The sequence below is a fragment of the Struthio camelus genome, chromosome W (genome assembly GCF_040807025.1).
Source record: "Struthio camelus isolate bStrCam1 chromosome W, bStrCam1.hap1, whole genome shotgun sequence".
NCBI lineage: Eukaryota > Metazoa > Chordata > Aves > Struthioniformes > Struthionidae > Struthio > Struthio camelus.
In genome coordinates this window covers 20,107,570-20,251,748 of record NC_090981.1, presented here as the reverse complement: position 1 = coordinate 20,251,748, position 144,179 = coordinate 20,107,570, and the positions used below count along the sequence as shown (strand labels likewise).

Genomic DNA, 144,179 nt, shown 5'->3' with positions numbered 1-144,179 from the left:
CAACCTGCTTCTCCACATGCCAAGGGTCCCAGAATGACCGTCAAGCAGAGGCAATATGAACATCTGGGAGTCTCGGCCAGTGGTGAGCACAGGTGTGTGTGACAGGACATTAACTACTTAGTAGGGCGATATCGGTGCCTTCCCCGTGTTCAGCGAGGCTTTGCAGTGCCAGAGATGCCCCTGCCTGGCCATAACGACTGCTGTACGCCCTACATGCTCTTTGGGAGCAGGACTTCAGCGCTGTTTCTAGCCCGTGTTTCCACTCCCAGTTATTTATCTGTTTGCACGCACGGCAGTATACCAGAGAACAAGCCTTGCAGGCTGTTAGGTCAAGGTCATGCTGCTTGCTGATGACTATCCCTGCATAACTCGCTCTTTTTAAAAAGACAAAATGAATACATCCGGGTTTTAGAGCAGGTTGAACTTGGCGTACTCTGTGGCTCCGAACCATCTCCTGTATGCTTTCACTTCACGACACGTTGTCTGTCACTAAGCTGGGTTTTTTTTTTTCTGTTTTGAAATTTCCACTGGGGCTAAAAAAAAAAAAAAGATGTTTGATGTTTCGTGGAGCTGGATAGCTGGCCTGAAGGAAACATTAAAATATCAGATCCAGTGTTTTCTAAAGTAAGCTTAATCCTTGCCTGTTTCTGTCTCAGGTGCTTACTCCTGTGGCGTGTCAACTATGGCACCGGCACAGCGGCTCCGCTTGGTGCAGGAGGTTTGGGAGTTTCGGGAGGCTGTACCTCCCGCCGAGCACCGCTCCGCGTGGTCCGCGGCGCCGTCGTGCGAACCGTCTCCACTTCATTTACTGACGTCCAGCACAAACTGCTGGTCACTGATTCGGGTATCGAGTTAAAAACAAAAAGGACGTAAGCATTTACCCAAACACTCCCCAGCGGCAGCTTCACCACAGGTTGCACGCACAGCCCCTTCCTTGCGGCCGGAGCGGCGCGGGAGACGGCCGTCCTTTCTCTGAGAGGTTTCTGCCGCTCTTTGCCCTGTGCTGGTTTTCCTGCCACGCTTTGCTTCCTGGTTTTCCCACCACCCTGTTCCTCGGCGTCCCTGGGCCGGCGCGGGTCGCCCGCGGCCGCCGTCCCCTCCGGGGTGTCCCTGCCCCCCGCACGGTGTGTCCCGGGGGTGAGGGGCCCGCCAGGCTGGCCGCCACCAACCCTGAAACGGCCTCAACCCTGCCCGTTTCCTCGCTTCCAAACTCCAACTAAGCCCCCGCAAAGGCTCTCCGCTGTCTGTCTGCCATTATTCATGCTGTACGTGGTTTCTCCAAAGACCTCCGTGGACGTGTACCAGAGCTGTCACCATACCCTCTCGCTGTCGTTCGTAATGGCAGCCCTCCTTACATCTTCGCTACGCGAGGTGAATAAAACCGCTAACGGCAGCTACCGATTCGAGCTTTGTTTTTGTACTTATTGTTGTTAAGCTTGCGAGCGCCGAGGCCACAGGCAGGACCCGGGCGCAAAGATGATGTAGAAATACCTGACATTTTGGTGATATTATCGTCACCAAAAAGATGAGAAGGGAAAAAATTGTCTAATGGAAGCGAAGAAGGTAAGCTACTAAATAAAGCACAAGGAAATTGCAAAGCAAAGTTTGGTGTGCTTTACAAAGATTTTTCTGCAGAGCTGTACGATAATTTAAAACAAATAATCAAACTATGCATCTCTGCCTATTCATGCCCCTCAGTCTGTCTTCGCTTTTCCGGCTGATTGTTTGTAGGTGTCATTTAAAGGGTGGGTGTTGGGAAGTCAGTTGAAGGGGGGGACGCGTTCAGAGCCTGCGTGCCACACGGGTGAAGGTGGAGTAAGCGTGAAGACGGCTTTGGGTCACGACGGAGGATCAAGGTGATAGTAATTCAGGAGCGGAACAGAAGAAAAGTGATATGAAATAAGGGAGAATAAGTACAAGGGAGAAAGTCGCGGAAATGAGAGCGGGCAGGTGAGAGAAGGTGTAACAATTATTGTGGAAGAGTACCTGTCACCACTTAGGAAATTTCTATGAAGAAAGTGTTTCATGCCAAATATATTGTCAGCTAAATGTCACAAAAATTTTCAGAAATCACCTACCTACTGAATTAATCACAAGTCACTTATTATGAGTGTTTGATCTCAGTTTGCTGAAAATGTGAGAATGTTTTCATGAAGATTTATCACAGAAATAGTGTGGTATTATTTCTGTTCTTTGGTTGGATGTTTGTGTGAAAACATGCCGAAATACATGCATAAAAATGCATTTTCACAGAGCTTTCCAAATTGAAATTAGCTTTCTACAAATATTTTACCAGAAAAAGCTACTGTGGAGGTATGTCTGAAACTTAAGTGTTCTTCTGGGCACAGTCTACTTGTAAAGGAGGTCAGTTCTGCATCACCCTTTTGAAATGGAGATACAATGGTACTCAAACGATATGTCAATTCTTGCAAATTTGGAAATTTGAAAGAGTCACACGAATAATGAATCGTTTCTGAATAAAAGACACACAGATGGTACCAGGATGCCTTCTCTTCCATTGTTTTAATGTGAACTATTATTTCCTAGATTTTCTATGAATCCAGACAGTGAAAAAAGCAAAAAGGAAATGAAAGATGAGCCTGATAGATGGGGCCACAGATTTCTCAGAGGTTGTTTTTTAAAAATGAAGGAAATTCTATTCATGAACCGAGCTATACGATGCCAGGAATGTTATGGCACTATAATTATTTTATAATCATTACTGTATTTCTAAAACGTCTTGTAATCCTTTTTGTTAGCTTAGGTCATTATATGTTGTACCATATTGTATGAACTATGAAATGAATATGGACTCGGTACGCACAGTCCCATTTTGATATTAGAAAGGAAATGCAAAGAGAGGGGAAAAGGGCTTAAGAAGGAGAGTGCTGGGAATAGCAAGGCATTCCCTATTATCATTCCCAGTGATCATTAAAAGTAAATGCGTTTGCAACTTAAAATGCAATGCTAGGGCTTTCAAAGAATAATTACTGTCCAGGCATTAGTGCAGCAGACACCATATAAATTGTTATGATTTTACTATTTTCCTAATTAACATTATAGCAATAATCATTGTGTCAGATTCCAAGGTCTCATATTTATTCTCCAAACATTTCTCTTAATGAGCATGAACATTGCTCACAGTCTCATATAGTATATCAGATTCAGCTTCCCATACTAAAGTAAACATGCCACATGAATACTAATTATTTGTATACTGCAATTATAAAAGCCTACTGGAGAAAAATGCACATCATGCATTTTGCTCCTACTGTGAGGGAGGCCGTATCCAGACAGATAAATAACTGTTTAGACATTCTCAGAAGTTGACAAATTATAAAAAAGATGCTCAGAACTGTCGAACTAAATTGAATCGGTGACTATTTGACAGCCAATATTCGAAACACAGGAGCCTCAGCCACTGAGCAAATATACAGAAATGCTGAACAGGTGTCACGCAGTGGGGTTACTGAAGTCCTGCTAAGAGTGTGTTGCAGCGAACAGCCTCACAGTCAAAATACCATGCGGTGCTGGTGTAAGTTAAGTCACGGGACAAATAAAAGTGCAGTATGCGTAAACGGCGCTGCTTACAAAAAATGTTCTTACCCTATTGAACACCTTGCTTTTCATAGAAATAAGAATGGTCAGATGTGACATCGGGATTATTAGTCCCTCTCAGGAGCAGCTAAGTTGACAGAGAAAAGTTATTTGTTAGGAGGTAGCGCAAACGTTATTCCCATAGTCTGCAGCCAGATTGCTCATGTAAGATACATTTCGAACATAGGGAACGGCATTAAAGCTTCTTTTTTAAGGATGCTTGAATGTTAATATTCATACAGTGTGGATTTTGAAACTATAATGTTCCACTTGAATGTCAAAAACTCATTCATTTCAGGTTGAAGTTGTCTACTGAGGTAAAGAAACACAAGGGATAGCCATTGACTTAGATACCTGTTTTCTGGCCTGTTACCAAACTCGGATACTCTCAAAGGAATCATTGTAGCAAATAGTGCAGGAGAAATCAATATGTTGAAATCAAAGACAAAGCTGGTACCCAGAGACAGATAAAATATCTTTTTATCAATAACTTCTAACAATAGCTTCCCATAAACACAGGATTATTTTGATGAATTCATCAGGTAGCACCTAGGCTACATCTAAGGTTTAACGGTCAGGAACACAAGATGGACACCCATATATCATCATCACAGAAATTATATTCTATACTATGTTCAGAAAAGGTTTGCACCAGCCCATGATTACTAGCAGAACTAAACAGAAGAGACCACTACCTTGAAGATAGGGCTAGGGAGGAAGGGCGAGAGTGACGAAGAGGAAAATAAAGGACTCTCCCCAAATTCTGCAGTATAGGGGTAAGTGGAAGCCCAGAGGCCTATCTTACCAGCAAGTAAGGATAAGATTTTGCTTACAAGATGTAAAGAGATGAACTTTTGACATCCTGCTCCATACTTCCTGCTGATATGGAGTAATAAAACACCTCTCCGTTACTTTCAGGAAGAGCGTTCTTTCTCAAATTTCAGGTCAACAGTTCATAAAAACTTGCAGTGGGCCAGACATCATGACACAGAAACTGGTCAGGGCAGTCTTTGTCAGGTTTCATTAGGAAATACTAATTGCGCTTCCCCATTTTGGAGGATCAAAGGACATGAGTAGTCAGGTTTTGAGGACTCTGCTCGGAGGAAGTATTCCAGCTCATATTCATATGGTGCTTATCATACAACTTGCAGATGAGGTCAGCTACTTCCGTGACATTTTTTTTCTTGTTTTTAAGATGAGAGGCATCAATTGGGATAACTCGGTCTCTGTCTGCCAGTGAAAACTACTGAGGAACTTTCTGGTTGTTCCACAACTTGTCAAAGGATTTGGACCCTGATGATTTTGTGGTGAATTAGCTGTGACATATATAGGTATTTAAAAAAAAAAAAGGAGAAATACTCCTTGGAAAGGTTTCATTATGCTAGAACTGTCAGACAGTTTTGCTCCTTTGACACTTCCAGGCCAATTTTGCTGATTCAAGAAATTAGTATACTTCAGGCAAAATACGGTTACGTTTACTTCAACTTCAGTCGACTTCATGTGCTGCCAAGTGAGGGCTACTTCTGTCTCAGAAGAATCAAGATAGAGGTTATCATCCTTTCGTTTCCTTTCTGAACCACAGAACTACATCTTAGCAGTTATGTTTTCACATGGTTTCCAGTGTTTAAAAATGACAATGACAATTAAAAGACAAGATTCATGCAGTTACTGCGTAGTAGAGTGCTCGTGTGCAGAAGACATGCCAGAAAAATGCTGTCACCTCCATCAGGACGGATAGATCAGTCATAGCGACCAGCTACGTGATACTAGAACAAGCTAACTATAGACAAGAAGTACAACACCTATCAGCCAGGTTTTTTTTGTTTTAAAGGTCTTCTCTCTGTTTTCGCTCTTCTATTTTGTGCTATAAAGACTGCTGCATTATTACAAACTGATGTTAAGAACGATAGGAAAACTGCATAGCACACGAAGGGGAATGGGGAAGGGGGCAAGATTTTTCAGTGTTGATGAATTCCACTCTGTTGCAGTTTTTATCTGCCCTCATCAACACCATAGTTTGACCTAAACTAGTTAAATATATTAGCTTTGTCTTCATGATTTTATTTTCCCATTCATGTGGAATTTGACAAAGCACTGGGATATTTGTGACTATTAAATCAATCAATAAAAATTGGTCTCAATGGATCAGTTGAGTTTGTTTAAAAAGAGATTTTAGCCCTTTTTCTGTTCATAATATCATAATGCATGTCATACCTTGATGCAGCAGTGTGTAATCTCAAGGAAAACCTTGATCATTTTATATTTCTGATTTCTCTGCAGTTTCTCATGCCACTGGCATGCCCCACTTACAACCGAAATTTGAGACTGAAGATATATTTTCGTCCCCTTTTTCTCTAGCAAGCTAAAACAGAAAATGCTACAGCATTAATAAATGTATTTGTGCTTCAAGTTCTTCTCTTCATGGAATATGAGAATTTTGAACATCAAAAAAATAAATGTGTTGTTCTCTCAGATTAGGTCTATGTGTTTGAAATACACTGTGTTAGAATGTTAATTGAGTTTGACATAAGCATGGATATAAAATGCATCATGCCACTCAACTTACCAGCAGTGAAACTGATTACCAATTATAATCATTCTCTGCATGGTGACAGCATACCAAGATGGAGATGTTGAATATTTCAGTTTGCAATATTATCTGGGTTGTTTAAAGTACTGACTACGTGTCCTGAAACCAATAGAGGTAATTGGTATGCATGTAAGAGCTGGCAGGCTGAGCACATCACTTATTTATAGAGCCTTTTGATGTAACTCTGTGGAAAAAAAATGTTAATAAAACATGGTTCAAAGGAAAATTTATACTCACCATTATAATATGACATAAAGTACAAATTATTGTACCTAAATAACTGTTTTCTAGTGAAAAGTGTTCCTTTTCCCTTTTATTGAACTAGTCCACTGAAACCTTAGTGAAAGGGGGAGGGGTACACAAAGAGCAAGAAGGCTACTAGCTCTTTTCATTTTGTGATGCAGCTATCTGAAAATTAAGATACATATACGAGACACAGAGTGGAAAATCACTGGGTATGACATTGCTTTCATAACCTTCTTATTTGCACCACAAATTGGTTTATGGTCCTCATAGGGCACGTTCATCAACAAACTCCATGTCAACGATTGATAGGACACTTGAAATGGACCAGAAAACAGGATACAGGAAGTAACACGGTGACCTTAGCTGAAAGGCAGCAAGCCAGTTAAATTAGCTGTCGCTTAAGTCCTTCTGTTGCAAGGACACCAGCAATCCTAGCTTCTCTTCAAACAGGAAGACAAATGTATAACCTTAAGATAATATTTACAGAAGGCTTTGTTTTGGTCAGAACTGGCCGTAAACCTTCGGGGATCTATGTGCAATCAAACTTCGCATCAGAGGCAAGAAAACCATGGACCTTCTGGCCACCAGATAAGAAGTGCAAAGAGCTATAACACTAACAAGAGCTGGTAAAAAGCCGTTTCAGTAGACATAGAATTTATTCTCTGTGGAGTGCGGGAAATGTTTAAAACAGGAGATAAAAGGAGAGAGAGAGAGAGAGGGAGGTTAGAAAGACGAGGCTATCTTATGTGGGCTAAATATTAGGATACCATACGATGTTTACTGAGAAATTACACTTAACCTTGTCACTAATGCCTGAATTGTTATGTTCATGCTCTGGTGGAGGCAAATTGAAGTTAACCACACAACCTAACCATTGGCATTTCCTGCTTTTAAATGCTTCAATGCACAACCTTGATGCTCTTGACATGTATTTTTAAGGAATTGTTAGTATTTCATGCACCTTCAGTGGTAAATTAGTGATGCCTTTTGGTCTTCAGTTTTTGCTTCATGACGCTTGTCCATCACAGCAATGAAAACTCCTCATAAGTTCAGAGAGTGCTCAATAACACCCCCTAAAAGACCCTTAGTGCCCCACTGATCATGCCTTACAGAGAGGCAGAAGCTAGTAAAAATAATTAAAAGCTAAACTATGAATGAATTCATATTAGTGAGTTCCACACCTAGGTAGTCTCATTAAAATAATTTAAAACCTTCAGGTTGTATGTGGTATGGAAGGCTACATCTGTCCATCAAACATACTTGTTGATCCTGCAGCTCCTCTGTAGGGCTGCAGCCATGCAGAGCCTCCTGTTTTCATATTGGCTCTGTGGAATACCTGGGATCACTTTTCAACTCCACTTTGAGATTTAAAGTGGTTGAAATGAAATGCTTATTTACAAGTGCATCCTCTCGAGACCATAATTTTGCTGAAGCAATATTTAATTACTTATAACATATTTGCATGATTAGAACATGAAGAGGACTATGGGCAGTGAAATGTGGGTGAGGCCAAATTCCCTGCAGGCTGACTGCTGCTGAGATTGTAAATCCTGAACACAATGCAGTGGGCTTGAGGTGGGCAGGAATAACAAATAAATTCTGCAAAACAGTATATGTTGGTGGGCTAACCAAGTTTGTATTTTATTCATAAAACATGCTTGAATGTAAAGTATTCTCTCTCCAGTACAAAGTCCTCAACAGACGTAAAGACATAAGAAGAAGGAAGAACACCGAACTGCATACACATACGAAAAAAATCTTTTTGGATTTGAATTGCGTGTTCAAGTGTAATTGGAGCACACGGCCAATAAAGATATTCATACAAAGAGGGGAGCGAGGGCCTGATCAACAGCGTTAAGTATATGGCCCACTGCAGTAAAGTAAGCAATCGGCCCATTTGCCCTTACGTCTCTAAAGCCTGCCTCTGGCAGGGAAAGCTCTAGTTCGCCGTCATATGGGTCGTCGCCTCCTACAGGCTCTTGCGAAAGGTGGCTGTGCAGGAGATGGGTACCAAGGAGTCGATGGGACTTAGCTCTCTGTGCCAGCAGCTACTTGAGGAGTTAGTTGTAGAGGTGGGACTTGGTTTGGTGGTGGAGCGCTGAAGTTGAGCTATAGTTTTGCATTTGTAATTGGAACACTCAAAGCTTAGGGGAAATAGCTCCATTTGCTTAGTAACTGAAGTGAAAGAAACGTTAAACTCAGTGGCAAAACTTCCATTGATTTCTATGAGACATGAAATTAGCTCCACTGCTGGTACCTGTAATGATACTGGTCATGTACAGGTACTGTAACTCATTAGTACTCATTAATAACAGGTACTGCGAGTACCTGTAATGAAAAGTGCAGAGAGTTTTAATGTATTGCAATGTAAAAATTACTGTTATGGTTTCACGTCATTTTCTCATTCCCTAGAATCAACACAAAGGCTTGCCGTGACATCACTGGGGCTGAGATCAGGCCCCACTGTGAGCCTCCTCTTACTAAATTCACTCAGCTAGGCCTGAAATTTTTCCCTGACCTAGCCATCTATTTGTTTCTGTGACCCTAACTCGAGTCCATTGCAGGGATTTCACAGCAATCTGTTTTATCGAAGTACATGGTTCCATCAGTAGCGTTTCCTGCCAACGGTCTGGTACTCCAAGCCAGCTAGATATGAGTAAACTCCGACTTCAAAGCACAGTGGCTTGGTGAGGAGGTGCTTGGCTCTCAGGAACCCCTGATATTAGGTCTAGCACAGCACCCACAAATAAGGCATGACAGACTCTCGTGAGGCTCAGAGCCGCCACCAAGAGCAGGCAGCCCTGGCTGCAAAGGTAACGCACCAGACCCTCAGAACCAGTAGAGTCCAGTGCAGGTTTTACACGGGGGCCAGATCTTAAGGTTGAAGCCATTTCTTGAGTATTGTCAAGGATGTAGCTACTGGGAAGGGAAAAATAGGCTGATTTACCCTCAGAGATTTCTGCACTAATTCAGGAAATGCACGCAAAGGACATGAGAAACCAACATCAATTAGAAGAAGAAACATGAAAAATATCTTTCAGCATCTGCCCTACCCTTTATTATTATTCCAAGTGCATTCAACCAATCGTCCTCTCAGTCTGCTTCATTATGAGCAAAATGTAAAATAAAAACGGAGTGTTTCTATCTTCCCACTAACAATGCTGAATCTCATTTCCTTGGCAGGAAGATTTCCATGCATGGCACAAAGGGAAAGTATCCTGAGGTGGTCACCTCATCCACAAAAATATCTTTGAAAGACTGTTCAAATGAAGAGAGAAAAGTACACTTTGGTCCCTTCTGGTTTGTAGAAAAAAGGAAGATGTTAATAGCGAAATGACAAGAGCAATCATTATTATGGCATCAAGTTTTGAGTTCAATATTGAAAAATAATACTGTAGTGAACAGGCACAGGAGAACAGAAAATAGCAAGGGAATACAGGCAGAAATAGCTTCTGTTGTTTAAGGTTCAAAGCCTGATGATTACAGTTATTAACACACGAATATTGAATAACATAGTTTCTGAGCCTACATATTATATGGGAACAAACAGTTCTGATATTTCAGGGGAACGTTTGTCTCAGTACTGATTTTGCTCCAGTTAATAGACGCAGGTCAGATAGCAAGAAAGCAGAAATTGGGTGCACGTGGCTGGTCAACACAGGAGCAGCTGCAAGCCGTAGGTAGTCAGTGGACACTGGACACCTTCTGACACCATATCCATCCGGGTTCTTCAAACACTTTGAACAGTGTCCCATTTTGGGGCCTCAAGGAAGGGGTGTCCACCTGTCAGGAAAGAAGGGAAGCAACACAAAGGGAAGTAACGCACAAGCTGCTGAACTTCATTTACATTTTAAGTGATCGTGCTCAGGACGGCAGCCCGTTCCCACTGGAAGGCAGCTGTCCGAATGGACTCCTTACTCCTCATACCCAAATTGAAAGAAAACATCATAAGGAAAACCGTCCAGTAGCCATCCTCTTCTGACAGATCCTCTCATTTTTCTATGACATTTTGCAATTCCTTAGAAACCTCATATTTGCCTTCAGCCTTAACGTTAATAACATGAATATGCCTTTAGGTTTAGGCGTTGCAGCTGCGATGTCTTCTCTGCTGGCGAGACAGCTATGTGTTTGCTTGCGCAAGGGAGGTTTTTAACACTGAGATGTTATAGCAAAATGGGCGAAACAAAACGGGCAATCTGCACCCCTGAGTAAGCAATTTAACTGCAGATAAGAAAATGATGGATTCCAGTCTAGCTTGTTCCATGAACTGAAAATAAAAATAATAATGAAGTGGTCTGTAATAAAAAAGAAACAAATTACAAATATTACACTATTGATTTCAAAGGACTATAATTTTAGAGAGGTGCTTTCAATTCTGTCAGCCTTATAAATCTTGAAAATGAATGGGGAACGTTTCAGGAACACAGCCTTCCGAAAACACCACCTCTCATTATTCGCAATGTTTTGAATAAAAACGAAGGTAGCGCAAATGTTTAAACAGATGGCTCAATGATATGCCTTTTTTCTTTACTAATCATAGTTATTAAAGCGACCACTTTATTTTTTATTGTGCTTTAAATGGGCATAGAAAATGTGAGTCTGCTAATGACCTTTGTACATCATGCTGCAAATTGATTTTGATGACCTTTCACTCTCAGATAATTAGGCTGGCTTCACGCACATTCATCTCGCTCCCACCGCATGGAGACTGCCTGCTGCACCAGGCCTCGCCGCTTTCCCCCTCTCCTGCGTTTTGTCTCTTCCCCGCGATCGCTGACTGGTTGCTGTTGGAGGACCTGGAAGGCTTTTGCATTGAACCCGAGCAAAAATTGCCATTTATCTGATACTGAAATGCCAGCGCTCGCGTGAGGCCAAATTTGGGGTGAAAACAACTGCAATGGTTTTTTTCTTTTTTCATAATGGCAGATTCTGAAAAATTTGGCTCAGAATGTCAAATACCATCTTCCACTCATTACTGTGCCTAGCTGGGGTTTATTTTTGCCTCAAAACTAAATCTAATTTGGATGGTTTGGTGACTCTGAGCTGAAATTTTCATTCGGGCCTCCATATACTCCATGTACGCAACATGATGATAATTTCAGTAGAAAATACTGTGATATCCTAGGGGAGTCTGACTTCCAGCAGGGAAAAAGCAGCAAATATAGATAAAAACTCAATAAACTAAGAACCTATTTTTATGGAAATGTAACGAATGAGGGAGGAAAATGCCGCATACAGGCAGAGCACATGAGCTTAGCTGTCTCTAACGCAATGTTTTTCCTTAGGCATCAGCTGCTCTAAAAGTAAACACCTTGTAGGGAAGCGCACCTGTTACATCAAGACATACGCTGGGAGTATATCCTAAACATATTCTGTGAGCTATCAAAAACTTTCTGAATGAGAGCTGCTTAAAATTGCCTATTTAAAAAGTAGGAGGTTTAGAAAAGTAAAATCTATTAAGTCTTTCAGCGGAAATTGATAAAGGAACCAGAAGAATGTGTTCCTCATACTACATACCAGGATGTAGGCAGTTACTTACCAGGGATCCTAAGCGTATTATTCTAAGCAGGGTTCTCACAATTTTTGTTGGCACCAAAAATTCATCCTATATTTCATGTCTAACAAGCTAATGCATCAGGTAACTGATGTAGGAGGATGAGAGTTGTTTCGAGATTAAGAAATATCAGCAAGGCAACCCTGCATCAGAAGGAGGTTGTATGGACAAATTACCTAACCCAGAAGAAACTACATTGCCTCATGATACGTTTGTGTTACGGGCCTCAATGCAAGACGAGGCCCTGAAGTGCCAGGACTCTGCATCCAAAGGAAGAGGCAGAGGCTTTTAATCCAAGCAGGCACCAACGAGTTGGTATGCATGAGCAAATGAATAAAAAAAAAAGGGAGGGAGGGAGACCCAAACAATTAAGAAATACTGTTGCTTCGTAAAAGGGTAGCAAGTTTCAGCTCCCTGTAGAGAGAGAGACAGAACTGTTTCTGTTGACTTGCCCTGATGTCAACCCAGGCAAGTCCTATTAACTTCAGTCCAACGAGATAAGAAGATCCAGGTATTTCTAGGAGGAAGGGGGAACTAGAGCGGGATATAAAGGTCTCCGAGGGAAAGACAAATCTTAAAAACAGCCAGGCTTAACAGAACATTCATGCTGAGATATTTTTATTATTAATGTTATTATTATACTTGTCAGTAAAGGCAACCTCCAAGAGAGGAAAAGGTCTGGAACGTAGCCAGAATGTGTTTACTATCTTACGAGCAGGATGGAAAAGCTTTCTACGTTTCTTGCTGCGTAAGATCCACAAGGGCAAGAACTTTGTGTTCTCCTTTATTCTGTACAGCTCTCAGCACAATGTCAGTTCTTAATAAATAATAAATAAAATAATGACTTGGAGAACATATAAAAAGATGAGTGGGGAGGACATACTCAATTATTCATAAACGTTCTCAACAATGTCACTTTCCAATTAAAGTGTCATCCTATCGTCTGTGTGGGTGAGACAACAACCTTCATCTCACACAAATGTGACAGCGCTAAGAGCAAAAGGATTTTGTCATATATTAGTATCTAGGACGTGATAAAACATTTAGAGCAAGTTTTCAGGAGAGGAATTTTTCCATGATTGTCTTGCCTGCACCACTGAAACTCCAGTCATTTCAATTTTGTGTGTAAAATATAGAAGCTGCAAACTGACAAAGATTTCATTTAAGAGTTTGAGCAAAAGTTCCTAATCTACTAAATCGTTTTCTTTTTGAGCAACTCTCTGCAATTAGAAACACTGTAATAATTTAATAAGAGCTACCTCGTACCCAGCTCCCGCCATGCCCCATTGCCAATCCACCTCCCCGGGTTATAATGGATCACTTCTGTCCTGCCCTTGTCATCCAGGAGCGATGGGGACCCTCACGCGGAGTTGTGCGGAATAATACGTCGTGCCCACGCTGTTCACGACCGACTATAGTCATACTGCATATTAGAGGAGTAAACCGTGCTGCATGAGTTATTTCACCACCCTTTGCGCTATACAGCACAGAGCTCTCGAAAACCAGTCACAACGCATCTCAACCACTAATACCAGCATATTCTGTGTAATAAGGGGCCATACTCTGTCTCTCTCTCTCTCTCTCTGCAGGGCTTCTCCCAGGTTCCTACAAGCGGAATAGGGTAAGGAGGGCAGCAACAGCAGGTGAAACACATACTTGTTCTCCCAGCCCCGAGGAAATTGTTCAGAACTGCACGTTATTGCTCTTTTCCAGTGGTTCTATTCTGAGTCATGCAGCATTTAGTACGGTTCTTAAAATTACAGCACTGGGAGCCATGAAGCAGTATGACAATAAACAGAGAGATTCATTGCAATAAATAGTAAGTTGCTAGCTATCAGAGTCACAAAATTTGAAACACCAAACTCGGGAAGACTCAAATGCAAGAAACAAAACACAGCAGCTTGAAATGTGTACTGTTAAATCTCAGGCTTCCTAAATAAATCTCCCGACTTGCGCAAAGACAACACGCCCTTTAGGCTGCCAACCTTCAGGCCAGGTTTCCGAGGCTTGATGACTGCGGGGAAAACTCCATATGCCCTGGTTTATGGAGAGCAAAAAGGAGCTAAAAGGGAAAAGGTAGGCATAGCGTACTTGCTCAGTTTTGTGTCACAGTGCAACAAAGTGATCTCTGATGGCCTACTTATCCTCCATGTGAAAAGTTATTTATAAGGAAAAGTTTGGAAACCGACACCTGTGAAGTTTTCCTATAGCAGCACCTTCTTTCACTTTTTTTTTCCCCCTAGTTCAGAGATCTGGACTAGAGTATGAAAATTCCCGACAGTAATGCTGTGCTCAACTGAATGTGCTTCCCCCGTGCTACAAAGCTATCTCATCTTCATACAATCAATTTGTGTATTATACAAACAAATAAATCTAGGCCTAGGTAGCCAGGTGAGAAAATATCACCAATTTCAGGTTTTATTTCATTGATAATAGGCATTAAAAAAAAAAACCTATTTTCAAATTTGAAGGACCTCATTATTTATTTGCTTTGACAGCTGATACTAATGGTGGGATGTCCACATGTGGCAGATGAATATAAAACGTTATGGAGAACACCAGTATACAGCATATTCCCTGGATTCTCTTTGTTATTTACAGCTGAGCTCTGCTGCACAAAACCTCTGCGCTGGCTTTTTAGGGCATGCAGTACAACCGTTTCATTCACTTTCATGTCAACAAGCTTTGGCTTGATAAATTAAAACAGAAAAATGCTGGGTAAAGCACTGCAGACTTGCACGATTCATTTTGCAGCAATTTTCTCAAGGCTGCCTCAAGAATGACCTGCTGTCTTCCTCGTCTCCTTATCATTTTCCCATCTGGAAAAGTCTGAGCCAGGCCGTACACTGGGGAGTGAGCGGTCTGAGCCTGCTGCATTCAAAGGCCATTAACAATCATAACTCTTAAAATCACCACCCTCTTGCAGACAAGGTTAATAGTAGTCTATAGAACAGGTAGGGAGGTCAGTAGTTAACTTTTACTAAAATAAACATCAAGTGAGTTGCTTGATTTCCTTTGTTACCTCAGATGTAAAACAAGAATTGCCATTTTCAGAGGCTGCTGCTAAAGATTACTGTTAAAAACATGGAACTTCTCTTTTGATTCAATGGCTTAATAGCCAGTGAAAGACATCGTTTATGTATATATCTCTTGGATTAATTTATTCATCTCTTTCCTCTAAAACTAAAGTACAGCTGTATTTTCACAGAGCCTGGCAAGTATGATTAATTTAGCAATTATCTCAGTAGTCTAGCACCAGGTTTTGATATCCAAAAAAACTAGAGAATGTTTAAATTTCAATAGAGAGGGACAGATGAATCTGAGAAAGAGCACTAATTGCTAACATCGAGTCTTTGTCAGTCAATGCAATGTCATAAATGAAAACAAAAATCAATGCAGGAATCAAAAATAATATCAAATTTAAAAGTCTAAAAATCCCTAATTAAACTTTGCTCACTAAATGAAATTCAGAAAAGCCCTGTGAATAGGGGAGAAAGTGTAGGGGTTTGACATTATGGGGAAAAAGAAGCAAATTGATCCTGTCACTGTAGACAATTTGCAGCTCATCCAGAAGAATAAGAACCAAACAAAAGAACTAACTTCTAGAAAAGGGAAGTATTAATCAGCATCAAAGAGGGAATTGATAATCATTACAGTGAGTCAATAAAAGAAGGAAAAAATTAGTTCATCTCAATGGTAAAAACATATATCACAGATTATCAAGTAAGAGTAGCTATCATTATTTGCAAGGTTAGTAAAACCACTAATTATATTTCTAGTGATACATTGCGTAGATCTATATGTGCGCATGTGCACGTACACACAAACACCCGTGTTCTCCTTCAGATGAACAGCAAATGCCAATGCTACAATGAAACAAGTCCACCTAGTAGCCCATGCTACGGAGAACTAAAGATGCAGGTATATCTGAAAGGCTGCTTCTTTATTCACATTTAAATTTTAGGGTTTGGGTATTTCAGAGTCTTTAAATGGGTGGAATTTTTTTGCCTTGAAAATTCTTTGCCTCTTGAAAGACAAATGAGGGAAAATTCTTAAAAATAAATATTTTGCTTCCACCCTTTTTTTATTTGTAACATTTATATTTGTCATTTCATTCTGCACTCTCCTGTACGGACGGACCCCACTTACGGAACTGGGAGTAGTGAGTGCTGCCAGTATATATGAAGCTAATGCTTAGCATATCCTTGGTGAATTCTTTGTATATCTGAGGCCCCTTTTTTTAAGGCTTCTTTCCTCCCTCCCCTTCCCCCTGAAGCCCTGAACGGCTCAGTGAATTGCTAAGGGTTTATGGAGCCTTTCACTCTGGGTCACTGGTTTGATTCAAGTCTAAGTCAGCAGTGAACCAAGAGTCATTACCATCCGAGGATGGCTTTGTGCTTCTTTATAATGAGTCGGTGGCTTGAGCCAGTTTCCTTTGAGGCACAAATGATAAGCACCTTCACAACTGACACTCCTTTGGTGCAGTCTTAGCTGAGAAGACTGAATTTCTGAGCCATGGACCAGCCACTCTAGGTCAGACAGGAGCGATGCGAGGGCTGCATTAGAAAAAATATCTGGCTGCCACCTATGTTTTTTATGTAGAAAAAATAAAGAATTTGCTTTCCAGAGCTATTCATCTCTGCTGTATTGATGAAAAGCAAGCACAAAAATAACAATAAAGAATTTCTGTGACTCTATAGTCAAGACATTATTATGGAAACTTTCTCCGAGTGAAATAATAAGTTATCTTGCCTGCTGGCTGTGATTGTCCTCTGGGAATGAATACATCCTGATTAGGAATGAAACAAAAATGTTGTTAAATTGCAAAAAGCTGATGGGACTGAGAAGGAGATATTGGCTTTGCTGTCACCAGTAGGGCTGCCTCCACTTCAGTGAGATAATCTTTATTCTTTTACGAAACTATGCTTTCTGACAATCTCGCTCACCTACAACATTAATTTTGGACTTCTTGCTCCCTTTACAAGCAGTCTTTGATAAGTCAGTGTTCATATTGGCAGTGAACAAAATGATGGGCAACTTCTGATTTGTTTAAAATCCTTTTAGCTGATAATGAAACTCCACCTGAAAATGAAAACACATTCAGTAAGTGATTGGGTTGCCTTTTGATTGTTGGCCATTCTTAAATGAGGCTTTTCTCTGTTTTTATATTATCCTCATCCACATGGTGTCAGCAGCTCTGGCTAATTTCTAGTCCTGATCCCATTTTCTTCTATCACCCATATCTGCCCTGTCCTCATAATAGCAATATATCTAAAAACGGAGCCTACTTCAGTCTAATTTCATTCCAGATGGCAAAATTCTCTAATCTACTAGATAAAAGAAATCTCAAATTTACCAAATAAGAAAGCCACACTCTAATGAATTAGCACACTTCCCCTGACCTTGGTGAAAATTACTCATGGCATTTCCCTACACTAACATGTCAGTAGTGACTTCCTAATTACCTTCTCCAGCTCCATTCTTCTGAAATTTGTATTTCTATATCCGTGCAACATATTCCACGCAAAGCCTGCAAAACACAAGGGGGTTTTGCATATAGGATTCTCTATACTGCAAAACTAACTTCCGTTCTGTATCAATTGCTGGTCTTGACATGAGAGTAGCTGCAGCTCAAGCTAACTGATTAGCGCTCCAGTACAGGCTCATTGAACGAAATGGCAAAACTATTGAGTACTGGAGCTCAGAATCAATCTGAAGCCCCTCATTCTGCAAAACACCTATACACAGAAGTAATTTTACGCGTGTGAGTAATCCCATTGTGTTCAAAATAACCTCCCATCAGCAAGACTGAGCTTGATATTTGAATGATTGTTTAGCTCTGAATTTTTTAGCTCCAATCGCTTCACCCTGAATTTAAATAAGTCTTTGACTATGATGGGAAAAGCACACAGTCCATGCTACTTCTGATATTTGCGTACAAATATCCGCCTCCAAAACTGGAGCCTCTAAAGGAAAGCCTAATTAAAGCAGTTGCATTTCCTGCAAAGTCATGTGTTTACTAGAAACGTGCTAATTCTTCGTGTTACAAGATTAACACACCATGTGCTTTAACTGGATGGTGGGGAAGTGCTATTATAATCTATTATTTTATCAAATGTATTTTTAAATACTTCTGCCAGTGAATCAACCTAAGCACACAGCTAAAAGGCAAGGACGGGGAAGGGGGCTCATGTGCAGAATGAATTTGGCCCTCGGGAGAAATCCCCGTGGCTGTGTACAGTACCACCCCCATCACGGCCGCTCCACAACCAAACATTTGATACGCTTATCAGTGTCAAGAGCAGAGGTATGGAAAAGCCACAAAATGAGGCTGAAAAGCCTTGATGGTGCCAGCTGCTCTTTAACCTTGACTCAACTGTGCGGGTATTATTTTAAAAAAATAAAAAAATAATAAAAAAACAGCAGGTAAGGGAAAGGCAAGCGAGCAAGCAAAAAGGAACGTAAGAAAATAGGACAGACCTGAAAATATTGCTTCCTCCAGATAACAGCTTTCTTCTTTCAGCTGCTGAAGTCTCATTTATTCTCTCTTAATAAATCAAAATATCAGAGCAGTCTTGTAGACACCAGTCTCAAGCTCCCCAAGGGAAAGCTAACATCTTTTTAACTCCTTGAGGCAATACAAATATTGCCTTCTAATTATTATTATTTGTGTGATTTTTTTCAAAAAGAAACATTAAAAAGACACAGCAAAATCCATCTCTTCTTACAAGCTTTTTGGGGTGATTGTTTCTTCATAGGAGACTTGCAGGGAAAGAGAAAGAATAATAATTTGAAGACTTTCAATAAAAGAGCAGTATCAGCATTTACTGCTCATGAATCAGAGAGATTTATTGTTCTTAACATATGTAAGCATAAACATTTGGGAAACAGACACAGAAGCCTGGAAGATATTATGCAATGACTAATATTAACATAAAAAAGAAATTTCCCACTAAAACATGCTGTGGCTAATGATTTAAAATACTACTTACTATTTAAGTGCTTCTGTGCCTTAAACCCATATATTCTACAACTAAAGACATTTACTAGTAGATGGTTTTCCTTTTGGAAGCTCTCATTAAACACTTAATGTTAAATCCTGGTGTCAAAGGTTATAGAAACACCCCATGAACTGGGTAAACTATGTATTTAAGTAGCCCTCTTTAAATTATTAATTTACGTCCATGTTGATAACAGCTAGGTCTCTGAGTCATACTTTGGTAAAGAAACCCCTGATTAGCAAAGTTAGCCAGAGTCGAATGAAGGTTAAACAGAGAATAAAAAATTGTAAATACCTACAAAAAGAGGGAGACAAACAGTGCAAAATGTGATCAGATTCAAAATATAAAGCATCTTTACAGCTGCATCACACCAACTTTATTGAGATTTATGATTTCCACTGCTCATTTTTTGTTTTCACGTGCTTTTTGTGCAGTGAGTGTCTGCATCTGACAAAGAGAATAAGTGAAAGGAATATGATTAGACAGTCAGCGGGACTGGGAATAAAGGTGTGTTTAAAATGAAAACTAATTGGAATCTTTGTTACGATCTACTGCTGAACAGAAGTACAGTATTTCTGCATGGCTTGCAATAGTTGAATTCACGTTCTGTTAATTTTGTTTCATCTTTCTGTGTCTCTGGTATGCCTGGACCTAGCTGAAATGGAAGTACCGAGGAGCTGAGCGGTTCTCACCTTCTTTCAATGTGATTCCTCTGGCATGGAAATTTAAATTTAAAAGCTTTAAACTTCTAGAAAGTTTGGAGGCTTATTTCAAACTCTCTATGCAGCTTAACTGTCTCTGGCGATGACAGAAAAGTGATGTAGCCATTGATTTGCCATCTCTTAGTCAAGGTTACGCAAGCCAGATGCTAACTTCCCCGTCTGCAAAAAGAAGCTATCAAGCACAGGATAATGCTTATGCCACAGAAGGATGAGCCCTTCAGCCCATATCTAGTGTCAGTACAGCAGAGGAATGCCGACCAGCAACATTCCTGGAGCCAGGTCCTCTCCAGAGACGACCCACCAGCACCGGAGCAGAGCCACGTGCTCCGCACGGTTCCCCTGCGGGCTCCCAGGCACAGGCGAGGAGGAGCTCGGCAGTGTGGCCACAGTGTGGCGGGCGCCAGCCTTGTGATTCACATTCAGGGCACTGCTTTTAACTAAGTTGTAGCCTCTCATCTTGAACTGACATTACATGTCACTCATCACCAGCTGTCAGAAGTTATGTCAGCATCTGTAGCAGCTGTTGCATCTTCTGGATGGAAAGTCTCAATGTTTACCTTTAAAATGTCAGTCCTTCTGCGCTCTCAGCATTCGCAGCCCTGCTCATCAGTTTGTTCCCAGCTGCCCTGGAAATGTGTTTGGAATAAATGATGCAAGCAGGACAATTTAAGAATAGGGAAGAAGGCGTAGTCAGTGTCATCCACAGTTTTCACTTCACAGGTCAGTTCTCAGAGGGATCCTTTCCACAGCAATAGCACTTCACTGTGATTTAGCATTTACTTCTCGTGTGGCAGGGACCGGCATAATTTTGATAACAGGCCTTCTCTGCTGAGATTTAAAGATGACAGAATTTCTCTGACACTAGACTTAGGTGAGTGGAAAGAGGTAGGAGACCAAAGCAGCAGGACAGCTATTGCAGTTGACACTCCAGCAGCTAAGCTACATTCAAACAGCACTATGCACAATCAGGGGTGCAAAACAGGAACTTAGCCCAAACCTCCACGAAGGCCATCAGGATGCCTGACTACCATCTCTAGCCAGCAAAGCGAGGGCTGGACGAATGGGTAGCTCACACTGCTCCACTGGCTGCCGACAATTTCTGAGTGAGCCCGAGACAGTCAAAATCCCCACTCAAACCCCATTGCAATGGCTTGCTTTAAACTAAATCACCATGCTTTTCTGGTATTTTATCCTCACATTGCTCCTGAGTTTAAAAGCCTAGCAATTCAGATGGCGTGCAAACAAATTATACGCTGACTTGGCTGCCTTAACCCCTTGCCACAACAATTGTGACTTGATCACCAAAGGGTGCAACAGATAATCTTCACAATCCTTAACTTTAGTGGATTAACTACTTACTGATCATTTGGAAGTTGCCATCATTCTGATACCAGGTCTTGTATCTGATTTATGTCATTCCTAGGAAATACAAAACCCACTCCATTTTCTTGGTGACACGGTTAGCAGAGCAAATATTGTACTATATTTATTCAGAAAAACTCACTAGGACTCCTTATTTGTCAAGTATTAAACACACTGTGCAAACACAAAAGTCTCATTAACAGTGGCTCTCACAGCCCATTCACATCCATATCTGTTGCACGTGGATCGTGTGGTTCTCGAAGAAAACCCATGGATGCACTACCAGCTGTCTCTGCTCTATAGCCTCTCTCCTATGACATCATGTTTCAGAGAAAGGCTGTCAGAAGGACTGAAACATTTAGGTGACTGATAACAAGAAGGAAAAAGTTACAGATCACTTTTGAGTACTAAGTGTACGTTGCCCATGCCTGGTGTCACGACTCCTCGGGGCTTTCTGGAGATGGGAAGATACACACACACACACTCGTACATATACTATGTATACAGAGGAAAGAGAAGACTCTAGAAGCTGTAGCAGTTAGTAGCCTCCTTCACAGCTGGACAGGGCAACTCACTGTTGAGTGAGTCCTGGAGACTGCCCTGCCGTGGCACCTGCAAGCACAGTCCTTCCAATTTGGGAGACAAACAGCCAGCACGGGCAGCTTCGGTTTCCACTTTGTCCGTTGCGCCTTCCTTCTCGCTAAGTGGGAAGGCAGCCTCCGAGGCTGCCAATCCAGCTCCTACCCAAACCACAACATTCGCTAAAAAACAGGAAAGAAAAAAAATGTTTTCCTTTGATCTACAATCCATGCTCTGCCCTTCCTCTGCACTGTCGCTGACGAGCAAGCCTCTGTTCATACATATGCACCACATAAAAAAACCACATCTAGGACAAGCTGCTTTCTGTTGTTCATATGCATGAGCATGGACTTGATCATCCAGAAGAGCGAGGGATGGGACACAGCCCAGGTCTCATTCATTAAAATCACACAGTATTATTGGCTCCGTTGACCCGCTGCTTGGAAGGTTTTTTTGTGCAGTCCTTGTGCCTTTGTGGTTACATTACTGTAAGGTTTTCAGGCTGCTTGTAAGTGGGATAGTCACTGGTGGAAAATCAGCCTGTTTTCTGCCTGTCTCTTTATCACAGGCGGATCAGGAAGCGGTGATGATCTTCCACGTGCTCTCCCCTCAGCGCTGCTATCATTGGGGAACAGTCGCACACTGTAAATGTTTTCCATCAGTGGGCACCTACGACTATAATCATTCATCCTAAACCGTGGATTTATGATACGGTATTATAATGCAAACTGTGACTGAAATTTGATTTTGCTGTTGCAGAAAGAGAGGGAGAAATGGATTCTCTAAGGCAGACTGATAATTAAACTCAGGAGCACTCGCAGAACAGCTGAATGTAATGGATAAGTAGTTGCTATCCTGCAATTATATATTAGGGTATTAGCGATCTCAGAAATGGTTTGCTATTCCATCAATGAATCCATCTGGATCATTGAATTAAAAAAAAATCTAATTTCATTATGAGTCTTGGGGGCTATTGTATGATGTCTGCTTTTGGCTCTGTGTTAACAGCCTACCTCATTTTGCTCACTCTCAAAAATGAGATGTGGTTTCAAAAGAGCAGCTTTTCAACATTTCCATGAGCATACATAACGTACTTCAAAGCACATGATGTAACCTTACTCCACATGGGAGCTCGGGTAATGCCCCATATACAATATGTCATGTATAAAAGTACATTTTTAAAATAATCTCCTTGAAGAAAAGAACAGTTGTGCTGCTCCAGAGTCATTGTTAAACCCTGTTTATGGGCATTTCACTGACACAAAGGTATTTTTGTCCTACTAAAAGAAGAAGTTAACTTAATTAACAGTGGAGTCCTCCTGGGAAAGCAAAAATTCCTGTAAGAGCTTCTGAAAGAAATTTATCACATTTTCCAATCGAAACCACATATGTAGACACAGGAGCTACACAAATGATGCAGGTATCTAGAGGATGAATATGTAAATATATTTGGTACGTGTGACATATATATCTCAATATCTTTTTCATGTACGGACATGCGTCTAAAAACCCACGTTTGGGAAACGGAAGAAAACAGCCAGTTACCAATGTAAAAAAAAATGATAGAGAGGGTTGGGGGTTTTTTGGTTTTAAACAATCCAGAGAGAGAGAGAAAGGGAGGGGGAGAAAAAAAAAAAAAAAGCCCTAATTTTATAAACCCTGACACGTTAGCAGGCTAGAACTGAGACTCTTTTGTAGTAAATTCCTAATTTGTTCATTTTACACTGCCTGAGTAACTAGATCTAAAAGCAGTGTCAAATGCCCAAAGCAGTGTTTGTCAGCAGTTCTTTTTTATTTCAAAGCATCTGAATAGAGCAAGGCTAGTACTGTATTTCCAAACAGACATGGGAAGGCTCTTGTTGGCAGCCCCTCGCTGCAGAATGAATACACGCCATGAGTAGAGACCATTTGTCTGCTGATTACAGCAGACCCCAGGGGAGCTGATGTTAGCTCTCATTTTCACCTCTCTTTCTCTCCCGGTGTCTCCTCGCTGTGGCAGCCCTGCCTCCCCTCCTTCTGGCCCCCCGCCCCGTCCCTCGCAGCTTTGAGCCGATCTGGCTTGTCGGTGCTATATTTAAGGCTGTTTTCCAAATTAAAATCAGACCGGAATGTTTGAAATGTGTTGACTTGCCTTGAAGGTTAACGTGGGGGGGGGGGGGAGAGAGAGAGAGAGAGAGAGAGAGGCGCTTCTCATTTGGAATTCAGCACCGATCATAATGAAGGCATTTGGTATTCATGTGAATCTCGCATGTATTTCCATAAGAGCGCTACTGTAATTTAACACTGGTACTAAAAAACACTGAGGGGAGAGGGGCACTTAAAATCAAATGTCATGGAACAAAAAAAAAGGATATATATTGTGTCTCCGCAGCATCTCTACAGTTTGCCTGTTGTTTTAATGCGTGATTTATAAGCTTTTTCTCCCTTCCCCCACTCATTTCCATCGAATTTTCTCAGAGAAAAGATGAGAAATATTCTTTTACTGTGCTAAATATGTAGCTTTATGATTCAGTACTCCCAGGGGCAGTGGTGATGTATGTGCTATCAAATTACATGGATTTTACACACCTATTTTCTCTGATATCCAATAAGAAATGTGTACTTACTGCAGTAACCTTGCATTACTCATGCTACGCTTTGGAGAGACAGAGCACTCTGCACCAAGCACATTCAGTAGCCTGCTGTCTCATTTTTCCCCCTCCTTATAGCGTTTTACAGGGGAAAATATGTGTTTTGCCCTAGCGAATCATTTCCTAAGACTCCTCATTTGTTTTTAAAATACAGTCTGGGGCCAAATTCTCAGTGACAATGGCCTTCAAAGCAACAGAGAATTACACTAGTGAAGAATCTGGTTCTTCTGATGTAAATCTGCCCATTCTTCCACTTTTCTCTCTTTTCACACACCCTTTAGGGCAGTTTTCTCCTTTTTTTGTTAGATTGCTGTTGCTGGAGCAACACACTGAACAAAGGCTGCTAAGGTTTAATTGCAGAAAAATCTGTGTTTCTGTGCTGATCTTATAATCAGCCCTTCTAGGGTCAAAGGGTGTCTCCCTCTTCCCTTCAAGATTTTCAGCTTTGCTCCTCTAAATCTTTAGCATAGAGCGGTATTTTTTCTCCCTAAAATCTGGAGTAAGCTCCTCTCTCGGGGGCAAAAATGAGTCAGAAGGAGTGAGCAAGAACGGGGGTAATGCCTTCATATGAGGGAGCGAGGAAGGCAGGATGTAAACATGTTCCTCAGTTGAGCAGAATCTCAGCTTTCGGCTCCGTGTTCTGGTTTCAAGGGAAGAGCTTAAAAATGAAGCCCAGAGTAGCTACTTCAATTCCCCTAGCAGAGCACGCAGAGAGCCTGATAGCATCTAAGACATGGATTGACCTGTTCGTTCAAGAGCGGGGTCCAGTCCACTGCGTAGAGACGTGGTTCCCATAAGGAGTTTCTCCCCTGCTCCGAGAAAAGAAGCTGGGTGTCCTGGCAGCTCCCTGAAGAAGAATCCGTCCTCCTCAGTTAAGGAGATTAAGAGCCGGAGATGGTCAAATCAGATCTCCTGGAGCCCTCCAGAAATACATCTCTCCACTGATTGTGCAAAAGGACTGCTTCGTTAGGGATCTAAATTCAAATACTACTTGAATGCATGAGACAAGAGGACTGAATTCTGCACCAAATAGAGTAACCAAAATAGAGAAAATACTTTCACTGTTGACTCTTTCAGTATTCATCAATATATGCATGAACAGAGAGGAAGCATCATATTATGATACGCATTCTGCTCTGCATAACTCACTGTGGGTTGGATCAAACAAGCCATTTACATTGCACGGAGGGACAGCAAGGGCAATAGAAATTATCTTTAGCTATGAGACTTGACCAAATATCAGTATATGCATTCATTTTACATACACAAATAAATATTTTAGATCAGTTTCATTTCTTTTCCTCACTCGCTCTGTCATAAAATACAACTTAATCACAGCCAGTACGCTTCTGATGACTTGGGGTGTGGGTCTCGATTTAGAACAAATTGCTTTGTCAGCATGAATCTATAAGCCCAACCTATTTTTATTTTACCAGCAACTGAAGTTAAAGGCAGATGTATTTATTTATTCTAGTAGACCACTAACAAAAGGGAGTGAGGAATTGTCAAACTGCTGAAAATGGAATAAACCACCATACCACAAAAGGGTAATACCTCCAGCACATGCTGTGTTACCAGCACAGCAATCCTCTTTGGCTGGGAGCAAACTGAAATGGCTGGACCGAGGTGGAAAAAGCATTACAAAAAGCCCGTCTTCACATCTATTCTTGATTGGAGGGGAAGGTTAGATGCCTGCTCTTCTACTATTGCATGAGTTTAGGTAAGCAGAGATTGCTATATGTGAAAAAACACCGGACTCATGACGAAGGCCTGGTTGTCCTATATCCAAGTCTTGCAAATATATATGACTTGAATACGTATTTTATCGCAGTCACCATTACTTCATCTACACAGAGTTTTGAATTAAATGACTTTTCTACTGTGACTACTGTATTAGGAAACGGAACAGTTTTTGTGGAATGAGTTATAAATGCTATTATTTTATAGATAGATAGGTAGACGAATGGGTAGATAGATAGACAGATGTCACAAAGAACATGTCAGCTGAAGCTTCAAAAAATACAATAGGCATAATAAAAATTAATTTGTTCACATATAGGCTAAATTTTTCCATTCTTACCCACACTGAGCCTGGAATCTTATTGACATTTCTCCCAAAGCTGTCACCAGTGAACTGTTCCTGCCTTTCCTCATTCTCCATATCCTCTGGTGGCTCATTTTCAACCCAGTGTACTTTCTCGGTTGTGCTGGTACCTCTGTAGGGCTATGTAATGAGCAAGGGTTACGTTAGGTAGGAAAAAGCGACTAAGGAAGTGCTAACGCTGGCACTGCCATTAAGAGAAATGTTTGTGGGAACACAGCTGCAGATTACAGGACAACGAACTGCAGCAGCTCCTTTTTCGTTCTTCTGAGCGACAGTAAATGACAGTCAGTGGCCTCCTAGTCCATTGCAAACACAGTACATTCAAAGTGATATCAGCAAAATTTAGTTTTCCTTACCTTTGGTAGAGAAAAAATACTTGCATTTGTTCACTTACTATGTTTCCAGCAATACGTGATATTTTCCAGTTGAGGACTGGCACCTTCTTAAAACATGCTAGCTTGATCATCTGATATATAGTCATACAATCCAAAGCACTACTTTACTCCATGTTGCTTCTGTGAGTCAGTCTGCAAATATCCTTTCAGATGGCATCACAGGCAGTATCCGTGTAGTCACGCCAAATTAAACAGCTTCTAAAAGAAAAGTGGAGGAGACTAAGCTACAGAAGAAGATCTCCAAAATGCTTGTGTTAAACTGGAAATTTTCAGTCTTGATAGGATATATTTTTGATTTAATGAAATTGGGAGGGGAAAGGGGAAAGCAATTCTAAAAGTAGATCAATAAGAGAATCATTTTCTAATTGAATTGACTGAAAAGGGGTTACTTAACCCTACAAAAGTATATTAACATGCTTAACTTTTTATTTATGATCAGGGATCTGGATAGGGATAGACTTAGATAGGAGCTGTGATAGTGATTTATGAGGAGCACAACACCCTGTAACAAGAAGAGAACCATGCATCTTGTGGCGCTTCTGAGTAGACTTCTTTTATCCCACTCCCTCTACATTTCCATGAAAATCTGCTCTTGGATAATATAACTGGGCCTTGCAGTTCCATTCTGGCAAAATTCTAAGGATCTCCTTAGCTTTAGGCTTCCAAACTGTCCTTTGGACACCATTAGGTCTCTCTTATTTCAAGTTAGGCATGTGTCTAACACATCCCTGGTTCAGCGCCTCGGTTAGAAGCAGCAGTTCTTCCAACAGGGTAGCCTTCTTAAATTTTAATAGTGAAATTAGTAGTTTTTAACAACCAGGTACCCACTTTTTTCTCCAGAATGAAGCTGCTGCAGTATGACATACTACTCTGTATTCTGGCTTAGTGACATTCAGTTGTCACCGTACAAAGCAATGGCATCCGTCACGTGGTAAGCAGCACTCTCTTATAGCGTACCTTTATGAGAGGTAACATCAGGCTGTCATATCAGAGTCAGTATCTTTAGTCTGGGAAGTTTTAAAACACCTTGCAGATAAGCAAAAAGTAGTGTGCTCTGCTTTATTGGTTTATAGAGAGTAATCCTAAAGTTCAAGCTCTTAGCCGAGCTTTTCCTGAACAGCCCAGTTGCTAGACCTGTAAATCCAGCTAAAAACTTCCCATAAGAGGGATCTGGGTGGGGTTTATGTTATGGCCTAGCTCTGGCCAAAGGAAAACTATCTTACCACAAGAGGAGTCTAATATTAGCCTAAGAGAGAAATAAATAAAGAGTGCTACTTTAAGACTGCATAAATTCTGTTGTTTTATCCTTACAGACACTGAAAATGTACAGAGTGCTTTCCACAAACTAAATTTCAAGCTGCAAATCTCTGAAGTCTTTACAGCACACCACCCCCACTGTATGTTGAATGAGTCAGTGAGAGAGGATGACTGCTGCATTAAGGAAGATGGGGTCATAACTACAGGGGAGAATCATTTCCTAGAAAAAATATCAGCAACATCAACATTTTCCAGAGAAAATTTTTACAGACAATTACTAATCAGATCTATTTAGTAGCAAATTCCAGCTCTGCCAGCAATCAGAAAGCATACACACGTACAATTCTAGGTGCCTTCGGAACTAGTCGTTTTTCCAGCTTGGTTTTCCTATTAACATCTGGAAAATTCTCCAGAGCACATGAAGAGAAACTTTAGGAAGTTCTTTACAATAGGAGTTTCTTCTCACTTTGCATTACTGCAATGCTTTACTCAGCCCTCACTTTAGGCCTCGAGCTGTTATCAGAACACACAAAAACAAGAATATAAATGAGAATCATACTTACAGTTTAACCAGTTACTACTTTTACTATACAATTTAAAATTATTTCAGCCTATACGTGTAGACATTGCCCTTTACGTCTTCTTACACAGGATTGAAGATTATTAGCCTACATAAAAAGAACAGTTTCTAAGACAGGAAAATGCCCTCAGAGAATTGAGTTTCCAGTCGAGAAGATTTGGACCTACAAAAGAGACTCAGCCTTGAGTAAAGCCTTTCACGTAGCTCTTGAATTTCCAGGAACAGGTCTGCAAGAGCTGGTCCTGAATCTCTGTAATATTTACTATCTAGTTTAATGATCCGAAAGCCTGTGCTGAATCAGAGGTAGAAATGTTAAAGTAATTACCCTGGAAAGTCAATTTAATGAATGCCCAATATGTGAAAGCATTATTTCTGTAATCTTTTCTATTGCCCAATTTATCATTTTTATTGTTCATTTACTTATGTTATATAGTTCTGGTATGAATTATATTCTCTAATATTCGTTTTTCTTCAACATGACTTGTTAGATAGCTAGTGAAAAGATCCTCTTTAAAGAGAGACCTTTGTACTTGAGAAAACTTTGAAATATAATATATCTAAACATAAATCCATTTCCCTCTCATGTTTTTGGATAAATTCCCATGCTCCTTGTTCTAATTATCAGCAATATTTATTTGAACAAGTACTGTCATCTCCACTATTTCTTTTCACTTTCCATTTGGTTTGAAAGCGTGGCTATATTACTGAACTTGCGGCTTCCAGTGTCGGGCCAGGATCCTGCAAAAACTTACCTGCATCCATAAATTTATTCAAACAAGTTATTCCTTGAGTACTTAGTTGAAGCATATAATGAGCTGCATTACACTGCACACAAATGCAATTTCTGACAACATCTAGCTCTAATATAACAGGTTTGTATGATATAAATGTAGTACTCTTTTCTAAATTCAGGCGCAAGATGAATTAAGCGGATGGAGAAAATGATGTTCAGTAAAAGTACAAAGCAAATTAATCTCTCAGTATGCTGTGAATTAGAAATTACAGTTGGAAAAAGATTCCTGAAAGAGTCTGTAAAAATCTTGAACATTTGGGAATGACCATATACTCCCAGGGTTAGAGTTTTATGTGATAACGTTCTCATTAGCATTTATAAAAACAGCCCCCTTAGAAAACTTGAACTAGACTAATGAACATTATGGAGGACACTACAGTAAAGAAGACCATGCCATTGCGCGTTTGCATTTTAAAAGTTTACCTAGACACTCAACCTGAAATTGATTGATGAGCAGATGGCAAGAGGTACGTGAGATACAAGATGTCAGAAGACAGTATTAGAAAATAAAATGAAGTAAAATGGAATATTAACAGAAACAGCAAAGTGAAAAAGGATGAAGATGACAAATGTTTTGACAGCCATGGGGTTCCTTTGCTGTCCTTCAACTTTAGGCCATGGAGTGGCTGAAGCACGGCCAGATATCGTTAAGTTCAGAGACCTTACGGTAACTGGCATGACCTCTACCTCTCAATGGGAAATAAGGGCATACTTACAGCTATTCCACCTCCCACTGGTACAACTGTTCCCCAGGAGGACCCTCTGCATCAACAAGAAAAGAAAGGAGATTACTGTGACCCCCGGTAGAGAATTAGGGACTGTCTGCCACGTTCTTAAGAGGGAAAAAGAGATTGGCCTTATTCCTATAAGCTAATACTGACAGTTTCTAAAGGTGCAGGCTGAGGAACATAACGGTGATTGCAGGTTCTGGGGGAATAGCAAGAGGAAGGATGTAATACAGTAAAGAGCATACAAGCTACTTCATGGGATGGAGAAGAATAATTTTATAGGGATGTGTGTTGGTTGCTAACCTTGGCGTTTCTTCGCAAGATGCATTTTCTTGAACCCAACCCCAAGCCCAATGTTAGCAGTTACTGGAGGGCATCCCTGTGAATGAAATAGTGTCAACATTGAAAACCACCAGCACTGATTCCTCCCTGGTGTGGCAGCTATGGCCTACCTCGGGTCTGGAGAGATGAGTTATCTGCTCCATCTGCATGACTCCCCTTATGCAACTCACATGCGAAAGAAAGCCACATTTAAACCTTCAAAACATTGATCCTGCCAGTAAATATTCCACTGGGGACAAAAATTCACAATCCAGAAATGTGAAGGGTTCATTCACACACACACGGGACAAATAACGGCTTAGCAGGAATTGCTTTACAATCCTTGTGGACTCCTGTAGAGCTAATAAGTCTAGAAATACCACTTGAATGGAATCATATGATAATCATATGATTATATTTTTTGATACATTGCAAAGTGCCTAAGTATAAAAATAAAAATGCATTTAGAGCTTAGGCTGTCCTTTATTGTATCAAATTAAATCGGATTTAATGCCTAGTTGTGTGTCATGCAGATCAGATCCATTTGTACAAGACTGTACAGTGCGGAGCTGGTTCAAATGAATGAATAGCTTTCTCATTACTTCACCCTATTCTGCTGTCTCTTTTCCTGTCCTTTGTAATGTAATGGAGGACAGCTGTGGCAGTGAAGTGAATATTAACTAACCTCAGCGCCTCAGCAGATTGTGACTTTAATCCCTGCAAATACCACTAAAATCAAAATTTAATTACACTCAGCGTAGCTCTGTTAATGCCTGAAAAATATTTAACAATTAGTGGTTGGCTTAATTAAGCAAACTGCCTTTCACAAAGCAACCTGAAAAGTTTCTCCCCCTATTTTATCCCTCAGACTAATTAGTCTGATGTAAGCTTACAGCACTTCATTTACTGTTACTGAGTCTGCTATGTAGCTGATCCAGTTTCTAGGGCTTAACAGTCTTTAACGGAGAAGAAGTTGCTAAAAGAAAAAATAAAGATTCACTGAACACTATAATGTCTTAAAAATAAAAATATACTTTTTAGCAAACTGGGAAGTATCATTAGTTATTTACTCATACGCAGAGACAAAGTTCAAGATGACTTAGCTATGATCATATTATTTACAGGGGTTTAGTATGTGTTGAACAACATGTAAATTAGGGTACAGCCACTTCTATCATAGCACAATGCCCTGCACATCCAGAGCATAAAAAGATATTTGCACCTAAGTCTAGAGAAAAAGGCTGGTCCTGAGTGGCCTGAATTAGGTATTTGTTTTGAAAATCTCTAAAAAAGAACGAGAACTACAGGGTAAAAGGTGGCTCATGGCTGACTGTGACAATTAAGTCTTGTTCTTTCAGTTAACATGACGCTGCTTTGATCTTGTTTGCTTGTGCCCTTATGATACAACACCCATTGGTCTTGCGGCTGTGGATTTCACTGAAGTTGCATTCCTGAAAAGCTAACACATGACTCTTACAGATGCGCCCTGTTTCCTTTCTGAAAACAAAAGTAAACGACCTTTGCCAGAATTTCCTGTAAACTGTGTTATGGGTTACAACATTGCCATCTGATACCCTAGGAAAAACGTCATCTACTGTTGAACAGTTGAAAGAGTAAGATATATCATTTCAGTATTTGCAGTATTAATTTGATGGCACAATTCTCTGTGCTACACTAGCCGCTCGCTAGCACAGATTCATTTAACTGTCGCGGCAGGTATTTGCCTGAGGACAGTTAATTATACAGATTTTCAGCTTTTCAAGATAAAGTCTTGCAGCTCTTTACCATTATACAGTTGATGAGTGCAAAATTAATCCAACATTTGCCAAGTGTATAAATATGTTTTGGAGAAGTAAGTATCTTGCCATTATCTTCATATATTTCATGGTAGTGTAATGGAGGACTAATCACCTTAACAAGAAAGGGTGACGTCTCTCTATAAGGATCATTGTCTATACAGAAAGCAAATTTTTAAATCGTCTTTTTTATCCTTAAAAGTTACACTTGATACTCCCACAGTAAACACCTGGAAATTCATAACGTTCCATATGAATCTACTGGCAAGTTTACATCCCAATCAAATTATATGGAAAAGTGGGGAATGCAGGTTTACTGCTGAACTAGCTAGGTAATAAGTAAAATGTGTTCAAGAAATGAGATTGCCTCAATCCAAACATACAAGGCTTACTGAGAAACAAAACTGATTAAGATTATTTTTAAATCAAAGTGTCGTATCCCTTTCACATGCCTGTCTCCCACTGGGAATTACAGGCGCACGGTCGAGCTGTCTGCTTTCTACAAAGGATGCATATTATGCAGTATAGCTAAATTGCTTGTTTCGATCCTTGTATTTTATTCCATCCATGCAGGGTTTTCTCCATTTTGAAACACTTGAATTAGTAAAAACCATCTCTTGTGCCAAAGACAAAAGAAGTAAGAATTAAAGCAATGAGAAGTGTATGTCTGAAAGAAAATTATGCATAGTTTGGTACAATTCAACATAATTGGCAACCTTTGCTTCCGGGCTCATGGTTGATTGAGGATGGAGATTAAATTACCATTCATAATACTGGAGAGGTGGTCCATTCAAGTCATGGCTTAAATACTGAATGTTGACTGAAAAATGTAGAGAAGCACCTGGCAACTGCATAAATCTTTTTCTGGGAGTAATTTAACTTATTATGAAGGGAAAAAAAAGTATATTGCAAAATTAAGAGGTGTAAATTTCCCTTCAGCTAGCCTAAAAAAATAATGCATTTCTAAATGCTTTGTGTGACATTTACATCAACTTCAAATGCTTTTGTCTAAAACATCATGTAAAAGTAACTATCTCTCTGCAAGTGCACACCTGCATTACTATTAAGCAAACGTTCTTTCACCATCAAATCCCATTCTTCCACTATGTTTGCTCATTGAAAAACGCATAACAATCCTCCTTAATGATACAAATAATCCACTTATAATGGTCTATTATACATCTTTTCTGATCTCCAAAAGCAGTAACGCTTTTGGTTTTTTAGTTAAACACTGGAGAATTTCATAATGGTATAATATGCTTAAATGGTCTTTGAGTTTCACAGCAAAAGAGCAGCATGTATTAAAAAACAAGCAGAGATGATCAGACTCGATTCACCTCAGCTCTGCTGTCACAGCTTTTCATCAAAACGAACAAGAGCTCTCCTCTGTTGTTTCCAGAGAGATCGTGGTACCAGCCCTGGGCTTTCCCTTCCCCTAGGAAACACACCTGCAGAGCTCAAGGCTAGAGCTTAGGATGAGTTTCATGAAATTGGACTTTTTGGATGATCTTCTGTCCCTTGAACATTAATTATTGTAAAACTGTGTAAATTTCAAAGCTGAGAACAAAAATACTTAGTTGCATCTGTGCATGTGTTTAAAGTGAAATCTGGTCTTCTGCAGCACTCTTTCCGCTCTTGCTGAATTTGAAGCAAAGTGTATGTGCATGTTTGAGCAAAAGTGGTCTCTTCATCATGCTGGCTGGCATATTTATATGGACTACGGCCTGAAGCACAGCTGGGGTAAGCCAGCCTAACTCTGCTAACTCGTTATGCTAAAGTACGAAGCAGGGAAGCCCGGCGCAGTGACGATGCAGGAGCACAGTGCCGCGGGTGGCTGCCAGGACTGCTCCTGGCCCCGCAGGAAGGGCAGCACCCAGGAAAGGCGGCCCACATGCAAGGGACACTCCATAGGGCTCATCCAAGGGCGCCGGCTCCAATATCTAGTGCTCACCTTTGATCCCCGGTTGCCCTCTCACACTTGCGGCGCTCCAGCGGTGGAGCTGTGCATGGGCACATCTAGGTTGTACAGCTGCTGCTCTAATGTATTTGAACCCTCTACCTTACTTGCATCATTATTTCCTGAACGAAGGCAGTGGAAGGGTGGGTCGCAGAGCTCTTTAGACCTGAGCTGGTTTAAATATAAGCAAACCAACCAATCTTCCTCTGCAGCATCTCCCTTCTCCTACCTTGCAAGTCTTCTGCAGCCAAAGAGATCCTCCCTTAGCTGCTCATAAACTTGTAGCTTGAGGTCCAGGAAAAACCGTGCCAGAATATAGCAGCAGGAATTTTCCACTTCTTTACCTTTTCAATTAATAGTCTAAATCTGCGTTCCTTTTCTAACAAGGTATGATTGCTTCCGTTGTATTACACACACAAAAATACCCTGAATCTTAATCATGCACAATAATGACTCCTGAAATAATATAGCACATGTTGACAAGAATCAGTTAAGCCATATCTGAGTCTAAGGTGAATTCTGCGACAGCAAACATAAATCACTCAATTTAGTTTTCCTTTTATACGCTTATTTTATTCTTTTTTCTCTGGCTTTTGCCAATTGGCCAAGTGAGTCTTTGGCTCATCCGTACTTAGGCTAACACAAGTGCTTTAAAAACAAAAAAATAGGATATTTGCAAGATGATAAATATATCCAAATAAGACTAACTGATTAATGAATAACATAAATGAAAAATATTCTGAACTCTCAATAAAACCACATAGAAAGATCAAGGATAGATGTCACTTTTAATGCATGTCTGGCATTAAGACAGTAAAGAAAGCCAAGAAACCTCGCAAAACTAAAAAAAAAAAAAGTTGGCAGCCTTGACCTGTCTTACAGAAAAGGTAGATTGAAATAACACGCATTCGCACATTCACTTTGTATCTTAAAATTAAATCTGTCCAATCATGGACTCAACAGATGTAATAGCAGGTTTTGATGACTTTTGCAAAACATTAAGTAGTAATTAGGAAAGCATCCAAACCTACTCAGCAAATTAATAGGTCTGGGAAGTTCATATTGGATTTGCCTTATATTTGCTTGCTGTGATCATTTTTCTGTGAATAGATCAGGCTCTTGCAAATGTTATAAATCAGTTTAAGATATAGCAAAATGAGTGTAATGCTACAGCAATGGTGTTACAAATCAGAAGCATTTAGAGAGGGCCATACTGAAAGAAGAACAGCATTTTCCATCACTCTTCATGCTTGTGAGCAGAGTCAAAATTATACAGTACTTTCCAACAGTTTGGCATGTTTGAAAACGTCATTGTTCATGCATGTTTTCCTTGTTTCCTGCTGACATTGTTGCCAGCCAACATTAAAATATTTCTCAGGTGCTGCACAGGTGAATCATTAGGCATTACTTCTTGCACATTTTTTCTGTCATTCAGGAGAGTTGTGTATAATAAATGGGGTACCGCTAAAATGCCTGCATTAGCTGACATCATACTTCTGGCCTCTATGACAAAAATTCCCCTCACCCATTATTAAGTTGACTATTAAGAAAAATAAGGAGTAGATTTTTTATTATATATAAATTGCACTTACTTGTGGCATAAAACGACCTTAAAAAATGTGGCCTGTGCATTACGTTATGGAACAAATAATACCAGAGTCCTTGCAGAAGAAAACTTCTGAAGTTAATTCACTGCTAATATTTGAAAACCCAGTGAAACTGGAAGTAGTAAAATATGTTATTACACTGGTGTTTAGAATGTGTCAAGTTCCATTACAATAAAAATTTTCAGCGATCATAATGTGGTATCTATGAGATGATCTTGGGATCAAAAAATGAGTTTTTAACGCAACACTTTAGTCTCAGCCAAGATTAACTTGAATGGGTTTAGGAGAGTCCAGCCTAGTTTTGCAAGAGGGAAATTAAGGGAGAGAAACTACAGAAAGTTAAAATGAGAATTAAAGCTTATTGCAGCTAATTCTGCTTCATGTAATATCAGAGAGGGCCTAGATACATACATCATAAAAAAGATGCTGTGAAAAAGGACGGAATGACTAGTCCTGACTAACAAGGCCTAATCTCAATTTCTACTTGAATGCAAACCAGATTTTTTTTTTTCATGTTAATATGCTATGTTCCATTGACTTTTGTGCCTTTTCAATTCTGCTCCGAGCAGAGATAGAGAAAGGTGAAGAAGGTTACTGCAGTATCATTGCTAACACTGCCGACAAAGGGGAATCTTACGGATTCTTTTTGCACAAATCTTCCAAGGTTCCAGAGTAATTTCCAGGCAATTATTGGGCAAGTAAATCTAAGTAACTCTACTTCTAAATTTCCTGTCTTTGGTGTTTTGACATATTTAAGATTCTTGAAAGGCAATAATTTAAGACTCAAAGAAATAAAACCCAGTCTCATTACACTTTTCCCTCTTGCCAGGTGACCGTATGTAAAAACAGTTTATATCTTTTGTATTTGGTAATGCTATTTTTCACAGTTATAAATCATCCCTGGTTAGCTCTTTCAACACTAGAGCAAGAGCATAAACTCTACAAGCAAAAACAAACTGTATCAGTTTTAGACTCAGATTGGTGGCAGTCATGTTGATATATTCCATTTTTTATTAGCAAGGGAGTGCGTCCAGATATAACATGCTGGAACATAAACATAGAGCTCACATGACCTCTGTGCACTCATGATGAAATGTGTAACCTCACTATGCATTAGAGAAGCTATAATTTTTCATTCTGATTCAGAAACTGCATTCACATCACCAGAATGAAGTATTATATCAATGAGACATATGGTGCTGTGGTTTAGACCACTGCATCTTCGATGCAATCACTTTATTTGCATAACCCCTACTTAATGTACTTGTGTCATGGAACAGTTATACGGGAAATGGCTATTTTGTATGTGGGAGACAACCCCTTCTGTTTCTAAAACATATGGATGAAGATAGGAGCAGGGAGGCAGGATAGGAAGAGAAGAAGCAAAGGCCTCTCCTGAACGTGGACAACTGGGCATTAACGATGCAAAGGGGCAAGAGCCCACTTTTATAAACCAAGGTCTCAGAAGTTTCAGCCTATGGGCAGTGTAGTCTGGTAGCTTTTTTGCTCCACCAGCTTCTCTGGCCTAAACCGCTCTGGGCACAAGCTTGGGATATGTTATGTGAATTCCACCCTTTTAACGAATTTCTCTAGTGTATTGACAACAGGCAGGATGCAGCGAATGACACATCAGATGAAATCAAGAGATTGACAATGACATGAGGTAGGGAGTCTACATGATCCTGAGACACAAATGCAGACATCTGCCAACAAGGTCAAAGAAGAGAAATGAATGCCTTTATGTCGATGCTGAAAGCATCATCCAGGAAGACGGACATCTGGACTCTGCAAATGTCAAGACGTCCACAGCACTAGGGTGCACACATGGCTAGGGAGTGATCTGAACACTATGCAGTTGTTTTCTACAGAAAAATACAGCAGAGGCAACAAATATACTGAAGACACCATGAGTACTACTAAGTAATAACAATCACGAGGAATTTGGATTCGGATCACAAAGAACACAAATCACAACTAAATACAATTCATTTTTAATGAGGAGAGAAGTGTATTTCCTTGTATGGTATTCTAATTGCCTTTTGTCAATTATTTTGTCAGTTTTTCATCGACTCCACCAGATTATGGGGCAACCAACAGCAGAGTATGGAAATACCATGCTAGAACTGTGACCTATGAAATGCCTCATGCACCTGGAACCACAGACCGGTTCAAACTACCTAGTCACTGAGCCCAGTAGTCTGCAAGCATAGTCCAAAAGGGTCCTTAGAATCTACATCTCACTTGCTCCCCACACGCAAAAGCATTTCTCAGCATGATACTAAAAAAATAAAAAACAACTCCCCCAAAAACTACAAAGGATCAACAGCAAGAAGGAGCAGAACATGCCAGATGAAGGACACAAGAGAAGGAATAGCACCACCATTTTCCTCAGTCCACAGAATAGCCAGGATATCACTTGATAAAATTCCCATATGACACAGCAAGTATATGAAGCATTGTGCTTCAAAGAAAGGCAAAGAAATCCCAAAGGTGCCAGCTAATTTTACTTGAGAAAAGATTCCTTCTTTTCTTGAAATCTCGCTTAAACCCTGGGCAATTTTTTTAACACTCTTGGGAATATCAACACATTCCATGTCTGTGGCCAAGACCAATCTCTGATACAAAAGAGAAAAAACAGATCCTCCTGGAAACAAAATTAGGTATCGGGGAACATGGAGTAGGGAAGAGAAAGAGAGAGAAGTCCTTTCTTGCTGCCACAGGGAATCAGAAAAATTCTTAGAGTAAATATGTCTCAAACACAGACAATCAGCAGTGACCGAGTTTCTCTTCAAAATTCTTTAAGGATACCAGCAAATCTCATTCCACCGGGAAACAAGTGCCAAAATGTCCCCAGAGCCATTTAGGTGCCCTCCAGTACACTGGTGGCTTCCAGCTGGCACTTGAGAAGGGGGAGGATCCCCTGTGTTATCAATGCCAGTCCCATGCAGATCCTGCAGATAACGCAGACCACCTACAATGGTTTTAGGCACTTATGTTGAAGCATCTGGATTTTTTCACAAACCACGAGTTTTAATTTCTAACTTAAAGATCACCCTTATTGTGTCTTTATCCCTTTCAATGAGTGTTTCAAAGTCTATCTTAAAACTATCAAGGTTCTGCTTTCCTGTGTGAAAATCATTTCAGGATTTTAGCACTCCGATGGTTACAAATGTTTTAATTTCTAGTTTAAACATATTTATGACAAATTCATAACTCTCCACCCTGTGCTTGTCTTATCTTCTCATTTAAATAAGTATTCTTTCCTCCTTGATATAGACCTCCCAGAAGTATGTAAAATGAACACACGCTCTCCCTACCACCAGTGTCTGGTTTCGTAGGTTAGACACAACAAGTTCTTTTGATCCCTTCACCCGCAACAGATTTTCAACTTTCCTAGTATTTTAGGACTTCATCCTCCTTCTGGTTTAGGTCCTTTGGAATATAAGTGACCAGATTTGTACACAACAGTAAGATGAGATCTTACTTTGTAGCACGGTCCTGCTACTTTGCTATGTCTACTGAAAATACCTTTCTTCCTGCACCCCAAAATCTCATTAATCCTTCTCACAGCTACATCAACCTGGCAACTCTTAGTCATCCCATGATCGATATACTTATGCTTCATCATCACTTCAAATTGAGAAGTCCCGTTATTAGTGCCCAAGTGCATGGCTTGGCATTTCACTCTCTTAAATTTCATTCCCATCTCTATTACTTCAGTTCAAAGGCCACCCAGTTCTTTCCATACGATGACATGATCTTCCTCAGCAAGGGGGGTACTCAGGGAATCCATGCCCACACTTTTCACAGAGGGATTCCCGGTCAGGGTTTTTCTTTTGAATTTGACTGTTTGTCAGAGATTTCTGCCCCAGAGGCAGAGCGGAGGAGAAGCAGAGGCCCAATACAACTTTCATATCTGAAAAAGGAGAAAAGCCTGAATGGGTCTCAATTTTTTTTTTTTTTTGCTCTAAGTGCAGCTTACATGAGCGTGAGTAGGCTGCGATCCTTTCAACTCAGCTCCTGTTTGGGTGTTTTGGGGTTGCAACAGGTTGGTAAGCGCTGCAGTGCTTGAGAGGACACCAGAGGACACAGGAAGGTGCATGGCTCCGGGGAGCAAAGCTGAGGGTCGCCAAACACCCCCTGCACAGCCCTGCATAGGGCCAGGGCAGGGAGCCTGCCATGCAACAAGGCTTCTTATTCCTTTCTACTCCTGCTCCCCAGCCCTGTCCCCTCTGTAAATGCTACCTCACCTTAGTTTACTGTCAGAAACCTTGTAGCCTGCATCTTCAGTATGTTTCAAGTACTTGCACTTGTCTACTATTCGGTCTGAAATCACCATACCGAGCAGAATATCCAGAATATTTTAAAGAAAATCCCTAGTCACCACCCTGATAATTCTCCTCTAGAGTACACGCTCTTGCAGTTTCCCTTTTAGTTTCTCCCTCCCTCATCATTCCCATACTAATTGCCATCATCTCCATCCTACATAATAATTTACTATAGAACACTGTAGGAAACACTTTACTTAAATTCAGATAGATTAGGTCCACTGCATTAACCTCGTCAAAGAAGTCAGTTATCTTATCAAAAAAAAATATTAAATTAGTCTCACACAATCTACCTTTGATAAAACTACATTGTATTTTATTCTTTCCATTTGCCTCCCTGCCCTTAATTACACTTTTCTACAAAAATCTGTTCTAAGATTTTACATGGTACTGAATTAAAACTTCTGCATTAGACAGAGCACTTTCTGTTCCTCTCTACATACATCCTTCACCCCATAGTTTTTAAATACAGGTACTATTTTGCCATTGACCACTGCTAGCTCTCACCGATTCATTATATTGTTTTGGTATTGGAAGAATTGTACTTTTACAATTTTTGCCGACACTTTCAATATTTTATGCCAATTTCTTCCCTTTCCCCAACGTCTTCCCATGAAGCAGGCTAAGTTGGGCCTGAACGTTAGGTGTTGCAAACCCCTTATTCCCATGGCCTGCCTTGATCTTCGTTACGAAATCCATCATTCGTCCTTGAGAAGTGCCCACTGTTTAGAAGGAAGCAGAACTATAGGGGATCCTCTTACCCTGACTGAAACACCAGAAATGAGAAGGGAACTGGCAAAATCTTGGCCAGATTTTTGCAATAATAAAACGTATGTTTTTCCAAGCTTGAGCTGCCAGTGAAGCTACCATGCCCTAATAGCAATTGCATAGCTATACAGGGTTGATTATGCGTTTAGTGGATACAAAATCTCCAGCTAGAACAAACTGTTTCAGACTTCTGTATCTTTTAACCTGCTGCTTACCTTACAAATACAATATGAAACCATGGGCCAATTTTACCAAAAGGTTATGCACTTAGTGCACAGTTGCAGCCTAACATAGTTATTAGAAGTTTTGTGTGCCAGACTGATTCCCTGTGGTGAATCAGTGGAGAATTAGTAGTTCGTATGAAAGCAGTACTTGATGATACTTCTGACCAGTTCCTTATAATGCCTTGTCTATAATCAGGCCAAAATCCCCCACAACTTTTAGTCTAGCAGACAGAAAGAATGTATACAGGTAAAATAAGATCATATAGATCATTTAAACAAAGACCTACTATCAATATAAATCTTTTAAATACATACTACGTAGTCTTTATTTTTCTCCACTATTTCTAATACACACTTGTAACAAGAAATTCCTGCACTTGGAAAAGAATCATATTCTCTGTGTGTGGATGTGGTACTCAGGATAACTCTTTTGGCTAATCTCTCCCACTAGATTCACAAAATGCAATGTTTTAGAAACGGCAGCATCTGAAAATACACGCAAAACTAACTTTCATCAAGGAAAAATCTTGATGGCTTTTCAACACATACGGCAAACAGGAAAATGAGTAAAAATACAGCTATTTTCTTCGATAAGTCTGCAAATGAGGCCAGTATGTTTAGAAGTGCCTAAAGATTCATATATATGTTGTAGATGAATGCTAAAACAGCGAGCCAGATTCCTAACATTTTCCTTTATACAATGTGATTTCCACTTGCTTACAAACTCTACAAGAACAAATAAATTCAGGGGTAAAGTTTCAGTCCTTTCTTCCTACCTTGGACCAAACTTCTGTTTGCATCTGAGCGGAGGACTAAGAATCATTCACTCATTACGGAACCAAGCCAATGAACGGTTACTCCTTTACTCCCCTCGCAGCTGGCGTCAGGGTGCCGATCCCTAACACAGCCAGTCTCTCCTAACATAGCAAGTTGTAAAGACTTAGAGCCTTTACTTCTCAGTGTGCCAAAACGTACTCGACTGTGCTTTCTGTAGGTGGAAACGATGAATTCTTCAAAAAACCTGCCAGAAGTGGCTTGTTCACGTATGGGAGAAAAGATTGCTGCTGCTCCTTGTCACTCCTGAAGTCCAAAGCGTTGATGACCCAGAAGAGCGCATGTTGTGCAGCCCAAGTGACAGATCCTCTATTTTTTTTTTTTGTATAGAAAACTACATTAAAGAACCTACAGAGAAAGCAGTAGAGACAGCAGTTTCCTATAACTGCAGTCAGGGCTCAGGGATAAAGGTAATACTCTTTGCATGTTGAAAGATTAGGAGCTGATCAGTTTAGTCACATTAAACATCTGTCATGTAAACTGAGACAAAAAAAAGAGGGATAGAAAAGATTATAGAAGCGGCATAAATATGAGGAAAAACAGGAAAAAAGGAGGAATAGAAAAGATTACAGAAGCAGTATAAACATGAGAAAAGACAGGAACCACCATGCCAGGCTGTAAGGGCCACATATGCTGAATAATTCATGAAATACGAGGCACAGTGACTGCGGCTGAGACTAAGGTGAGTGCCCGGCACAGGCAGCTGGGTGCTGCAAAGGTTGGTGATGGTGCCACTGCCCAACCAGCATCCTGGCCTTGCGCCCTGCCTAATCCTAGGCACCGGTCTGGTCTGGTCAGCGGGCGCTGATCAAGTTTGGAGCTTTTTGAGCCCTCACAGCAAGGCATCTGAGAACATATTCAGTACACACCTGCTAAATAGTTTTGCTTTTGCACTGTCTCACAGAGTGAAACCAATGCTTGAAAAAAAGGAGCATCACTGAGATGAGGTGATTGAAAGGCCTAGGCAAGAAAGGGTTGAAAGGGTAATCTTAGCCTGGATGGTTCTGGCGGCCTGAGCAGCGCAACAAGGGACGATAAAAGCCTAAGTCAGTGTTTGCGCTCAACGCAGGGGGCTGGAAGGAGCATCAGCCAGCGTGCAGCCAAGGAAACAGCAAAGACTTGCCACCGCCTGGAGAAGTCTTCGACTAAAGTGAACTACAACAGACAGAGCCTCTGCCAATTATTTGGTAAAAAGATGTTAAAAGGTGTACTGAGGTGTGGCACTGTGGGAGTGCTCTGGTACTACCAAAGTAGTTTATGGCTGACATAATACTCTGCAGGGCCTTAAGTAAGGACAGGCACTGCTCCGACTTTGCTGGGCCAGGACTACATCAATGCAGTGTGAGAATCATAAGGCAAAGCTTGCTAGAGAGGATCCAGGACAAAATCATTTCCTTCAGTTCTTCTGAAGGCAATCAGTTTTTTTATTTATTACCTACCTCTTTTATGTGTTTACAGAGATATCCATTGCAATGAAGGCTCTAAATGCAGATATGCCACTTGATTAAATTAGCAGCAATTTCTAAAATCTTTTACAGGAGATAATTATCAAATGTTCTGATCAAGGCAGAAAAAATAGAGAAACTTCTGTACTACAGAAGAGCCCTGCAACAGCTAGAAAAAGTCTTTTTCATAGCTTTCCCTTCAACAATGTCACACCTCAGAAAAGTAAAGAGCAAAACCAAACCTTGCAAAGGCTAAGACATGTTAATGTCATATAGCATTAAAAGTGCCATGAGCAGCATGGAGCAAGCAGTGTTTGCTCAGAGCAGTTAGCGAGATCAGGGCGGGTGAAATCCCAGAAACACATTAGCTTGTAAAGTGTAAAGGACTAGAAATAATGGCTAGCAGTGAAGTTATAGGTCCTGCCCTGCTGCTGCAGAGTAAGGGGAAAAAGGCAGGGAAGGCTGAGTTCTCAAAAAGTTCAGACTATTTAAATAGGTGTCTGAAGTACAGTGTTCAGAGTTCAGGCTCGTGGGGAATTTACCTATTGCTCCCCTTGTTGACCATGGAGTCTAAGGGAATACAGTGGATAAGTTTTTCTAAACGAATCATAAACTGATAAATGAAGATAGTTCCACCCTCTAATGAAATACAGAAGATGTGATATGATCAAAGCGTATAAAGCAGAAAACGTTGTTTTACTCTTTATTTCTTCCCCTTGGATGCTTGAATAGCTCCTCCTCCTCCTCCTCCTCCTGACAATCTATTTTTCTCCGGCCACTCTCTGCATCGCTAAAGACTCTGGGTATGTGCCAGGAATGTGTTAAGATTCCCCAGATAGGCATGACTTCTAGGTTTGGCTACAAAAGTTTTATATGAGAGCAACCAAAGCAAACACTCGTTGGTGGTTCAAGGAATGCAGTTTTAATGATCTGAGAACTGTTTTCTCTGAAAACTGAAGATTACTTTCCTCCCTTGGGAATAATCTATTTTTTAAAGATCTTTCTATTCAGCAGCAGAGAAAGCAGATTCAAGCATTTAGGAAGCCGTGTCCACTACAGATACAGGACTGATATTAGTGGTGGACAGATTTAAGTCATAACCATTTGATTATGTAACAAATAAAAAAAGGCAAATGCTTTGACTAGCAATTCTACTCTTATTGTCAAAAGACTGCTAAAATAAAGGCATTTTCTTTAAAAAACTACCACAAGAGCTTAGTACCACTCCAATTACCCAGTTCTCCCAACACTAACCCTTTCTCGGAAGCTTTCTGCAAAAGAAATTATGTCATCTTTGTCTCCAGCTGAATCCTGAAGTCCATCCCCTCTGTTTATCACTCAGCTGCTTCTGAGGTCAAAGTATAAGTCAGGATTTAGGATCTTCTTTGCAAAATTTCCCAAACACAAGTCCCTCAATTTAATATTCTTTACTTCCAGATCAAATTGGCCTTAATAAAGTCAAAGACAACCCGCAGAAAAAGATTTAGAGCAAAGGTAGACAACAAGCATTGTGCTAACTTAAAGGTCCCCATAGAAAGTCATATTAACCCAAAGCAGCTGAAGGAGATGGGATCTCAATTAAGCAAAATGATTCCCCTCCTATGCTCTCGTAAAAAAAGTCCCTAGCCATCAGTTTGTCACATTTCCCTTTCCTGTCAGGCTCTAGGATTTATTTTTGCCAGGATAAGCCATTTAATTCATCTGAAAAACTTGGTTTCTTTGCCTTCATCATCTTCCACAGTCAATTTGGTTCAGATTAATCTTCTGTCTCCACACCCCCATAGGAATACATAATCAACTTCATTCAAAATCATCACTCATTATTGTTTTGAAGCCTGACAGTTTCCAAACTTTAAGATAAATTTAAGGGAATATTGGTAAGCCATTCACCACAAACTCTCTGCAGCAGATACTATTCAGACAAAGCTTTACGCACTTAACTTCTTTTGACATCCTGAACATTTTAGGCATGTAGATGAAAGGGGAAAAAGAAACCCTAGTGAAATTGTGCGAAAAATTAGAACTTTGTTCAAATCATAATTAGTGCTATATATAAAAACACTGAAGCTTTTCTACAGAGGTAAACTCATTATTACATTATTCCTAATAATTCACTCAAAAGTAGTGAAATTAATTCTGCTGAAATTATTCACAAGCATTCATAGATAATTTTTAATGAAAATGTCACTTGACTGTTTCTAGATGGTTTGTTTGGTGCTTTCTGCAGACAGTCTAGACATTTTAGCACCACAGAACAAGTTTCGTGCAGTTGCATGTACTGAAACAGAATAGCTTAAGCAGCTATCGTTGAATATGTATGAAGAGACTTTTCAGATGCGTAGTAGTAAGATTTCCACAGAACATGCTTCTAAGAATTTCATATAGTGAAAGAACATAGCAATATAACCAATAGTTCAGATTTTAAATATTCAAATAATCAATGTTCACATTAATATTTTCAGTAAAGAGTTAGTGAGCAGCCCATATCCAAAAATGACATTTTGCTGATAGTCTAATCATTTCAAACACCTCAGTGGAAACTTTTGACAGGTCATAAGCAAATTCAGCAGTGTCCAAACTGATGCAATACAGAACCGCGTGGATAATTATTCATGAAAACAGAAACTCTGGGGAGGGAGGCAAGACTTGTAAGAACACTGAGATACCGCTTAAAGGGAAACGTCCGTAGGTTGTTTGAAAGGGAGCTACCTGAGCAGGACAAGCTAACCAGGGCAGGTCTAAAGGATCAGTCACAGGACTGGTTTCATTTAATAGTTCCGCTAATAATACTGGTACAATATTGCGTGCCATATATTCCATACTGGAACACATCCCCCAAAGAGGATGAAAATAGCAGCCATTCATCACTGCGCAAGAGGATCGCAAACAAACTGGATTACGCTGAGGACTGATTATCTAAAGAAAAGGGATACAGAAGTCAAGGTCATTCATTTAGAGAATAACAAGAATTTCTGCTATAACCTGCAGGCTCATCTGTTTTAAGTAGATGAAGAAAAAAAGAGATGTAAGTGTTTATTCAAGCACAGAATGACTATAAGCTACCAATATAAAGTGGCTATGAAATAAAGTAGGTTAAAATCTAGGGTATTTCAAAAAATATTCTAGCAGAGCAAGGGAAGTATTGACATTATTAATCTACAAAGCACTGGTGAGACCCTCATCTGAAAAACAATTCTGGTCACCCATACACACAGAAGATTAATTTAGACAAAATTAATACAGTCTTCTAGTATGGTCTTCGAAGTAAGGTTTTCTAGGTTGACAACAGAGTACAGTCAACAGGCCAGGAACTCCCAAGATCCAAACAAAAATCTCCAAGTGTTCTTTCTTTTACCATAGAAGATATATTCAGGTCCATGGGTTGGTTTGTTTGTTTTTTCCAAATACACCTTGTAAAGTAGATGTTCATAAAGTAGGTATTTGCAGCAAGATAAACAAATCCGCACATATCTTCATGAAGAGGCTGCATGTACGGCTGCAAAATACTCCAAATTTAAGTTCCTTCTGCCTCATTTTATGAGAGTTTAATGTCTCATTTTTAGTCCCAATGTTCATTTTATTTCGAAGTAACCCTAGGCACCACCGCTTTTCAGAACTACAGCAGTCTGATCTTTCATTCTTTCTAATTAGGGAGTTTCTTTACTTCCATGCCTGCACATAACTTCTATTACAGTTAATGGGAATTCTGTTTGTGCACTGATCTGAGAACAGACCCCTAAGATATTGTGTAAATAGCTTTACAGTTGACTAGCCACTGCTGACCAACTGAGCAAACTGATATCCTCATGTGCTCTTTATCAGAAGTTGTAGCTAGACAAGAAAAATATTTTATGGGCTCTGGATGTCAGAGTAAGGGGAAATAAAAAGCTTATATTAGGATAAAGGCGTCACGAAGGTGTGAGTTTAGCTCATCCTAAGCTGGTGAAGGTCACACTTAGCCCTCCTAAAGCTGTTAAGAGTTGAGTGCTGCTTCAGTCACACCAAGTGGGACACACAGAAAGTGGCATTCCCCTCCAAACAGAGTTAGCTGTCTATTCCGGGCTAATTATTCTGGCTCCAGTCATAACCAGGGCATAGAAACACTGAAAATCGATCTCCTTTGGGAAATACACGTCTCTTTTTTCCAGTAACTGGATGACCAATACTGGATATCTTTCTTTTACACGACTAAAATTACGAGCTGAATCGCACCCAGAGTATGAACGGCTTTAAGGGAATCATTGAGTTGCAAACTGCATCTCTCTTTGCAGAGCATAACGAAAAAGTGTCAGGAAGTCTCATTATCCTTTATCTAGCTTAAATAATATAAGGTGCATATAAAACCGCATTTCTGATTAAATAGATCTCTTCTGAAACACCAAATGTTGGTTAGAAGACATGATTAATAGAGGAATATAGTAACTAAACTGGAAATAGTCATTTTAAGAAAAAGTCAGGTAGTTTACGTAGTACTAGCATAATTATTTATAGCTATGGTGCCAGAAACCAGTAATTACTATGGAAATAATCTAGATTTCCCTGCAGTAGCCTCACATGATTTCACAATAATAAACTACAATGTTCCTTTTTTCCAGGCAGTGTGGAAGCAGTCCCACAGCAGTAAAATACTGTTCAGTTCTATTAGTGTTATTATTTTACTATTTCACAGATAGGAAACAGCAGCAAACTGAGCAGCAGTTGTATGAACCCTGGTAAAGGAGGGAAAAAAAAAAAAACCCACCTCCAAGCTTATGATCTTACTGCCCTACAAGCTTGCTCATCATCATAAGCCTGTATGCACACATAAGGCTTGCAGTGAAATGTGAGTCTATAAAATAGAGGGAGGAAAACAAGTTTTGCTTACTCAGAACGTGGGAAATGCAAACTGTCCCATCGCAGCTGTCAAAATTGTAAGAACCACCAAGGTTAAATCTCTTGTCTGGACAGGCTACTGGAGCTGAGTTTTCAATTCGATCCTTGATCTCTATTAAAAGTAATAAATAAACAATTAAAAAGGGGAACGATAGGCTAACAAAGGGGGGGAAAGGTTGTGCAGTAATTTGTTTTGCTTCCAGAAAACAAACCTGAGCATAACTGCTTGGGTATATGATACAGAAATGAATCCCTTTTTCATTCCAATATGATAGGCTCTATTGTTTTGCGATCATTTGCTTCTCCCACCTTTTCTTTTGAACTATGAGAAAATTGAAACAAGACAACGCCATTAAAGATGAGACTGTAACAACAGCAATTCAAGCCCTCTAAATCATGCTAAGAGTCCTCAAATAAACAGAGCGATCACATGAAAACAGCTCCAACGGGAGCTGACCTGACACTGCAGCTCTAAATAAAAAAGGGATAAAAACACACTTGTGATTCAAATACATCTAACTTGGAAAAAACTGGCTGTGCATTTTGCACGCAGAGTCGCCTCTAATTTTAAGTATGTCTCTTCCCCTTTTTGAAATTTGAATTAATTATGCCTTAGAGCTCCCACTGAGTGGAACCTGGAACACATGCCTACCCATATACATATGTACACATAAATGTGCATGCATATTATTATGATTTGATTTCCTGAATGGGATTCAATGGGATTTACTGCCATGTGTATGCATGTGAGCCTCTCTCTTTTTCTTTCTTTCAATCACACAAAGAAATCAAGCCCCAGTGAACTTTACTCACCAGGTGGCTTCTCCTTAACTTAGCAGCGACAGCAACAGAGCCTGATTTGGTTTGGATTTTCTCAAATGCTGGACTTGTTAACACTCGTCAAACACAGGAAAAATAAAATAGCACATTTAATTTCTCTCTCAGTATGAAAGGGCTGCACAAAGAACCAGCACATTCCTAACCAGGGAGTAACGGGTACAGTGCAAAACATATTTACAACACTTGAAAAATCTGAAAAAAATAAAGGCATTCTAGATGAAATACAAGCTTTTCCCAAGCTCTCTTGGTGCATAACTGCCAATATATTAGCAAGGAGAAGTAGCGTTACCCAAGCAGGATCCGTTTACAATGAGTCAACCAACTAATGCTGTTTACAAAAGACCCAGAGCTTGTTTTTGGAGAAAAGAACCCCAATTCACTGCCACCAAAGCAGAGTGGTGTGTACAGTTAGCAAATCTTTTCTTAGCTGCAAAATTAGTGTCAAATTGCTAAAGCCCATAAACTACGTCAGCATAAGTCACTCTCATTAATTTGATGGGGGAAGGTAGACTTCTCAAACAGCAGGCTTCTCATTCTAGTTTTTATTTTAATCAGCTAAATAATGAGCTGAGGGTAGAGTTGCTTAACCAGGCCAAGGGAAGAAGAAAGCAGAATCATCTTAAAACACCAATCCTGGATTTAATAGCCTACAACAAAACACTAAGCAGGTCAGCTTCATGGTTCAGCAATTCCTAAAAGCCCTGTCTACTTCTCAACAGCTTATCGGCGGCCAGTGTATAAGATCTCCCAATGAGATCTGATTTACAGCACTAAAGGGTTTTGCTGCAAAAATGAAGGGCAAGAACGGTAGATTGCTTTCTGTATAGTGTGTCTGTATACGCGTATATTAAAAAAAAACAACTCAGAGACTAATTCAGACCTCGTAACAGGGATCTCTTGCACTTTTCATTGACATAAACAGGTCATGATGCCTGGAAAAGCTTATGTAGAACTCGGCAGCAATCTGGTTTGTTTTTTCTGGGTCAAAGTCAGAGTTTATCTTGTTAAGCTATCTAATTGAACACAACCCATGTGATACAAGAGAGCTAAGTGCGTTAAATGAGAAGGCAGTGGGAAGGGGGATGCATTTATACCCGCGTGATGTTGGGAGGGTGCAGCTTCCTGGAAATACCCAAATTACCTTTGAAATAGCTGTTTTCTGGAGAAAAGAGACATCCAACTTCTATAATGCATCTTCTGTACCAGCATACTCCAAAAGTAATTTAGTCTGTCGTAACCGTGAGGTGGTGCTTTGCCTTCAGCTAAATGAACAGGTTCTGATCTTCCTTTGCCTGGTGTAAAGCTGAAATAATTCTATTGTTGTCAGATGAACAATGGTAGATTTACATTGGGTAACCAAAATCAAAATCAGACCCCAAATGTCAAGCAAGTCAAAACCACAAAGAGCATGATCTAACCCACAGTTGCACAAACCAGGGCCCAGTAAAGTGAATTATATATAATAACACTTACAGTTTCCTAGTACTATTAGATTTGCCTTTTTACATAAATGCTTAAGTTATGATAAAAAACAGAGCTGTGTCAGTTCTTCTCAGTCTCAGCACATTTGCTATTAGCATAAAAAATGCTGCTTATGGCAGAGGCAGCCGTGCTTGAAATTTCTGAATTAATGGATTTGATTTCCTCTTGAGACAAACCATCAGCCTTGCAGTAATGGAAATAGATATAGTTGGTAAAACAAATAAAAAGCTGGCATGCAGATAAAATGGGTTTCAGTTTAAAATAGTAATGTTGTAATTGAAGTGAACAATTACAGGGTTGCTCCTAGGCACAAAAGAAATACCATGAAAATGAAGTAATGTTTTTGTTAAGTATAGTCATTTCATGAAAATGTAGAGCTGCAGATGTCATCGTCTGGAAAAAGGAAAACTATACTTATTCTCCTTTACTGAGATCATTTGATAACTTTTTGCTAATTTTAATAATAATTACTAATACTAAACCTAATTTTCACATGGGGGAAAGACAAAGGGAGAGCAAAAGCTCTCTTAGCTGACAGTAAGGCAAAAAAGGTATGTTTGTCTTTCAAGGGCCAGTGGTTATCAAGGGTCAGAAGTCTGTAATAAGAATTTTTGCGGGGGGTAGGGAAACCATTTTCTTTTAGTAGAAGAAAGTGCTCTCGTTTGCCTTCTTTGTCAGGGCTATAATATGGAAAAGCCTGGGTAGGAAGAGAGGAATGTCGGCAAGGCGAAGTGATCACCAACTGCAAGCCACGAGACGGGGGAACGGGGAGGAACAGGCGCAGCGTCACATCTCTTCACTAAAGACATTTCGTCTAACTGGGTCGGGTTTCTGACCGGCTTTCAGCGAGGTACGCCGCTGTGGAGAAACACAGACTTTCGGCATATAAGAGCCTTTCATGCTAACGTATAAAAGTAAAAGCCATGAAGCGCGCCGAACGCCACCAGTGTAAGTGTCACCTCCGATCTGAGGGGGCGTCCATTAGCTCCGCTTCAACAAAATGCTCTGCTGCGGCCTGTGTTTTCTCGCGCTTTGCATGCAAGACAGCAAATGTCCTTATCACAACTCTTTCTCCTGATTTACTAATTAGCAGATCATAATTGGCGACTTTAAAGTCAGCAAAACACACGGCTCTGCTTGTGACACACACAAACCCCAAGACGTTCTCTGGCCGATTCAGTGCTGTCCCTGCACTACGTTTCACAGAATGGCTGAGGTTGGAAGGGACCTCTGGAGATCGTCTAGTCCAACCTCCCTGCTCAAAAATTCCCATCGCTACCAGTTCATGTTTACACCATAACGCAGCAGGAGACGCAAGAGATTCCCAACCGCTCCGCAGCTACGTAACCGGCACCCAAGCAACGCGTTTCATAGCTCTACAGGTTTTGTGGGCCCACACAGAACGAGCCTTGAAGGCCACGACGGCCTCGGATTACAGAAGAAGATCCCATCCATCCTTACTTTGTTCCTTGTGATTTCCAGCTGGCAGTAGCAAGCTTTTAGAAGTTTTAAGGCTGCTATTCTATTACTTGGAATAACCAAGGGGAGGTGGAAGGCCGAGGCGATGGGTCTGCTGCTCACCGCACCTAGGCTCGTTTGTTCAGCCTGGTACCGAGCGGGGTAATTCACTTAACGCGGCAGCTGCATCTTCTCGAGAAGCCTTTCGTGAGGAGACTAGAAATACAACATGTGGTTATTATTCATTACTTAATTCTAGCTGCCTGCAACGGCCTGCGTGGTATTTTACACGCACACAGCCGAAGCCCCTACATGTAAATGAATTTTCTACAACTGCTGTATCAGACGTGTCTGTACTGCAAGATATAATAGCAGCCTATTTACATATGTCATTCCAGAGCGCTCACACTGAGATTTTACTGCTTTCTTCACACTCTTGCACTTATATAAATACACCCACGCAGTACAGGTGGATTTCTGAATCTTCAAATGTTTCTCTTCCGTTAGGAGACGTTTTTTGAAACAAATTAACACCAAACCCAACGCCTCCTGGTTTACACGTGTTTATTACTTTATTTGGGGTTTTTAAAGCTCTTCTGAAATGTTTTAAACAAGCTGATGTGCACCCATGGAATTAAATACACACCTAATCTGCGGAGGAAAATAAATGTCTGACATGAAGATTTAAATCTTTATTTTCCTCCCTTGACGCTGTGGCTGGTGACACATAAACGTACTTCTCCCCCCCCCCCCCCCCCCGACAGAGTAATAAAAATCTCATTATCTCTGAATAGGCAGCAATTTCGTTATCTAATCTTTTTACCAAAAGGTTAGTTAATTAATCAGAAACAAATCCTGATTATTATTTCAATAGAATTAGAAAGACAAATCACCAGAGTACGGCTAAATAGGGCAGGCCTGTGGTTTAACCTGCCTCATTTCCATGCAAGCCCAATGATTGTCAGGCGCTCGCGGTGAGCAAACAGCCCCGAGAACATAAGCCAGCAGATGGTTTTCTCTCGTCGCTAGCCTTTCCTCCCCTCTAATGCCTGTGATCCCATTACCTCACTGAATCCGTTACCAGGGTAACTGTTAAATTGCTGTGAAAGGCATGGTAATAAAGTAACCTGTCACACTGGCAATAAAAGCAGCAGAATTTTCCTGTTCACTGAACTTTTCAGCTCATCAATACGCACTTTATGGCGAAATTCACCACTACACACAGGTCAGCGGCAGGAATTGTTCCACGAGGCTTTTGAAAAGCAAACTAAAGTTCATGTAAACACGGGAAAGATATAATTAAAGACCGGATTCAAAGATGCACACAGAGCTAATGCTTTGCTATTTACTGTAGGAGGTTAGCAGGAGATTAGAGATATTCAGGTTGCTCCTTTTTTACGCACGCTCTATGAATAACCCTTGCTGCAGACGGAAAGGCGATTAATCCAAAATCATTTTGATAGTGTTTAAAACCATCACCTCCACGCAGCCGACTGTCTACCTTAGCAGCTGTACTCTGACTTATCTGCTAAAGTGGATTTTTGGTATCACAAAATAATCTGATGCCAGAAGGATTCATTTAGAAGTATTTTCCAGAGTTGGTCTACGTGCAATTGTTTTACAGACTTTTGAAGCAAGTTTGATATCTTTAACAGGTTTTTGCAATATCTGGATGATTCCATCAGTAAAAGCTTACTGAGCACAATCCTAGGGAGAAAAAAGGCCCACAGGCACTGTGCTGATCCTCCCATCTGAAAATACTCTTCCCACTTTTCTAATGTAACATATCCTATTGCAATTTTGATCATAAAAGGGGGCAAGAATTTCTTTTCTTTCTTTTTTTTTTTTTGTAGTGCCTTGCAATACACACTAAGAACTTTTTCCATAGGGTGTAATCAATGCATGTCACTGATCAAAACTGAATCTGAGATGGCCACGTGGAAAAACCCTCCTGACTTCAATTAGGCCCACAAGAAACCATAAGAACATGAATGAAAAAGAGAGTGCATATCTAATCCTTGTTATTAGCTGTTTGCAGACTCTACACTTTCAGCTCCATTTGGTAATGCCATTAATTATACTGCAGCAACCTTGGAATATATTGGAGTATGCCTGTTGAGATAACCTCTCTCTCTCTCTTTCTCTGTTCTCCTTTTTTTAAAAATAAAAATAAAAACAAAAAACATACCAGTGCTTACAGCTTGTTATGAAAAACCAAAATCATTTCTTTGACCAACAGTGAGCATGAGCTGCAGTGCCAAATGCAGCTGCAGGCTATGAAAGACATGTCTCCAAATAGGAGCCATCCACGCTATATAGCCTTAAGAGTCACGGAAAGCTTGTCGCAGATAAATCGTAGTGTACCCTGTCTTCAATTTTTAGATAACCAAGTTTGAGACAATACTAATCTCTTTGTGAGACCGCTGTGGTAGGGCCAGGTTAGATTGTCTTGACTGAAGCCAGATTTGCCGCATATCTGAAACTTCTCATAACCTCAGGAGCTACTTTAGGAGAAAAGGACTGAACGATTATGTCCTCTTAGGTATTTCCACCGCGTTCAGTTTTTGTAATGTCAGACTTTAAGTTTCTTACGCAGGCTGGTGTTCCCTTAAGTGCTGGAAATCTTCCACGGACGTTTGTATGAGGAAGAACAAGCCAACCACATGCAAAACTGTAAATTCACAGTCTGTAGCAGAGATACATTTATTAGCTCACATAAAATGAGAGAATTTATGCTGATCTCTAACCTAGAATTAAGCTGGACTACTACTGAGATTCAGGAAACCCTAAATCTCTCTGATATCTGGCACATATAACACCTCTAGTTATAGCTAAACTGGAAATATGTCTTCAAATAAACCAAAATACTTGCTGTTTCCAGGTGACTAGTAGAGGAAGCAATGTTCCCATGAGATCTGCAGACAATTTTGTGGATGGAAGCAGTTCAGGACAGATACCCTGGGCAGAGTCTTTGCTTCATATTCTTTTATGATTTAAGTGAATAAATGTCAGAAAGAGTGATGTGCAGATTTAGGTTCCACAAAAGCATAGGGTTTTTAATAGCTGCCGTTGTTTTTAAAAGTTACCTTAAACTGAGTGCAGACTAGATAGTTCATGATTACGTCTTGGCTGGACGCAAACATAAATGAGATGTTGACATGGATAAATGCCTGCCTTATAAAATGCACATGAATATTCATAAGCAACATTTGTTAGATCACTTTCCCAGCTCTGGTGCAAACGCACAGAGTAGGATTTCTATTCTGCATGCGAGTTTCTATGGGAAACTCCTCCTAGGGCACCGATTTCCGTGAAACACGGCACCGTCTTCTGGCTGTCTGCTCCTATTTGCTTTCACCTTTCCTGTAGCTGCAACTACACATCAAAAAACTGTCGGAGCTCAGGTTAGGCTGAAGTACCGCTGGCTATATTTATAATGGCATAACTTAAAATTCCTTTGCAGAAACCACTGAAGTTATGGTGTGAGAAAGTAAAAAAGGGGGTCAGGAGAGAATTAGACCTGCTGCTTTTGGAAGAGAAGGAAAGCGGAGTAATTGCGTCCTGCCTTCCACCACATGCTGCGCCCTGATCCCTGTCCTCCTCAATAGCACGTTGAGATGAGGCCGGCTTTGCAGCGCGTCGCCCTCTTCTCCTTGGATTAAACTCATTCCCACACAACGGAGCATCTCCTGGCCTCAGCACCGCCTAAGCCCCGCGCAGCACTCTGCTTTGAGCCCTTAAGTACCGCACGAGCCTTGCAGGGGCTTCGCACAGGTGTGGATTTCACCCTTCAGCTTTAATTTGAAAAGGCAAGTGATTGTGAAAATAGCACAGACTTAGGTCTACCAGGCACTACTGGGAATTTTCCAACCACGCTGACTAAAGTTAGTGTCGGAATGCCATATTTAGGCATCAAATTGAAAAGGCTTGCTTTTCAGAAACAACTGAATGTTTCCGGCATCTGTTAAGGTCACCACGTGCCAGCTTTCAAATATCATCCCACTGCTAGCTTGGTGCCAAGATAAGGCCTCAGATCCGTCAGTACAAGAATCCAAAAAATAACTTTGGGGTCTATTTTAGCTTTTTTCTCTGTTTGGGACAGGAACATTTTCCTTTTCCCAGTTCTATCACTGAACATTTCTCACTGCTTGTCACAACTGTGGGTAATGAAGTTCAAGGGAGCAAAGGGAGCACAGAAACCTACTGAACCACTCGTTCAGAGCACGCGTTGCAGTGGGTCAAACTCAACCGAGAATCAGATCCAGGGAGAGAAAAAAACAGTGCAGCAGATTTCCGTGGAGTTATAATGATTTGCATCAGACAAGTTACCAGACTGCATCTATTTATCTTGGAAGAGTGAAAAAACTGGGGAGGAATGGAAGAGCGAGCTGTCTCTCAAGGTTGCTATATGGCTCATTTGATTTTACCTATATGTATGATTGATCCTGCCAGCTTATGTTTTATCCACTTCTCTTTTATGACAGCGGAACAATGAAAAATTACATCTTCCTTGGTTTTCTTTCTTAGCCCTTTACCCATGCTCATTTCTATATTGTCCCTTTCTCTTATACTAGCATGGGCAATTATGTATGAACGAAAATCCAATCCCTTACCCTGGAATAAAGGCTTATGACACCAGCAGTTTTTCATAGTCCTTCCTATTGCCAGAGACTGGGGTGCGGATAGGAAGGGGACAACAAAACCCCATGCCAACCCTGTGTTTTTGATGTCGCTGCTGTTTTGCACCATGACTTCACGCTCCCTAAAGAAACACATCCTCTTCAAACATCAGGAATGATTATTTCAGCAAGTTTTAGTGTTCAGCAGCAACATATGCAGTGGCAGCTGTGCACTAGCACTTTGAGACTGTGGGTACTTTGGATCCCAGTAAGAAAACTGTGACTCGCATGTAAAGAGCAGCAGAAAAGAATTTTTCCTCATTCAAAATAGTGCTGAGACTTCCAAAGCTAAAAGACTAACAAGGCAATTTACTAAACCCACGTGGATCCAATGATCTACCCTCCAAAATTTCAGTAGATTTCTTGAATAATGCATGAAAAAACTTTCCACTAAAATCTTCCACAATTTCAACTGACTGGTTTGCGTCGAAATCTCACACCAAGAGAGCATAAGATTCTTTGATCCCTGACTAAGCTCTTTTCCTGTACTGCTTTTCTATTCACAATTATCTGCATTATTTTCCTTTCCATATGTTATCAACGGAAAATTCACGGTCACAGACTGAAGATCAAAGATGAAATTTCATCTTCAGATTCTGCTGTTCATGCTCACAAACCACTCAAGCGCCGCTCCTGCTCTCTGTGACAGCAGCACAATCCTTGATTCAATTATAGGTTACAGTCAATGGAGACTGTGCTTTAATCTGTGTACAAACACAAGGATAAAATAGAAACACGTACCCATTCTAAGGATGATACTTTATTACAGGGCGATGTCAGGAAGCATTGCAATAACGTCTGGTTCAGAAAATGGATGAAATTAAATTGTCTGCTAGGTTCCTGTTACGTACAGACTGGCACATATACCGCTCTGCTTCGCTGTCATTTATTTGACTCAGAAAGACTCCAACCCACCAAACACTGAGTGATCACAAAAATTTCAGTGAGTCTGGAGGATTCCCTGTATTACGTGTGATTGGATCATTATGCTAAACTGATAGGATTTTTCCAATACTACTCAAATGTGAGATCTTATTCAGGGGAGTAATCCCACTGAAATAACTGACATTCTTGCTCAAGCATTAGCATGTTCACGTATCAGAGAGTCTTGCATCAGTTCCTACATTTGCTAGTGCCTTTTTACAGCTCAGTATAAAGTGCTTCTTCCAAGGTCACTTTAAAGGGAGAGGTAACTGCAGACAGTTGGCCCGTCCACGACGACAACAGCCCTACGCTACCTTGCAGCAAGACTCCTTTACGAGTTAGGCTGGCAAGGCCCAAACTCCATTACTGTGGCTCCAGTTTGGGAAAATGCTTAAACACATGCTTAATTTCAAGATACGTTTCAAATATCATGGGACTGAGGCATGTGTTTGAGTACTTTTGCAAAATGATTAACCGAACGGCGAAGGAGGGACAGCGGTCGTGAGAAAGGCTATTTCTGGGAGCGACAACGGCTCTTCCCTGGATAAATCCTGCACTTTCAGCCCATCTGTCTCTCTCCCTCCTCCTTTCCATTTACCGCAGCCAAAAATGCAGTGGAGCAAATGCCACGAGAGCATTTGGGCGATTGCCGGCCCGGGAGCAGCAGGAGCAGGCACGTTGCAGCCCTCATGAGCCAGCTCCTGCCCCTGCCGCCCAGGCGAGCCGAGGGCAGCACGCTGCCACATCGCACAGGGATTTCCCTGTCCAAAGAACTTGGCTCATTTCACCACACCTGAGAAAAGTGTATTTGCATAGCTAAGTCTCTCTCACTTTTTTTTTTTTTTTTTAAATGCAGGTTCATTGTGTCAAGTGATGCAAAATAACTTGGCATAACTGTGTGGCGTGATGAAAATTAAAACAGCCTCTTTTGGGAAGGAGGGCAAGGTGTCTTGGCATTGCGTAGGAGGAAATAGCAGCTCACTCAATACCCATATAATCTATAAACCACCAGTAAGCCATTTGTCAACTACCAGAACCATTTTAACACACCTCAATAAAAACTGTATTGCTTCGATATCTAATGTGATTAAGGGTCTAAGCTTGTGCTTTATTAAATCTCTGTGGCTCCTTCTTGTCATTTCCTCTGAATAGCAATTATAAAAAAAAAAAGTTAAATAGATTAATTTAAAATATACTGGAATGAGTTATCATCAAAGAAACAGGGGCTATCCCCTGAATAATGATATTTCAACTCAGGAAAAAGGACCTTTCGCAAGTTCCATTTCCAAAGAAGCTCTTACAGTCCTTCTCAAGTTACAGACATTTCATGTGCCAAAAGAAAACTGAATGGAAAGGTATGTGAAAAAACAAATGGTTCGCTTCTCACTGGTATACTCAGAACATGTTTTGAGGGCTTCCTTACAGTGGGCGCCACTTAAAAGTCAGTGTTTGTCAACAGGTGTCACGCAGTTACCGCAGCTATTTCCTGCAAAGCTCTGGTGCTTCAGACACAGCTCAGTGACAGCGCTTGGCAAACGCTCACTTTTAAGTGGCAACCAATATAATTACAGCCTTCAGGAAAGTGAGAGATGAACAGCACTGACTGAAAACGAGCCAGGTACCATATCGCGTGGGGCAGAGCTGCGCCGGCGTTCCCACGCGACTCTGCCAACGCCGCTGGGCCCCCAGCAGCGGGACACCCGCTATTCCCGTCCCAGAGCAGAAGCTGTCAATTTTGTCAAACTTTACAGCGGGTTTTATAATGAGATGGCTCTGAAAGGGCAAGGATGAGAGGTCAGCAAGCATGTTTCCATGCTTAACATAAAAGGGGAACTCATCTCATCCGCTGTCATTGCTCTGTACCTGATTTTCTCTGGTCTGGTGGAGATCAAGAAATTAGGAAGCACTCAGAGATGGCATGAATTCAGGTGGATATAGGTCAGGCCATACATGTCATAAAGCACCTCACTTTACAATAGCTTCCATTCATTAGATGTATTCTGTTCTTAAGAGTGGGTATTAATTCTCTTTATCAGCTAAAATTCACATATCAGAATGGTTTTGTCATGTCAACTACAATTTTACACTGATGTTCAAAAACAGCTATACTGAAGAGACTCCCCTTTAGTTTGCAAAGACAAGTCCCGGATGCCAGCTTTAATGTTATCCATGCATTAATGTTATCCTTATGCGTTCATCATGAATGTCGTATTCCTACGGTCCAAAGGAAAAAAAAAAAAAGAAAGAGGATGCCAGTTTGTTAATGAAGAGTATTCTCTGCTCTGAGGGGCTACACAGTATGGCTGAAATTAAGCACTCAAATGTTATTTCACCGCTCTGTGAACCTAACACGATATAGTATGTCGTCATACTGATGTTCAGTATGTGAGTAGTAGTTCATCCGAGCAGTTTCATTGAAATCAATGGGCCTAACTCACATGAATAAGGTCTCACGTGGCTGACATACGTTTGTATTCATATTGAAACCATGACTTCCTTGGTCACTGCTACTTAGTTTGCCTTATTAATCTGCTGGCATCATTTCTCAGTTTTGTTGAGTCATACCCAAAGTAGAGAAATGAAGCACTTTCTGTGATTTGGGGGACGTCAAACAGTCACTTAAATGTAAATACTGAAAGTCTGCTGAACTAAAGACAATTATCTGAGAAGCAAACTCACTGTTTCATCTATAAGTCATTATTTCTGTGGCAGTACAGAAAACAAAAACTAAAATATTTATGTCTACTAATACTATACATTTCAGTGTACTCCTACTTGCTTTAGTGCATGTCACAGCTTCCCACATGCAGCAGGGCAAACCTACATAAGAAAAACAATCTTTGCACCAGATTTACTGGTATAAGAGTTTATGGATAATTACTACAGTTTTTTTCTCTGCACAGATTATTTGGCTCATTTATTTTTGGCTGCCTTTCATAGGTTCTTTGCATAGGGGAGGGGCAGGACTGCATTCTAGGTACTCGCTTTTTCTTCCAATTTACCCAACCTGCTGGCCGAAATAGAGTTTTGCCCTGTAGGTATATGCTATATATATGTGGACATGTACAGATGTAGGATATACGCTAACCTGTTTTGTCTGTGCCCAGTATGCGTTGCCTGTGTGCATAGGCATGGACCACGATGAAACCAGGACCAAAAATCCCTGGATGTACGTTATCATCAGACCCTCAGGTTCACTCATGTGTTCTTAAAACAGTAACACCTAGCTCCTAAAAGGTATTTTCCCCTCATTATAAATCAAAATGCTCTACCTTATTCTTTCCAGAGAGGGAACTGGGCTACAGAGAAAGGAAGTGACTTAACCAAGGCTCTCGCCTGTAAAAGGATGCAACGATCAGCAAATACCATCAATAGCAAATCCCACTAGCACCAGGCCAACCCTTGCGTAGTCAGAAGGCTGCGTAACAGCTTGTATGCAGCCACCTCTGAGACCATTAACAGTAAAGGAGAATATATGTCCACCGTACAGTACAATTAACCTAAGCACCCCCTTTTAAACAACTTTGGCTGCAGTACTTTGTTTTCTTCAAAGGAAAAAAGAAAATTGTCAGAAGCACATTTTTCAGTACAGTCTCAGTACTGGAATTTCAGTACTTTCAGATTCCTGGACTGGGTAGCAGAAAAATGATGCAAGACAATTTTGTCTTAGATTTGTGTAGACTACTTGTCCTGGTTACATATGTCTCCCTCTCCTTTTCTTTCAAAAAAAAAAAAGGGGGGGGGGGGGAAGACAAGCAAATAAAACCAAGAGAGAAATAGCTGCCAGAAACTAATCAGGACATAGATATATGAGTAGTGATACCCAGTTTCCTATTCAGAAGAGGTTACAAAAAGCTGGACTGATTAGGTATACCTACACACACAGTTACTATGCTGTTGCTTTATACTTTCAGTGCTGTAATGGTTTTTAACTTTATGATTATCAATAGTGTTATATTTTATAACACTATTATTCAAATTTGAAAAAAATCCCCCCACAGCTTCACACAGAAAATAAACAATCTATTCAAGCAGTGCCTGCAACCAATTATACCAGCTTACTAGGGCACAAGACTAAAATTAGGCAAAAAAGGAGAACTCATTAAAAATAATCTGTCTAAAATCACTGGAAAAACCAGAGTATGGACAAGTAGGAGAGATAATGTAGGATTTACAGATTTAAAATTGTTTTTAAGCTTTGCTGCTAATGCCAGCAGTTACTGTGACAGTATGTCTGAAAAAGAGGATACACCATGCTTCTGCAATTCTGTTGACAAAGAACTAAAAATAAATCCCAAAGTACCTGAATTCAATCTCTGTGGAAAGTTGCAAGAATAAAGCTTCTGCTCAGCAGGCCAGTACCTACGCACCCCCCCCCCCACCTCATTTTGGTGCCCTGGGAAAATAATAATAAAAAAAAGCTCCTTGTAGCAGCAATATAGTAATCATGCTGGGTCATGAAACTAATTATGTTTTGTGATGGTGGAAATTCTCCATTTCTGTGCAAAGGGGCACTGCTGCATGATAGATGAATGTTGGGAAGGCAGTACATTGTGCTCTTTCATCTCTGTCACTGCATATTTATTCTGACTCTGCTCCTAAATTATTCATTTTCTTTAAGCAATCAATATTAATAATCTGATTTGCTCCTTGGCATTTTTAGTCACACTTCTGTTTAACTGACTGTAAATAAAGGTCACTTGGAGGCTTCCTGCTGCTGTTCTGAAGGTCCTTGCCTAATTAATTCCCAACACTTTTTTTCCCTGTGACTCTGATTAGCAGTTGCAATCAAGTTCAGCAATTAGCTGCCTCCTTGCACAGTGATTTGCTCGCTCCACCTCCCTGTGTAAAGCTACATTTGGTTGCTACTCTGCAAAGGCATAAGGAGGCATTCAAATTCATTTGTTTTGTGTTCCCTGCCCATGCAGAACAGATCAGATTTGTCACTGCCTGCGCATAACCTTTGCCCATCTACATCATGCCTACTAATCACCCTCAGTACCTCCAACAGACGTCACAAACATAATGAAAGGCCTCCCCAGCAACTTACTTGTGCCGTCAGCCCCTTGTACACAGTATTCAACAAATAGTGACCTCTCATCTAATCATTCAGATATTTGGAGCTCCTGTGGCTTGGCTTAGTTGGATCAAATTATTTTGAAAGAGGCCAGCTTCACATTTTATGGATTTACTTTAGTCTGCTAGATGCCTGGGGCCAAGCCGTAGGTCTAAGCACCTTTGAATGCTTTGGAAGTCTGATTCCAATTCTCAAGAAGATGGAGATCATACCCATGCTAGAGCTTGAGAAGTAATTATCGGAGCAAACCTTTCTTGTTTTTAATTCCTAGAACCATGGCAAATTTGTCGGAAATTCCAGTACTATCTTTGCTATTATCAATGGTCCCAGACAGGAGGAACGTCAAATTTATATTCGAGAGGGCAACATCTATCTACTCCAGGTAGTCTTCAGCAGTCCGTATTTGAAGAGCGAGGAACCAAAGATGATGAAAAGTACTAAATATTATAACAACTTTATGAACATTTTTTTTATACGCTCCCTAGTTAGTCTCGGTGTTCCTTATTACATCCTGGGTGATAATTTCTGGACAAACATGGTTTGATGAAGAATTTCTGCCAAAACACTTTTAGTTTCAGGTCTGTTCATAAATTGATTCGAATGCTTCTAATTCAAACAGTAATTCCATAGGCATAGTTACTTTCATTCAGATAGACCTGTCCCCATTATTTCCATGCATGGAAAAGAGATATCCTTCTTTAGTTTAAATCTATTTCAATGCACTTAGAGTTATTCAATGAGTCTACAGGCAGGCTTTTTAAAAGGTAGCAGAACTGCACCTGGGGAAATACTCTCACATCAGGACTAGTATCTGCAATGTTTTCTGCTAGTATTATTACGTTGTGCACTCCAGTCCTTGACAAATAAGCCAATGATAGGTTTGATCAACACCATCAGAATGGAAAAAATATCTCTGAATATCTTCAGGAGATAGCCAAACTCTAAAGGAAGAACATAGTAGGTCTAAACACCCACATAATGGGATTGCATAAGGATTTAAGCTATCACCTACCTTTCACAACTCACTAAGACAATGTCTTCATATTTTATCTTTTATCTATTCATGGAGCTTGAGGGGGTTTTGTGGGGGGGCTTAAGTGCCCTGACAAAGAGATCAAAATTTAACCAGGCTACTCCGCACTTACCAATTTACCAAGTATTAAAAAATAGTTTCTTAATCCTGAGTCCATTTTTACTGCTAGCACCCACTCTGACAGCAGCAAGACAAAGCATGCAGGCCCTGAACAGGCAAATTTTCTTTTTTGCCTTTCTGTTCTGGCAAGTGTGTTCATTTAATCTCATAGGGGATCTGACAGCTTTCCCCAGCTCCAAAAGCAATTCTTTAGCACTCATTGAAGAGTGTTGCAAATGAGAGGAAAAAAAGCTGGCTGGTGTTTGCAGGCAGAGACCTGCTATAGGCACCCTGGGCACTGAGCAAAATCAGTCTGCTTCCAAAACACGTGATGCTCAAAGTCAAGGCTAGAAGCAACAGGTCAGTTACTCTTGGATGGATCACCTAATGAACATAAATTCACAACACAGGCCATATGTTGGCTAGATTATACCACTGGGAACTACTGTATAAAACATCAAGTGCTTTGCAACACAGGCATATACACTCAGTAAAGCAGTTGTAGCTGCAGTAATTAAGGCTGTAAAACTCACACACTCAAAACAACCTAGACCAGTCATTTCTAAGGTGGCAACTTTCCATGTTTGGTCTCATCCCAAAACTGTTCATCATCTTGGAACAGTTCCAGAAAAAAATTCTTTCAGCCATTTTAGATTTATGTAAATTAAATGTATTTCCCTCAATGTAAAAAAAAAAAAAAAAAGAACAATTTTTCTGAGGGAATAAATAATTAAATCTGTAGAAGAGTAGTCTGTGCCTAAGGAAATATGAAAGAAACCCAAACCTACTGCTACAGAGTCATGAACGTTTGCAGATCTGCTGTGGTGAATTCCTCAAAGTCAAAGATGTGTGAGATGCACACAGCTTCCCTTCACCAGTAATTAGCTCTTTCCTATAGTTGTTCTAAACTTACAAATGCAGAGAACTAGATAACTATCTTTTGCTTGCATAGTGTCTGTTGTGTGAGGTCACCTATCATTACTGTTTTCTTTACAGCACATAAAACATCCATCAGATTTGGAGCAAAGGATTCAGGGTAGAGAAACATGCTGTCTGTATAACCTTGCAAAAAGATTTAGTTTTCCCCACATTTGTATAACAGCATTTATAATTACTCATAAGGGAGGTATTATTTATGAAAGCTTTCCTGAACATTATACCTTAGAAGCACGTAAAAGATTAAATAGCTATTTGTTACCTTACACTTGGAGGGACAAAGAAAGCTGTACAAGGAGGACAAACTTCTCTCCTTTTGGCCCAGGTTTTGTTTCCTTCGTCAGAGCCCAGTGTGCACAGCATTGACTAAAACTGTGGAAGCAAAAGAAAATCAGAAGGGATGGGTGGGCTGGAAGACACTATCTGGGCCATATCCTTTCTTTATAGACATAGAAGTTATTCAGGAAGATGGCTCAGTGAAAATTTGACACTTGAAATCTTTATTGGGGGCTCACATCCTATAGAGAGCTGAGTTGACTCATACTTTCATTCTCAGCGCCCAAGTTGGGGTTATAGCATCGGTAGTCACTGCCTGTAATTTGGAGAGGGAGAGGCGCTCCGGACAGTGGGTTGCCCTCAGGTCGCGTCCCGCTGTGTCTCAAAGTGTTTCCCACCAAGCGCTCCCACGTAAAAAATCTTCTTGGAAACTTTGAGGCTTTATTCTCCTCCCATTTAAAACCTGTGGGAAGACCCTGTTCTTGGCTTCAGCATCATTGCCTTTATGTTGGCAGTGCTCAGCCCATTCTCCATGTGCATTAAAGATAGGTTTATTCAGTTTCTTGCGATTTTTTTCCACAGTCTATTCCACAACAGAATTTTAAGCCCATCCTCTGATGCTGTATACAAAGTTTATGGAACAGATGGTGCAAGAGCAGCAATTTGCCTGCATTTGCTACATAACATTTGCCCTTCCCATTATATCTTTGAGGCAGTTGACTGCTGTCCTCTGCAGAAGCAATGGTGATTCTGCGATACTTTGCCTATTAGTCAGGTTGGGAATGAAAGGCATTAAATATTGCAACTGAACGTGGTATATGGGACAAGCTGTCTCCCAGGAAACTAATTTAGTCTGATGATAGGGAATAGTAATGACTGCTGCTCAACTGAGATGGTATTAATGTGAATTTATCTAGTGACAAATAGATACATGGTGATTACACAGGTTCTTTAAACATAGATGATCTTTTAATAAATAAGTTGCAAAGTGAAGACAAAAAAGAATATTTTCTTTGTTAAAGAGGTCCTAGATTGTTTTGTTCCGGTAACCTTGGTCAAGGGTGGCTGAACTCGGACTGCCCAGATACCTACCTTGATAATGGAACTAAGAAGCTGTTATCACATTATTTGCAAACTATAAAGCTCAAAGTCTATGTATCCCTTGTGAGTTGTTCCCAATTTTTAATTCTCTCATACCCAATTTTTCCTGTAAAAAAAGCCTTAAGAAATTAAATGCAAAAAGAAACTGTGTTCGTAGAACATTAAGTTTACATGGTTAGGCACTTAAATGTCAAGAAATGCCAAAGTTAAGGATGAATGCACAACTGTAACTCCATCCTCCTGTGTGTGTGGATTACAATAATAGTCTCCAGTTACATGATCACGCAGAACAATGTAAGGTATATGTCAGGCAAATAGACTATGAAAGTCATCTAAATGAATGTTCCTCCTACCCTGGGGTATGAATAATATTTGATTAAAGAGACAAGAAAAATAAAACTGCTTAGGCCCAAAGAAAAAGAGAAAGCTTGACCTCTCAGGGCAACATTCCTTGAGAAAATACAGATGATGGTGGCATAATTTCTTTGCTTCTTTCTGTTGCTGCTGATGAGGTAATGGTAGCTGTGGGGAAAGTGGAGTTCATAATTTCTTGCATCCATTCTTGCCCATAAGAAATCCTCAGGGCATGCAGTCATCATCCATTATCTATGGTTCCTCCCTTGCTGTCCTGTAACGGAGATGTAGTTTGAATAGCACTGGGAATCTGATTAGTTGCTAATTTGGGGATCACAAAGAAATAGCCCTTTCTGAGAAGGAGACTGACAAGGTACACCTGACGGGTCCTTTTCGTTTCTCACAGTCCTGAAAGCTTTGTTATATCTTAGTGAGGAACAAGGTCTTTTTTTAAAAAAAGTTTACAAATGTCATTGAAATTTATAGTCAACTGCACAGTGTGGATGAGGAGTTCAAAGGACCCAGCTCCTAGCAGTAGATGACCCTGGAAATCTCTTTTTGGGTCTATTAAGTGGCAAGAAAGTGACATCTGAAGCCCCTTTCTCCATGCAAAGTCTCACTATTTCCCAGCCCCTGTGACTGGAATATGAGATCATTTGAATCAGGACGTAGCAGTGATATGCCTTCTGCTGATACTGGATATCAGCTGATACTCAAGGCATAGAAAGAGGATCTAACTTCAAAACCCTCTAACAGTTCTGTTACCTTGAAAAAATTACAACTATATCAAACCTTATGTGTCTAATTTAGTTGCAGAGAAATCAAAATGAAGAGGGTGTGAGAAGAAAAGAGTTTCGGAACGGCAGAACTATTGACTCCAATCAAACTAAGAGGGATGCAAACTTTCTTCAAACGTCAAACCCTATATTATTCTTGGGTATGTATGAATCAAGAAACCTAGATTGAAGTAGTATCCTGTGGAGGAATCCTGGCAACTGGTGAAGTACAAATGTGATGAGATACATTGTTCTGAATCTAGCTAAAAACATCCTAAGTGGTGTTCAACACCAGGGTACTCTGACAAACTGTGTAAAGTATTTGTGCAAAAGAATAGGGTTTCTCTTGGTCAACAGAGGCAGCTGATTCTAGTCATAGCTACTTTCATGACTATACTAAGATTGCTCAGATTCATTCTTTTCAGAATAAATGCAAACCAGGAAATACACATGCATTTTTATTCTTCCTTAGAGTGAAAAGGTTTGGCTCTCGTTTAAACTTCCACACGGATGGTGTGCAACGTGATTCCTCCACGTGAACTCTCCAGCTGTAGTGTAGAACTGGAGGCACCCAGATGTCCACTACTGAAAACGCACCAGGTCCTCCCACATGTGGGGGCACATACCCGGCTCTATTACCACAGCTTTAGGTAGCATTAGGTCATAAAGCACTGAAGTCACTCAACAGTACACTGCAGTTCTCAGTTAGGAAGCATACTAGAAGAAAAGCTTAAGAGGGCAGAGATAAAACTTTTGTAGCCAGGCTACATTCACACATAAAGTTTCCACATTTTACATTAAGGCTGCTAAATTGTCTTGATTTTTGATCATAACTTTACAATTAGAGGACATGCATATACCCCACCACTATATTGCTTCTACTCACTCTCAATTACCTGCCTGTTTGCCAATGCACAAATAAATCCAGCTTCAGTGGCTGACTTCAAGAAATAAGCAGCAACTTGAAGAGCATAAAGAAAAATTGCACAGCTACAAAAGTAGATAAGCTGTGAATGACAAATTAACCCAAAACACTTCCCACTTCATCCTCATGAGTGAGAATAAAATTGTTTCCTAACTGCAGTCTCTAATCTATTCTTTATTTGTTAATTTAACAAAAGATCATACAAATTACGTTACAAAGCTCTTCACTTTAAAGTTTGCACAACTGTATCCCACCTTATATATGGCTATCTCTCAATCTGTGATACTCCATTTGCAAAGAGAAGTGAACATCCAACATGTTATTTTGCAAACACTCATTCAAAGACTATTCCATATATATGTTTTGCTTCAAGCTTTTTTGTTTAGTTGACAAATATTTTTCTACTTTCCTCAATACATGATAGTAGCATGGTTAGCAGGAAAATTGACCATTTTAATCAGGCTACTGTAGCTGTTTAATAAGAAGCTACAGAGGAAGTTTCCCCAATGACTGTCTATATAGGTTGCTTGTAGAACCAGAACCTCACTCAGGCACCTCCTGCAATGAGAGTATGTTTGGTCCTCAGCAAAGAGACTCACAGCCCTGTTTTCTTTCCTGACTAGTTAATACATGATAAATAATGATATTTCACATAACTCTCAAGTGTGATCAAGCATTCATTGCTTTCACATCTATAAAAGCACTTCAACAAATTTCTTGTTTGTTTTATGGAGGTTTGAATCCAGTTTTTGATACCTAATATATCTGAAGATGTAGGTACCAAAAACAGTCAAGCATCTAGGGGACTGGCGAATCTTGGCCACCACAGTTCCCTTTGTAGCTAATGTACCTTATCATGAATTTTAATAAGTTTGTTCTGCTTTGTGATGTAGATAGCCTGGCTCTTCAGCATGTGGGCTTTTGAGAGATAAATGGCAAAGTAGGTTTTTTTCCACTCCTGTGAAGGAAACAACATTTTAAAAGTAGATGAAGTGTGAATCCACTCTTGGCTTTCATATGCACAGGCAGTTTGGATTGTGTGAAAATACATAAACCCCATTGTGACAAGTGATAACTACTGCAAGTGCTTTTTAACTTAAATATTTAAGTTAGAGCATTTGAAATCTGATAAAAGGGCAATCTGTATACACTGTAAAACAAACCTGAGGGAAGTTCAGACTCTGAAGTCCAGAAAAAAATGAAAAAGGTCCGTTCAACCCCTTGACCCAGTACAGTCCATCTTCAAATCCTGAGACATCTGTGGAAAGAGGAAGAGAAGCAAAAAATTGCTTCTTTTACATATTAGCTGTTAGAATGGCTGATCTTTATAAGATGTGTTATGGGAAACAGAACTTTTTAAATTCTGTATTCTCTTTCCTTCTACTAAGAGGAGCATTTTTTGTTTGTTTCGTGGTGTTGCCTCCCTTGGTCTCTTCCACGTAGGTTGTCCCATGTCCTCCAGTCCACCCACAGCTCCTAATTTGCACCTTCTTCTCCTCCCATGCATGCTGATTTCGAGTGCCACGACAACGAGCGGTCTGCCGATGTTGCTACCTTCACGCTCTGCATCTTTCCTGGCATATGACAGTGGCTGTTCCCCTCACCGTCCCTCAGGCTCTTGTCTAATTCTCTCTGTTCTCATCTCACAGGATCTAATTCAAAGCCTAATGAAGCCCAGGGAAGATGACCAGTGATGTTAACAGTTGTAGAAGATGACAGTGGCCTATACTGTAGCATTTGTTCCAATGATTCCTGGCTCTCTCTCTCTACCTCTAACCCTCCATTTGAATACAGACCTACATGTCTTGCAAAACATCTACAAATGAGTGTCATTTCTCATTCAGACCTTCTTGCCCTCTGGTGCTCTCTTTTCACGCTTTGCTTTTAATTTTTTGTTTCACTGGTAGTGTGAAAACTCTTGAGTTTGGCTCCTATGCTCTTACAATTTATTTAAAAACTATCCCATCCTCTCTATCCTTTTTCTCTCACTCTGACCTTCTCTATATGCCCAGGACAATCCTAGTGTAACCAAAATAAGGCAGTAATGGTATCATTACTCTGACCACGTCCATCCCATCTGCAAGTCTCTTTATTGACTTGTTATCACTCACCACATTCATGTTTTTTAATTTTGCTTTCAGTATGGAGATCCCTTGATCTGCACAACTTACCACTTTTCTGTTCTGCCTCTCTCTCCTTCTGTCATCCCCTTAGTACTTCACCCAGTCTGCTCAGCTTCAAATTCCTCCCTCAACCAGGCAAGTCAGCATGCCTCAGCTGTCTCCTTTTTTCAAATCATTCACCAAAATATTTTTCTTTGAGGAGACTTTTAAATCTTTAGTTTCCAATAGGGTTTCCTAGGAATGTAAACACGGATTAATTAGAAAATAGGTACAGGCTATGGAACAACAAACCACATGGATCACTTCATCATTTAACTGTTTTCCTTTTCATGCTTCCCTTCTCCCTTCTGTTTTTACATGTGTCGCTAACTAAGGTAGTATTTATTCACTTTTCCAAATGAATGCATCTACTTACTTACCCTGAACATCCTCCCTTCCCCACAATCCTTCATTTTACACGTCACATACGAAACACACAGATCAATTCACTGGCAAGGTTCTCCATCTTCTGTCCGTAGACTATATTGATTTTTATCGATGTTTCTTATTTTGTGAGAAAAAGAAAAGCAAATAATCCGTGACAGATTTTTAGTAGTTAAATCCCAGCTGCCCCAAGATTACAATAATTTACACCCTAATGTATTCTGTACATTTAAAGGACAGGTAGGATTAGAATTGACTGTTTTTAGGGACAGTAGAGCCTTGTTAATTTGTATGAGCAGGGGGCACAATTAAAGGAAAGGTCATTTGGACAGACTGCTCTTGCTCTCCAATACTCCTTGACTACTTAAAACAGCCCCTGGAGACAGGGGCAAACCTTTGAACAGGGGCACCAGATGCGTAGGGGTATCTGAGTGACGGAGTATGCAAGAGGAGGAGAAGTAAAGGACAGAGAAAAGATGAAAAAGTCATTTCTGCTACCAAACTCCCATGCAAAATGACCCTTTCTAAAGATACAGTCTAACATTAAAGAAAATCTACATTATTATACATATTACATATATACAAAAGTATTCACAGAGTTTTTACAGAGTTTGACACACACCTATATTCAAGGAATCTCTATTTCTTAGTGACATTACATGTTTTGTAACTGCTTTTCTAGTCTGTATAAAACTTTTGGAGATTGTACTTTGTATCGCCCTCCAGGAAGGAGCTTATTGCAATTACCCGGTCTTTGAATACCATTCTTGCCACAAGTTCACTAACAAGAGAAAAGCTCCTGTCAAAGTCTTGCAGTCTCTAAATTAATGGAGCCTCTGGAGTGTACTGTTATCAGACTTCCTCACAGTTTTCTTTCCTCACATGAAATAAAAATTAATTAAAAAAAACCCCTACGGTTCTGCAGCAAGTACTTTTAGTTATTGTTTTCCTTGTGGAAGTACAATCAGCCAGAGCAACATCTGGATTTTTGGATTCTGGTTTTTAATTCCTTTTTTATTGGTATGCTGCAAAGAAAAGGGGATGAAGTAAGGGACTGATCTGCATATGTCATTGTCTTAGAAAATTTATATATGTGGACACATACACATTTATAAAATCAATTATAAGCTCACTGTCCTTTTAAAAGTGTTTTTAACTGCAGAGAAATTCATGGTAATTCTCTCTACTTATTAAAATATAGGGAGTAATATATACTATTTCTACCAATAGGTCTGTGAGTAAACACTGATTTAATCCTCTTTTCCTAATTTAGCCTCTTCTGTAGCTCAGTCTGAAGCAACTTAAACGAAAAATGAACATTTAGACAGACCTCACTTTCAATCTGGAAAAATAACAGCTACACAGACTTCAATTTCATGATACCCAGCCTTTTTCTAAACATCCCATAATACGGCTCAGATTATTCTATTGAAACCTCCACGAGTGGCAAACCTCCTGCCTATTCAATGGGTCAGACAGTGCTTATGTTTGGAAAAAAGCTGCTCTCAATGCAGCCAAGTCATTAACCTAGAAAAAAAGAAATCTGGGCTTCAGCCATTCTCTTTATGTGACCTTGTGCGAGTTCTCAAGCTTGCTTAAATAAACCAACAGCCTGCAACAGCGTTTGATGAAAGAGGAATATACCGGCTGCACAACTTAGCATGGCCTCGCCGACACAGAGAATGTATAGATGCACTATTATAGGGAGCAAATACAGCCTGTAAAATGCAAAAAAGATGCTCCAAAGTCATCAGAGCTAGATGCCCAACTCATTGTCTCTGCCCCAATAAAACCATTCAGCAAGCAGAAATTTTTTCTGTGGAAGAGAATTTCAGAAGAAATGTGGCAACATGGAGATGAGAGAAGACCACAGACAGCCCACATAAGAAATGAAACTGCTGAAAGGGAGGAAGGAAGGAAGATTATGGGAGGGAGAATCTTTGAAAGCTATAAGGAGGATTACGCAGAGCTACGGAAACAGGGTTGTGGGTGCCGGCATGGGCACCCTTACACATTCTCAGTACTTGGATAGGTGTATGAACTGTTTGGATAATCCTCCAAACCTTTGACTGCTAATCTGAACTACGCTTGTTAACTTTGATGTTTGTCCACTGTGCTGGTGCTCGGGGGAGCAGTGCTTGGCAGCAGATGAAGTGAAGATGGAGTGGGCTAGCTCTGGCCTTTGCATCAGCACACCCCATGCTTTGGCATCACGTAACCTTCCCAGAGTGGGAGTTTTGGGAAGAGACGCTTTGTGCTGCTCACCAGATGGGTTTCAGAGAATTAAAAAAAAAACTACATACACAAAAAACACACAAATAAACAGAGCATTAAAAAAAGGAGTGAAAGAGGGAATTTGTCTGGGTTGAGAATTCCCTTTTCCCACCCTTCTTCAGCTGAGTTTGTTGTTACTAAAAATCACACCTGTCATGGAAAAACGAGAAAGAAAGAGGTCTCTGAAAACATGTGCTTGTACAAATAACCAGAATTTGGGAGTATGATCACCAGCATCTCCACGAGACTGTATGCAACAGACCCGCAGAATGACTGAACTGCTTTGCAAATAAAACAGAGCTAAAACCTACAGAGCTTAACAATTTTACTAATGGAGATTATTTGGCAAAATAATATGTGGAATAATATGTTTTACTTTCCTGGACTGGTAGATGGAATTAATTGAACAAGGTTGACGCCACAGGGGCCAGACTGGGATACCTTCCACATGTCTGCATGTAGGTATATTCTTTAATTTCCCAGGCTCCCAGCTGATGCCATCAGAAGGAAACATGTCATGTGTAGGTCAGCAACCCTTGTTGGCCCACTCAAGCACCCAAGCCTGCTACCACACCAACTTGTGCAACTATCGAGTTTTGCTAGGCATGGACATAGGATGCTTGGCATAGATCTTCGCACCACAAACAAAATGGGATCTTTTATCCCATAAAAAATAAAACACAGCTCTATTCTCTATTTTGCTTCTCTTCCTAGCCTTGTACCTAAACCATGCAGGCTGTGGACCCCAGTTTGGTTTCACTTAGCAACTATCAAGGAAAATAATTCACCTATCAGTAAGATTAGATCAATATACAAAGACACTGTTAACATCTGTCTGCCCCTTGGGTTGCATGACTCTGTACTGACCCTTGCTAAGGATTTGTGGTAAAGGCATAACTAAGTGCTCCATGCAGTAATTATGCCAGTCATGTAAGAAACTATAACATTCAATAATAAAAATAGCATCACTATAAGAAGAAGAGGAAAGGTTAGCACAAAATGGCAAAAAAATTTGGAAGAGCTAAACAAGGAATCAGAAGAATTTTTTCCTGTTTCACAGGCAATGGGCACAAACTGAAATACCTGAAATTCTTGAACACAAGAAAACATTCACTGTGAGGGAGGCTGAACACTGGCACCGGTTGCTCAGGGAGGCTGTGGAGGCTCCATCCTTGGAGATATTCAAAATCCGACTGGAAACAGTCCTGGGCAGCTGGCTCTACCTGACCCTGCTTGAGCAGGTGGTTGGACAAGGCCATTGCGAGAGGTCCCTCGCCAACCCCAGCTGCTCTTTGATTTTGTCACTCTCTTTATATACATGCCCTGCCTCCTCCAGAAAAGACCCTTGAGTTTAACAATTCTGTAAGCTAGTTACAGGCAGCCTACTGAAAGCGTTCGAAAGATGTGAAAGATGCAGCATGCCTCTGTATTCCAAAAAGATACAGTTAAACTCCACGTCCTCTCATTTAAATTAAGGTCTTTTTCCAAAAAGCATTTGTCTCATTTCAGAATGCAATAAGCCAAAGCATTCTTGCGTGCTGTGTAGCAATCAGAATTGTACCATAAAATGGGGGAGTCCATTTAAAGATCGTTTAATGATTGTAATTCTCTTCAAATGTATACATATGCATGCACATGTGAGTACTTGTACATACATATGCATATATACATATATATACAGCAGATACCTTCTCTTTTTTTCCAGTGACTCAATACATGATTAGACACAATGAAAACCTTGCCTTACAGAACTGAGGCATTTGAGAAGACTGGCAGTGATAGCTGTGCAGAGATATATCCCTTACAAAAGCAAGCAATTCTCCCAAGTTTGCTCTCATAAAAGATTTATTTCTATCATAAACCATCACCTGTCTTCTGGTCCTCCGACATTACAATGCTGTCACATTCAGCACAGTGGGGTGGCGGGTGTTTTTTCTTTTTCGCAAGTATGAAGATTGACAGGCAGTTGACAGTGCTAAAGAACAAGATATGACCGAATATATAACATTTGTACCAGCTGAATAGCTACAGCAAACAAAGCAATAAACTCTCCTCTTTTTTCCCTTATGAAAAACACTCATGCAGAATGACCCAAATAAATGGTGAGTGTGTAAAAAGAATTTGTCTTAGTTGGGAACAGTCATCTTGTCGTAAAATCACTTCTAATTGTTACTATAAATTAGTACTTTCTTCTTTATTTCAGCTTTTTGCTTGCACTTTAGTGCCCATTCTCGGCTGTTCACCTGCCTTATATTTCAGAACAAAGAAAGTATTTGCGTTGCCTGCTTGGCACCTAACTCTGGTGGTGAACAGCTGCCGTGTCACCACCCATCTCCATTGGCTGCGGAGGAAATTCAGGTGCCCTATTTGGTCCCCTTAATCGCAGCCAAGCTAGATGCCGGAAGCAGAAAGGACTTGATAAATCTCCCCCATGTGTCCTCCGCTCTGAAAGGTGTCACGAGACATTGCTGAATGCAGCCTTTATTTACTGATTGCGCCAATACTCACTGAGAAGGAGAATATTAATGATGCCGTATTTATACAGATGTCTCCTTATTGTGACCTTCTATATCCTTACCAGCCCTTGCAAGCTGCTCTCCAGAGGCTCGCGTACCCTCGTACGAACAGATGGATTTCCTTTACAACAGAGGGTCAAAGGTAAAGGAGTGTGTTCTCAGATGTGCCACTACATGAATTAAAATGTAGTAATGAATTTGTGGTGTACTCTGTGACTTTATGTTAGACCTTGACCTTAATATCACATTTAACTGAGCACAATCATAGGTCACAAATTAGAAAGGTTTAAGCAATCTTCTGCTCTATCAAGGGAACCCGATTTAATCAGATTTGATTTAATATGCTGCTCAGAGTTTAGGGAGCACTAGACTAATATTACTAAGAAAGAAACTGTCACCATAGTTACATCCGTGCTGCAAAAGCATAAAAAGGCTTTGGGGTACAATTCTAGCATTTTGCAGAAGCTTACAGTTAAATTTTTTTTTTTTCTCGCATAAATGGCCCTCAAAAACTCTTGTAACACTGCCAGTTTTGAACATAACAAATTAAAAAGAATTACATCATTGCAGTAATGTGGTTCGTCGCTCCCTTGCAGAATACCTAGGGAGAGGCAAGCCTTCACCGTCACAAAACGCACAGAGGAGTTACTGTGCCGTGAACGGGGCAGCGTGGGGACTCCACGCATCCCAACCTTGTTCCTTCATCAAGCAAAGGAGAAAAGAGGAGAAGGGATAGAGGAGAAGGGTCAGCAGCCGGGACCTGACTTAAGGTCAGTCCTGCATTGTTTCAGCCAAAAAGCACAAGCGTCCGTAATTATTCAGATAAAACCACAGGTAAGTAAACACGCACCATCCACATGAGCCGTTTCTCATCCTAGAAGCAGAAAGCCCCCCCTTCCACAAATACGCAATCGCACAGAACATACAGTAATCCAAAACTTTAGGTGTACGCTGCAGACCGCGCATGGGTCGACTCCGCAGGGCTTCGGATCAGGTTAACAGGCTAATCAGTCTGCTGATTTATCTGTCCTTAGACATGCATACAGATTAAACATAAAGGACGTACAATACAGATACAGTTTGAACACATCTGGCAAATCCAGCAATTTTATGAGGTTTAGTGAGAGAAAAACACCTCGTTCTCTCCAACTTCCGCTCCCAGTCTTTGCTGACCAAACGCTGTATTTCCTTTTTAGTCAAAACAGCAGCAGATTTACCATATCACATTCCAATACCTGAAGGTGTCAGATGAAAATAAACTGATTATTATCTACCAGTGTAAGCTCGAGTTCATTTCCAGGAATTCTAATCTTAACTTATTCCCAGGAAACACCTTGTTTACTTTTCCTTTTCTTTTAACCAAGCTCATTAACACTGAATCATCCACCATGACAAAAATGAGTTTGCAGTGCTGGAAGAATTCTGCAAGGTTTGGTGGTGCTTTAAAATAAAACCACAATATATGTTATTTTAAAGTGATGTTGAAAATAGAAGATACAGGCCTGAACTCTGAGGGCCCGTGAATGTAAATCCCCAGAAAGCCGGAGGAAGTTCTGTTTTTATCAGATTCTGCTCACATAAATGCAAGCTATCCTAGATACTAGACCTGTGACTTCATAGCAAGGAAGTTGTATTTTAGAAATATAATAAAAAATGGAAACCAAACATTAGACAATTAGAAATTTTAGAACGTTTTAGAAGAGCCATTTGGAAATTCGAGAAAACAGACTGACATACTACAAAATAACCCTGCTTACCTGCAAAGTAAGATTTCACCCAGGAAACAGTTGAATTGAAAAAGCCAGGCAAATATTTTGCAAATTAAACACTATGGGTCATAACATCAAAACCGTAGGATAAATCATATAACCTACCACATATGACCCTTGGATCCATATCGCTATAGAAGTCATTTGTCAATTTTAATACTAATGCGGTAATGGTTGAAAGATGAACACAGAAACCTATTTTCTCTAATGGTAATACACTTGATATGTCAACAAATAACGTACCATGTGATTTACAAAGGAGATCATGCAATCATTTAGCTTGAGCCAGTACAATTGAAAAAAGTCTGTAATTAGTAGGAGCTTGTGTAAAATCTCTCGAATGAAGAGATGAATCTCGTGTGTGAAGAAAAACACAAGCTGCCTATCTTTCCATACATTTTGCATACTTATTTATTTTGGCACACCTCTTGGCATTCACGTGCAGAGAAAAAAAAAGGTCAATATCAATATATATGGAGCTCCATCTCAGGAAAGTAGCCGCAAAACAGTTAAACAAAAAGAATCATGACCTTTATTTTCCCCACAAGCTGCTTAAATATTCTCAAAATTTCAGGGAAAGGTGGTACCTGACAGTTTATTGAGACAGCCCAGAGATTTAAGGTAAAGTAAGAAAATATGGTGGAGAGCCACGAGCCACTAGCAGGGAAAATCTCCCTTGATTTCCTTTTATTCTATTCATGGCATTTGAGATTACAAGTAGTCAAGTTCTAAATGTTTGCAAAATCTCTCAAGCAGCTATTTCCCAGACAATTGTGAGATTCATGATACGGAAAGTCACAATTTAGCATTTCTAAAGCACAAATCATCAAATGATATGCAGTGAATGATTGGGACAAAAGGCAGGATACCCAGCTACCCAGCTGTCCTTTAAAAGTCCTGTATTTGCATATAACAACAAGTAATCATACATTCAACATACAATTTTTGGATAGCAAAACCTACAGCGTATACAAATGTGGACTTGAACAAGGGGTAAGGACCGCATATTTTGTACATGTGATGGCTTGTATCCCTCTGAAAGCAGAGGGACTGTAAGAGGCTGCTTCATAGAACCGTTGTAAAACTATTTACATTTGCCAAATTTCACATGGTTAAAAAATGTAAATTGTTTTTTCCAGGCTATATTACAGGGATTTAGCTGTAACTTCACTTGAGTCCTCTTTTTTTCCAGCTTTTATCTAAGAATTCATAAAAAGCATTCAGTTAGGTCAACAGACTACACATCTGGATTGGCATATTTTCAAAAATGGAAAGCCTTTGAGCGGAAGGAAATAAGAAAACTTGCAAACAATATTATAGTGTCCTTTCTTCTCACAGTTACAAATTGGATTTTGAACCGGTACTCAGTGTCTGAATTACTGCTGCTTTTGGAAGTAGCAACAAAGCCAGATATCTCAGTGCTGACTGCTTCCTTCCCAGTGCTTCCCTTTCTTTCCAATTCTTTACCTCTCCTCCCAGCTCCCTTTCTAGTCATAGCCTGTATCTTCACTCATGAAAAAGGGCATTTAGAAAAATATAATTTCAATGAGAATTTAAAAAATAGTTATTATTTACGGATTTGTTTGATAGCTGCAGTATGGACTCTCTGAGATATTTGAAGATCCTCAGTTACAAGTTGAACTATAAGGACGTGGCCTCCGTAACCAAAAAAGAACAAGTTCTAACGCACTTCATTTCTTCAGCTGGTTATCCAAAAATTAAGCTTCAGAGATTCAAGCTTTCATATCAACAGCTCCTCAGGCTTCCAGAACTGATGCCATTGGTTCTAATTTCTCCGGTAGGCCTAAATCTGATTTTTGAAGAGGGGGGGAAGGGAAAAAAAAAAAAAGGTGACTGGCAACCTCCAGACTGTACAAAATGAAGATACAGCCTGAAGATACAGTCATCCTCACCTCTACAGTGCTTCCTGTCTCTTTCTCTTATCTTGCTGTCTATAGCTTCAGCTAGCGCATTAATGACAGGGCATGTTCCCATGCTACCTTAAACAGTGGAAGCAGTAGTTACAATAACGGAATATACTCTCCCCCCTATCAAATGTAGGCTTAAGATGCAACAACTGGGATCCATGGAATTGAAGGTCTCCAGACATGGGCAAAAAATAATCACCACTGAATTTTCTGCTCACTTCCCTCATAAACTGGCAAATACCCAAGCTCTTCAGATAACAGTAGCCAGAAATTGAGTCAGCGACGAACCATCTCCTCTTTAACAATGTCAGCACCCTGCTCTCCAGAACAGAGATTTAATTTTTCTATTATCTTTCTCTTGACCAGTAAGGTCCTACACATTGCTATAAAATGACCCCTGTTTTAGACTCAGCTGATGTTCCTGGACTCCTAACAGCTAAGCCTAAAATCACATTACCCTTTGGAGACCTGTGCCTAAGATTTACCTGATACTGAGTTCCATCTTATTCTTTTTCTTTATTTGACTTCAGGGATTAGCCACTCATAGATTGCCTGTTAGATAATATTAGCGGAAACTAGGGCAGGTTTCTCGAAGTAGCCTCCACTAACAGCATGAGCTCTCTGTATCCCCACGCTTTAGCACGCTTCTCTTCGGCTATGCCATGACGCAAACTGCATTGGAGAACTGATCTGGATTAAAAACAAACTGGCAAAATATGTATTAAAAAATGATATATATATCAAGTCAGTTGTCTGTTTGCAGTCACACAAATGGTCATCCAGCACAACTGAGGAGGGTGTAAGGGTACGCATCGGTGATACAGAGCAGCAGCAAGAAAGGAGAGTTAGCAAGCAGAAATACCTTACTCCAGTACGGCCACTGAAGGTCTTAGTTTATAAAACTGCAGCATTGGCAAAACAAAAATAAAGAGGAGGCTCCAAAAACATGTCATGTTTTAAAGGAAACAGAAAGGAACAAAGCCGAGATTAACAACTAATGAGACCAAAAATCCAAAGCAGCAAAAAATACAGAGGATAATGAAAACATCCACGTTAGAAAACAAGCAAATAGAAAGTCCTCTTTTACCAACAAGAACCTGATTCTGATGCCAGCACAAATCAATGGAAATCCCACCGAAATCAGTGTAACCGTGAAACCACTATTATTAGGTTGGTGCAAACAAGATCTGATTCGAGCCAGCTGCACGAAGGTTCAGAAAATCCAGGGCAGCTTAGAGCGATAAGCGTGGTTAGTGTCCTTGAAACGCACCAGTATCCTCCAAGAATACAAACATACTTACATATCTGCAAAAAGGAGGAATTTCCGTTCCACATTATCACCGCTAGAAAAAGGCATGATAATTAAAGCATTAAAATGTTCCTTTGAATCGGCAGTTATCCTCTACCCCCTTGCAGAGAAATCACGGAACATTTTCAATCCTGTGATGTGATGAGCACATTAAAAATATTTGCGATGCCTCCTTTGCCCTCAGTGACCTTGACAGTGTGCTTGACACAATGAATACTGCAATTTATTAAGGCTCAGAATACTCTCTTCAGTGCTTCCGTGGCTGAGATGATTTTTCTATTAAGTGGTCTCTACAATAATTTACTAGCATTTTGAGCTAAACAAGTACATTGATTTCTCAAGCAGCTGCACAATTCCTGACACTTAAGATTGGAGATATTTTACATCATAACCATGCTGTGTTTCACGGTAAACATCCTGTTAAATTTAGTGGTGGTCCAAAGAACTCGCTTTGCTATGTGTCAGCGTTCATTTTAAAGCCCCTTCCACAAGTCTACAACACACCATCAAAATGAAGGGGTCAAAGAGGATTGTCAGGATTTGGGGGTTGCTTTGACTTGGTTGTGTGCCAAGTACACTAGCATGGGGACAGGGCAAGCGCCTTGAAAACAATAAACACCCTTAACTGATAAAATACATAATTATAAGATATATAAATATATTGCATATTTAAAACATTCCCATCTAAAAATTCACTGCAGACCCCATCATCTTTAGAAACCAAACTGTAATCTAGTCAAATACATTTTGACAAACTCTGTGGGTTGCTAACCCAGTGGTTTGTGTAAACCTTGGAGTGATTTGCTTTCATATTGAAACACCTGGTTTCAAGTTGTAGCGCGCATGTTTTGCACAATGTAACTTAAAAACTGCAAACCACAAAAACTCATGACTAATACGCAGCGCATAAGCGACAAAAACAAAACAGTAGTATAAATGCAATGTAGTAAATCAAGACCAGATGTAACACATAATAAATCAATCAAAACTGCCAAAAAATTACTAAATATAGTGAATTTAATTAAAGCCTCCGCTGAGTCTCTAGGCAATCCAACTACAACTGAAAGGACAGGCCTGCAGCCTTTTTCGCTCTTTTTTTTAAGCCTTACCTCGGCCCGCCTTTCTTGGCCGACGGGAGAGAGATCCAAGGGAGCGGCAGGACAAACGCGCCCCCGACTCCACGGCGGAGGGTGCCGCGGCCCCGCCGCGCCGGGGAGGGGCACAACGGCGGTTCTGGAAAGGGGCACAGGGCAATCAGGCCAGCCAGCCTCAGCCCCTAACCAGCAACGTTCATTTTTTGCGCAGTGCTACGCCTTCGAAGAGACGCTGCGCAGGCCTGACCTCCACCGCGGGCTTTTGCGGGTGCAAAAACGCGCCAGCTCGCCGCGGGGGAAACTCGCAGCGCGTAGCGAGGACCGCGGGAAACAAAAGCTCCCCCGAGCGAACGACGGCGCGTTCCTCTCTAATAGCACAATGCAAAAACGTCTTCACTTCGTGGATTCATCCACTGGAAAGGTCAGCCAAGTTTTCAGACTCTCTCCTAGGGAGAGCTGACGGAAAATAAGTTAATTTCCGTTTTTAAAGCTTGAATCTGGCTCCCAGACAGACACCACAATAACGAACCCAAAAAAAAAAAAAAAAAACCCAAAAAACCCCCCACACGTATTATCTATCCAAAAAATGATTTCTGTTGTCCATGAGCAACATGCCACCTAATAGTTACCATTGTGTACAGCGGACCACATCTTATGAAGATGATGTGGCTTGCATTAAGCATTTTTGCCTTGAGTTATTGACACATTTTAAATTATTCTGCTTTATGTCCACTCTTAATAGAACAGAAACCTGCTACAAAAGATCTTTATTAACTGACTGCCTCAGGTGCTGAGCAGAGATTCATGATTTAACAGCTCCTCCAAACAGACAGGCATACAGCTTGTTAATAGGCTTGTTCAACCCTTTGGCATCTGCGAGGCCTAAGTGGATTACGGAGGTTTGTTTGTCTGGCTATCTTTTCACACAGCTTTCCAAATAATCGTCATAAATATCCCTGCTTCCTTAACCTAATTAATGAAACGTAGTAAATACCTAGCCTACCGCTCGTATTGATTAAGCAGTCACTTAGGAAGCGCACCAGCGCTGCCACCCAACGCTACGCGCCACCTTTCTCCTCTCCTGAAGGGAACGGAGATACGTCCGCGATAAAAAACCAAAGAGAAGAAACTCATACATAAGTCACACACGATTTCTTTTTTTTTTTTTTTTGTCACCGTTAATGGCTTTCCTTTCTGTCGTGAGTTTTCTGAAGACAGGTTTAATGGGAAACATATGGATTCATTATTGCCGAAAATCAACCTCACTTCAGACGATCGTTTATTTGCTTTCTCGAAAAAGCTATTTATGCAGAAAAATTACACTCTGGCAGTTTTAAGAGCCATCTTGCAATCCTTGTAACGGTAAAACTGGATCCTGCAGTAAAAACAGTCAGCACAGGAGTGTTTCAGGATGAACGGAGATTACTCACGCAAGCAGGGCTGGCAGTGTCAGGCACCAATTTTTTTCTCTCTCTTTCGGTAAGCTAAATCAAACCAAATCACTATTAAGTAGACTAAACGTGCTCATTTATAGTAGGAAAACTAAAAAAAAAAAAAAAAAGCCTTACGAAAAAGCTATTAAAATATAAAATATTTATGCTTTCCAGGCTTCATCTCTTTCATATCCTCTTAACTATTTTAGCGTGACTTCATGAATGTTTCACGCTACAACAACATCCTTTCGCGATCCAGCGGAAACGTTGGGCATAAAAGAAAAACGCCGTCCGCACCTGGCTGACTAACGTCCGAGCTGCCTAAACCAGCCGCGCCCAGGTCCCAAACAACGCGGGGCCAAAGCGCGTGGCACGAACGGGCTCGCCGCGCCCTCGACAGCAGCGGCGTTGCAGGTGCCCGGCCAGGGCGGGCGCGCGCGCGCTGCAGGCCGTTTAGGAACGAGATGGCGGCGGCGGCACTCGGCGGTGGGGTGGCGAGGGGACGGCGGCGCAGCGGCTGGCCCAGCCCTTCGGCGACCAGCGAGGCTTTTGTGCGCAGGCCGGCGCCACCCAAGCGCCTGGAAGCGTCAACGTGGAGCGAAACGGGCTCCTTCAGAAAGGCGGCTCCTCTCGCGGGATGGCCGGCGGTGCCGCCGCAGCCTTCGCCTGGCTCGCCGGGGAGGGAGCGCAGCCTGCCTACGCGCGCTCGTTGACACCGGCAGCAAGCACCAAAGGCTCCCGGTTATTTCAGTATTTATCAAACCTTCGCTGGGTGCAGCCAGTGGCTTCGTGATGAAAAAGCTCCAACAACGAGGCCCTGTCAGATTTTTGGCAGAGACACATCCAAACACATAAAAACAAGCTTAAACACTATCGTTTATGCATAATTCTGTCTTGGCGTGTGTCCTCGCTTACTGCGCTCTGCAGCCAGAAAACACTTACTTCTGCTTTCTCCCCCTTCTAAAATAATCCAGCCAAAAGTGGATCTCGTTCCCCTCCTCCCGCAGAAGGGGAACAGCCCTGTCAGGGCCGGCTCGTGCGCGCGCGCTCAAGATAAACCACGGTTTCCGCTCACGGCCCAGCTGCGCCGACTCGAGCGGCTGGGGCCGGGTCAGTCAGCGCGCCGTGCCCCGGGCGAGCGAGCTGCCGGGGCGCACAGGACCACAAGCGTAACGAACGGCCAGGTCTCAGCTAGACCCCGTCTTGGCTCCGCTCTCGCCGTCAACCCACCCCTTTTGCGCACAGCGCCGCCACAAAACGGGGTCAGGGTGGATGGGGAGCGCGACATGGCACCCAAACGGCTTCGCAAAGGCGCCTCTCGGGGCTGACCTACGGCTGGCAAGCCCGCTAGTGGTAAATAGTTTTCACGAAGCCCGTGACCTAAGCGCTTGCCCACAGGGCCACGATAATATTTACAGAGCGTAAATTAACGTGCCACCACCGCTAATTCAATCTGGCTAGCTGACTCCTCCGGTGCCGGCAGCGCCTGACCTCTGCGGCGAAGCACGGCGCTCGCCGCCGTGACTCCCAGCTCCAGCCGCGCTTCGCTGCAGCGTCGCCCGCACCCGCGCGAACAAAGAGCGCGGTTCGTCGAGCGGCCGTAAAAATACATCTCCAGAAGATGTTTGGATCAGTGCTAATTGCAACTTCCTTTTTATAGGAGCCTGATCAAAACCAGCTGTGGGAGTCAAGCAGGAACAGATTTATACATTACGCTAGAAATCTGACAAATTCAGAGAGAAGCAGCTGAGCAAATGCCTCTAAGCGGCTGGAGAGACACATGTAACACACGATGGCTCGAGACTTCCCCAGAGGAAAATCCCTCACTGGATGTGGATTTTTTTTTTTCCCACAAGTGCTTTTCTTTCCTGATCCCCTCTTCAGTTGAAGGCTATACTGAAGCGGTGCCCTAAACTCGTACCTTTAGTGAGGCTATAACCACAGGACAAAAAGGTGAAGCAAATCTCTCAGGACGGCATCCTTTCCGGTGCCTCCCTCCAACAAGCGTAACCAGAGCTGTACCTATCTTGCGCAAAACGTCGTCAAAACCAGCGGCGAGAGGTAGCCGGCCAAATATAAACGTTGGAGGGAGAAGGCAAGGGGCAAGCAGCCCCCTGGTGTGTAACAGCCCCAGCTATCAACATCACCTGCTATTAGACTATTAACTCCCTTCAGACAGTTAAGTCTAATTGGGCTCTTAACGCCGAAGACATAATCCTTCACCCGCGGGTGGGACGAAGACATTATCCTTCACCCGCAGCTGGCCCGGTGACCGCGTCCCACCCTCTCAGAGCCAGCGGGGGCTACAGCGACGGTTCGGGGAGATCCACACGTTCGCAGTCTTCACGGCTGATTACTGCGGCTCGTTACGGCTGTGAACGAAGCCATATGCTTTGGAGAAAATCCAGGTGGACCGAAACGGAGCCGCCTGCCTGCGCAGCCTCCCGTCGCGGCGAGTACGGGGCTCCGCTGTCTGCGGCCGGCTCCCGCCCCCGCGCTCACAAAATCCAGCTCCGGAGTCATTTAACGACTTTCAAAGTCACCCACGTGACCGGCGGTGACGGCCCAAACCTCAAACTGTCAAGAAAAAACAACGGGAGGCAAGAAAATCTAAATGCCAGCTCAGCCAGCTTTATTACTAAATGTGCTCTTTGTGATCTCTATAAAAAACTGCCTATACATCATACGCGGTCTAGCGAAACTAGCAGAAACATCGTGTAGGTAATACTTCCTACGAAGTAAAACATTTTCGCTTTTGCAGAGCCATGAAAACGCCAATACGCAAATCATATCGCAAGGAGAGAGGGATCAAATGAACGAGCCGTTCAGTCGACTTGCTGAAGCGGCCCTGTCGTGGAAAAGTGACATCTCATAGCGCCCGTCTCCTTCAAAAGCTAACTCGGGCACACCCAGACCCATCCTTAATATGCATCCCCAGGGCTCACCAAATGCACAGCCCTTGGCAGCTCGAGTTAAAAAATAATTTAAAAAATAAAGGGGGGGTTATTCTCAACACACTTTTTGATGATTCTATTGCATTGGCAGCCTCAGATGCCTCAGGCACAGCCAGAGTAAAGAGGACTTGCGATATTGTCCTTCTCTAAAGGCCACAATGCCTGCTGAAGTACTCTTGGGTTAGCACCTGGCTACAAAGACACTGCCTGCAATGAAGAAAAGACAATCCATGAGTGACGGCGAGAACAAGACCCCGGCGGGCGAGGTTTGCAGACAAAGATTTTTTTTTTTTTTTTAACTAGTCAGGCTGATTTAGTTAGGAAAAGACTTTTTTGGGTACCTAAACACTTTTTCAGGAGAGAAATAGAAAAAAGACGTACATTTTAAGATTGAGAGGCGATCTCATAAATGTGTACAAGTATCTGAAGGGGGAGTGTCAAGAGGATGAGGCCAGTCTCTTCTCCGTGGTGCCCAGCAACAGGACAAGAGGCAATGGGCAGAAACTGAACCACAGGAAGTTCCATCTGAACCTGAGAAAAAACTTCTTCACTGTGAGGGTGACTGAGCATTGGAACAGGTTGCCCAGAGAGGTGGTGGAGTCTCCTTCGCTGGAGATATTCAAAACCCGTCTGGATGTGATCCTGGGCAATATGCTCTAGAGGTCCCTGCTTGAGCAGGGAGGTTGGACTAGATGATCTCCAGAGGTCCCTTCCAACCTCAACCATTCTGTGATTCTGTGATTTTGGGGTGACTTTTTTTGTATCATGCTTCCAACATTGTAATCAAGAACACAAAACCCTCTGTTTCACTAAAATAAAACCAGATTTGTTCTAATACTGATTTAAGGAAACCATGGCTGAAGAAATGGCTCTGTTGAGATCAGTAGCAGTGCTTTGCAAAGAAAATCTCTTCAGTTGCCCACAGCCCAACTCAGTTATAAGTCCAGGAGCTGGGGGGTCTCTGTCCCATGAAATTGCAATCCAAGGCTGATAGCACTTTCTGAAAAGTTTTGGAGAATACTGTCCCCCATTTGTATTTATCCCATGACTTCCTCAAAGGGTCAGGCAGTAGTCAGCCCACCTACCGTTTAAGAAAGTGCCCATCTTTTGAAGCTTGCTCTCGATTTTTTTGAAAAGGGAAATAGCACCTGAGATGAAGGATGTTTTCTCCTGGATGAAGACTTCAGCCGGGGGAACGTCAGTGCTACAGGCAGAATTGTCACGCATGCTGGCTGTTTGCTGTGGAGCTTACCCTCGAAAGAGGAAAAAATAATTAATGAACTAGACAATCAAAAGCACAATGAGTTTCTTTTAAATTAGCTTTATCTCAGTGTATCCTTACCACACCCCACTCACTTAAATGCCCACAAGCACAGGCAAATAAGCAGTTAACCAAGAAACCAATCAAACTATTTCTTCCACATCCTGGAAGAAGAAACAGAGGTGAATGAACAGAATATTTCATAACAGTTGTCGGCATTGGTGATATTGATTATCCCTGATGGAATATTTATATTTTTGTCACTATGACTGAAGAGAAGAAGATATGTGTTATATTCCCAGACATTCTATGATCATTTATCCACTTGGGCAAGCCTGTGAATATATGCTAGGAGTAAACAGAAGACTAGTGAGAATTTAATCTGGTAAATCCTGGGAAAGATCCCGAGGCAAAATCCTGGGAGATTTCCACCCCTTGCACATCCCAATGCATTACAAATCTAGTTTGTGTTTTATAGTGTTTCCCGATGTAATACTGATAAAAGAATTGCTTTCAATTTGCCAAGGTTACTGTAATTTTTGAGGCAATCAAAGCTTTGCAGCTTCTAGATATGTTTGCTGCAATGCACTTACAGGAGGAAACACTGGGAGAGATTTGGGAGATGTCATTTAAATGAAAAGGGGCACCTCAATAAATAGACCGTGTTAGTTATTATGCTATGCCAAGATCTCAAAACCAGTTTCAATCTCTTATTAGCTTCTGGATGCAGCTCTGGACAGAGCTCATTTAATTTTGTGGACAGACTCTGATGTCTCCCCTTACACCAACAGGAGCAGTACATCCAGCCCCACCAAGAGTTTCTTGTGTCCCTGATTGTGCCCCTGTACTACAGCTACTTGTTCTTAAGTCAGTGCTACAGTGATAAGGCCCAGCAGTACCTGCTGGAAATTCTGATTTCTGATATTTGCAACCTCTTACCAGACAGGACACAAGCTCAAAGGCTTTCAAATGCCGTCCAGAGATGCCTCGTCTGTTCAGACAATGCCTTGAACAGGAAAGAGCAGCAAAGGTAAGTTGCTGGTTAAGTTTCCTAACTTCTCTTCTCTTCCCACAAAAGCAAATTTATGGATTTTTAAAACTGATTTATTACACTCGTTACCATTGGATTTGTTTAGGGAGTACTAAAAGTAATTTTTTGAGTGCACAAGTAGACATTCCTCGAAACGAACCAAGAAATGTATAAATTGCAGGTGTAATGTTGGCATCGTTACGTGGGCTGCAAATTTCACAATATCCACAAACGCTTCCATGTAAACGTTGCACAAATGAACCACAGTGCGGTTCTTGTTTCAAAATAAACATGTCCTCAAGCGGGAGGATGAATGTTGAATTTTCATGGTTACGGTGGCTACACGTTTCTAACAGGAGGCATAGCAACTAATGAGAGAAGCAGCAACTGTAACACATTAAAATGAGCTGCGTTCTTCACCCCTCAAAGATATGGATTTTAAAACACATGATTAGACCATCTCAAATTTTTAAAAGCTATTTATACCTTATACCATTAAGAAATATATAAATTAAGACGGTTTGTGCGCTTTTGAAAATCTTTGCACGTCAATTTAATGGCATGTCAGGCTTGAAAGGGAAGAGTGTCAGATTGATTTGATAAGAAGCATATCAGAAGCACATTTATTGAGAAACGCACAAAGGATCATTTTATTTTATTTTATGCTGTGAGGGGAGAGGTAGAAGCAGGGTAGAGAGAACTTTAGTGTAGAGTTGTGTAAATTACATTGATTTTGTGGTATAACGCACTGATGCTGCGCTCATATAAAACATATATTTGTTGAAGGGGAGGATTTTATGCACTTAACGCACTTACTTGCCACCTCTTTTGATCTGACTAGAGCTCTTCTTTTGCAACCCTAACGTGCCAACCTCTGAGGTAAAATCACGAAGGAAGAATCGAAATGCAGTCCTTGAAGATTCAGTGAAGCAAATGGAAGAAAATCCATTATAAAGGGTCACCACTCCTTATATCCTACATTACTCCCACATAATGCAGAGGGGTAGGTTCTCATTTAGGAAATAACAGATCTTTTTACTCACAAAGCAAGTTGCCTGCAACCTTGAGGACAATAGGAATAGCTGGAAAAAGAATAGAAATCAAAAACATCACCTGTAGCAGATTGAATGCTGCAGGTCCACTGCTTTCTAAAGGGTTTCTGAAGCAATGTTAAATTAAACACCCTGAAATGCCTGACACATGAAGTCAAAAACACAATCCCAAGCTGTCCAGGACCACAACTGGACCTGCTGGACCAGAGACGGTGAGTTGTCTTGGAGCAGGACTTACACAGGTCAGGCTTACCCTTTCCGAGCTCGTGCTCACATCTCACCATTTGGCCACAGGGCTAGGGTGGCTGTCACCAAATAACTTCTGGGTGCTAGAGCTCTCCTAGCAATTTTGGGGTGTGAGGCAAATCTGGATGATGTGGTGTTACTCTGTCGTGTGTCACGGAGATGGAGCATGCACCTCAATAGCTCTGTGATGCCAAAAGGCACCTTGGACTCATTGCTGATGTTAGAGCAATGCTACAAAGACACAGAAAGATTCTTCCCTTCCTTCCATAGGTGGATAATGGGAATTTTTGATCCCTTAATATTTCCCTACAAGTTGTTCAATAACAGCTGATCTGCTGGCTGAATAAACATACACAAAATCTACTCGCTTGGATCCAGTTGGTAGTTTAGCAGATTACATATGAGGGGATCTGAGGGTGAGACGGCCACCTTTTTTCTTTTTAAAACAGAAAAACAGCCGAACTAAGCCAACAAAGGCTAAGAACAAACGTTGCATTTTAAACCTGTCAGTGAAAAGGCATTTGAAGTAGTGCCTCTCGCAGAGCACACAAGCGCATGGCTTTCTGATAACACTGCAATTTTGCCTGTCAGCTTCCCTCCCCACCTGCTTCACTAAAAGCAGATCTAAAGGTAGCTTCACAAAGGTGGCTGGCACTTGAAAGCAAATCTGCCAGGATGAAGAGCCGGGCTGGAAAAACAAGCCGTGACCAAGACGTCCTAAGTCAACCATGTCAAATACACAGGAGAACCACCAGCACAGACGCATCGAGTCAGCGCAGCCCCAGCACAGCATCGCTGTTATTCTTTTTACGAGCCGCCTCTTAACGTTTGAGCGTCTAAAGGATAGAGTTGGGAATTTAGGAAACATTTGGCAGACAAACAGTCCCCGGAGAGCCTGTAACTGCACAGAGCAGAAGCTCTTTTTCCCTTTGCGCTCTTTGCTGCGCGTTTCCTCTCCCCCGCCACCTCCTCCATCCGACCAGGCGCTCTAGGATAATGCTGATGAAATAATTCCCCAATACTAATCGCCCTGAAAATGGATGTTTAGTAACATAAAAAAAACAATCAAGCTAGGATGGCATAGTTTACAGATATTCCCCCTTACAGGAAACTCATTATTCCCACATGGTGCTGTGAGAGGAAGCCTTCACCCTCAGATTACTGCATTTTTAAAATAAATTCCTTCCCACTCAGAAATAAATTCCATTATATTTCATTTAAATCCTATGGTCTTTTCACTGTTCTCTTTTCATTCTTTAATTAATGGAATTTTTTTTGCTTTATTAGTGGGGTCTGACAACAATTTGAGCGTTTCCAGTATTTCATCAAGGTGATGGAGTTATGATCAGAATAGGCTATCATATGGTTTATCATCAGCTAAGAAAAAATTCCTTCTACTTAGAATTATGGCAATTATGGCAACAAGTGGGAAAGGCATACGTATTAGATATGCTCGCCCTGTTCTTACGCTATTTCCTTAAGCATCTGTTTCTGATCGTTGCTGGAGATGAGACACAGGGTTAGATGGACCTTTGACCATTATGGCCTTTTTAAAGCTTTTACATCGCTTTCATTCCTAGTTCTGCCGTTAATATCTTGGGAATCTTTAGCCAAAATCAGCTAATGTGAATAAATTCTTTGAAACATATCGCCTCTCTGAATCAAGAATAAGTTTTGGAGATCACAGTTTTCTAATTTATCTATTCAAACTGGTTATTGTTTGTGCAAATAACAGTACGTAGCTGTTTCAGGAACAGCACCCTGCAATGGTTTTAAGATGCAGGCTTGTATGAGGTTCAAGCGGAGACATCGGAGCACACCGCCTGGCTTAGCCCCCTCACAAAAAGACAGCTGAGGCTGCTCACATCTCATCTCACCTCACCCCCAGGGGCTTGGTGAGAAGGGCTGCCACCTGGCAAGCTGCTTTCAAATCACTGTTTTGCCCAACTTTAAGCAGAGACTCGAGTATAGAGCTGCCCAGGATATCCTCCTTACCTTGAAGCTATTGGCTCAGTGCAACACACTGTTGGAGTTGTCTTTAATCGTGAACAATGAACACCGTACAGTACAGCTTCGATTCCTTATGGTTCTTCATATCTTTCCGTGGATGTGATCAGAAAAAATATGGGAGGCACATATCAACGTTTTGCAGATGTGAACGTATTCAGAATAGAAAACTCTAAATTAGCAAACGCTAATAACACATTCAAATCAAAAAGCAAGGCATTTTTTCCACAATAGTCTGCCAGAACTGACAGATTCTTACATAGAATTTTAAAATGATTATATTGCAACGCTCATTTAAAATTATCTATTTAGATAAATATAGCCTATGTGTAAACTTCCTGATTATCAATAAGCAGGGAAAAGGATACTTTTTCTATGAAAAGACTCCTCTTTTGGGGGAACGACTTTTGCCAGTTTGGTGACATAATTTATTTCTCATACGTTCCTTTTATCTACTGTGTTTCCCAAATCTGTTTGAAGTTTAGACAGCTCTAGACAGATGAAGTCAGTGGCATGTATTTAAAAAAAAAACACCTTTGAAATATAATCAATAGTTTCTGCATGATTCAACAAGGGAGTCTCTACAGAGGAAATACAATTCCTCTGTGTTCTCCTGAATCATACTTTTATCTGCCTTTGTGACCAATTCCGAAGTTTGCACCTTTGACTTCGGGCATCTGAAATAATATGGCCCATACTGCTCAATTAATCTTATTCATGAAATGTAAACAGTATATATACTTTGGGAAAAAAATGCCTTTATAGGTAATGTCCAGGCTCCTGGAAACATGTAGTTCATCCTGGAGATATTTGGAGGCTTACTGTACGTCTTTGCCTTCCAATCTAACATGGCATTATCTTATTAGCATATTTAATGCCATACTTATTTCACGTTACCTGCACAGTTCTATCTTGTGAAGGTTCACATACAAGTTATTATCAACAGTGTTTCCTCTCGTATTTTACACAGAAATTAATTCCCCATTTTGTTAGTAGAAATCTTTTAGAACAGACGGCAGTTATTTGTAGGTAGGCAAAAATAACCTTTTCTTAGGATCCAATCCAGCTTCAACAATAAATCGGTGGTAAAACTGTCAGGTATTTTATGGCAGCAGGACCAGGTTCTGGCGAGCAAAAGAAACTCAGCAGAAAGGACACCCCGGGCTACCGCAAACAAGCAGCGCAGAATATGACTACGTTTAAATAACGCCATTATTTTCACCATAACAAGAAAGCCTTCACAGTTATCTTTTCTGAGTACACTGAACTAAAGGGGCTGGGGAGCATGCACTATGCAAAACAGCTCTAAAAAAACCCAACAAATCTGCCCACCGTAAGCAGTTTGCAGCTTACCTCCCCCTCTGCCACGCGTTCTCTTGCTAACCAAGGATATGGGCTGTTCATTCCTACTTTCTGTGAGCAAGTGGAGAGCAAATACGATGGGTTCGTTTGCTGGGAGTGAGGGGGATGCTGCTTTTCTCAGCACACCGAGCGCCAAGAGTAGCCGAGTAATTTACAGCAGAAATAACCACAAAGTAGTGTAATTTCCTACTGGTTGACCAAGCAGAGCCAAGCAGAATGACCCTTCAAAACCCCACTATAAATCTCTTCCTCACACAAGTCCTCCAAAGAAACACTGACCTCCCTGGGTCCTCCTTCGCTCTGGTTTTGTCGCTGACTTCAGTAAAGCCACCGTTTCACCCCAAAGTGTTCCCTTCCCAGCTCCATCCTTCCTCCTTGCCTTCAGGAAGCTTGGCTGAGCTGCTTCCAGGGCTGCTCAGCCTTGTCCTGTGCTGAGGCCACTCATGACACTCTTCTTCTCCCCTTCCAATAATCAGGGCTCCTGCGTAGCCTCTTTCGTATTCTCCTTTGGATGCACACTCGTGGCCTGTATAATACAGCTTTTGTGGGTTTTCTACCTTTTTCAAAGCAGCCTGTTAAAGTGTAATGAAATGTTTGTACCCCTTATCTGTGTTAGGAAAAAAAAAACTAGGTGATGGCTTGCATGCACCAATTGGGAAGATGGCACCAACCGAACCTTCTCATGCGGTAAGTCAGAGGACTCATACTAGCACAGTTTTTCTTCCTAAGTATGCTCTGATCAGAAAAAGCAGTTTGACCTCACGCACTGAGCACGTTACTGAAGCCCAGGAGCCTATGATAACTTCTAACTCACCCTACTGCCTGGAAGAAACCATACCATCAGCGTGCATCTCCCTTTTCCTTTGGTAAAACAACTAAGATTCTGACAATTTTTAAGTGAGTTTTATGACACTGTCTCTCCAACAGCCCTAGCAACTATTCCATTTCCCATGTTTAGAGATACATGAATGAACCCTAGTAAAACTGCCAGAGGAAGCATTTTAATAATAAATGTATGGCTGCTTGTACAGATCCTTGACAGCAGAAGGCTCTGTAAGTCTTACCGATAGGATACTTAGGTCTTCTAAGGGATTTCAGAGGGCTATTTAAACACCTCAGTATTTGCCCACTTTGTAAGTGCACGCTTTTGCTACTGACAGAATAGGAGCCATCACAATATCCTTAGGGCACCTATTACTGGCCTTCCAAAACAGACTTTCAGGCCTTACTGCTATGGTAGCATTATTGAGCACTATACACAGGCATGAACAGGAGACAGGACCTCACATCATCTCCACCTCATGGATATTTTCGGCTAGCCCTCCATGCTGCGAGGAATTAGACACAGGCCTTTCCATTCATTCATATTTCCTAAAGTATCCAGCTGCAACGCCTATTCCGCGCTAGAGTTTATGGCCATGAGAACAAAATAGTATTTGGAAGAGCGTGCAGGAGAAATGTGCAAATATCTGATTTATTAGGTTAGAGGCACTATAATGGGATGAGTTGTGCTGCTGTTATTAACAAAGAGGACTTTCTTTCTGCAAGCCAGCGGGAATAATAGAGGCAACTGTGTGACATTTTAAATGAAACTGAAACGCTTTCTGTGGATTTTATTTCTATTTCTCATGCTTACTAGTCACGCAGGAATAATATCCCTTTAGAAAAACAAAAAAAAATCCCAACCCATACGTATCATCTGTGCTCCTGCCACAAACGTCATTAGGGCTAAATGCTGCTGCTCAAGAAAAAACATGTGCTTTAAGAAATTATTTATGTTTAAGTGTTTGAACATTTATTTGAAGCATTTATAGCTCTTTCCTTTTGTCATTTAAAACCAAGGAGACAAAAGATACTATATACATCTGCTGCTGTATTTTCCCTGAATATAATGCGGGTAATCATAATTAGGGAGTTCTTGCTTTTTATGTAACAAAGTAATGTACCATTTCAAATGAGTGTTGTTCAGATCAAATACAAAGCATGACAAGGCTGAACTGTGTCAACATATTCACGTCCTGTCATAGGCTGGAGTCCGTTTCTGGAAATACGTTTGCTATACAAAAATTTCCCCTTTATCACCCTTTATTTCAAAAGGGGTGGTAGTCTTCTACGGAGGAGACATTGAATTTTTCTCTTGCTTTCTAAATGGGGCAGATTTAAGGGCATGACACAACATAGTGTATTTGATAGCTGAGAAAAGATGAATGTGATTAGCGTGTAAACTAAAATAACAAGAAACCTAGATTTGCGTGTGGTTTTCAATTTGGAATTCAGCTAGTTTCATTAAAAAGATCTTTAAAGTTCATAAGCCTACGCAGGCTTTCAGATGAGTTTTGGATGATTTATGATCCTGTATCAAAGCTCATCTTAATATTTTAATGCAAAACAGGGCAAAAAACGTCATTGCTTTACATTCATTGAAAACAGACAAATATTTTTTGATAAAGGCCAATACGTTTTGTCTCTTTTCAGCTAAAACACTTACAAAAATAGCTTATAATTCATTTGAGTATCTGTTCCCCTAAGTTATTCATAGGATAATTTCTGTAAATAATCATTATCTTGTAAAAAGGTTCAAAAGATATGCTGTGTGTTTGATATACAAAATCAGAGCTGTTTTGATTATTTGTGCTTGGACATACAATTTACATAGATGATTTCCAATTCCTGACTGAATATGACTCTTACAAGTATATTTGTACTTTGCATACTCACAGATTTGAAATCAAAATTACTCTTCAGTACTATTTATTTTTATGTCCTAGTATTTTCTTTAAAATTCCTTCTGGGAACTGTTAAAGCTTAAACACCTTTCATAGACAAAAACAAATGAAATATAAGTATGTAAAATAGATTCTTGTAAAAATTCTAATGAATATAGGTCTGATTAACCGCCACAGCCATAACAAAGAGATGCTACTGCAATTCTACATGAAACAAAGCCAAAGAAAATACTCATAAGAACTTTTAAGAGGCAAAAGAAAGTACTATATTTCATCTACTTTTGTATTAGGTGACATTCAAATGGTTTTAAATTTGTTTCAAATGTTAATCCTACCAGCCCTTTTGAGTCTAGGAGTCAGCTATAGACTCTGCTGGCTTTTTTCCAACACTTTCCACTTTCACATAGGCCAGAAATATCAGGAGAATAGCTTTGCATATGTTAATTTTGCTAACAGTACTTCCTGGATCAGATTAAGCTTGAGAGTGCATAGACGCACAAAGAAATTACATAGAGCCAGCAAACAGGCTTAAAAGGAAATGAGGATATAGAGAAAAGCATGAGCAGGAGAGATAATTTCTCACGTGAACAATATTATGATGATATAGCTATGCAAATAGAGAAAGAATGTAAAAGGTGTTTTGTAAGTGAGGATAAATGTGGAATAATAGGCAGAGAAAGAAATAACTACTAAAGTGCAGACGAGAGATTGGCAATTTTCCTACTTAGCACCTATTTTGCGAAGATATGATAAGGCAAATCACAAAGGAGTCCTAAAAAATAACCTTATTCTAATATTAAAGATGATTGGGACCAACTTCAAGACTGGTTTTTATATTTATGAAGTAAAGAAACAAATATCTGCCCAGGAGAAGCAAAGAAACCAATGCATAGGGTCTAAAAATTAAGACTTTCTTTACGCAGAATAGTATTTATTTAATGTGGCATATTTATTGCTGGTGCTGGATGAAAAAAAAATCACCTCTGGACCCAATTTCCCTAAAGGTCAAGGTTTTGGTTTATCTCCACTAGAAAATCATAAGTTTGACATTAGGTTCAAACCCAAAGATGCTATTACACCTTTGGGACTACTCACATTGAAGGTCTTTGTTTCAGCCCATTTCTAGTATTTATGTAGCATACATTTTAAACATGCTAAACTCTTAGGAAAAGTGTGCCTCTGCTGTGTGCTATTTAATCTTTCGGAGAAGCAGATAGAGATGTCCAAGTTCCTTTGAAGGAACTGTTACTTTGCAGATTATTGAAGGGAGAATTTGTAGAGCTCTACTTCATATTTAATTGACAAGAAAACATTAAGCAAGAATCAGTTTGGTTCTTGAGGTTGTTAATTTTGATATTTGAAGATGTTACCTTATAAAATCACTTTTTATCTTTCATCTTACTATAGGCATATTTTGTTCCCTATTTCTAACTTAATTTTGAAAAAAAATATAGTTTATGTAATTTGGGGTACCAAACTTCATTAGCCTATAACAAGGTTTTAAATATAATAGAGATAATTATAATTTCTGTTAAGACTTAAGTCAATTAAACAGAAAGAAACGGGATTTGAATGTTGACTTTCTTCATTTTAATCTTCAGGGCCCAGTGAAACACTTATTAGTGCCCATACTAACTCTTCTGGGATTTGCAAAGGAAAGGCCAGATAAATCTATATTTATGAAGATACATCTTTTAATAAAAAACTGCTTTCAGATCTCAAAGAAGATATTACAGTGAAATAGCTTAGGACTATCTTCTGGACCCAGATGTGAAGAAGTTCCAAAGAAATGGGAAACAATAAAATAAAGCATTTGTATACATGTATTAGGTTGGAAACACCCACCTTTAGAAGAGGCATGGTCATGCAAACACAGATATAGATGAGGATTCTTCGTTAAGGCTTAAAGCATCGAGGCCTTCAGTCTTAAGGCAAACCCCAAGATCAAAGGACTAACGCTAAAATCTGAATAGTAATTTTGTATGAGTGAATCACTTCATTAGGAGCTAAAAAATGCTGATAGATTTTTTTACTTGATTATGTAGGAATATTTCAATATCAAATATATAACATATTTGGAAACAAAAACACATTTAAAGTCACATGCTCACAGATTCTAAGAGAACTGTAAAAAATACCATAGTGCTGAACAGTGACATTCCACTAGGCAAGCTGCAAAAAACAAATTGTAACACAGCAAAACTTTAATCATTTGTTTCTATTTTGCTGATATCTCCTTTTAAGAGTAGTAGTGGACATTTCAAGTAGACACCTGCCAGGCGACAGGATTTTAAAATACATCCCCCTCATAATATCACTGTCTGACCAAAACAGCAGGAAGGAAAGCTTCTTGAATTTCTCATCAGAAAATGTAAAGGGTCAAATTCCTATGATTACATTCAAATAGATTACATCCACTTAAACTGAAACTAAAAAAGGACTACAATAGAACTTATTTAACTAAAAGAACTTATACTTATCTCCTTATTGCACCTTGCATTGCATACATTTATATGTATAATTTATATATGAACATAGGCACACATGTATGGGCCCACAGACACGAAATTTCATAGTTGGTGAGCCTCCTACAGATCAGTTTTGCATTGGTGATTAGGATTAGCAGCATCATTATCTATATTTGCAGCAGCTTTGTCTTTAATTTAATAACACTTCCTTCTCATTTATTCTAAAAGGGGACAATGGCTACTGAAGTTCAAAGAAAAAAGAAGATATAGTATATTTGTATAAAAAATCATGGTGAAAACATTAAATTAAATGGTCGTTGAGTCTAATTTCTAAAAATGCTCTGTGAAATGGAAAAAAGCTATAAATTATTTGCATTTGCGAGGTTTGTACACAGGCAGCACCTTAAGATTTGGCCAAAGGAGGTGAAATAAAACTAGAATCAGAAAAGTATCACAGTAAGTGAGTAAGCGTAAGAAGTATCACCGCTTACTTTAAGGGAAGAAATCTTCCAACAGCTGAGAAGAAAATCAGCAAAGCTGACAAATACCTGAAAGTCTGGATAAATCTACCAGTTACCTTCCCAGATGCCAGAGGGAGCGACTTGGGATGAGCTTCTATCCTATAACACTCCTCGAAGGCTGGAGGGTAGAAGATTAGAGTACAGGACGCTAATAGGGTAAAGGGCTGGCTAATTAGAGTCTTCAGAAATATCCCTCACATCAAATAAATTTAAACCCCCATTACACCCTCCTCACTTTTCTGAAACATTGCAGAAGGTGAATTACAATATTTCTGGGCATTAATTAAGTAAAAATCTATTTCTGTAGCATATAACAATTACATAAGAAAATGGGAACAACGGCTGTAAGATCACCTAGCCATTTAATGAAGTTAATCCATACCAGGAAAGAGTATTTTTTTCAGAATGGAAAAGTGGTATCATTGGCCAAGTGGAAACAGCAGACAATGCAAAACCACAAGTCAGGTCAGAAAAGTAGCGCGGTCAGACTTAGATCGAGACTTACGAATGATGTCTGGGACAAATCAGAACACGATGCTCTGAAAAAAGTGGAATTCAGAGGTAAAAGCCATGAGTTAAGGATGAAAGCAAATATAATTTTGAGGAAGCTTAAAGTCTGTTCACAGAAGAACTCTGTTGTTCAGCATATCCTGAGTGCCTGTGGGCTGAAAATCAGCCCCAATTTGAAGAGATGGAACAGCGGCTGTTAAAAGTCAGTTTTGAAAATCCTTGTCCAAATCTTTTACTGTTTTCCAAGGTGATGACTTTAAAGGATTCAAAAAGCTTTTTTTCCAAGACACTGAAGGAAAAGTAAGAGATTCAGATATTTTATATGTGCAGTTTTGCAAAATGGGATCTAGCACAGAATAGGGAATTATCAGATGAGTTTCGATTATACCCACTATCATATCATAGCAGAGACGCTTCCAGTTTCTATTTTTCAAGACAGCACTGACTTCCTCATTTAAGGTTCTCTGAAGCACGTTACAGTCAGTCTCTATTATATCTAACTAGAGCTGACAACTGTAGCACTAAAGATATCCAGATACTTTAGTCACAGGGGCTTTGTGTGTAAGGACAATTTTCAAGCAATCAGAAGTTTAACAGAACAGATGTCTGAATTTATGTGATATATTGAAGATCATAGGTGTTATTCACTAAGGATATACAAATCATATCTCACCCACTTTTGCCAATTTTAAATGTAAATTGCTGTATGCAACTTAGAGTGCCTAGCACCTCCCTTCCCAAAGAGAATCCCCCTCTGTAAAAAGGCAGAGGATGCTTGTGCTGTTTGATAAAACGTAACAATAATATGATAAAAGGGAATGAGGCCATGTTAGCAGAGATGACAGAAAACCAAAACAAAGACCTAGTACTGCTTGAATAAAATTCAGAGCAGGTTTGGTACTGGAAGACCAGTAATAAAGCAAAATACAAAATTAAAGTCATTTTACATGAAAACTACTATAAACAGCACAAACATGTTAGCACAGCATTCTGCCTAGGCTACCGCTAGGATGAGCGATAGCATTTTTAATACAATAAGCCAACTGATAAAAGTGCTGGGGCACGGGATCATCCCATGGCATCACCTTGTGTTTCATGGACATGCCTTTAAATATTGACCATGCCCTGCAGTTTTAAATACATAGGTACTGTGATCCTATAACATATCAGAACTTAGTCGAGTCCATCTATACTGGCATCTTGCTAATAAAAGCTAAAACAATCTTTGAGCTCAGTTACAATCAATGCTAAATTTTATCTGATTGTTTTACGTTGTAGCTTTGTTAAGTTGCAGATGGGAACATTTTTACACACATTTCTTGTATTATTTACTTGGTTAATAAGAAGAAACAGTGAAAAAGAGCCATGATCCCAGGCTATATGCTCTCTTGAGTTCAAATCACAAAAGCAAACCAAAATTTGCAGTAAACTTTACCACATGCCAGCTGATGATTTCAAGCTTGAAAGAGTTTGAGAAAATTACCAATAGCAGCCAGCTTAAACCCTCTAGCAAAAATTTAATGAATATCCCCCGCCTCCTTCCAAACTGCACAAAATTTCCATTCAAAACCAAATAGCTGTGATATTGCATTTGTGTATTCACAAGGAACAAGCTTAATTACAACATTTACTTTAAAATTTACAAATATGGAAAGTTATCGATAGGGTCCTCATACCTTAGACAGAAATCTACTCCATTACGGATTGCAAAAGTCTTAAATGTTCAATTAGCAATGAGTAACTCTCTAATGATTATGATATCATGCTTTAAGCCAGCTAATGGGTACTAATGAGTGAAAAAGTTCACTGAAGATATATACATATTAAGAAAATCAATGGAGACTGTGGCACCTAAATTGGTTTCAGAGTATTACTTTCGAGAAATTTGACATTATTAGGGCAAATCACATGTTAAACTGTTAGCCCTTTTTTTTCAGTCAACTGTCTGCTTTATGAATATTCTGAAGAATGGGGATGGTGCTTTGACACAAAAATTAATGGGATGATCCACCGCATAAGTTAAAAGTATACGCTGGCCCCTGCAGGATCCTAGGCTTTACAGTGTCACATATCCCCATCATCCCAGCAGCTCAGTAAGGAAAGAGGCTCAGTCAAATCAGATGTGCTAAGTCCCATCACTAGGTCAACACTGAGATGGTCAAGTCATATTTCGGTCTATTATAAATTTACTCTTAGGGAATCCCATTTGCTTAAGATGATGTGTTTGTGGAGATGTCCTGCAGTGAAAAGTGAGGTGTACCAACATCAGGATGAGCGCTCGATAGCCCATGAAATCCCAACACCACGTTTGACACAAGCTGCAACAAAGTTGTTACAGAAAACCAGAAGCAAGCGATGGGGTAAAGGTACACAGCCTGCCTCCCTCCTGCACAGCCTCACAGGAGCTCGGACCAGATACAGTACGATACGCCAAAGTCAGAATTACACCAGTCCAAAGCCCCTGTTAGGAGAACGAAGAAGCCAGGCCAACCCAAAACACCGAGATAAACGCAGCCAATCAGAAATTATGGTTGTGCTGACAGAAGAGCAGCTGTGAGAGAAACCAACCAAGCCTTGCAGCCTGGCACAAGGTTAAGCTACCTGTGTCCTTTGCTTCAGGATCTAATTTGCAGCAGTGGGCACATTAAAAGGGTATCTGAGTCCCATAAAGACAACCAGTCCCGATGGCGTTATCCATTTGAGGTAGAAGAAATTCCCTTTCAATCACTCTAAACATTTCAAAGTAGGACTATGTAGAGTTTTACAGTTCTACTTTTCAGCATTCAAGGAGGCTCGTTTAGTTACATTTCGGCATGAGGGTCACGGACAGGATACTTGAAGACGAGTACCTAGAGTTGGGCAGCCTTATTTATTCCCCCGTTTTGACTTTGAAAAAAATTCACTAGCATTTTATTTAATATTACTTGTCAACCCCTTATTATACAAGCTACTTCCCAGTGTTCAGTTCGAAATAAAAATATGATCACTCTGTCACCCATACGAACTAAGGATAGTAGAGGATACTAGAGTATGTCTAGTTTCAGTGCTGAAGAGTTTTTCTTTGCTTCATAACAATTCCTACCTTGACATACCTATCTTATTCCTCCCTCCTAAACTTCTGTACAAGGTTTAGTTGTTGTTTTCATGATCCCTTAGTTTCCAAAAGCTGTAACTCTCAAGAATAGTATCTTTGGAAATAGGCCTTTAAAAATATTCTGAGAAAATTTCTCCCTAATCCCCACATAATTTTCATGAAACAGCACCCTAAGCATTAGAGAAAGGCAAACAGATGCTTACTGTCTATCTTGCAGTCTAAGAAAATGCTGAACCTATTGATAGATGCAGTAACAAATCCAGCTTTAAATAAGTGGAACATCCCAAATAATCGTGTTAAACCTCTTGTTTACTCTGGTAGGCAATAATAGGATTTAAACACAGAGTGCTGCTGAAACTGTAAAACACACTTCAGTGCCAGGGGAAGAAAACGTCATTATTGCTCAATGCAAATCAAGGGTGATTATTTAATTAGGATCCCTACATCCTTTAAGCAAATAAAAGAACCACAGTCTGTTTCCTCCTGCCTTACCTCTTTCTGCCTCCCACCCTTTCTTGTTAGTATCATATTGATGAAAAGCGTATTTTTAAGCCACATCATACACTTCCGTGACTCTTACCTTACACTTACCAGCCGTTTCTAAGCTGCTTCTCCTAAGCAAAATGGTGGCAATCATTTCTGACAGTATCTTCCAAAAATAGGTTCCTAGTTAGTGTTTAATCTTGCTTCTTCCTCTTTCCTAAGCTATACTCTTTGTGGTCAGTTATCTTTTCTGCCCTGTTATTGCTCTTTCTAATCACAGCTTTTTACAGTCTTGCTCTCAAGGCTCTATTTTACACGGTTAAGATCATATTATTCCTTTGCATTGCAGATATAGGAGCTCTCCAGAGTAGGTGCTGTCTCTCAGTTCTTACACGAAATTCAGTGCCTGCTTCTTCATACCTTTTTATCCTGCTCTCCATGCAGTGACAGTAATCTTCATAGCTTCTTTCTTTTCTTTCCTTATGACTAACACAATAATTAATTTCTCTGTCAATACAGGTAACGTATTTACAGCAGTTATCAGATACATTTTATTACAGCCAAAGCTACTTATGGATTAATGATTATCACAAAATACTCACTGGACCTTCAAAGTAATACTATCTCAGTACACAGACATGGGATTCCTGTAAGTCTTTTCATTTCTGTCTCATTGTAATTATCTATTCGCCTCTTATTCTTTTGCTTTCATGCTTAAGTTCTGATCAATTCTTAATAACATGAGTAGTAATATCCCCCACTTTTTTCTCCAGAAAGGGAAACAGAATCCCAGAAAACAAAATTTCTTTTCATATTTTCTACGATACAGACTCAAAAAAGATCTCTGCTTAAGTATGGATACACACCTCTGTTTTACATCTGGGAGGAAGAACACATGACAAAATTTGGGTTTGGAAAATTATTCAGTTTTCCTTCTAGGAACAAATAAGATTTTGTATTCACACATATCCCAAGCAATTTTTCTCAAGTTAAATAGCACAATTCCAGATTTTGTGCAATACTAGTAAAGCATCCAAAATGATTTTACCCAAAGGCTGTTTTTTTCCATAAGCACAGCAGTAACAGCGCAGTAAATATCACTGGTGCTGTTTCTTCCAGGTCCAGAAAATTATGAATACACCGAAGCTTATCCTCTTTAGTAATATGCAATGCTAAATACATGGCATCCAAGAACAACCTGAAAGACAGATTTGTACTCAACATAATTACGCAAACAGATTTTTTTTTAAAGAAAAAAAGAAAAGCAGGAATGGCAATATGCTAATACACCAAGAGAACAGAGTATTATGGAAATCATCAAAAAAATTAAGAATTCATTCAGCCCAGAGCTTTTCCTGCTTAATTTTTTCCCCACTGGAATGGAGTATGGGTACATGCCTCCAAAAGCATTTCAGGAATAATTGTAATGAAAAATCATAACTAACAGAATTACTACCCTATTTCTTTTTTAAAAAATTATTGCATCGTTTCCCTACAATCAGTTTTATCAATATAGTGTGTAGGAGCATAACTGAAATTCATATGGCAAAGATGATGCTACGGTAGTTATCTGGTATACAATAGCACAGCCTAGGCCTATTTTGTAAGTGATTAGTAAAGGGTTATTTATGGGCAACATAAAAAGGATCACGTAGATTTACATGGACAAAAATTCTCATTGACTCAAAATACAGCTTCTTGAATAATACATGTTAACAAATTGACAGGTGACCTGTACTGCCAGGATTAGCAGGCAGAAGACACCCAAGTGGAAGAGCTCTTTACAAACACCAAGTGAACGAGACTGGTGACGTGATTTAATCTTTCTCCGGGTGCTACACACCCCCAATTGCAGCCAGATGCTCTGCAAAAAGGGGGTCCAAATGGGGAGCTGGGTGGATACTGTGCAGGTAGACACAGGACAGATTGGGAGGTTTGGGAAAAAGCTTAGGCCCCCGATGAGTGCTGAAGGTCTGAGTCTGAGCTAGACTTTCCAGTAGGGAAGCCAGGTGAGAAGTGGGCGTTTTGCAACATGTTTCTGTCCATAAAAGACTAGAACTGGTACAAGATCTTCAGCACTGAAGTGCTTCTACATCTTTGTTTGCAACCAGTTGCCCTAGGAAAAACCATTATTTAATTTTTGTCTAACACAAGGGGTGCTGACACCTTTCCTAGGCTATGCCTGGTCTCATTTAGTCAGTCAGACCCTGGTTAGATAAAGCTTAAGTAAAAAATCAGGAAGCAACATTTCTGAGTCATCTCTATAGTGGGAACCTCACTGCTAACATGGGTACTGAGAGCACCTACAGTCAGAGAGCGTGCTTTGGAGCTGTCATGAGGCCTGTGATTTCAGACTTGCATCTAAAACGAAAGGATGAAACTTTGGGCTAACAACTGTAGCGTTCAAACTAATTTTACACGTAAAGAGACGGTAGGATACCTGTTATGTATTCAAGAACATCTTGCTGATCATGCATAATAGACGCAGACATGTATATGTCTCAGGTTTTATTTTTGGCTTTGATTTCTGTTGTTTTGTTCTGATACTCTACTCTGTATCGCTCCATCCTAAGGGAACCTTGCCAGTGTCCCAAGGATGCTTGAAGAGCATCTTGTTTCTGGGTAACACCTTACTGCCAGAGCATGCCTTGAATAAGTGAGGAATGCAAATCCCTCTGGACAGTTCCTTCTCCTTGCTTCCTCCTAGGAGAGGCAAAGGACAAGCAGTTCTTGGATTATTTGTGCCGGTATTTCATTTATTATTAAGTTCAGTACATTCTCACATTTATGCCATAATATTAGGTATCAACAGATGAAAAAGTAGCAGAGTATATATAAAAGAAAAAATAACGTTCATATCTAGAGCACAACCTAAAATTTTGCTAAAAACGCTGGCAGGAAAAAATCCTTCTAAAGTAAGCTTTCAAATGGAGATGAGCCTTCTAAAAGAACATCAGAGAGCAGTGATAGCTGCTTGCTCTTTGCTCAGCCACGTGAAAGTATTGTTTAATTATGGATCACGTTCAGCCTTTAGTTCCTTGACCAGTGTCAATTATTCTTTCCATTTTCTTCTGTAGGATCATGCTGAGCAGGGGTGATGCAGAGATAAAATTTGATATTATTCACCCACCTATATTCTCTAGAGAACATCAAAAACTGTAGAGAGAAGGGAGAGGGGAAGAAAAACCCTTGGAGCACTTTGAATTAAGAAAAAAGATAGAACGGCAAGAACTGGGTCTAAAACAATAAAGTACAACTCTCTCCAGGCAAGAGATCTGAGAAATACGGATAATGCCTATTTTTGTTAGGTATCTAAATTTAAAAATATATCTCTTTGCCCAAAATATATGTAACAGAACTCGTGGAACTCTAATACTATCATTGTTAAGCCAAACAGTCTGTAGCTGAAAACACCATTTTTTCCTCACCAGTCAGTGACTGCGGTTTCGGATCCTTGCATTTGTTAACAGTTCATAAAATTAACAGGTTTCAATATGGTACATCAGGACTGGTCCTGTGTACAACATCTTCTGGATGAAGATAATTCAAAAGCTAAAATTAATACTATGCACTTATCTCTGAATGGCACTGATTGCTTTTAGCCTACCTTTAATACTTGTTTCCTCTGTATGTGAATGTGGTTCAGCATTTTTCAGCAGACGTGTCGATTTCCTGCAAGAGAAACTATTTTTAATAATGTTTGATTCCAAATACATTTTTAATTACTATTAGTGCAAGAAAAGAACAAACTAGGAACAGTTTCTGCATCTCACCCCCAAGTAAGTAGTATATTTTTATAGAAGTACTTGAAGTGAAGCCAGGAAGGCATGAGCAAGAACGTCAACTTGGCCTAAACAAGTGACAATAATAAATTGACAGCAACTGCATAAAATCTGAACATAGGTCACTAATGCCACTGAGCAGATGTCTCCAGCTGTACTTCTTGAGGAGTTTATGCCCCTCCATGTGAGGTCAGCTGGAAAGCGTTGGTAAGAAACTGAAGCAAAGGCAACACGGACGGATCAAACACCAGCCTCTACCTACACTGGAAGAATGAGTGCATCTTTTCTACTGCATCCATGTTTTATTCTTTATCAAACTGTTGCTCCACTCTGTATTTGCAGTGGAAAACTCTTGAGAAGCTAAATAAAAACATGACTGAAATGCCCGACATTGGGGTAGCACCCGCTACGGAGCATACACGTTCATGACAAAGTACGCGCAAGGAAACCAAGTATCCGTAATTAAAGTATGATTACTCCAGTATAACACAGTCCCTCGGTGCTGCAAATCATGAGGAAAGGTTCACTGAAGGACCAATTTTTTAACCCAAGATGGCATTCATGTAATTTAAAGAAGTCCAGAAATATATTCTAAATTGCAGTAGCCTCCACTCTCGCCTACAGCCTATGCTACGTACAGAAAATGCAGCAGCGCTGGGAATTATGACACACCTTCTTCTGACCCCAACCACACAATATATACGCTCCTGAAAGAAAATAGCATACGGCCTTCACCACGTTGCTGAGGAAGTTTCTTCCCCAGCCGACTCCGGCCCTATGTCTGGAGAGGCAGTGCGTGACCATGAGGATAGCATAAGAACCTGAGAACTGAACTGGCCATCTGAAGTTCTGCATTCTGCTGCAAAAGCACAATTCCTTCATAGCCATATATTTTTTCATTAATACAACATCATATACTTTTGCAAATCACTCTGACAGAGAAAATGTTTTGCGTCGCTGCTGGAGAATAGTTAAACTGCATTTTGTTGTCAACAACAGCAACGATTCCGTGAGGGTATTTTTGGTTCTGCTATCACTTCAAGTAGTGTAACTATATCAGCCTAACAAACTGAGAGGTACATCTGCAGGCAAAATTTCCATTGTAATTTAAAAATCATTTCCGTAATAGCATAATTTGGGGGCTTCTCTGCCAGATGTGGTCACAGCCCACTTTTATTCCACCTGCCTGCCAACAGACTTGAGCTCAGGTGCTGTTTAATGTGCGCAGCTTAGACCGTTGACAAGTACTTCAGTTATTATTTCCTATGCAAAACTCAGTCAGCTGAGTACAGCTACCTGAACAGAGCCAGCTCTTACCAGAAGTCTGAAGCCTTCATAAACTTGTTACGGGTGTTTGTCTGTAGACGTGCACTTAGTCATTTCCTAACATTCCACAGACGGGATCTAGTTCAATCTTTTTCCCACACCAAAAGGTATCTAGTTGCTACATTGATTGCTATTTAGACTATATACTACAATCCAAAAGCGTGACTGCTGAGGAAGCAGACATATTTAGCTTACCTTTTAGAGGAACGGAAAGTGACAAATGTGACATCAATCTCTAAAGGTGCTTCAAGGGCAATCCTGAAAACTGCATACTTGAAAGTCAAACTTCAGACCATTGAAATTGGTTTCCAGAAAGACAAAGAAATGAATTAATGATCACTTGGATCAATATGACATACTGAAAAAGAATCAACGTGGCTTTTGTAGCTGGAAGTTATAGCTTGCAAAGCTACTAGAATTATCTCAGGAAATCACCTAGTTCACGTGGATAAGGATGAGCTATCCTGACATCATATAGTTGAACTTTTAGAAAAGCCTTCAGCTATGTTCCTCATCGAACACTATTTATAAAACTATTACAAGTAGGAAACAAGATATGGCCAAGAAATAACAATGTATTACACATAGGAAATAAAATGCAGAAAGATACACTCATTTATTTCAAAAGGGAGGATTACACAAGGATCATTGTGGGGATCTTTGCATTTTACCTATTTATAAATGAACTGGAAAACAGGACAATTACGTAGGTGGCAAAACTTGTCGACAACAGCAGAAGCAAGGATGGATTCCATACAAAAAGAAATAAAAAGGACCAGGATGCTTTAGCTTGAAAATGAAATGACTAAAGGGATACAGCTGAAGTCAATGAAATCAAAAATAGGGAATGATTCCAGCAACATTATCAAGCAGCAGGTTTAAAAACCAACCAAATAGAAATACATTTCTACCACACTTCTAAGCATTCCAGTGAACATGCTTAAGCTTTGTCTGCGATAGCAAAGTACTCGCTTGTGAATTCGGTCAAACATTGCAGATAAACATTCTTCAGGTGAATGAGCTGGAAAGAAAACCCAGGGTGTTTTTCACCTGCTTAGACACAAGAAAGGAGGAAGCTGCAATTACCATGGGGAGCGCTGTTCTAGGGGGCCGCCGCGAATTCCCCCAGTGGAGAGCTGTGATTCCTCTGGAGTAACTCTGGCAAAGCATGCTTATGGGACCAGCTGAATCAGCACATCTCCACAGTACTTAGCTCTGCATCCTTTCCTATGCTATTAAAGAGTAAGAATACTTATGCGCTTTGGGGAACTGCCTACTAGCTGGGCTGAAACACATTTGGCTTGTTGATTTACCCAAATAATGTTTCCAGCACCAAGTCCCAGAGCTCAGCTTCCACCAGCTGAATTCAAAAAGGGAATCAAACCTATTAAGTCTCTCCAACAAGACTGGAAAAAGGAATATGAAAGAGAATTAAATACCTAGTAATACCATGGAGAAATATAAACTCAGGGCTGGGAAAACTTGTTCCAGCTCATGGGAACATTTTGTATTAATATCTGGCCTTAATGTCTTCTTTTTGCAGTCCAGCACTGCAAAAGAACTGAATCACTCTTATTGAACAGTATCTACAGAAAATAACAAAACACAAATGCTTCTCTATATACTGCACATGGGCCATCTGTAAGTCATATCATCTCTTTCCTTTCCATAATGTTGCAGACTCTCCGCTAAGACTAAGAGCTCAATCTTCCCCTTTTGGCTTTCCTTAAAGCAAGCCAGCTGCCTCATGGAGCTATCAGCAGGGTTTATTTTTCCTGGCTTGGATGCAAACCTCTAGTTATTAATATGGGAGTGAGTTCTGCTAGCTGACAATTTAAGATAAAGTAAATTGGAAGTGACATAAAGGAGCGTGTGGGTGTTAATGTGCGTCACCAAGGTTCTTTTCTGACATCCTGAAAGGTCTCGTCTGTATGGCCGACACTGGCAACCTTTACCAGTGACCCTATGCTATTAAAGGGTAGGCACTCTCATTGATTTGTAAAAGTGACAGATGCAGCATGTGGTTGTAAATTAGCCATGTGAAGGCAGTCTCCAGAGATTTCCAAGCATGTTTTTTCCTTTGCAGTGATTTGTGTTCCTCTATTTGCCAAGCTGCATGAACTGAAACACTTAACTCTCTTACACCAGTCATCTTATTGTAGTTCACTTGCGGGGGGGGGGATGTTTTTCCTTCTCCCACTCTCCCTAAGCTATTATGATTCATAGGGCTAAATTTCTGCTCAGTCGTTTCTTAAGATGCTTTTCTTCTTCTCATCATAGTATTTCTGAGTAATATTAACAAAGTCATATCAGGTTAAACCTGAAATCTTTTTCCAACCTTTAAACTCTAGCTTAAAAACACATATATATTCATTACTTTTGTGTATAATGCAATGTTTGTTCTGGTGAAGATTTAAGCACTGGCTTTGTTAATAACTGAACTATAGCCACTATTCACAAACAGTGCAAATAGAAGCTGTGTGAGCTTCCAAGCATCTTCATCTCCTATACAGAAGCCCAGCTGTGATAGAAGAGCACAGTTTGGGGAAGGGCCAAGTCATCTTATGCAGAAATAATTGTGTAATGCCGAGGATGATAACAGAAGATAAACTTGAATGCTATTTTCTAGTTTCAATCGTATGACTTGCATCAGCGTTCTAAGAGATGCCTACACTGTGATCACACAAAAGTGAGGGCATAGGGAAGACCTGGCACTATCACCTGGTCCATCCCTACCAGGCATTATTGAGGGCACAGAGCCCACCTTGTCCAGTTAGTCTGTTTGAGAATTTTATTCCACATAAATTTAATCATGCTACGGTAATGATGGCTTTAGGTATACAGTTACATTGCAACTTATCTGCTATAATAAATAGAATTCCATTTAGGTAAAGATTAGCTAGATAATCTTCACAATAAAGTAACCTTCTAGTAATTAAATGCAAGACATTTAAACACTTATCACATAAAGCATCTATGCGAAAAAAATGCCACTGCTACAAAACCAAACCAAAACAAAAGCATGCAAAGACAAATTATTCCCTGGATTAAATGTCACCAGCTGTAAAAAGCACCATGACAAAATGTGCAGGTTAAAAGGTCACGACCCCATAAAACTCCTATTCTAGCTTCTTATCCTAAATCACTTCTAATTATGTATGGTAAGTTCTTCCTATTTTGAAGCAGAAAACGCTGTTTCTGAGAACTTCAAATTGGACGTTCAGCATGCATCCAAAGGTGAAAGGTTTAGGGTTTTAGCTGCTAAGCTCTCAAATCTCTGCCCTTTCCTCTATTGCCTTTCCTTTTGATGTTATTTGCTATAGTTATTTTTAGTGAGCATTCATACTAGGAGAGCTTATGCAGCCGTCCTGGCAGACGCACCGAAACGGTCTTCTACTCTTTTCAGGTTCTGCCAGCTCATAACGTCACCGTTCTTCTTTCCCACTTTAGCCCAATACATATACCTACCCTGTTAAGGCAGTGCTGGTGGAGGCTGAGACAATGGTTGGAGCTCACGCAGCTGACACTGAGGGGAAAAAAAGGAAACAGGAAAAGTGAATATGGGAAAGGGCCTCCTCTTAAATTTCCAAACTCCTTTCCGTGCAACAAGGAAGGGTCAAGCCATGACCACTATTAAATCTCCGTGCACAGAGATCACTCTGATGCACTCCCAGATCACTTCAATTCTACTTCACATGCTTCCATCGCTCCTGAGAGAAAGAAAAACACGAGCCTTTAGCGTTAAAATTTAGTACCTAGCTAACTTACCACAATCCTCACAGGAGAAACCATCATCTAATCAAGCCACCAAATCTCAGGTCATAGCACTAATGATTTATTTGTTCAGAGCTGCTGTTTGGTGGTGGGGTTTTTTTGTTGTTTTTGTTTCTTTGGTTTGGTGTTCTGATTTTCGTTTTTTGGGGGTTTTTTTTGGAAGGGTGGGTTAACACTTTGAGGGGTTGGAAAAGGTTTAAGGTTTTTCAGTTGTTCAGTTGTTTTTTTTTTCCCTCCTCCTAGTAGCCTCTAAAGGTTTTATAATTATTCATTTTAAACCTATTTCCTGGTCAATCATTCTCAAGCTACTCATTCCCACCCTTTAGTAAAGTCCAAAATTGACTGTTACTATGGAAACTGCTACAGATGTAACAGCTGCAATTCACAAGAAAGAGAAAGAGGAGGAAAATGGATCAAGAAGTGTCACTTGCATTATGCAAAATTTCATAGCTATGTATGAATTGCATGCTGTGAATAAGGTCCTTTGTGAATCCAAAAAGTTGGAAAGGTCACCCGAGCATTAGAGGAAATGATTCTTAAGTCTGTAAATGAATTGCTTTCAAAATTCTTATGTGAAAAAAGAACTGTTTTATAATCTCTCTTTCTAAAGTCCATCTGCCTTTTCATACAAGGAAAATATATATATTTTTTCCCCTTTAAGTGTCTTTGACTGCCTGTAACCCGATTTCGCTCTCATTTTTTCACTGGAAAATAACGCTCAACAGAAAAGTTAATCCTAGATTTCTTTAGCTCTCAAGCTGCTTTAAGCACAACAGACATGCCAGCACTGTTTGTGAAAAAGTTGTCAGTTGTCTTTCATTTGCATGTTTGAAGGTATTTTCCCCTACTACCCCAACATTCTCTTGAAGGCATCTGCGCATTAAACAAAAGAAAATAAGGCTTTTAAAACTCAGAGAAATACAAAAGAATAAAAATTCCGAAGTAAGCAAGAATTGTGCGGGAACGTACCCAGCCTGTTTCTTTTATCAGCCCTAATACTTTTACATTCCCAACATTTCCATTGACTGCAGGCAGGTTTCTACAGACTTGGCCTGGAGAGCCGTAGGGAGGAGGAAGAATCAGGCCTCTTGTCTAGTGCTCAGCCGCCATCAATTATTTAGAAGCAAAATTATGTGACATTTTTCTTTCAATTATGCTGTTTAACAAGGCTTGGGACTTAATACTGACCAGAAGATGTTTTATCTGAGATACGCTGTAAAATATTCTGCTCTCTGTAGAATAGCTCTCCCTTGGCTCTCAATTAATGACAGCAACCATGCAGCCGCGCTAAACTGGCCAATCTCACTTGACTGGAGCTGAATGCACCTCTGTGTTCGTAAAAAGATTTTTTTGCTGTGCTCTGAGTATATTGAGAAGAACTGTCTGTGCTGGACACACAGTAATAAAAATTTGTCAAATCTGTCAAAAGACTTGGCTCCTAAATATAATTCTTCAAAGAGAGAAGAGTGTAAAAAACAGAAGGCATGTTGCTTTATTATTACTGTGGGACTGTGTGCTCTTGTGCCTGACAAAGATCTATTTAAGATGTATGAGCAGTGCTGTGAGTCTGTATCCAACACCATCCTTATTGTTTTTCATCCAGCAGTTTAGTCTTCAGCTTGGAAACTCACTCTTGCCTTTTGCCCTTGACTTCACAGTTCTGCACAAATGACTAAGTACATTCCCAAGCTGTGCGTTTTACACACTCTGAGCAGTAAGCAACCATTTAAATATTATGACATCCACTGAGGCATGCATCAGATGCAAAGAGGAAATGCTTAACAAGTATATTTTTAACAAAGTCTTATTTCCACATGAGGCTCTGCCTGGCATCACAGCTACTGAAAAGCTGTAATGACTCACTTACTGGAAAACTCAATGCAAATGCAAATATAATTTCTGGATTTGACAGTCACCTGCCCCCTTCACAGCTCCGTTACCTGACGTTTGCTAACTTGATCATAAATCGTGGGAATCTTTTGAGAAGTCAGTCCATTAATTCTCTTAAGATCCCTTTAAAACGTGTTTCTTGCGTTCATGTCCAACTTTCTTTTTGCATGTCCAAGCAACATCCCTATGCTTCCCTGACTGACTTTGCTGTCTTTTCTTCACTCCCAGGAGCAGCAAAACATGCAGCATGAGAGCTGCAAAGCTGTCCACTTCCATGTCATTGCCTATTGCTCACTTATGTTCTACCACGGATTTCAGACCAGCACCGCAAAATCAATTCTGACACCATCCAACATAGTATTTCTTGGTGTTCTGGTAAACAGAGAGGCTACAATTGAAGGGTTTCTTCAAAATCTGTAAAGAAAATAAGTCCGCAACTCTTTTCCAGTTGTTTGTCTTTTGGAGGAACAGTGAAGCTGATTCAAAAAGACTACGGAAAATCTCTATTGTTTCAAAAAGAGCCAATAGACGATTGCCCAATTTCACAACACTTGATTTACTTCTATTCCTTCATCACCAGAGGTCCTTAAAAGCCAGGGCGATTGTTTAAAATGCAGCTTTATCTTTGAGCTATGATACTTCTTACAGAGCAGTTAAATCCCAGAAGTGGAGAAACTGAGGAAACAGAGGGATTAAAGTAACTCCACAAAGCCAGAGTAACTTGATTGCTCACAAATTTTGTGTCTCCTCATCAAACTCATTCAAAGCGATTTAGATCATAACTAGCAATATGAGGAAATGCGATCACAGAACGAACTATTTGCTCTAAAGACCTGATTCATAGAGCATTGGGAGTTGCCTGCATTAGCGATATATACGTTCATGTTGCTTGTGCTGATGCTTTGTCACAGACTGCGTGCTGCCTCCAACCTTATAACCACTGTGCATGGAAGACACGGCACGGTGAATTGCCCACAGCTCCGTAAAGCTGGACGTTGTCTTAGACCCCAGAGCTGTGTCCTGTAGAGGTGGAGTCCAGGACTTGGTGCCAAGGGAGGGAGCAGGCAGGAGCACAGCCTGCAACCACTCCTTTGTCTGCTCCAGGGACTAGGTCCCCATCATAATTAGAATAGCCCTGAGGGCCTGCCTGGCTTCCCCAGCTTGACCCACCGCAGGACACTCCTTTACAACCAACACGGAGGGGTTTTTAGGGTGCCTTTAGGTATTCTAGACCTTTTTCACTCTAAAGAAAAAGGGACCAATGTGGAACGAAGACTTCACCTCGGGAGCTGCGGCATTCCTCCCTCTGCTCGAGCCAGCGCACGAGCCCTCCTCTCCAAAACAGGAATAAACAATCAGCTCTCCCAAGACTTATATCTGGAAAGGAAAATCCTTAGAAAGGAAAACCAGATTCCATTTCCTCTTTCTTAAGCAGGCATTCAGCAACTTCAATCACAGCACATCCCTATCTTTCTCCAAGCAGAGGAATTTATCAGCAACTAGTGCTGTGGCAGATGATCTATCAACAGACCAGGCTCTGTGAAATCATCCCACTCCGTTCACAAATATGTCATACATTAAGGCTCCCTTGGAGTATCAGGAACACTGTTTCCTTTCTTAAAGACAGAATGATTTTTTTTTTTTATTTAAGTCTTGTAGCAAATTAGGAATACATAGCAGCATTTCAACAGCCAGCCGGCGTAGATAATGATCTTTTCTCCACTTTTACTGATATCTTCCATCAAAAGACAAATTTAAAATGTGGCCACAATTCCTCTTAAGCATCTGATCAGAACTGCGGAGCATGACATTTCACACAGAAGTGGCTTTTCAAACATTCACATGATTCAATGTGAAAAATTTCCATTATCCCAGAGGAATTCTGTGGAAGAGTGAAATCTCAGGAGCATGAAATCACCAAAAATGGAATGGAAATTTTTCCCCCACTAAATTTTCCACATAAAAATACTCCTTCTCTTTTAGAGAGCTCTATTAAAAGCAAAATGTAATAAAGGCAGAAATAAAACCATGTGTAACAGTCATAGTTTAGGCATTTAGCATACCTTAAATTTATGAATTGTTGAGCTGTTTTATTTTATAATAAATAGTGAATAATTGATTTATCTCCATGCTTCCAGTAATTTGTTCCACATTCTGTGTACTTGCTATTCTATTTCCTTTTCAAAGAAAAGCCAGCAAGGAATTGATTGACATACTTTGGCTCTGGCTATGCACAGTTTTATCTAAGACGGATTTCGAAGACCACACACTTTTGTTTTGAAAGACCATACATCTCTTTGAAAAATAACATACGTTTCTGTACATGTGTCTTTTTTCATTAAGAATATTATTGTCTGTACCATTACTGTTTACTAGGGAATGGAACCCTAAAACACCTGCAAAATTTGCTTATCCCTCTATTTACAGGAAATACCTATATGCTGTCTCAAATGGTGTGACAGTCAGGAAACATGGAGCCCAGCTGAATTATATATCTCTGTCTATCCCATGAAGTTCATCTGAAAATGGCACACAATCGTTATTTATTTTAATGATGCTGGCTTTACTGCTTATTAATCTCTTGTTTGCCTTCGAATCAAGGGTAAATTGTGAACGTTATCGAAAGTTGTTACTGCAGAATATGTCCCAGTCAAAAAACACGAAAATGAGCAGTGTGTAAACGAACTAAACACGTGTAGCAAGGCCCGTATAGATAACCAGTTGATGTGCTACGAATCTCATCAGAAATTATTGCCAAAGTTTAGAGGATCCAGGAAAAATGCAATCCCAAAGTAAGTAAGTAAGCTAGCTTTGATTTTCGAAACCATAACGGACTAAGTTTTACAACTCGTTGTCATCCTCTGGACTTCACCTCAGTAAATTAAACCCAATAATAAATAAATAAATAAATAAGCCTATTTAGGTCATTAAGAAGGTCAAGGAAGTGAGCAGGGTTCCATTCAGCTAGGAAACAGTCATTTACACACTGCAGTGATGTGACTTGTCCTAAAAGGATGCAAGTGGGAGATGACAAAAGCAGAAAAATCTGATGAGATTACTGAGGAATGGAGATGAGATTTGGAAGAGAAATAGATAGCATATGGTACCAATGAGACAATTAAAATTTGGCAGGAAAAGCTGAAGTGTATCACCTGCGATAGCACTTGATGCTTTATCGGTATCGTGGGCAGTGTGACTCTCAGACTTTTTATAAAGGCAGCCTCCCACGAAAAAAGGTGGTACAGCAAATGTCTATCATTAGCAAATATCTGTCTTTAGGAGAAAAAAAATAAAGGTTTTGGGGGCATGATTTTTAAAGGCAATAATGTGGCTATTTCAATCACAAGGCAATTTATTACTACGTCCCATCTGGTTTAGATTCCAGTTTTGTCTTTGAAAAGTTACAGCATGGGTTTAAAATCTGAGATAATATCGAGTAACTGCTGAAAGCTGCCTTGAATGTATGCAATGTTTTGAGAAAGCAAATCGTGATGTCAGTTCTAAATTCTTTTGAAGAAATATTCTAATTTCCTTGCTACAAAATTAGTGCACAGTACTAGTATGTAGGACTTTGATGTTAAAAGTAAAAATTTAATAGAAATGTTTTTTTTTTCTTTTATTGACCAGGAATTTAATTTAGTCACTAGAAGGCTATCTGCAAAGCAAAGCTAGTATTAGAACCTCAGTACAGTCAAGTTTGGAAATAGTTATCTACCAAACCACTACACGTTACTCTATTTAAAGACATCGCTTCACACGAAGAACTTAAACTGAACTCCAGGTAAGATTTACCACTCATTTAAAATAAGCCTAATGGGAGAAGCCAGGAATTACAGACAGCACAGCTTTTAAAAAATGGAAAACATTTTCAATAGCTGCCTCTACGTGCCTGGAAGAATAAGAGCCCACAGCCCCAGAAGTACAACCACACGGTTTCCTTAGGGATAAAAACAAAAAAAAAACAAAAAAAACCCACCCCTAAGCACTCGTGTGCCCTTTTAGGAAGCTGATTACCTGTACTTGTCAAGCGTTATGATTCATGACAGACAGCAGAAAGGAAGCACATGTGCTGTGTTGCTGTGGGCTGAGAACAGATTACAGTATTTAGATAGCTTTTATGTCCGGTCACATGTGGGTGACGCTATATATCAACGCTAGTTTTAGGGCATTGTAGAGGTGCCTGCTGGACTCTAGAGATACAACATTCTTCCTATAAGCAAAATAAGGTGAATGTATGAGAGAGAACTGCACTCGGGACAAGCAATTCTGCAGATTCAGTCCACCTTTTTCAGACCGTACAGGGCTTCTCCCAGCAGTTTTACGCATCTGTAAAGAAGGGAACGCATAGGTTCTCTATAAAATACAGACTTCCTCTCTCTAATAATATAGCACAAAAGAGCCCTGTTTCACAGCGCTGGATTTTTTTTCCACCATGTTTACAGAGGTTCAGCACCTCAAATGTGAGCAATGCTGGACTCCGCAGAGCAGACGGACCACATGGGTGCTGCCAGTGAGATCCCGGCTCACTGCTGGGGCAATCAGGTCCCCAGGCCACGCACAGTATCCCACCACCACCATGGACCCTGGCGCAGGGAGCGCGAGCACCAGCGGGGACCTGAAGCCCCTCAGGAAGGCTTCGGTGAGCTCCAGGTCAGCTCCGAGCCAAGTGTCAGGGAACACAATCTCTTTCGCGCCTCCCTTGCGCATTTTTGTGCTTCAGTATCCTTCAGGATCACAAAACTGTCAGCATGGCCACACCATAGTGTAGTCATCCCTGACTTAACAGGGACCCTTCCTAGAAACATCTCCAGAGGACAGAGGCAACAAGCGTCTCTGAAAAGCAAGACATGATCTCTGGGAATCCTACAAATCCTACCTAAATAACCAATTTAAATATACATCTTTGACTGTGAAAACTTAACACCTTGCTTTAGCTGCAGGGCAGAAATAGAGAAGTGTTTAATGCAAAGGAAATGTCAAAAGGAAAAGCTAAGCTGCAAAGACAGGACTTCTTCAAAGTAATACCACCCTGGCCCACAGCTCCCCAGGCTCTTCTCCGCTGGCTGCCTCGTGCAAAAGAGGTCACAGGGACAGCCAACAACCAGACTTTAAAACAAATGTTCTCAGTGTTGCATTTTAATGTTCTAGATAGGGCTGAGAGGCTTTTTCCTCTCCCAGCTAATATCTACGTAAGTAATTCAGTTTAGTGTTAGAATCACCTCTGGTAAACTGGTTATGTCTAAATAGTCTCAAATTACCTTGCAGGCTGGCGACTGTAACTGAGGCAGGGGGAAAAGCAGAACAATCCCGATTCTATAATGCGCTTCCATTCTGGCAAGAGCCTAAGATATGAGACCTTGGTGCTACTTATTATTTCACTTTTCTCCTGGCACTAAGTACCAGTACTATGACATTTTGAAGCTGAGCTGAAATCTAAAGAGTTTTGTTCAGCTCGGTCTCACTCAGCTTAGTATACAGAATACAGCGCTGATCTAAGGCAGCATGGTTTTGATTTTGAAAACCCAAATCCACTTTATGGCTCCTCTTTGTGGCATTTTTATTATACTAGCTTGCGTAGAAAGTTTTGCTTCACTTTCATTAGTCATGATTTTATATGCCCACTGTAATGACTTTTAAACAAACACGATTATATCGTTAATAATCCAGCAAACAAATAATTGCGTCTCTTAAGAGCTCGCTTTCTCACCTCTTCTCACACCTCCACAAATCAGCACAAATAGAGCTCTGATATTAATGTTTTTCACACAAAGTCACCAAGTGCACATGAGAACCTTTAAAGATGGAGGTCTATATCTTTGCCAGCACAGTATAAGGGCCTCTTTTCAATTTGCAGTTGCGCTGGGAAAGCGTTTTGACTCTTGATTTAGACTGTGCTCTCCCAGAGGTTCGAAGGTTTCTGGCTGAAAGATAAAGCTCCATGCTTTATGTTACCTTGCCGCAGAGCAGTCATACACACCACACACTGTGCTGCAGCCCTTCGGTTTTTGAAAATAAGTCCAGTACCTATTTTGTGGGTCTTCCAACACTTGAGTACTGTTTCCTGAGAGAATGAATCAAATTGCATGTATTTTCAGCTTCTCTTTGTTGCACAAACCGTGCAGTACTCTCAGGGAATACTTGCAGTAGTGTGAAGTAACGGACTGCAGTGTCTATATAAAAATATCTGAATATTTGGCAACTGCTATTATAAGCTGCAGTGCAGAACCATGTTTGCATCCAAACAAATCCGGTATGTGCTGTAGGATAACCTGCCCAGTACTGGATGCAGGATTAAATAAAGTCATTCAAATTAGGAACCACAGCCTGCTCTTTCCTGTGAAAAGGCAATAGCAAATCAATAGGACGTGGAACCATGTTTTAACCCTGGTAACTCTTTCACTCATCTCCAGTATATCTTGAACCCATCGTTTCAAATAACGGGCTCTAGACTATACCATGCGGGAGGCACCCAGCCAGCACAGGTTGTGCTACAGCCAAGTAGCACAATCTGCTCTGCATTTGTCTGTGAGCTTTACCCATGCCCTACCTATCTGAAAATGGCGTGTACATTAAGCATCATCTAATAAAATTTACGCTATTGAAATCAGCACTACACATCCATTGCCATCTCTGAGAGCCCGCAGCAATGACACAGTACAAGTAACCCTAAAGCTAGTTAAATTTTTTTTTTTAATTGCACATTTATGCAAGCACAGACATATTAACCTCGCTCAACTCTTCCAGCGAGCCTAGCGAAGGAGCACGTTTTGTGTGCATTTCCCATCCCCCCCCACCCGCCATGTCATTTTTAGGTTCACCAAAATACGCTTTCTTTCCTTTTTTTTCAGGGGCCTGCTAGGTTCTTTTTGTGTGTGTCAGCTCAGGCTATAACCCTGCAGTTTGAGTTTATCTTGGCTGTAAAACGCAACAGTAATTTATATGCTCCCTTATTCGATGCTCCTCTGAGGCGCTGCCAGCTGTCTAGCCAGCAGTTTAAAGAAAGAGCTGTAATGAGCAGGAGTGTGTAGGGGGTAAGGGGAAGACACAGGCGGCACACAGTATTGCTGTTTCCTCAGCTCGTGGTGGCTACGTGTAAACGGCGTTACAGCAAGCCCCCCGTCAGCACGGCGCGATTCTCCCCGCACACCTCCTCCAGCGGCCTTTGCGTTCCTTTCTTTTATATTTCTCAGCAAAGAATAGATTTAAAGGAGGCGGCAAAGCCTCGAGCAGCTGCTATTTGATAGGGAACGTGAGTTATGAGTGTAAAATCGCGCTCCCTCCCGCCTCTTTCCCCTTTATCACGAGTAAGCTCTTTGAGCAGGCAGACAAAGCCTGATGGTGATCTTGATGTACTTGACACAGGCTTTGATTTTAGCTTGCCTGAGCTCCAGTTTTGATGTAATACAGTTGTGAGTTTTATTTCTGCCATAGCTGTGCAGTATGCTTATTTAAACTTTACCATCACAGCAGGGCTGGGGAGGGGGGGAAGATGCTCTGCCTGCAACTCACCCACAGTCAAGGACTTTTTTCCCTGCTGTTGTCTCTTAAATGTTGTCATCTATATATGTAAGGCAAAAATTACACCTTCACACAGCCCCCATGTCTTGCAGAAATCCTTCAGATATCCTCAATACTTTCCCTTAAGTCCGTTAAAAAATGGTGCTCTGGACTCAGTGAGCTGGCTTCAGTGAGACCAGTGTGAATCCAGAAAGAAATCCCACGTCATCCCTCTAGGATCAGGAGAATTCATTTCACATTACGCTAATGCAACAGATGAAAATCCGGCCCAGTGCAACTCTTCTATTTATATGGCAAAATACTTTTCCTATAAAAGTTTCTATAAAATCAAACCATCCAATCTTGTAACTGTAGGTTTTGCACTATTTAACGCTCTAGCAGGAAAATATGGAATTGATTCCATGCAATATTCTTAAATATGCTGAGAGTTATGGTCTGATAGAAAGACACTTTCAGTGCAGAAATCCAGTTCTCCCTCATCTCCCACAATATTGCACAGCCTCTAATTTGCTTTGAGCTACAGTTTCCCTGTGCAGCTCAGCAGGACAAAAACTAATACTTGTTGAATAAGGCAGAGTCCCAGAAAACACTGAAACCATCTTCATCACGGCAAAACACAGGCTATGGGACAATTCTTTCTTATGTGAAACTCCCCCTCAGTCGCCACACTCAACCCGTCCAAATTCACGATGGAGAAAGTGCTCTGGAGTACCTAATCCCATATTAATGGGCAACTAATCTAGGCTGAGGGTAACTAGGCTTCTTTAACCACAGGAATCATCGGTAGATAACCGCAAGTCCATATATATTTCGAAGCACAATTTAGAGTGTGATCCCATCTGGAAGGTCTTGATTCCAATGCTGTTTATTTTAATAAATCCTGGCTAAGTAGTTAAATGTAATAAAGCCCTCCCTCAAGGTGCAATTTTCACTATGATTCAATAAAAATAAACCTACACATGCATGATCTCTTCTTTCATAGAGCTCATGAGCAGGTTTGTTTAATCAAAGTGTCCTACAGGGGTCAGAAACATAGGCAGGAAGTAACAAAATGAGAATCAACCTGAAAAAATGCAGGCTAATGTGTCTGAGGGAAAATAAATTGAAACAGATACTCAGCAGGAGGCAGGCACTTGCAAAATAGCAAAGGTAAAAAAGTTCAGCAAGAGAGAATAATAACAAAGAAAGAAGAAAGAAGAGAAAATTGAAAATCAGCTAGGAACTTGTAATCGAAAAGCAGTGGCAAAAGAGACCAATACATTTTTTGAACTATATGAAAAAGCCGTCATTTCTCATATGCAAGAGGCGACAATCCAACTCTATATAGCACTGCTGGGACTGAACTTAAGTCATCAGGATTCATTTCTTGGCAATTCAGAGAAAACAGAAAGTTGCTAACATATCAGGAAATATTCAGAAAACACCAACAATTCCATAAATAATGATTGTGCAGAGTGTTAAAGAATGCAGGTCCTGAGATTTCTTCTGTGGAAATCAGTAACAGTATTTCCATGGACTTAAAATGGAGCAAGATCAGCTAAATCACAAATAACGGCTGCTATGATTAACTGCAAGATGCAGCCACCAGGGAGACATCAAAATTACTCTGGTCAAGACCTGACTATGAGTGATGCTTGGAGCCTCGCTTCCTCTTCATCATCCACAGAAGAAAACAAGCTTGGAGCTACAGGAGATTGCCTGGTGGTCTGCAGAACGGAGCTGCGGTGAGTTCTTGGTCCAAGAAGGTATAACTATGAGTCAGAAGATGGAAGTAAGCCAAAATAAATGTAGATTGAATATCAGAAAAAACATCCCTACTCTGAAATCTAAGTCTAGCCTCTCTGAAGACTTGGAAGAAAGTAACACCATCTGTTGGATCATTTAAAACAAAAGAGTAGACCACACTACAAAGAACAGTTTTTAGTGATTTAGATGATGGGTCTCACTAGTGAGTCTACGTAGGTGACTCACACAGCGCTCATCATTTAGATTGTGACCTAAGGTATTTCTGTGGCACATGGTGGGGCCAGGCAGGTCCCCGCTTTGGCCATAACTGTCTGCCACTCTGCCATGGACTTCCAAGGACGAAGTAAATTTCCCCACATTTTTCCTCAGTAAGCCATTGGGCCAAAGGCCCCTTCGCACTCCTCCTGCCTACGAGCTTATCCATAGCGGACAGCTTCCAGCAAGCTGCCAATACCTCCTTCCTAAATAGGGCTGAATGGGAAAATTTAACAAATCGCTTTCTGCCTAGGAAACTTATAGGTCTGCCTCATTCATCAAGAGCATAAAAGGTTAGAAATTCCAAACAAAAGACAGACAGACCATATTTTGGACTGAAAATCTAAGAGTATGTGCATTTCTGAAAAGGCTAATAGGGTTAAATTAGATAAGCTAGTAGAAACAATTGTATGCTCTGAGGCAAATTTAGACATTTGCTTTTCACGTGAGGCTGCTTTAACTTAGTGCTTCACTTATGGCAAGATTCCTATGTGGAAAGGAAGAAATGTGCCTTTCCCTCCATCTTTCCCATAGTAGTTAGGGCTTTATTTACTTTATATAATTACTTAAGTAATTTCTCTCTTCCTTGTCACCAGAAAGAAACAAATGATGGGAGATAGCACTTGCACTTACTAAAGTAGTGCACAAAAGGAGAAACCACATGGTTAAAAGGCTGCTATGCTGATAGAGCAGTTTTCAAACACGCTTCTTTCCTCCTTTCTAGAAACCAAACAGGTAAAAATAGGACTGAACTTCAAAAAAAATTACATCACAGTTATAATATTGCTTCTCAGATTCATAATCTAAGTTTTCTCTCTATTTCCCCTAAAATAATACCCAAATTGCTGGAAACACTCCTAGAACTCCCAACTATTTTGGGTGGATTCAGAGGTACCCTGAGCATTTCTTCATCCGTATGGCTTTTTGGCCACCTGGTTTACAACAAAGACACAACACAAGTGATAGCTCTGAGTGCCAACTGCTCACTATCCAAAAATCAAATATTATTGCAGGAAAATCATGCATAATACTCTTTCTCCTATTTTTCATGCTTTCCTCTTTTTAATAAGGAATGAAGTAGGTAAAATGAGCACTTAAATTACCTCTGTTGGGATGACCATCATTCATTGGGCAGAAAGACAGCAGTTCTAGGCATGACAAGATTTTTTTTCAGGTTCTTTGCAAACACGGGTTGTAAATCACCATCTTCCTCAAAAAGATTTGGTTCATGTTTTGAAATTCTTTTTCTTCAGCCAATTAGGAATTTCTAACTTTCATACATCAATGATACACTGCCAGACCTTTTAAATGCCTTTCTTTTTTTTAATATAATCGATACTCTTTACATTAGAAATGACCTCATGGAACAACTGCTGAGAAAGCTCTTCTAGAGTTTTTGATCACTAATTTGGTTAGAGAGTTGGGTTTTTTTTAACGGACACTGATTTATAGAGATGGCAGTCAGCAGAGAAAAGCAGAGCCATTGAAAGAAAGCCCCTTTCAAGCCCTACAACTACATAGGCAAAATGAGTAATTGGATGAAGAGCAGATGCCAAAACTAGAAAAATCAAAGTTATGGCAGCAGAGAGGGCACAAAAGGGGTCGAGGCATTACAAAAAAAAATCCACTTTTCAAGCAGCCACCTGCTAAGTAAGTTCTTGTCCCCTCATAGTTAAGACAATCTGCACAAGGCCTCCAGACTAGTTTTTGAAACAAAAAACAGCAAAAGATGCAGAACTGTCATTAGACATTTTTCACTGGAAGCAGATTGCGGCCCCGCTCTCCTGTTGCATCTAGCATCTTCTGCCACGAGTCATCACCTCTTGACTTTCCCCTTCAGGGCAGCTTTCATGACCTCCGAAAACCAGTGCTTGTTTATTGTTCCCAGTACGCTATCTGCTATATTGATAGCAGTTTTCAGCCCTCTTCAAATCCCTCCACGTTTTTCCAGTGGCAGCTGGGACCCTTGCGCTGCAAATTTAAGCTACTGCCAATAGGCTTGCTTTTCCCATTTACCTTTGGTGCAATCTTACACCTCTTGATACCTACGGATTAAAGGTTGCACGCTGCAGCAACAGAGGTTTTCAGATTTCTGCGCTTTCACCGAGCGCCCACTTCCCGCTAGATTTACACAAACGTTTGCTTTAAAAATTTGGAGCCCAGAAAACACAGGAGTTGAGCCTGGCTCCTCAGTTGCTGCTCTGGGGGCAAACAAAAGGAAGGAAGTGAACAAATCGGAGGGAGGGAGAGACAGATTAAGTTACCAGCGACTCTGACCCTGAAGGCTCAAGAAGTAAAGTCAGGGAAAGCAGAGACACTAGTTAGTTGGAAATTCCTTTGAATTCCTTTAATCCCTTAGGTCAATTTAAAGGGAAATGATCTGACCGTTCTGCATCTGCTAGTGATTGAAGGCAAATAAGGAGCATTGTGTGATTTCCAGTTCAAGAAGTATATAGTACACACAGCTTTTATGAAAGCAAATACAGCAAATCTCAATTGACCTAGGCTGACTAATAAACCCTGAGATGCCTCTGACATATGGGAAACTGATGCTGGAACAGACACCCAAGAATAAAACAGAGAAAGAAAAGATGAAAACCTCCAAGTCTCTAAAGTGAAGCGGGATGGGGGGGGGGGAAGGAAATAATTTATTGCAAGGAATGTTTTTGGCTGAAACGCTGTAGCCCCCAAATTATCCTCAATATTTAGTCTGCTATAACGTAGACAGAAAAAAAAAAGTCTAAAATTGCACCCTACTGGGCCTCTCAGATTAAGCCTTCTGCTGAAGGTCTGTAACTGGAAACAGTCTTCCAAGGCTTGTTTATGTAATGACACTATACAATAAGAGCCTGACTATAGTGGAAAGCTTTATTGGGCCTTCTAATAAATATTATTAGTGTATAGCACTGGAAATGATCCCATTTAGGCTTGTAATGTGCAGTGATTAAGAGCTAGACTGTGTCCGTAAAGCAATAGCCGGACCGGGGGTGTCTGTTAACACAAAAGCGTGCTTTCCGGAGGCGCCACGTGATGGCCCGTCCTCTCCCGAGCACAGCCCCGACGCACTGCCCACGTCTCCAATCCAGGAGGTTCATTGCCTACGCCTGGGGCTCAGGAGACCCCTGACTGAGATTAGCTTTCACACAAAGGGTCAGAGAAAAGACTTCTCTTGCCCGGTCCTTACCTAGCTCTGCATCAACGCGCGGAAAATAAAATTTGTAGCTGCAAACAAGCAAACATCGCAGAACAGGGACGAGCCCGTTGCTGGCGTACACATGTGGGTGCATGCACAGCTGGTAAACTATTTTTGAATGCTTGATTAATAACACTAAGCCAAGCTCATTTCAGAAAGGACTTGATTCCTCCAGGTTGCCAGCTTTAGCTCAGTCCCCCTCAGCAAACTTTAAACTTGCCACATCAGATGGCAAAAGGTCTGCTCCCCCGGCTCCATTAAATTGACCCGCTCCCTTGCATTTGCTACATTTTCAGCCCCAGAAAACATGCCATCTTTTTCCCTTGGCTGTGTTTAATTACAAATGGCTCTTCCTTCCACGTTTATATATGTGCACTTCATGCTCCCACAGCACATTATGCAGCTCCATCATTCAAATGCATGAGCTCTGCACCCTGCCTGAGGCTGGACAGAGTTTGGCGGTGTTGCACAACGGAAGAAATGTGAAATAACATTTACATTTTACTTAATTAATAATAAAATGACTGCTTTCTCTATTTTCTGTTGGCATAGCTCATGTAATGTTAACAGTTTGAAGAAAGGGGAATTTTATAACAGGGCTATTCTGCAACAAGGCTGCCTGGCCCCCGCTTTTAAATACATAATTTCTAAGTCTTTAAGCCAAGTGCTGAATTCTTAAGAACTTCTTTAGGGACTCCTGGGACAAATTTCTCCATTCCTTTCTCACAAGCTGAACGATTCTGGCAAGTGAGTGGAGAAGAGTAACAGAAATAATAACACTAATAATAGGAAAAGGATTTGTAATGTTAATTTTAAATGTTGCATTCCAAAACCTGCTGAATTACTTTTCTTGGGATTCCAAAAGCTGTACTAGCTCTTGGCAATGCTCAAAACTATCCCCTCACTCCTTCACGCTGCTTTGTTTCCTACCAATCTGCTGACAGCATCTCTCCAAACTCTTCCAAAGGAAACAAAACAGCATGTCTGCAAAGTTAAGCCTCTTTTAAAACAGGCTTCTAAGTGTACAGCAGGATGGCGTGCAGGGAGATGCACCTCTGAAACCATGTTCAGGCAAAGGAAGTCACATTCAAAGGGAAAAGTAACATAGAACTTCCCCAATTTTTTTTAAAAAACGTGTATTTTGCAATGAAGCACTTCTAAATGCCTATCATGTTCCACAGTGAGATTCAGTCTTGCTGTTTGAGGTCAAAGGCATACTGTAACTATCAAAAAAGAAAACTGAGATGCTTCCGCACTGGAAAAATGAAGGTTTAATCTTGCATTTTTTTCTTCAACAAACAAAATTTACCTATTTACAAAGCACCTGAATAAACATATTTGAGGGTGAATTAGTATAATATACTGGTCCCATCGATTACAAGAGATAACTTACCAACATGGGAATAGAAATGTAAAGGTAATGTTAGTATAGAGTTATGTCTAGAAAAGTAGGGAAATATATTTTCAGGAAGCGCTTAATGAGAGGAGTCTGAATACGTGAAGGAAAAAAGTGAAGCTTGAAATGCCCCACTGTCTTGGCTCACTCTCTCTCGCTTTGTACTCAGAGACACTGAACACGGGGTCAGCAATGAGCCAGCTCCTGCAGGTGCATGAAATCAGAAACTAAGTATGTGGAGGAGGGAGAGGGGGGGAAAAAAAGAGAAAAGAAAAAAGAAAAAAAAAGAAAAGAAGAAAGGAAGGAAGGAAGGAAAACAATAATCATGGCAGCATAACAAATTCCTGTCTCCTGAGCAGACGGGCGCAGAGGAGGATGTGTTTTGCAACTGGACATTCCTTGGATGACAAGGGGAAAAATGTGAATTCGCAACCAAGCTCAACACAAAGCCAAGCAAAGTAAGAGCAACTGCAAGAGCTGTTGCAGGCGGCAAAGACTGCCACATGCCCCATTGTTAGTTAATTGTGTTGATAACAAAAAGCATTGGCACACGTACAATTCAGAAAGCACGCAAATAGTTTTCCTATTGCCAAAAGCCCGTTATGAAGAATATCTACAAAAAGCAGGATCAAGAATCTGGGAAAAGAGTATCCATATAAGACATGCAGTTACCAGGCTGTAAGAAAATGAATTCACTCATCACTGACATTTTGTGATTGAAACAATCATAAAAATCACAGAAAATGCTTAAGAAGGAAACATGATTTTCTAGGTTTAACTTGTTTGTAGCTCTGGCTGTGTGACCTAGCAAAGTTCTGATTTATAATTTTTTTTTTCCAGTTCTACTCTGAATTTTAAAATTTTCCTACTAAACAGAAAAGCCCTGTATCAATGCTTTTCAGTACTCTCTCTGTTATGATCAATCAGCTTGAGAATTTTGAGTTTCTTCTTAAAGAGCAGTATTTTCCCATGCCTCCTCTTTGCAGTTTCTCTACATCTTTCTTGAACTGCTGGCAGCTAGACACAAATATCCACTACATAATCTTTTTACTTATAAAAGGTATTTGTAAGCATTGCTGCCCAGGAAAGACTACTTGTCCTTTTCGTATTCGGTATGGATTGACTATATACATACATTAATGTTCATCTACCTATAAGCACGGATGACCAGATCACTTTATAAAGTTTATCCTCTCACTTACCAAGCAGTTGCATCAACTGCATGTTTCCCAATCATGACTGTTAAAATATCTTGCTCACCATAAATAAAATAGCATTAAAAAAATGCAGGGCCATGAACAAAACCCTGTTCCAAACAACTGGAATTAAAAATTCCTTGTTTTAATGTTACTTGCCTTGAGTTCTTTATTAATTCTTTACTATCTATAAAAAGGACTGTATCAAAGATTCTATTATTTTACTTGACAGATTCTAATTATTTACAGCATTCAAAAGCATCCTTTTAAAAATACTATCTTAACATTAGGTTTTTTTCCAGTTCTATGGAATTTCCCATGTTTCAAAACAGAACGAAAACCAGCGTTAATGGAGAGATCATCAGCTAACTTCTTTATAGCACTCTTATTTAGAATATTTAAAAACTCTTCAACTAATTTAGACCTGATGATTTAACTGTAACATCTTTCAGAGTTACTTGTAGAATAGAAAAAAAAAAAAATCCATCACCACCACCACCATCAGATAGCAGTGCAGTGTCTGGTCTCAGTATAAGAACACGTACTGAACATTTCCCTCTACTCTACGGCTGACAATCCTATCATTTCTCTTTGGTAAGGAATAAAAACAATCGTTAGAATTCAGTCTGATCCTTGTAGACTTAAAACGCATTGTTTGACTTTTTTTCGACTTCTGTTCCAGACAATTTTCTCTGATTCCCTGTACTAGTTTCTATACATTTTGATTACTTTCATCTTTTCTCTCTCGCTCTCTCTCATACACTACTTGAATATTCAGTTATCTACTCTAACTAGTACTTTTGCTCCCCTTAAGGTTAGTACCTTAAACAGCTGCTTGTTTTAATTCCAGAAGTGCAGTTTGGGGGCACATAGTATGATATTCCTGTAACGGGATCTACTTATCCTTCATATTTTTTTGTTCAAATTAATTTTTGGCTGATTTGTCTCCAAATTGTTTTCAGCATTATGAAACATTTGCTCTTTAGGATACAGAGATATTGTATTGAAAAAAAAAAAGTATTCTAATGGCTTGGTCATCATTCTGTTTGCACAATAGATACACAGCAACATTGAGACAAGTATTGTTTTTTAAAAGTCATGATCTCCGACTGCCAAGGTGAAGACCAGTACTGAGTCCCCGCCCACGCTGAATGCAACCATTTTTATGTGAGAAAACTGTCATTACTACCTTTCAGTACTTCTTGGGATGCTCCTGCTCTGGCTGCATGAGACCTCACACGTCAATCAGATTGATTTTTTCCCCAGTAACACAGTTTGCTTTCTTTCTTTTATATCTAGATAGATGCTTCAGATGCTGCCATCTTGTTCTCCAGTGTGATTTAGTGGCTTGTAGCATATTATTGGGTATCTGCTCTCTTGTGCTTTACTAGGACTTCGCTCCCACACTATTCAGCATCATTTGCGACAAAATTGACAGTCACCTCACAACAAGCAATGCCGTTTCTGACAGATGGCTGCCGCCTTTCCCCTCTCGCCTATCCAGTTACAGTGCTCAGAGCCCCTGATTTCATCATCCCTGCCCTGCAGGTCTCTCCACCACACTTCGATACAGCAAGTTAATTTTTTTCTGAGTACATTTATGTTATTTAGAATTCAGCTACCTCAGGCCTTCCCTTTCCAGTTCCCCTTTTTTGCTAGCCTCATGTCCTCTTGACTAACCTAGCCCAACTGGTTCCTTTTTTAACACAGAGGATTCACCTAACCTGATTAACCATTCCTCCCACAGAACATCTTAAAAAAGATCAGATCTTTCTACTTTACATCATATATCTATCCTCAAAGATGATAACTTGGGCTTTCTTCTGCATCCGTCTCTATTAAGTTGTCTGTAATTTGTAATTTTATTAAGAAGAAATTAATACTCTATCTGACCCAAAACTAAATTATCCATTATGTTTAACATTTTAAATTACCTTAAAACAAAAAACATCATAGTGAATTTTAAGTGAAAAAGTTTGTTGCAGTTTTTAAAAATAAAAATATTGGCATTTCTGAAATCAAATGTTCCATTAAGGAAACGCTGAAGAAAAGTGTCTAGACTTTAAAGTGAAAAGTCTTTCTCTTGGTCCAAGTGCCTTAGCTGAATCCAACCTTAATACTTAATTAGGTAAAGCCTACTTCCTGATATCATTATCATCACTGGAGAAATATTCACACAGAAAAATTATTCTAAATCTGGTTACTAGTTACTTAGTACCAAAGAAAAATATTGGCAAAAAAACAGACTCAACTCCTTGCAACATAAGGACACTTGCAGGTAGATACAACATATCATTGCCATTCTCACATTTGTTTGCTACAGCCAGGAAATAAATATAACTGATTAAAAAAAAAGAAAAAATTTAAAAGTAAGTACAGTATCATCCCTGGGACACTTTACGACCTCTCTGTGTTTTAACTTCCCTGAGGTGCATGTCTAAAGAATCAAATCAATTCAATGACTATCAAGCCATTATTTTCATTACTCAAGTCAAATAACTTTTTTCCAGGTTCTGAGGTGAGAACAAATTTCTCCACTAGACAGCCAGCCTACTTACCGTAGCACTGATGGTTATCACATCCTGACATTTTATGATGTGAACAAGCTAGCTGTCGTGTGATGGTAGTGAGACAGAGCGTAAGAGACAAGTGCTAGACAAGAGACAGTCCTGCTTCTTTAATGAAGGACTCTTGCACCAATGGAGCATGAACTTGCCCCGACTAAAAAAGAATGCCTTGCAATGGTGTTTGCATGTAAAAAAAGATTTTGCAGTATACCCAAGGACAGATGATTATTTGAACAAAGACTAATGGCAAATTCTTAAGGAGGACTTTTGAAAATCCTCTAGTAGTCCCTCCAAATGGCTATTCAATAGCACACGCTACTGAAGTAGAAGTGATATAACAAAGGGCCTGAATGCTGACGATACCACCAAGAATGCCTCTAAACACATCAAAAGTGACAACGAGCCTCAGAGCAAGGGTGAGAGAGTCAGAGGCTCAGATGGTATTTTCATTAATCCCTCCATCAAGGGTCAAAGGATCAGGCCAGGACAGATTCATCCTGCAGATGAAAGTATGGTTGCACAGATGGTTCACCAGGAGGGCTTTAGTTTCCTTGGCTTTAGGAAGATGCTCCATGAGCCATTGACAGAGGATGGATTCCACGTCGTGAAAAAGGGGTTACAACATCTTTGCATGCCATTCACAAGCTTTATACAAGGGAGGCTTCAGCTGTGACCGGCTGGGAAGTGTAATAATCTGGGTAAAGACCCATAAAGTAAGAAGGATAAAGTTATTCATAACAACATCATAGAAAGGAAATAAGTTATGAACTGACTCACTGACTCAAATGCTTCAGATTTCTGTCTATTAATAAAAGAAGAAGGGGAAACAATCAAGAAGAGACCTAAGTATTCATTTGTAATTAAATCTGCAATTTAACTAAGACATACTTCTTAGGAAAACTGGTGTGAGTAGACAGAAAGTGTTATATGCATGCTAAGGATGCAAGCAAGTCCTTGCTTTGGGGGAACATAGACCTGATGACAGTCTGATAACAATTAAGACACAACTCGAGAGCCCAACAAGCAACAAGTTCAGACGAATAAAGCAATTAGTGGAATCATCACAACTGCAGGATTTCAAAAATGGATATTAGTACAGAGAAGGTGAGGAAAAACCACTAAAGAGAATGATCGTATAGACTTGAGTCTAATAGAGAGAAACCACTGATGAAAAAGAAAACAGAAGATGCCATGGATGACTGCCTGGAAATGAACACTGCTCCTCAGTCTTGCAAGGGAAAGAGGGAGAAGAACAACATAAAGATAATGTAGCACCTAGGAGATAGACTTCAGCAAGCTGCTCCCCTCTCCGCTGCGTACTCTGGGGGTGCACAAACAGTGCTGCGGACACAACACGCTATACACAAACAGGTTGTATCACTCTACAGCCTCTCACAGAAGCAACTTGAAAATGAAAACTCGATGAGACCACTGGGCACAGTGGCAATCAGAAAGGTTATGGCATAAAATAACTAGCAAAGCACCAAGAAATGCTGCTTTTTGTAGATTACTAGCAAGAAAGGGACCATTGAGGGCATTGGTCCCTTACTCATTGGAGGAACGAGCAGAAAGAGATCATGCTGAGAAAAACAGTTTACTGCTTTTTTGCTTCAGTCTTCACGACAGAGCCTTCTGGGATAAAAATTAAGGCAACAAAAAGTAGATTACAGATTATTTGAAAACCTAAAGTCTTCTAATCAGGTAGTCCTGCTGTGTGTCACCCTCCTGGGTTTTCAGAGAAGCAGTGTCATCTAGGATCTTCAAGAAATCGTAGAAGACAGAAAAGGAACCAATAAACTGGAAAAAGCAAATATGGGTATCTTTACAAAGAAAAAGGACTTTGTGAAAATTTTAGTGCAGACATGTAGCTTCAGTTCTGAGGAAAAAAAAATCTTGAAACAGTCAAATATTTTGCCAACATCATCAGAAAATACCATCAAAAAAAAAAGAAAGGGAAGAACAACAGTCAGCAAGGATTTGTCAGGAACAAATTATGTCAAACCAATCTAATTTCTTTCTGTGACAGAATAATGTACCTTATGGATAGAGCAGAAGCAGAAGATGTCATCTTTTTAATTAAGTAAGGCCTTTGACTCTGTCTCGTCTGACAGGCTCATAAGCAAGCTAGCAAAACATGTATAGATGAAATTACTTAAAGTAGATGTAAAACTGATTATAAAGCTGTATTCAGACAGTAGTTATCAATGGTTAACCATCTTAAAGAAGGGACTTATCAAATCTGAAGGCATGTATTTTGCTTCTGTAATATTAACATTTTTATTAATCACCTAGATGGGAAAGGATGCTTATTAATTTTACCAAATACTAAGCAAGGTGGGAGGGGCTATAAGCATTCTTGAGGGCAGAGTTAGAATTCAAAATGATCCTCATAAACTGGATAAAAGAAAAAAGAAAGAGGGATGCAATCAAGTAAGGAGACTTTAACAGGGTTAAGTAGGAATAATCTACTGAATAAACAGAAAATGAAGAACCTACTGGGTAGCAGTTCTATGGAAAACAGTCTGGAGGTTATAGTGATTCATAAAGTGAACATCAGTCAATAAAGTCACAAAAAAAAAAAAGACGAACAAAATTTGCAGATACATAACAAAACTATAATTTATAACTACAGAATTAATCAGTTATCTTCTCCCCTATTACCGATGCAGAGTGTATCATGATAAGTTTTAGGCAACACGGAATCACAGAGTAAGTTAGGCTGGAAAGGACCTCTGGAGGCCATTAAGTCAAATGTTCTGCTCAAAGCAATGCCAGCTGCAAAGTTAGGTTGGGTTACTCAAGGTCCTGTCCAGCTGAGTTTTGAAAATCTCCAAAGACAGAGCTTTCACAGCCTCTCAGAGCCCGTTGCAGTGCTTGACCACTTTTACTGGTTATATCCAGCTAAAATGTCCTTTGTTGCTACCTGTGACCATTGCCTCACTTTCCTCCACTGGGCACCTCTAAGAAGAGCTAGCTGAAGCCAGGAACAAACCCAGCTTCCTCGGCCTCTTCTTATGGAAAAACAGAACAAAATGACACAAAATATCAAGAAGAAACTATGGAAGTCCAGAGGAGAGCAAACTAGAATAAGCAGACGTCTAGAAAACATGAACCATGAGGAAAGGTTAAAAGAACTGGGATTGCTTAGCTCAAAGAAGATAAAACTGATAGGGAGCACAGTAGCAATGTTCAAATATATAAAAAACGGGTACAGAAAGGAAGAAAATAACTTGTTCTCCACATCAATGGCAGTCAGAACAAGAGGCAATGGACTTAAATTGCATAAGGGAGCGTCAGATTAGATTAGGAAAAGCTTCCTAAGGGTAAGGAAGGTGAAGTACTAGAACAGATTGCCTGGGGAGGTTGTCAAATACCCATCACTGGAAAGTTTTAGAAACAGACTGGTATAATCTGACTTGGGGCACAGACCAGACTAGAATGCAAGTCCTATTTTCTGTGCGTTTATGCACATAGTTGACAACAAAACAGTTTTGCAGCCTAGAAATATGGCTACTGAACAAGAATATAGGATCCTCAATCCGATAAAAAGCATTAATCAAAGCAATTGTATGCCAACTTCAAGGCAGGGACTAGAAATAATTTGAGGGGAAATAAAACATCAAGGTTTACTTTCTATCTTTATAAGAAATACACTACGTTTATGATAAAGGTCTCACTTCCATCATTCTGTCAGAGCGGGCAGACACTATAGGAAGAGCTCCATCTGCTTCCTCAACGCACTGATACTATTAAGATGAAATGAGTGTACAGAAGAGTATTGTATATATAGAGAGACATTCACTGAGAACTGAAACTCTCTCAGAAAAGATGTCAAATCTAATCTGGAATAGGTGTCTGCAACTGGAACACTACAGACGCTGTACAAAGGCCAAACATAATCAAAGGTATCAGGGAACTAGTGAGCAACTAAGATTCATGTGGGAGAATATAGACCAAGCTGGAAAAATATCTTAAAACGCAAAGCAACCTGCAACAGGCCTCAGATAAAACTAAGAACGGACCTTTCCTGTGCACGCTCTTACTTTTACGGACTGCTGTTCACCCTGCTGGCAAGTGAATAACTTTATTTATATATAAACTGCTTCACTGAGCATCCTAGACAGAGCAAAAAAAGTTTGCTCCTTTTCTTTAGAAAAACCAACCTGCGGTGACTATGTAAAAAAGAGCAAGCATTCAGTCACATTATATTGTTATGACACCACACCAACCGAATGGGATCGTGGGGGGTGGAAGAAAAAAAGGAAAAAAAACTAAAAAAGCAGGAGGAGTGGTTAAAGTTTCTGGGATTCTGTTAAAGCCACAGGAGGCTTTAACAGGCTGGTACCTCACTTATGTGTACAGCAAACATGCAAGACTTGCATCTACCTCCAGGACTACCTACCAGGCATATTGCAGCTGACAGAGATAGAAGGAGCAACACGGAAAGAAAAAAAAAAAAGAAAAAAGAAGAGGCAGAGAGAGGGACATACATAACTAGAACTACAATCCAGATACCTCAACCACCTTAACAAACTATTTCCTTCTGAACACATCTGTATATTCAGAAGACAATACCTTGTGTTGACTGGATAAATCTTGGCTAGCTGCATACATTTCAGCAAACCCGTGCATGTATGCATCCAGTGCAAACACAGGAGAGGAACTGGTTGTAGAGCGTACACTTACTACTCAATTTGCAGAGAATTATTCACAACCCCAGGGAAGAAAAAGGACAATAAAACCCAAAGATAACAGAACAGCCCCCTAAAACACCTCCACTTCAGCAGGACTAGAGGCGAGCCAATCTCTCGCCATGGCTGAATTATACTTACCCCACCTGCAATGCCCATTGAGCCCTTCACTCAATATATCAGTGTGCATTAGATGAGTCTTCCACAATCCCAAGGAAAATATCATCTTTCTCAGAAAGGATTACTTAAATACAATGTATTCTTTTACTCAATGTATCGGTGTGCGTTAGATGAGTCTTCCACAATCCCAAGGAAAATATCGTCTTTCTCAGAAAGGATTACTTAACAGCAATGTATTTTTTTAAAGCACAGACTAAAATATGCACGGGTGTCTTTCATTACATATACAAGCATATATTGCACAAGATCTGACAGGCATTTAACAGGTGAATGCCTTCACCTGGACTGCAAAGACACAGAGGGGTCCAAGTACTCACCGGTCTTCACAGAGAGAAGCAGCATCTCAGTCTTCGTGTCAAAGCCGTGCTCTGTGCAAACACTGTTTAAAGCAGAAGTTTTCAAGCTCGTCTGTCATATTGAAATAATAATCAGTCATTCAAACTGGTGTCATCATGAAAGAACTGTAGGCCAGTAAAAACACCTAACATTAAGGTAGTAATCACCTTCTCACTTTTGTTAGAAAGTTTCAGCTGAAGTCCCAGTGAAAACCAAGAAACTATGTTTTTCCTTTCATCAGAGTCCTCTCGAGACAGGATATTATAACACAGATTTTTTTGTTTTCTTTTTCCTTCACTGACAAAATCACTCCAAAAAGAGCATAACACCAGTTCTGTCACAATGGAAAGGATTAACTGGTTATCCATTTTAGACAAATACTTCTTGGCCATCTACACTGAGTTGAAAAACTGAAAATTATGCGGTTTAACACATCCAAAAATGTATTTGGGTTAGAGCAAGACAGTGACACATGGTGTCTATTTAAAGTACATATTAAAAAATATATATATATAAACCACATAATTTGGTGCATCTCAGCATCAACTATTCAAACCTTCCTAACATGACTAGTGTGTCAGCCACTGGTTTATTTAATTGTATTTTTTAATTAATTTGTATTTTTTAAGGTTCTGGGGAAAGCATAAAAGAGTTGAGGCAACATGGTGATTGAACAACTCATTTTGGTCCCCTGATGATAAAGCTGTCTTTAAGGTATTGGTAAACGCTTCAAGACAAAATGCCATCATCATCTCCCTCATTGCCCATCTCCTTTTATATCTGGCAAATATGCATATTTTGTTCCACTGAATCCTACATTTCTTACACTTTTGGTTTCTAGTAATACAACCTACTCACCTGAATACATGAATAGGACTATTTTTAGGTTCCTGGATGAAAGCATAAATCCTGCCTTGAGTTTCAACTGGAGAAGCTAAGTCTCTGCTTTCTTGCCCACACACTCTTGATGCCACAAAATGGTTTGCACACTGCATTTCAGAGACAATGGTGGATACAGAATCCCAACACTGCTGGGTCCAATGCTTTAGGACTTTTCTACGTTTAAGCTGGTACATAAAAATAACATAAAAAAAAACAACATAAGGAATTCATATAATTAACTTACTTTGATGGTTTATACCTTTAAATTATGCTTTTTTTAATGTAATAGATATGCTTACATTTTTTGATTGTAATTGGATTTAAAACAATGCCAAAATAGAATTTTTTAGGATTTCAACTTAGAAAATTTTATTAAGTCATAATGATTTTTACTGTCACTTTGTCCCCTAATCCTAATTTAGAAGTAAAATGCTGTGATTTTTTTCAAAAAACATTAAATGTCACAATTTAAGTAGCAAAAATCCAAACAGGATAAATAAATGTCATACACATTCTGAATGGCTAATGCGAGGAGAAGAGTTACATACCATACACAAGACAGAGGTGATGTAGGACAGCAGCGGTTAAAATGACCAAGTTTCATCACGACTTCTGATGAGTGGAGCAGAACCTTGTTGGAGGTCAGCCAGGCAGCACAGCATTGAGGAGCTATCCATCAAAGGCGCTTAAAGGTGTTGCGTCCCAGTATATTCATTCTAGATATGGACTGATAGGAGAACACCTGGTGCTTCATAATCTTGGTCGAGTCGCATCCCACCTCATTATTGGTGTATCTATTCCCTTTTTGCTCCTCAGCAAAACATTAAAAATGAGACATGAAAGCAGGGCATTCATCTGCAGGGAGGGACAAAAAAAAGGGACAGCACATGCCAAAAGATTCTTTTAAATGAAATTTTAATTAAATGGTCTGTATGATAAATATAATGGAAAGCATATGGCCCTCTGGAAAGAAATTGTGTTTACCATGAGTAAAACTGGTCGCTTCTAGGTTAAGCATCTGAAGAGTTTAGCACTGAAAACAAATGTCATGGTGATGTCTATTAACAAAATAACTGAACTGATGGTAAACCAGATACCCCTTTGGACACATACGTGCTAAAATTATGAGCTCTTCTGTAGTAAAGGTGCATTAAATGTCACATATCTTACATGCAGTTTGCAAAGATAAATGTTCTGTTTAGGCAGGCATGTAACAAGACATTGTTGAGAGCAGATTTTTGCACGGTAATCAGATGAGATTTAGGGTCAATAGCTTTTGTTGCTATTATAGAGACGAGTCTCAATATTAGTCAACTGAAATTTCTGGACCCTCTGAAGAGAAGAGAAGTCGTTGATAACATATTATTTTTTTCTGCTGTGGAACATCAGCTAAGAGGAGTGAAAAAAATGTGCCAGATTTTGATAATGGTTATTCCTGTATAAATTTGGAAGGATGCCTCAAGAATTGGTCTAGGTTTTCAATAATGCAAGTGACTCATCAAGGACATAATAAATTTAAGCTCCAATTACTTTGTATAAAATAAACATTTAAGAGTTATTAACAAGGTGAAATATTTCCTTGGTCATAAACTACTATTAACCCCCGAAATCATCAAACTACGTTCTAAGGCTGAGCATGTGTTCTCAAGGATTCTTACTATTTCAATCCTAATGAAGACCATGCAGATTTTTCTGAATGCCTTTCCCCTTTGTTTCAACTTGCCTTGCAGTACCCAGAGCATAAAAAAGTGAACTCGAGTCAGCCAAAAGTAGCAAGAATGAAAAAGAAAAAGGAAAATTTGCTCTTTGTCTTCAAAAACAAACAAACTAAGGTTTCCTGCAGCTTCGCAGCAGAAGGGGCCTCACTGTAGGACCTCATTTGCTTTTGGCATGAGCGTGGCCTCATCCATTTTCAACAGCCATGAAGATAATGAGTTCATTGTTATGGAAATGAGCTCATTGTGGGTAATATGCGCCAACTCCTGCTTGATTTATAGAATGCATCTCAAAGTTTAAAGATGGATTTATTTATAAAAAGGAAAAAAAAAGACAACAAATCAGAAACTGTTGGATCACATTTTTGATCTTGTGACTTCCTATAAAACCTGACTTAGAAAGCATGCTCTAAAATGATGAAATCAAACTGATTTTTTAAATTTTCAGTATTAAGGTGATTGATTTGGGCATTTTATGCCATTCTCTAGCATTCAGCAATTCCTATTTTACATCATGATTTTCAAGTCATGTGAGGCATTTCCATGCAATTTTTCTTGAAGCACACAAGACACCATGTCTTAATAAGATGTTCTAAAATCAAGATACTTTCCCTACGTCCTTTATAGGGAGAAAGAGTTCATTTCCAGATTTTTCTACAATAAATTCAAAGGTATTAGCTAATAAGAGCCACTCCTAGCAAGCAACTCCTTCCTCTTTTTTCTAAACATGTATAACAGCCTATCCTCGCAGAAAGTGGGGGCAGATGGAGAAGTCCTTTTGGACTGAATCTTTTTGATTAGTTTCACCTGAGACAGGAGAGTGTTTTACATCATAAAGATACAGTTAGCGTAAGCTTTTGGGGGCCCTATGCTGACAGATTACAGGAAGTGAGATTAGAATAAAAGGTTCGGTCAATATTTCTCAGATTGGCATCACATCTCATCGGAAATCTGTGAAAAGACATTCTGATGTGACCATCTGACATGGTCATGCACTAACTTTTCAACCATCGCTTACAATTCAGCAAGAATTTGCCTTTTTTTTTTTTTAACCTAATGGTATTTTGGCTCTGTTCTGTTGGCTTTTTTCCTAGTAGTCTAGGAAATTTATTGGCAATAATATTAGTTAAGGATATAATTGACAAGTTAGATGAATTCATCTTCAGAGGGACAACAACAGACATCTAAACAGGATTCCAACTTGAACAACCCATGAGTTTTGTGCAAAATATTCTTTCTGCTTCCCTATCTGGGAGATGGATCCAAGTATCACAACTAGGGCTTTTTAGTATGACGAGACAGAACCAAACTCCAGACCCTGAAGAAAAGAGAAAAATATATCAGAGTTTAGCAACAAAGGCCCTCCTCGTTCATAAATGCACATATAACAAGCTTAGAATATCCATTTAATATATCTTGAATTAAAACTGCTGAATTTTCACAGTTCTGTCTGAAGACACTGGACCAAATTCATGTCTGCTGTAATTCAGTGAGAATCAGCTACGTTGCACAGAATGAGTTTTGCTTTTATTTGAACTATGAGAGGGTTTAATACATACATACACACGTGCACCTATTATTTTTCTTCCCTGAAACTAATCTTTTTTTTTTTTTAATAGATGTCTCAGTCTTGCTGAGACAGTTATCTGGGAACAGCCAAGCCTGAAACAGCATGGCACATCAAAAAAAGATATATATAATACTTTGGCCTTGTTCCACCACCGCTGCAGACAGGGTTGAGGCAGCTGCAGAGGAACAGCTGGCAGCATGCTTAATCCCTCCAAAACGCTCAGGTTTGCATCCTGACAGGGGCTTCTGTTTGGCTGGTTGTTTTTGGTTTTTTCCCCAAGTAATGATGGATGGGAAATGGGGAAAAAGAAAGAGGAGAAAGAAAGTCCCAGCACTGCGCTACTGGGAACCCTAAAATGCCTGCCTAGGAAACGACAAGATTTCAGAGTCTGACAAGAGTTTAGGGAATAAAGGGTAATTTGATTACAGGTGCTCAAGTAGCGTTCATTTTATTCTGATTATCTGAGAAATGTCTCTAGGGATTGCACACTAACCTTCTCAAAGAGCAGATAAATGGCTCTATTAAAAGCAGCATAGTTTGTTCATGGCTCTGTAGCATCTGACCATTTTATGAACCCAGTGAAACTGTAAATAGGAAACGAGAGAAGAAACATCTTCCTCAGGCCTTGTGCAGATGCCTGTATTTGTCTTTGGTGATTTGTAATCCTGAAAGGCAGTTTACACTTAGACAAAATATTGTAGCAGTATTTTCTTCTTTGTATTTGCTTTAAAGGTCAGACATACCAGAAAGCACAATAAGAGGCTTCTTTATTTTTTAAGCTTAGAAAGAATGGAAAACTTGAATCTACATTTAATTGTTTATGTTATTTTCTTGCTCTCAAAAATAACAAAAAGGCCAGAATGCTAATTTCTGGTCACAGAGAAGCAAATGTAAAATGTCTGTTAATGCTAAAAGGCTATTTCCCTGTAGCGACTCATGATAAATTGCATAATTTAGACTTTCTCTAATTAAACTCATTTTTTTCATCTCTGAGTTAAAATATTTTGAAAGGAAGCATAGGAAAAAACAAGTACAATTTTAAAACAATATGCAGTATACAAGCCACATACACTGCATAACAGTACCCAAAGTACAAGGCGCTTAAAGTAGACAGTGCTATATCTCTTCAGTAGATTTGCACTGAGGGAGCGTATTGAATTCAGATAACAAGGCATAATACTCTGGTCAATATAGTGGCTTTGGACATGTGTGTGCAACTTCCACGGAAATTAATGAAAACAAAGCACAGACTTCTCAAGCTAAAACCAGGTATTAAAGGCCAGATGTAAAACTTAGCAAAGTCAATGGAAGTCTTGACTTAAACGAGCTTTGGATCAATGCCAAGAGCTGCTTTTGCAAACGTTTCTCCAAGCAAAGTTCAGAGGACAAAATAAGCATTTCCATGCTATTTTTGGTAATAAGCGCTTCCAAAGGTAAACTGAGAAGGTATCATTACTGCCCTGGAAGCAGCTTTGCATGGAATTTCCTTTCCTTTAAGGAAAATACATGTTTGGCTTTGCAGAAAATAGCACTTCCGTGGTTTCAAATACCTGCTATACACAAAACACTATCTGACAGCAGAAGAAACTGAGCCAAGAAAACAGACGAAGAGGTCTGCTGGAGCTATAACTTTCCAGGCGCGAATGGGTGAGCGGAGAAACGTCTCATCCCCGAAGCTGCCCTCAGCCTCCGCGCTTCCCCGAAGCTGGAGGCCGCTTGGGCTGGGAGAGCTGACCAAGCCCAGCTCCGCAAGGCACTTCGCTTTCTTGCGCGCCATACGGACGTCTAGCGCCAGCTATTTGCCATTTTAGGGGCCTCACAATAAGGACTAGCAGTCCTTGGGGGTGAACACGTGACGCGGCTCGAGCGCGGCGACCGAAAGCCTGCGGCCGCCCTGCTGCATCCTGCGTGCCGGCGCATGGTTGCTATTACGTGTGTCGGTGCAGCTGCATGTCCCTTTTTTAAATACTTTCCTATCTGCTGCCAGTGACTGTAAATTTAATGAGAGCACCTGCTGCCCTCTTGCCTAGTTAATTCACAGTGATCTGCCTCAACTAAAGGAAATTTCAAAAAAGCCTCTGTTCTTCAGTAATAAATTACCAGTCTATATCATGGCCTAAAGGGCCTTTGATTCATGTAATATTACACTTACACTAAGCACTGCTGGCAGCCAGGACATTTAGTTGCTCTAAGTAGAGCGGGGGGAAGGGGGCAGAGAGGCAGGAGGGAAGGCAGAGGAAAGGAAGGGAAGTGACTGGTGAGATTAAATACAATGAGAAGATCAATTGCCTGAATATTGACAGCTGAGGGAGGTCTTTGTCCTTGACCTCTTATCCTGAGGCATTTATTCACTGAGGGTAAAAGCCCCAGCTACTGAAAATTCACAGTCTCAATTGACAAGCTACAATATGGGGCATTTCAATATCTTTTCCTAAAACAAAAATGTAACGGCTTCCTTTCTCCTGAATTTTGGATTTAACCCACATACCTCTCGGTAAAATGAGCGTTGTTCAAGTTAGGTCGTAACACTGTAAACTGAAATGAGCAATGTCTGCACCAATTATCTTTTTATGGATTTCCTTAAAACAGAAACAATAAGTCAGGAAGCTTCTGAGAAAATAATTCTGGAATAAAGAATTTATTGGGAGTGCTGGGAAAAAAGGGAAGGAGCTGAAGAGAATATAAAATAGGGAACATTGCAAAGGGGAACAGATCAGTTATGCTGCCTTGGAAAGGCATGTGGTGCAAATGAAGAGTTACCGCCCCTTTAAAAAACTAAAACCGAAAACAGAAGCAGCACCCAAAAGAGATTTACATGAAAGTATTCTATATAAATAGAATACTGTATATTTGAGAGCTTCTGACTCCCTAAAAACTTGTATTTGAGGGATTCTGATTGTCATAATTGGTGTTACTCATTTATACCAGATTCATAAGGGTATTTTTTTTCTATAAAGCTCTATATTACATAATTGGTAGGTAAAGTACAGCTTCTGCACTCTTTACTCACACCAAGTAGTATCTCCACACTTGGTGTCTAAATACATATGCACATGATTTAACTTTAAACATATGGAGAAGGGTTTTTCAGGACTGACTGGAGCCCAACCGAATGATCGCAAACAAACACTGAGTAGGCAGCCATGCCAGAAACAGAAAGATGGTAGAAGCAGAGGCAAATTAAAATAAAAACCTGTAAAAGAAAACACTAGGAATATAATTCAATGACTTGCTTTTAATTGCCTCAGGCTCAGATTTTATGCTCTACAAATATCCATCATAAAAAATAAATCCAAGGGAGCATTTTATCCTTTGAGCAAACTGTTAAT

General features: G+C 40.3%; 1 protein-coding gene and 2 long non-coding RNA genes across 9 annotated transcripts; all 3 read right to left on the bottom strand.

Annotated features, from left to right (window-relative positions):
• Positions 1-8,382: 8,382 nt before the first annotated feature.
• LOC138064107 (uncharacterized) lies at positions 8,383-18,676 on the bottom strand. The gene is made up of 4 exons (XR_011137351.1): positions 18,468-18,676; positions 17,453-17,517; positions 16,934-17,069; positions 8,383-10,216 (listed from the first exon to the last, which is right to left on the bottom strand). It is a non-coding gene; the product is annotated as an uncharacterized lncRNA (long non-coding RNA).
• An 8,122-nt stretch (positions 18,677-26,798) lies between these two features.
• Positions 26,799-90,487, bottom strand: LOC138064231 (uncharacterized). 5 transcript variants are annotated; one of them, XM_068925907.1, is made up of 13 exons: positions 89,408-90,487; positions 89,181-89,276; positions 88,274-88,340; positions 87,222-87,326; positions 70,422-70,607; positions 69,414-69,508; positions 66,629-66,823; positions 65,081-65,190; positions 50,272-50,433; positions 49,104-49,186; positions 48,503-48,612; positions 48,283-48,402; positions 26,799-26,978 (listed from the first exon to the last, which is right to left on the bottom strand). In XM_068925907.1, the coding sequence occupies exons 1-5, from the start codon at positions 89,698-89,700 to the stop codon at positions 70,524-70,526; spliced, it is 645 nt and encodes a 214-aa protein (XP_068782008.1). In that variant the 5' UTR covers positions 89,701-90,487; the 3' UTR covers positions 26,799-26,978; positions 48,283-48,402; positions 48,503-48,612; positions 49,104-49,186; positions 50,272-50,433; positions 65,081-65,190; positions 66,629-66,823; positions 69,414-69,508; positions 70,422-70,523. The 5 variants fall into 5 exon arrangements, 1 of the variants encoding a protein (XP_068782008.1); XR_011137511.1 differs by lacking the exons at positions 26,799-26,978; positions 48,283-48,402; positions 48,503-48,612; ... (1 more) ...; positions 50,272-50,433; positions 65,081-65,190 and adding an exon at positions 70,793-70,916 and having other exon boundaries at positions 65,970-66,823; positions 87,159-90,487; XR_011137512.1 differs by lacking the exons at positions 26,799-26,978; positions 48,283-48,402; positions 48,503-48,612; ... (1 more) ...; positions 50,272-50,433; positions 65,081-65,190 and having other exon boundaries at positions 65,970-66,823; positions 70,422-70,916; positions 87,159-88,340; positions 89,181-90,487.
• A 13,044-nt stretch (positions 90,488-103,531) lies between these two features.
• On the bottom strand, positions 103,532-138,409 carry LOC138064230 (uncharacterized). Of its 3 annotated transcripts, XR_011137508.1 has the most exons (8): positions 138,114-138,409; positions 137,542-137,750; positions 136,665-136,755; positions 111,410-111,467; positions 108,137-108,226; positions 106,441-106,505; positions 105,274-105,536; positions 103,532-104,031 (listed from the first exon to the last, which is right to left on the bottom strand). It is a non-coding gene; the product is annotated as an uncharacterized lncRNA (long non-coding RNA). The 3 variants fall into 3 exon arrangements; XR_011137509.1 differs by lacking the exons at positions 136,665-136,755; positions 137,542-137,750; positions 138,114-138,409 and adding an exon at positions 117,620-117,685 and having other exon boundaries at positions 108,137-108,206; XR_011137507.1 differs by lacking the exons at positions 111,410-111,467; positions 136,665-136,755; positions 137,542-137,750; positions 138,114-138,409 and having other exon boundaries at positions 108,137-108,322.
• Between the last annotated feature and the right edge of the window lie 5,770 nt (positions 138,410-144,179).

What these genes read in the sequence shown, in the direction of transcription:
- LOC138064231 (XM_068925907.1), bottom strand. Translation starts at nt 89,700, where the DNA reads ATGGTGAGATGTGAGCACGAGCTCGGAAAGGGTAAGCCTGACCTGTGT. An exon ending in GGTTGCAGGCAACTTGCTTT is followed by an intron (nt 89,277 to 89,407) that starts GTGAGTAAAAAG and finishes TGAATCTTCAAG; the next exon opens with GACTGCATTTCGATTCTTCC. An exon ending in GAAAACATCCTTCATCTCAG is followed by an intron (nt 70,608 to 87,221) that starts GTGCTATTTCCC and finishes TTACATTCCTAG; the next exon opens with GAAACCCTATTGGAAACTAA.